The following is a 144179-nucleotide window of genomic DNA, read 5'->3' as shown; positions in this document are numbered from 1 at the left end:
CATTTACTTCTATTTAGGGCTTTAAAATACCAGCCTTTCCTTTCCTTCAAGGTGCCAAATTTCTAGAATATCTCAACTTCCTCTCATTTCTACTTTTACACTAGTGGAGTCTTTCCTGAATGCACATGATCATTGCAATACCTTGTCATCACAGTGAGTGACATCCACACATACTGAGACTCTGCTCCCCATCCTTTCAGCTGGTACCTAGGTCTCATTAGGCATGTGGTCTTCTCACATTTGAAAAGCAATCATCTTGACTTCCATTCAAGATTGAGGCCTAGACAGACTCGCTGCATCACCTTCCACAACTAGAAGGAATCGTCGTCGTCGTCGGCAGCCGTCCGTCTCGAGAGACGATGGTGTAGCTTCTTAAGAGTCTATCTGCACCGCCGAGAATGGCTGTGCAGTCCAACTCGGGAGTGACACGGTATCTGTCTCCTCCCGTGTTGAATCGACATCTTGTGATGACGCTGGAGTGTCCTCTCCAGTGAAGCTGAAGCTACAGAGCCTGGGCAGGGTGATATGGAGGGTCTGCTGTTGCCCATGCAGCAGACCCCCCCTCTCTTCGCAGCTGAAGGATCCAAGGGAAAGACGGAGTCAATACAGCTTGGCTTCAGGTGCGCCGCAGGAGTTGCTGGTGTTGACTACAACGTCAAACTGCCTTAGGGACTCCGGCTCCGGATTTTCTGTCGGGGTTTACTCCCTTAGCCTTTCCCCTGAAGAGGTATGCCGCAAGGCAGCGGAGGTTTTTTGGAGTCAGAGTTTTCCTTCTCTGAAAAAAAACTTCGTAAAAGTAAGCTGAAGAATATCAGAGCTAGAAGAGACCTCATATATGTTAACTCCACTGCCTTTCAAAGATCAGAAATCTGAGACTCAGAGAGGTTCTGTGCGTTCGTTGCCTTAGGTCACACAGCTCAATTGATGGCTGTGGAACCAGTGACCAAATCTAATCTACAAGCACATTGGGGGTCCTTCTAAAATTTAACGTCTAAATCAAGTCCAGCCTCCTCATCACTTCTACCCAGTCTCCTTTCTTGTATTAATTCCCCATCGCTCTTCCTTAAAGAGTCAAGTTATTAAAACTTGAAGTTGGGGCATTCCACAAACAGGTGTCCAGACCCGGACACGGAGTCAGGGAAAGTGGGTGTCCACATGCCCGCCGAGAACTCTACAGCTCCCACTAACAAAGTTTTATCGGATCGTGCGTTCTTCTTTCAGATCCCTGGCAGTGAGGCCAAGATGCCTGCCGTGGTCTCCGATGAAGTTCAGAGATGCCACTGCCTAGTAGAAACTAGAAGGAATACAACTACCTCAAAACTAGAGACAATGAGAAGTTCCAGAAAACCAAACTGCATGGAAGTCCAACAAACAAAAATATAAAGAAGAAATACTCATTCAGACAGGTAGGAGGGGCAGAGCCAGGGCAGAGAGGATGCGGTGTGGTGGCAGCAGCAGTGGCAGCAGCGGCAGGTAGGCAGTGGCAGGCCGGCAGTCACACGTTTTAAAAAGTTGGGAAGGACACCTGGGGAGTGCTCCTAGCACCAGACCAGACCTCACAGCTCACGGTCCCAGTGCCAGGGAAAATCAAGTCTCATTGCTTTTGACTGTGAAAACCAGTGGGGGTTTGGGCAGAGGCAGAAACTACTGGTCTCTCAGCAGAGTCCACTTGCTTAAAGGGCCCCCACAGTCCTAGAAGATCAGCAGACCCACCCACTCTGGGAACGATGGCCAGGGCAACAGCTAGAGAGGTGCCAGTCTGGTGCAGAAGTAGGAGAAGTGCCTGGGAAAGGGGCAAGTGCTGAGCAAGTGGCATTGTTCCCTCTCTGACCCCTCCCCCACATCAGTGCCACAACGTGGTGAAACAGGTTGCCCTCTACTGATGCATATCTAAGGCTCCATCCCTTACAAAATAACAGGAGTGACAGCTCTACCTGAGACACAGAGGTAAACAAACACAGGAGCCTGTCAAAATGAGGAGACAGAGAAATATGGCCCAAAAAGGGGAACGAATCAAGGTTCTAGTGGGAGAACTAAACAATGAGGAGATAGCCAACCTAGCAAATGAGGAGATAGCCAACCTAACAGATGAAGAATTCAAAACACTGGTGATAAAGATGCTCACAGACTTGACAGATATGCTTAAGTATGGCAAATGCATAAGGGAAGAAGTGAAGGCTATGCTAAATGAAATTAAGGAAAATCCACACAAAACCAATGGTGAATGGAAGGAAACCAGGGTTCAAATCAATGATTTGGAACATAAGGAGGAAAACAACAGTCAACCAGTACAAAATGAGGAAACACAAATTGAAAAAATGAGGAGAGGCTTAGCAACCTCTGGGACAAATTTAAACATTCCAACACCCAAACCATAGGGGTGCCAGAAGGAGAAGAGGAAGAGCAAAAAATTGAAAACTTATGTGAGAAAATAATAAAGGAAAACTCCCCATATTTGGCGAAGGAAATAGACATACAAGTCCAGGAAGCACAGAGTCCCAAACAAGCTAGACCCAAAGAGGACCACACCAAGACACATCATAATTAAAATGCCAAAGGTTGAAGATAAAGAGAGAATCTTAAAAGCAGCAAGAGAAAAGCAGAGAGTTACCTACAAAGGGGTGCCTATAAGACTCTTTGTCGATTTCTCAAAAGAGAGTTGGCAGGCAAGAAGAGACTGGCAAGAAGTATTCAATATGATGAAAAGCAAGGACCCACAACGAAGATTACTCTCTCCAGCAAAGCTATCATTTAGAATGGAAGGGCAGATGAAGTGCTTCCCAGACAAGGTAAAGCTAAAAGAGCTCATCATCCCCAAGCCATTATTATATGAAATGTCAAAGTAACTTACGTAAGAAAAAGATCAAAATTATGAACATTAAAATGACAACAAACTCACAACTATCAACAACTGAAACTAAAAAATAAAAACAAAATCCAACTAAGCAAACCATAATAGGAACAGAATCATAGGTATGGGGATCATTTGGAGAATTATCAACTGGTAGGGGGAAGTGGGAGAAATGGGGAAATGGTGCAGGGATGAAGAAGCATAATTGTTTGGTACAAAATAGACAGGGGGAAGTTAAGAATAATATAGGAAAGGGTGAAGCCAAAGAACTTATATGCATGACCCATGGACATGAACTAAGGGGGATGGGATTGCTGGAGGGAAGGGGGTATTGGGCAGAGGGGAACAAAGGGGAAAAAACTGGGACTACTGTAACAACATAATGAATAAAATATACTTTAAAAAAAGGGATGATGGAAGGAGAAGAGAAAGAGCAAGAACCTGAAAACTTATTTGAAAAAAATAATGAAAGACAACTTTCTTAATTTGGTGAAGGAACTAGACATTCAAGTCCAGGAAGCACAGAGAGTCCCACACAAGATGGACAGAAGGAGGACCACACCAAGACACATCATAATTAAAATGCTAAAGGTTAAAGATAAAAGAGAATCTTAAAAGCAGCAAGAGAAGAGCAGAGTTACCTACAAAGGCGTTCCCATAAGACTGTCAGCTGATTTCTCAAAAGAAACTCTGAAGGCTAGAAGGGAGTGACAAGAATTATTCAAAGTGATAAAAAGGAACAACCTACAACCTATATTCTTCTATCCAGCAAAGCTATCATTTAGAATGGAAGGGCAGATAAAGTGCTTCCCAGATTAGGTAAAGCTAAAGAAGTACATCATCCCAAGCCATTATTGTATGAAATGTTAAAGGGACTTATTTAATAAAAATAAGATAAAAACTATGAACATTAAAATGGCAACAAATTCACAACTACCAACAATGGAACCAAAAAATCAAACTAAGCAAACAAGCAGAACAGAAACAGAATTATAGATGTGGAGAGCATTTGGGGGGTTATCAGTTGAAAGGAGCAAGGGGGAGAATAAGGGAAAAGGCAAAGGTTAAGAAGTACAAATTGGTAGTTACAGAATAGACAGGGGGATGTTAAGAACAGTACAGGAAATGGAGAAGCCAAACAACTTATACACATGACCCACGGACATGAACTAAAGTGGAGATTGCTGGAGGGAATGAGGGGTGCTGGATGGAGGGGGTCAAAGGGGGAAAACTAAAACAATTGTAATAACATAATCAATAAAATATATTTTAATTTAAAAAAGCAATAATTTTTCAATGGTTTTCTCTAACAACATGGATCTGTATTTCTCCAGCCCCCAATACAGCTTCTTCACTGCTTACCAGCTACTACTAAGCCAATGTCACATATTGCAGGACTTTATTTAAGCAAGACACCACTTCCTTTACCAATTTATGCATCAGTCAGAATGGACTAACAGTTACAACAAACATAAATCATCAGTTTCTCTCCACATATAAACAAAGTGGATATTCCTTGTTGGGTGGCCCCTTCCACTTTGTGGCTTCTCCATACTCTCAGGAACCTCTGCTGAGTCCTTTCCATTCAGACAGCAGCCTCACAGAGGAGAGTAGCTGCAGAGTTTGTAGCAAATCCTAGGAGCTGGGCCAGGAAGTGACATTCAATTGACCAGAGTTAATCACATGGCCCCATCCAGAAGCAGGGGTACTGGGAAAAGCAGTCTTCCCATACACCTGTGAGAAAAAGTAAATGCCTTGGTGCCTACCTTTGCATGCACCCAGCTACCAGCTTTCCCATCTCCCTACAGCTATCTATTCACCCGCTGAGTACTGGCCACCTCCGAGGATCAGTACTCAGTGGCCATCCATCCAGTGCTCTGGATACGTGTGGTTGCCCCTGGGCCTGGAAGCCTCTCTGCTCCAAGTCCCTGGCTCTTTCTGCCACCCTCTCTTCTATCATTTGCTCCAACTGTGCTGTTTCCTGTGCTTTGTTCCTGTGTCCATGGCTTTTCCCACTGTAGAGAGGAAAAATGGGTCCCAGACAGGGTGTGGCTCTGCTGTCGCAACTAAGGATGTATTTACCTGGAGCAGAACCAGACCTCTCAGTCCCACATTTTCCTCTCAGTACAGAACTATCCTGCTGTCAGGCTAGAGCACAGGGTGCAGCAGAAGAGAGAGGCGGCTCTAACACTGGGGACCTTACAGGAGAGCCTCTGACTTTGGCCTCCCAGGAGCCCACTCTAGTCTGACACCAAGCTGGGCTTCCCCTCCTCCACATAGAAGTCCATAGCCAGGCTCCATACAAGTGGGCACCTGCTCGCTGCATCCAGGAGTTCCCCGACTAGAAGCCCCTTGGATGTCTCCAGCTCTCATGCCTTCACTATTCTGAGAACTGACTGACTGGCTGGCCTCCTTCTTCTCCACTTAATCCAGCACAAGTCAGCAACACGCCAAGCCCTTCACCAGCACAGCATCTGGCTGGCTGCTACAGTCAGCTTCATGGTGCTTCTGGATCCTGCCTGGGATATGTCAGTCTGTGGCACAGTCCTGTGGCCACTCTCCAGACGGAGAGCCTTGGGGTCAGAGACAGACCTCATCTGTCCCTCTACCTTCAGCACCTAGCACAGGGTCAATGAATGTTAATTGAAAATGTGAGTGAAATGATCAATGAATGAGGACACCCACATGCGTAGGGCCCCTGTTACATGTTTGTGGAACGTGTCTCCAGCCCTTGGAAGTTTGGATAAGCAGAACAGGTCTGAGTGGCAGAAGACAATGTGGAGAAGGATGGTGGCCCCTAAGGCTGGGTGATGGGAGGCCCTGTGTGGAGCAGGACTTCAGCTGCAGTTGAGAAAGCCTCGTGGGCTCCTTGCCCAAGCAGAACGTTCTGAGGCAGAACTGCTCTCATTGATACCTTGCCCTTTGTGCTCTGGCATAGAGCCCCCCTCTCACCCAGGAGTTCCCTAATTACTAAACCGCTGTCAAATTATTGAGCACCTACTACGTGCCAGGCACACTGTTGGGTGCAGAGGATCCAATATGATATTCAGGGGCCCCACCCTCATGGACCTTCCGGCTAATAAATCAGCAAGTAATTAACCATCTGTATATAGCCTGGTAACATGCATAGCCCTGTCCAAGAATGAGTCACCTTCACATTTATCTTGTGTGATAATCAGGATTGTTATGTGGACAGGCAGAGTTTTCCAGTTTTCCTCCTATTCACCCCTTTCCTGGAATAGGTGTCAAACCTACTTCCCTTCTGTGGCTTTGGCCCTGACTACCCTAGGCTAATAGGATAACAGGAGGTATTATCTTGAGTAATATAGAGAAAATAGATATAAACTAGGATAACAGGAGCAATAAAATGTACCTATGATGTATCAGTCCTGCTCATTTGTATCACATGATCCACCCTCAGCGTGTACTACCAGGCTCTCCCAAGACCAGCTCAGCTCTCAGCAGAGGACAGGCAGGGACAGGTCAGCAGGAGGAATGCACTTGGGGGTGCCATGTGATGGTGGGAGCTAGTTGACTTACGGATGCACCTCTGTAAGCCTGGCCCAGGAAGGGGGTGGCCTTTCATCCTCCACCTCCACGTGCAAGACCACACCCCCTCCCCAGTTCATCCCCTCACAAGCTCCATCGGGGGGAAACCTGACAGCAAAAGGACAATGAGGGGGCACCTAGTGGATGTGGGAAAGGTGAGAAGACAGGGGTGTCAGTCAGGAGATGCACCCCAGGTGGCTTGATGGAGGGTGATGATCAATCCAGAATACATATAAAATTTTCACAAAAACTTATAGTGTGACAGCCATAAAGAGAAGCTACAGGAGTTCCTAGAATAGCAAACATATATGCCACATTTACTAATCATAATTCAGTGTAATTAGAAATTAGAAATGGAAGGATAGTAACACACACACCTGAAATAAATGTTCAATTCTCTAAATCACTTGGGGTTACCAAAAAACTCCAACAAAATCATACTTTAAAACTATTTAGAAATGAGAAGTGTCATGGAAGCAGGAAGGTAAAGTAAGAAGCTACAAGCCCTTCTCCCTTTCACAGAAACATGGACCAGAATATGTCTGTGAGAAAACTCTGGAGATCAGTTGAGAAGCTACAGCCCCCAGGCTATTGTAAAACCAGACGGAATTCCACTGAAAGGAACAGGAAAATCTGTGACATTTTGTGGGTTCATTTATAACCCTTTCACCATGCAGCATAGTCTGGAGCAACCAGGAGGACTCCCCTGCCCCTGGCCCATACTGGGGTCCCTCCCTTGGAACAGAAAACATACAGGATTGTGTATCCAACATTCTGGTTTTCTTGGGAGCTGCCCAAGGGACCGGTTTCTGTGCTGCCCGAGCCGGAGCACAGACAGACTGCCACCAGAGTTTGGAAGCCACTGAAAAGGGAGGTGAGCAGCACATTGCAGCGTTGCTTTCCACAGCAGACATCAGTTCAAGCAGGAGATCAGAACATATGTGAGAGGTCTCAGAACCTCTGGCTGAGCTGATCGTCAAGGGTCTTTGTTGCAGGAAGACATAGTTTTCTCAAATGCCCATATTTCAGCAAAAAATTATAAGGGATACAAAGAAATAGGAAAAAATGACCCAATCAAAGGAATAAAACAAAACTCCAGAAACCAACCTTAAAGAAACGCATATCTATGAACTGCCTCGCAAAGAATTTAAAATAATTGTCATTAAGATGCTCAGTGAACTGAAAGAGAATACATATTGAGAACGAAACAAAATGATAAATGAACAAAATGAGAACGTCAACAACAAGATAGAAACTATAAGAAAAGAACCAAATAGAAATTCTGGAATGAAAAACTAATGAGGGGTTCAATGGCAGACTTGATCAGACAGAAAAATGCATTAGTGAGCTTAAAGAAAGGTCATTTAAAATTGCCAAGTCGAAGAAGCAAAGAGAGAAAAAGAATGAAGAAAAATGAAGAGAACTTAAGGGATGTATAGCACACTATCAAACTCACCAACACACACATTTTGGGACTTTGAGAAGAAAAACAGAGAGAAAGGGGCAAAGAGTTTATTTGAGGAAATCATCTCTGAAAACTTCCCAACTCTGAAGAAAGGAATGAACACACTAATTCAAGAAGATTACAGAACAAATAGAATAAATCCAAAGTGAATCACACTGAGACAAATTATAATCCGACCGTCTGAAGTCTCAGACAAAGAAAGAACCTTGAAAGCAGCAAGAGAAAAGTAACTCATCCATACCAGGGAGCTTCCATGAGATTATCAGTGGATTTCTCAACAGAAACTTTGCAGGCCAAAAGAAAGTGGGGTGTTATATTCAAAGTGCTGAAAGAAGAAAAACATTGTCAACAAAGAATACTGTATCTGGCAAAATTGTCCTTCAAAAATGGAGGAGAAATTAAGACTTTCCTCAAAGAACAAAAGCTGAGGGAATTGATTACCACTAGACCTGCTCTACAAGAAATGCTAGAAAGAGTCCTTCACGTTGAAATAAAAGGATGGTAGACAGTAGCCCAAAGGTGCTTGAAAATATAATCATATTTAGGAAAAGTACATATAAGGATAGATATAACCTGTACTAGTGAAATCCTGATGCATAGAATTTATATACATGTGTGATTGAGATAAAACATGTTTTAAAACTATAAATCTGTTAATGGGTATACAATACATAAAGATGTAACCTGTGACATCAATAACATAAAGCTGGGGAGGATGGAACTGTAAAGGGGTAGAGGTTTTGTATGTAACTGAAGTTATGTTGTCAGTTTAAAATGGAATGCTATAATATGTGGAGGTTTTATGCAATTGCAATGGTAGCCACAAAGAAAATATCTATAGAAAATACACTAAAGGAATGAGAAGAGAACTAAAAAGAAAATGAAACACAAAGGAAGGAAGGAAAGAAGGAAGGAAGGAAGGAGAGAAAGGGGAGTGAAAAAAGCCACAATACATACAGAAAACAATGAATAAAATGACAATACTAAGTCCTCCCCTATCAGTAACTATGTGCACAGATTCAGCTCCCCAATCAAAAGACATAGATTGGCTGAATGGATTAAAAAACAGAATCCAAACTATGTGCTACCCACAAGTGACTTTACATCTGAGGACACACATAAGCTGACAGTGAAAGGATGAAAAGATATTCCATGCAAATGGTAACCAAAAAAGAGGAGTGGCTATACTAACATCAAACAATGTAGACTCTAAATCAAAAACAGTTATAAGACATAAAGAAGCACATTATAAATAAAAGGGTCAATTCACCAAGAATATATAGCAATTATAAATATTTTGCCCCAAACCTCAGAGCTTCTAAATACCTGAAGCTAACCTTGATGGAATTGCAGGAAGAAATAGACAGCAAGACGATAACAGTAGAAGACTTCAATACCCCCACTTTCATTAATGAATAGAAAAACTGAACAGAAGGTCAACAATAAAATGGAGAACTTGAACACTACAGATCAGTTGAACCTAAGAAACATACACAGAACACTCCACCCAATAACAACAGAACATACATACTCATGTGCACATGGAACATTCTCCATGACAGACCACAAAAGAAATCTTAACAAATTCAAGATTGAACTATACAAAATATCTTTTCTGATTACAAATGGAATGAAACTAGAAACCAAGAGCACAAGAGAAACAGAAAATTCACGAACATGCGGAAATTAAATGACACATTCTTTAACTACCAATGGGTTAAAGAAGACCCATAAGAAAATTAGGAAATACCTTGAGTTAAATGAAAGCAAAAACACAACATACCAAGACTGATGGAATGCAATGAAAAGAGTGCTAAGGGGAAGTTTATAGTGGTAAATGTGTACATTAAAAAAAGAGCAATTCAATAACTTAAATACCTAGAAAAATCTTAGAAAGAAAAAAACCTAAAAACAAAGCTAGCAGAAGCAAAGAATAAAGATTTGAGAAGAGATAAACAAAATAAAAAAACAATTTAAAGTCAATGAAATTAAGAGCTGGTTTATTTAAAGATTAGCAAAATTGACAAAATCTTAGCTAGATTAACTAAGGGAAAAAAACTCAAATAAATAAAATCAGAAATGAAAGAGGGGGTATTACAAACAATGCCACAGAAATTTAAAAATATATATATAGAAGAATCCTATGTATATCAATGAATTAAATAACCAAGAAGAAATGGATTAATCCCTAGAAACACACGATGTACTAAGTTTGAATCATAAAAAAATAGAAAAGCTGAACAGACTAATAACAAGCAAGGAGATTGAATCAGTAATTAAAAATCTCTCCCACCAAAAAAGTCCAGGACCAGATGGCTCAACGGGGAGTTCTACCAAATATTTGTTGACTCAGGTATAAACAAGTAAATAATTAAAACTGACTAGAGACTACAGAATGAAACCTATACATGTATAGAAATTGAGCATGGCAAAGAAGTTTTTCAAATGATAGAATATTCAACCAATGATTTGGGAAAAATTAATTATATAGCATGGAAGGGGAAAAACAGAATAAAGTTACCTATCCCTTCACAAATATAAATTCATCTATAAAAGTACTAGGAGAGAATTTAGGCTGATATGTTTTAATTAGCTGATAAGAAGTTCTTAAGACCTAAAATACAAAAATTACAAAAAAAAAAAAAAAAAAACTAATGAATTTGACCACACCAAAAGAAATATGAACAAATTAGTGATAGATTGGGAGAAAATATTTGCATAGAACATATCAGACAGTAAATAATATCCAGAATATATAATGAACTATAGCAAAAAGAAGAGACAAAAAAGATAAGTCATCCAATGCAAAGGTGGGCAAAAACTATGAACAGGCAATTCCCAGGAAAGGGTACACAGATGGGCCTGAAACTTAGAGGGAGGGGAACCTTACTCTAATCAGATTATCTGAGGTCCTAAGAGTATCCCAAAAAGGTACTTAAGCCCCCATTGTTGGTATTTTTCCCCTCTGTGCTTCTGCCACTTGGCTAAGACATGAGTACATGTCTAAGTTTCTTAGACAGGGACCTGGAATGGGGAGTCATGGAAGCAGACAGTATAGGGAAGGCTGCAGAAAAGCAGGAGGTTGGGAAGATGACCCATGAAGTTTATGAAATCTTGGACTCACTTCTGTAATGTGCATGCATGAATCTGAAGAGCGTATCAAAGGATTTGAGAAGTAAACCAAGAGATAGACTGTTTCCTAGGACCCATGATGTCATACATGCAGGAGAGTTCTGAAGAGTACTGCAAAAGTTTGAAAATGGAATTCATTTAAAGCCACAAACCATAGAAGGCTGACTGATTGGAACTTGCAGTCAGAACCAAAGTGAACTGATTGCCTCTGAAGACAAAATATCACCATTTTTCATAGGATTCAAACAAGAGCCAAAGTCTCATAATATTCACAATGACTGGGAAACAATCCAAAATTGGAAATGTTCAACCCTTATGGGAAAAGACAGCCAACAGAGGCCCATATCAATATGACATAAACATTGGGATTATCTGACAAAGGTATTTTGTAAAATAAGGATGAAAACTTTTAAGATAAAAGGAAAGGAGACCTCAACAAAGACATAGAAGCTATAAAGAACCACATGGAAATTTTAGAACTAATATAATAACTGAAACAAAAACTTCATTGGATGGACTTAATAACAGTGGAGATGACAGAGGAAAAGCTCTGAGCTTGAAGACAGTGCAGTAGAACTTATTTATTCTGAACAAGAGAAAAATATTGGAAAAATAAATGAACAGAGCCTAAGAGACCTGTGGGACAATATCAAATGGTCAAACATTTGTGCCATCATGGTGGCAGACAGAGAAAAGAGTGAGGTGCAGAAAACATACATGAAGACAAAAGGCTGACAACTTCCCAAATTTGGTGAAAGATATAAATTTACAGGTTCTAGGAGCTAAATAAGCCCCAAACATATCCATGCCAGATGCTTCATAATCAAACAGCTGAAAACTTAAGGGAAAAAATCTTGAAAATAGGAACACCAAAAAAAAAAAAAAAAAAAAAAAAATGATGTACCATTTCTTAAGGAGAAACAATTAATCAAACAGCTATGAATTTTTCATCAGCAACCAATGAGGCCAAAGAAAGGGGAGAAACACTTTGAAAGTGTTGAAAGAAAAGAACTGTTCTGTATCCTGATTATGGTGGTTGTTACACACATTTGCATCAAAATTCATAGAGTTATTCACCAAAAAAGTCAATTTTCTAAGTGTTACTTAAACAAAGTTTTTTTAAAAGATACAATGTAAGAGTAGACTCCTTCATCAGTCAAAAATTATTTGGGGACTTCTGGCCAAGATGGAGGCGTAGACAGACATGTTGTGTCTCCCTCCATAACTAAGAAGGAATACAACTACCTCAAAACTAGAAACAACCAGAAGTTCCAGAAAATCAAACTGCATGGAAGTCTAGCAAACAAAGATGTAAAGAAGAAATACTCGTCCAGACAGGTAGGAGGGGCGGAGAGGATGTGGTGTGGTGGTGGCGGCAGCGGCAGCAGCAGCGGGCCAGTGGAAAGCGCAGTCACATGTTTTAAAAAGTCAGGAGGGACACCTGGGGAATGTTCCCAGCTCCTCACTGGACCTTGCAGCTCACAGTCCCAGCACTGGGGAAAATCAAGCCTTATTGCTTCTGACTGTGCAGACCGGTGGGGGTTGGGGTGGAGGCAGAAACTGCTGGTCTCTCAGCAGAGTCCACTTGTTTGAAGGGCCCCTATGGTCCTAAAGCATCCGTAGACCCACCCACTCTGGGAACGATGCCCAGGGCAGAAGCTAGAGCGGCGCCGGTCTGATGCGAAAGTGGGAGAGGTGCCTGGAGGAGCGAGTGCTGGGCAGGTGGCATTGTTCCCTCTCAGACCCCTCCCCCACATACAATGCCACAACGTGGTGAAACAGGTCGTCCTGTACTGAGGAATCTGTAAGGCTCCGCCCTTACAATGTAACAGGAGCGACAGCTCTACCTGGGATGCGGAGGCGAAGAAACACAGGAGCCTGTCAGAATGAGGAGACAGAGAAGTATGGCCCAAAAGGGGGAATGGATTAAGGTCTCAGTGGGAGAACTAAGCGACGAGGAGACAGTCAACCTAACAGATGTAGAATTCAAAACACTCGTGAGAAAGATGCTCACAACTTGACAGATATGCTTGAATATGGCAAACACATAAGAGAAGAAGTGAAAGCTATGCTTAATGAAACAAAGGAAAATCCACACAAAACCAATGGTGAAGGGAAGGAAACTGGGATTCAAATCAATGATTTGGAACGTAAGGAAGAAAGAAACAGTCAACCAGTGCAGAATGAGGAAGCAAGAATTTTAAAAAATGAGAAAAACTTCCCAAATTTTGCGAAGGAGATGGACATAAAGGTCCAGGAAACACAGAGGGTGCCGGGCGACCTGGACCCAGAGGGGACCACACCAGGACGCATCATGACTGCGATGCCAAAGCTAAAAGTGCGATGCCAAAGCTAAAAGATAAAGATAGAGTCCTGGGGGCAGCAAGAGAGAGGCGGAGAGTTGCCTACAGGGGGTTGCCTATAGGACTATCAGCTGATTTCTCAGAGGACATTTTGCAGGCAAGAAGAGACTGGCAAGAAGTATTCAATGTGATGAAAAGCAAGGACCCACAATGAAGATTACTCTATCCAGCAAAGCTATCATTTGGAATGGAGAAGCAGATGAAGTGGTTCCCAGACAAGGTAAAGCTAAAAGAGTTCACCATCCCCAAGCCATTATTATATGAAATGTCAAAGAAACTTACTTAAGAAAAAGAAGATCAAAACTATAAACATTAAAATGACAACAAACTCACAACTATCAACAACTGAATCTAAAAAATAAAAACAAAATACGCTAGGCAAACCAGAATAGAAATAGAATCATAGGTATAGGGATCATTTGGAGGGTTATCAGCTGGGAGGGGGGAGGGGGAGAAATGGGGATATGGTGTAGGGATTAAGAAGCATAATCGGTTGCTACAAGATGGACAGGGGGAACTTAAGAATAATATAGGAAAGGGTGAAGCCAAAGAACTTACATGCACGACTCATGGACATGAACTAAGGGGGAGTGGGATTGCTGGAGGGAAGTGGGTACTGGGCAGAGGGGAGCAAAGGGCAAAATAATTGGAACTACTATAACAACATAATCAATAAAATATACTTGAAAAAAAGAAAAAATTATTTTAACATAGAAGGAAATGTCTTTGTAGCTTATTCATCTGTACTTTTAGCTACTTAAAGTTAACAAATGTGTTACGAGGTTCTTAAAGCCACTTTTGCACCAGAGTTAGACACCTCTGAAGAATTTTTAGCTTTTTTTTCCCTAAAAATCTTCACATAGCATTAGGCTTTGTTTTAATTATAAGAAAGCTTGCCTCTTCTGGCTTTAAAACATTCACATGCTAGAGAAAATCACACACAAACTAGCAGAATTTCTGAGTTATAATGACATCACTGTTTATCAGTCATGTATAAGCTAAGCCTCATTTAAAAAACATTGTAGTGGAACAGACTATATTTGACAACAATGGAAATAAATACATGGAATTAAAGTGTTCTAAGGTCATTTCATTGTCCAGGAAGTGGATAAAGGTATTACTTTATAATTTCCTGGGTAACTACTAACAATAAAAATAGAGTATAAATATTCATAGAAGCTAGCTGAGGGGAAATAAAAGTGTTAAAATATATACCTAGTCAAAAATAAGAAAAGAAAGGAGAAAGACATATAGGATCCATGGGACAGATAGTAAACACACAGATGTGAATTAAATTGAAATATGATAGCAATTAATTGTCAGACTATTTAAATCAAACAAAATACAATACAATTAATATTTGCAAGCTATATGTTAAATTAAAAAGAAGAGAAATATGCTGTGTAGATATTAACTAAAAGAAAGCTAGCTTAGCTAATTTTAATATATTTCTACTTGGAACTGAAAAAACAAGTATACTAAAATCAGCAATACTTCTGAGCTAATTTGAACAATGCTGTTAACAAACTTGATCAAATGGAACTCTTTGCTGCACCTAACAACTGCAGACACACATTCTTTTTTATCACAAAAGGGACATTTACAAAAATTTGCCATAAAACAACTTTCAAAAGAATGAAAACATATAGAGCATGTTCTGTGAGCATTACAAACTTATTCTAGAAATTGATAACAACAAGCGATAACCAGAAATTCATGAGGAAATACAAGGGATCTAAAACAATCTTGAAAAAGAATAAAGTTGGAAGACTTGCACTTTCTGATCTCAAAACTTTCTACAAAGCTGTAGTAATCAAGACAGTGAGATGCTGGCATAAGGACAGACATGCGGATCAATAGAATAGAATTCAGAGCCCAGAAATAAGCCATAAGGTTTATAGTCAACTGACTTTCCACAAAATGGCCAAAAAATTAAATAGGGAAAAGAATATTCTTTTCAACAAATGGTTTGGAAATAACTGGATAGCCATGTGCAAGGGAATAAATTTGCACCCCCCTACCTCAGACCACATGTAAAAATTAACGCAGGGTGGGTCATAGATGTAAATATTAAGTACTTCTATTTTATTTGAAAAAGCTTATAGTTTTACTATAAAATTCTTAGAAGAAAGCACGGGAGTAAATCTTTGCAATCATGGGTGAAACTGGTTTCTTGTATATGGGGGGGCGGCCTCCAAAAAACAGAATTTTCTTCTGGAGATTGGGCCCTTATAGTGCAGGATTCCCCCGCTAGGTGAGTGTTCTAGGAACCCATCTGTATCAGTACACCAGCTGGCCTTGTTGTGAGAGGCTGTGTTCAGCTTTAGTGACGTTTTTTGAAGACTCTTTCAATGCGTTTGCTCATTTCATGATGGGTGATTTACGCAGGGTGGGTACCTGCCCACACCATACTGAGTGTTCAGCAGTTTTTGACCAAAAAAACAGCATGACCCCTGTGCCCCACCCTCCCCAGTCACCCGGTCTCATCCCAAGTGACCTTTTTTGTTTCCCCAGATGAAAGAAGTACCTCCCCCCCAAAAAAAACACATTTTGCTGATGTGGAAGAGGTGAAACAAAAAATGGCAGAAGCACTAAAAGGCATCAAAATCGATAAGTTCAAAAACTGATCTGAGCAGTGGAAGAAACATCTCAGTGGGTGTATTGCACCAAATGGAGAGTACTTTGAAGTAACTGAGGTTTAAACATGAAGAATAAATACACAAATTTTTATAAATAAATTTTGGGTGTTTTTGGCCCCATCCCCCTTGTATAACACAAAAGCACAATCAATAAAAGAGAAGACTGGTAAGTTTGACTTCACCGCTAAAAAACTTTGTTCCTCAAAAAACATTATCAAGAAAGTGAAAAGGCGGAGACTTCTGGCCAAGATGGAGGCTTAGACGGACACGCTAGGTCTCCCTCTACAACCAGAGAGGAATACAACTACTTCAAAACAAAGGATAACTAGAAATTCCAGAAAATAAAGCTACACGGAAGCCCAACATATGAAGTTATAAACCAGCGGTGCCATTTGGGCAGGTAAGAGTTAAAGAAGGCAAAGCTGTTTGCGGAGTGGCGGGGCGGGGCGGCGAAAAATTCCGGAGGCAATCAAGCCCCTGGCGGTGCGCGACTCCAATCAAGCCCCTGGCGTGCGCGACTCCGGCGCTGGGGAGAGCAGCCGCAGCATCGCCTTGAACAGTGAGGCCCAGGGGGGCAGGAGGACGGATCCCGGTCTCCTAGCTGAATAACTGTGTGAATCCATCTTGGACCCCCGCCCCCACAGAAAGCACCACAGGGCTGCGAAATAGGTCGCAGACAGGCGCCAGTCGCTGACTTCTGACGCTTACACAGGCACCGCCCCTGACAGCCGGCCCAGGAAAACAAAACGCATCTGTCAAAATGTGGCAGACAAATATAGAGATCCCGGTGGCACAACTCACCAGGCAGCAGATAGAGAACCTGACAGATGAACAGATAAGAAACCTGTCAGAGGCTCAGTTCTGGGCCATTGTTATCAGGTGGCTTACAGAATTCACAAAAGAGCAGGAAAAAGATATGAAAGAAGCGAAAAACTTTCATAACGAAAGGAACAAAACCGCATACGAGACAGATGGTGAGGAATCCAGAGTTCATTTCAACAAACTGGAATATGGAGAAGGAACAAGCAGTCAACCAATGCAGCGAGAGGAAATAGGAAGCAACAATGAGAGGATCAGAAACCTCTGGGACAGCTATAAAAGGCCCAACATAAGAATCATTGGTCTGCCAGAGAATGAGGAAGATGAACTAGAACTTGAAAAATTGAGTGAAAATATAATAAAGGAGAACTTCCCAGACTTGGGGAAGGGAATAGACTTGCAGGTCCAGGAAGCAAGGAGAGTTCCCAAGAGACTGGACCCAGGGAGAACCACTCCAAGACACATTATAATCAAAATGTCAAAAATTAAAGATAAAGAGAGAATCTTAAAAGCAGCAAGAGAGAAGAAAAGAATTATGTACAAAGGGGTCCCAATTAGACTATCAGCTGACTTCTCAAGGGAGACCCTACAGGCAAGAAGGGACTGGCAAGAAATATTCAAAGTAATGAAAATCCAAAACCTACAACCACGAATACTCTATCCAGCAAAATTGTCATTCAGAATAGAAGGACAGAGAAAGTGTTTCCAGGACAAAATAAAACTGAAAGAGTTCATTAGATCCAAACCACTGTTATATGAGATGTTAAAGGGACTGGTTTAAAAAACAGAAGCTAGGGAGATGAAACAAAGGCAAACGAAACAGGCAACGAGAGTGGAAAAGGAACTGTGGGTAAGGGAAGCATAGTGGGGGGAGGTCAACAGGGAAGGGGAGTGGGGAGAGGGAGGGAGATGATATAGGAATTGGGGATCATGGTAGGAGGGAATGGAATAGACGGAGAGAGGTTGGGAGGAACTGTATGCACAACTAATGGACATAATCTAAAAGTGGGGGACAACTGGAGGGAGGGGGGCCACCGGGTGGAGGGGAGCAGAGGGAAGGGAAATTGGCACAAATGTAATATTTTAATCAATAAAACACATTAAATCTGAAAAAAAAAAAAAGTGAAAAGGCAACCCACAGACTAGAAAAAACTTTTGCCAATCATATGTAAGAGTCTAGTAACCAGAAAATATTTTTTAAAACCTTGCAACTCAATAATAAAGAGGTATATAACCCAATTGAAAGATGGACAAAGAATTTGAAGAAACATTTCTTGAAAAAAGATGCAAATGATTAATAAGCACATTAAAAAATGTTCAACACCATCAGCCATTTAGTAAATGAAAATCAAAACCACAAAGAAGTACCACGTTTTATCCACTAATATGGCTAATGTAAAAAAAACAGACAATAGCAAGCATTGGCAAGGATGTAAAGAAATTGAAACCTTTATATATCACTAGTAGGGATGCAAAAGGGTATAGCTAGTTAGGAAAACAGTTTGAATGTTCTTCAAAATATTAAATAAGGAGTTACCACAGGATCAGCAATTCCACTGCTAGGTATCTATCCAAGAGAAATAAAATGCCCACACAAAAAACTATATACAAATGCTAATAGAAGCATTATTCATAATATCCCAAAGTGCAAATAACCCAAATGTCCATCAAATGATGAGTGTATGGTATATCCATACAATGAAATATTATTCAGTTATAAAATGAAGTACTGACACATGCTATAACATGGGTGGACCTTAAAAACATTATGCTAAGTGAAAGAAGCCAGTCACATATGATATGATCCCATTTATATATTAAAAAACAACAACCAGAATAGTCAAATCGGTAGAGAAAAATAGATGAGCACTTGCCTGTCAGGGAGGAGAGGAGAATGGGGAGTCATTGCTAACTGGTAGAAGCGTTCTTTCCGGCACTATGAAAATGGTCTAACATTAGATATGGTGATGGCTGGAGAACTCTGTAGCTACAACTGAAATCCCTGAATTGTTGTAATGGTTATTACTTAAACAGATGAACATTATGTTTTGCAAATATCTCAGTAAAGTTGCTCGATACTTCTATATACTAACAATAGATATTTACATTCTAAAAAAAGATGCATTTACAATAACGTGAACAAATACCAAGTACCTAGGAACAACTCTAACACAACATTGGCAAAGACCTCTCTAAGAAGACCATCAAATTTGTTGAGAAAATCAGAAGACCAAAAAAGACACATCATGGTTCCTGGCTCAAAAACTTATATTAAAAGAATGGACTTCCAGTTTCTAGTTTGGCATGTAAAGAGTTTATCACCCCCATCCCCACAGAAGAGAAATGCTGAACAAACTGAAAATCAACAACTTTTCTTAGATCCAGAGAGAGTCGAGGTCACAGGGTAGACACTGCCGGGAAAACTGGAGTAGGAGGTGGATATAAAGAACCACAGCTTACCCGGAGCATCTCAGGAGCAGAGCCCACAGGGGGAGCCAACGCTGGTAGGAACGCAAACATATTGACAAACTGCTGGAAGCTCAGCATAGACAAGTTTAAGAGTTAAAAACTTGGGAAGGGGCAGTCTTGGGGACCCTGCACACTTTTATGAATTTTACCTACAGGAGCGAACCAGGTTTTCAATGTGAAGATTGGAGAAGGGTTCCCTTGTGCTTTGGGTCGGAGGAGGGGGGAAAGTAACCATTTTGGAACATGCCCAGAGCTCTCTGTTCCACTTAACATGACCTGCCCTCAGGGGAAACTTTTATTTTTTAAGATATAAGTTATTTATTTTTAGAGAGAGGGAAAGGGTGGGAGAAAGAGAGGGAGAGGAACATCAATGTGTGGCTGCCTCTCACACACCCGCAGCTGTGGACCTGGCCCCAGAGCCCGGGCATGTGCCCTGACTGAGAATTGAACCAGCGACACTTTGGTTTGCAGGCCGGAGCTCAATCCACTGAGCCACACCTGCCAGAGCAAAGGAAACTATTTTATGAGAGCTAACTGACTTGAGTTTTCCCAAAGCCTAACTAACCTGGGAAAAAGGGAATATCCAACTCCAGTCCTCTCAAGGCTCTCTGTCTCAGAAAAAAGGGAGAGGAAACTGAGAAGCACTTGGGAAGCCCAGGGACAGAGGCCCCCTCAAAGACAGACCTAATCACAGGACTACAGAGTGCCCCCCACCCAGGACTTAGAACTCCTGTACAGCAACAGAGGATTACAGCTAAAAGACTGCAAGCCTCTAAGGAGTCTCTAGAGAAACCCAAAAACAACAGAGGAGGTAAACACAAGAACACTAGAGAAAATATTGGCCTCGGAGGCTACAGCTTCAGCAAGCAGTAAATCCAGCCAACACCTAGCCAGATAAACCTAAAACTTCGCACTGCCAGTTCCTTTTATACATCATATCTGGCTCTCAGCAAAAAATGCCAAGCATGCTAAAAGGCAAAGAACGTAGTCTGGAGAAGTAGAGAAATAGAGAAAGCATCAGAGCCAGAGTCAGATATGGCAGAGATTCTGGGGTTATCAGGTCGAGAATTCAATGTCACTATGATTAACGTGCTTAGGGCTCTGATGGAAACAAATGGACAACATGCAAGAACAGACAGGTGAGTGAGCAGAGAAAGAGAAATGGAAACTCTAAGACAGGATCAAAAGGAATCTAGGATGCTAGGAATCAAAAACACTAACAGGAATTAAGAATGTGACCATGGAAAGAATCAGTGAGCTTGAAGGTATGCTTACAGAAACTTACTAAATGGGAAAGCAAAGAGAAAAAAAACAAAACAAAACCCAGAATATCCAAGAACTGTGGCACAATTGCAAAAGGTGTAACATATATGTAATAGGAATACTACAAGAGGAAACAACAGAAGGAAAAGGATGTCCATTCTCTCTGACTTGATTTCCAGCTTCATATATTCCCAATCAAAATACACAATAGGTTTTACTTTAATGTTCTTTATAGAACTTGACAAGCTGATTCTAAAATATATACAGAAGCTAAGATTCCAAGATCTCTTAAGGAAAAATAAAATGGAAAAACTTGCCGTATCAAACATTAAGACACCACAAAACAATCATAGTACAGATTGTGTGAATACGGAGCCCATAAAAACATGTAAATAGACTAGATTCAAGACAATGGTAGTGCTGCAGAACAATGGAAAATGAATGGCCTTTTTGATAAATTATTCACTATAAAATACCCATTTGACATACTATACACCTTAAACTTACACAATGTTACATGTCAGATTTATTCACCAAAAGTAAATAAAATAAAGTCTTAATTTAAAAATACCATATGAAATACAAATGAAACTTAGCTCCTATCTCAAACCATGTACAAAAGTCAATTCCAGGGCCTAAATATAAAATGCAAAACAATAAAGATTTTAGAAAATAGTATAGAAGAATACCTTCTAACAACTGGATTAAAAAATATATTTTAAAATAAAGCACAGAAACCACTTCCACAAAGGCAAAGGTTGATAAATTTTACTGCATTAAGGAAAAAATTTTGTTCATCAAAAGAGGTCATCAAATCAGTAAAGAGGCAAGCAGAGTGGGAGGAAATATTTGCAATATATGAGGTCTGGAAAAAGTCCAGCCATTCTGAATATAATGAGAACAGTTTGTGCAACATTGATGTAACCTGGCAGCCAAGGAGAGTGAAATGGAATGTTCATGCGTGAACAATGATGACTTCGCTGTACTAGTCAGTGGGAGCGGTAGATGCCATTGAGTGAGCATGTGTACTGTGTGTCCATCACATTCAAAATGACTGAGCAAGTAGAGCAACAGATCTACATCAGGTTTTGCATTAAGCCTGAATAGTCCCTCTGCAGATGATTCAGAAGGCCGCAGCTATGGGCAGCTGGTGATTAGCAGCTTCATCACAACAATGCTCCCGCTCATGCATCATATGTTGTGCAGTTTTTTGGTGAAACATCAAATCACCCAGGTGAATCAGCTCCCCTACAGCCCCGATTTGGTGCCTTGTGACTTAACGGATTTTTCAAAACTAAAATCACCTTTGAAAGGAAAGAGATTCCAGACCATCGCTGAGATTCAGGATAATGCCATGAGGCAGCTGATGGTGACTGGGAGAACTGTGAGGTCTCACAGTGCCTACTTTGAGGGGGACTGAGGCGTCATTGTTCTATGTACAATGTTTCTTGTGTCTTCTTCAATAAATATCTTTATTTTTCGTATTACATGGCTGGACACCTTCTGGATAGACCTCATGTGTAACTGACAAAGGGTGTATACTTTATGTCTAAAGAATTCCTGTAATTCATAAAGACAGATAAATAAAAAATAAGCAAAGAAGTGAAGAGGTATTTAAAAGAGGATACCCATACAAGCAATAAGGAGACAAAAAGTTGTTCAGCCTCATTAGTAATCCCCCTAAACAAGATACCACTATGCCCCACCTGACTGGTTAAAACACTAAGTTTCACAAGACCAGTGAGATAGAAAAATGACCAATGAGTAACAGAATGTGAAAAGATAAAGCTGCAGAACAGAAGGCATACTAAACAAATAACAGTGATAGCCTATGATGGGAAATATCAAGGCCACACTGTACTAACTTACTGGCTTTAGGCCAGTTTGCGTAACTGCAGAGCCAAGTGCACGCACACTCACATTGAAAATAACACTTTGAGGATCACTCTCAGTTCCTGGAAACAACACCTGAAGGCTAAGGTGCAGAGCCCGGGGATTCCTTTCCGCTGGTTCTCCCCAGAGCTCTTGATTCAGCCTCCCAGAGAGTGTGGTAGATCCTCCAGCATGGGAGGACCAGGAAATGTCCTCTTCTTCTTTGCCCCAAGCAATAAGATGGACCTCTAACGGGGGAAGGCAGGTAGGACAAGGTAGCCTTTTATTAACTGGTTAAAACTAATTTATTCTCTGGACAAGATTTCTAAATGTGTGATAAATTAATGATTGTTGCTAATTGAAATATGATGTCTATAATTCTTTTAGGTATGCTGACAATTTTCGTTAAGAAATTTGTAAAGCCCTTGCTGGTGTGGCTCAGTTGGCTGGAGCATCATCCTATACACCAAAAGGTTGGGGGTTCAATTCCCGGTCTGAGTAAATACCTAGGTGCAGGTTTGATGCCCAGTTGGGGTGTGTATGGGAGGCAACCAGCTGATGTTTTTCTCTCAAATCAATGTTTCTCTCTCTCCTTCTCTCTCTCTAAAATCAATAAACATATTTACAATTTTTAAAAAGAAATCTATAAAGAAATCAGCTGATCCATGTGTTTTGCATTTTAATCCAATGCAGAGGTGCCACACATTCAGAATATTCTTATCTCTTCCTAAAAGGGGTAGGGGAGACATAAACATATCGATGGAGGTTTTCCACTTTCAGAAACAAGGAACAAATGTGGGCTTTCTGACAGGGTCATGGACCAATAGGAGGCAGAAAATTCTAGAACAGGCAAGGGAGCAGAGCTGAAGTTGGAAAGAGCTTCCCATAGTACAGGATATAGTGAGCACTCAGTGAGCGATAGTAATCATGGTGATAGTGGTGATGATGGTGCTAGTGGTCCTGAAGATGGGGTGTGTGTAGAAATGATAATGGTTAATAGTGATAATGTACAACGCTGATGATGTTAAAGGACAAAAAGAGTTCATCCACACGGAGCTAGTAGAGCCAAACGCTAAACACCAAGAACTGCGGTAAAGAAATGTTGGCTATTTTATTGATGAATGGCACCACCCAGGAGAACAGGATGCTTATACTCAAAAGCCCAAATGCCCCAATGGCATGTAGGTTACAGATTATATTGGGCAAAATCACAAGACACCAAGGGTTAGGGGTTTGAGGTTGTACTGGGAATTGGGCAGAGGTGAGGGAAGGGTAATGAAGAGAACCGAAGTCTTGCCATCTTGAAGCTGTCCTTTTTCGGATATTGATTTTAAGTACCTTTGGCCCTCCATCCTTTCCTGCCCAGGAGATTCGGACAGAGAAATCTGCTTCAGAAAGATCAATAGGATGTCGCCTTAGCCTAATTTGAGTGAAGTATGGTAAACAGACAGTTTCAGACAGGGGCCTGTTAGCTAGATACTCCATGTCTCATTGTTTCTGAGTTGTCTAGTGAGAAATGTCCTTTCATGCATGTTCAGCTCTTCAACTACCCGTGAACTGACCATCCTCACTCCAGAAAACTAATACCCCATCCCCCACCTTTCTCTTTGGTCCAAAAATGTCTATATACCTGATGTCGCCTCACTGTCTTTGGAATTTCCATGCGTATGTAAATTCCCATGCACATGTATTAAAAATTGATTTTTCTCCTATTAATCTGTTTCTTGTTCATTTGATTATTAGCCCAGCCAGAAGGACTTAGAAGGTGGGAGGGAAAGTAGAAATATTTTTCAGTCCCCACAGTAATGAACCATTTCTTCAGGTCTTGAGGACAGTTCTGAGGTCTGCTCCAGTGTCCTTCTGTCTCATGGGAAAGTAGCCAGGGAGTCATTCCTTTTACTATGCTGCCTTTGGCCTGCCAGAGGTCCAGACAGTGTCACCTTAGTCAGGTTGGGGCCACTGTGTTCTGCCACCTGGGGTGGGGGGTGGTGTGTGTGTGTGTGTGTGTGTGTGTTGTGTGTCTCTGTGTGTGTGTGCTAACCATCCATGTAAAAGACTAGTTCTCTGAGGGATATATATAGAGGGATATAATTTTTAAAATGAGGATTTAAGGTTCAATTTAATCAAACTCATAAGGCCCCTTGGTTTCAACGATGACAAAGACAGAGGGATTGTTACAGGTGCAGAGACCATTGGGGACGGGTGGCTGCTGGTGGTAGTAACATTGAATCTTGACGGTGATGGAAAAGTCTTTGACCCTTCTTGGAAAGAATGTAGCTCTGACGCTTCATGCTCATCACTGTCAGAATATAGAGGTAGCCAGGATGCAAACCTGGTCAGGACAACAACAGGATATGTTAATCAACCTGATCAGAACAAGATGCAAATGATCTACTGAATATGCTAATATGGCAAACTTACCCTTGCTGGAATGTGCAGTTACCCAGTTTAAAAAGCATGCCTGCAGAAGTCCTGGTGGGGGGGATGACTCCTTCCAGCTCCCGAGGGGTACCAGGAGTGGCCCCTCCACCCCCTTCCCCCTTTTCCCTCAATAAACCCATTGCCTGCTCCCATAGTGGTCTCTAGGTGATTTCTCAGAGCAAGGCTGCTCTGACAGTCACCTCCATGAACCCTCTAAAGCCACCCCAAATAATAATAATCGTGTGACAATGGAGGTATTTTCATTTTATGTAAGGTATGGATCAAAACACCTTTAGAAAACTTGGCTATTTTTTGTGGACCTTTGAGATCAATCAAAGGAAGAACAGAATGGCTGTTCTGTGAACCCAGCTTCATGACAGGTCCTCTCAGACCCCACCCCTCCACACACACCCAGAGTGCTGCTCTGACACAGGTGAGGTCATTTCCTGTGTTCTGTCCTTAGAGCAGTGCATCCTTCTCAGGGTTATATATTACCCATTATAATTAATTTACTCCTTACTTTGAACAAGGGGAATTACAGAGAATGTTAGCCAAAAATACATTTATTCCTGCCCCCAGATGAAATCTCCATCAGGTCCCATGGCTTTCTGATCACTCTTGAAGAATAAAAAGCTTCTAGTCTCCAGAATTCTATATTTAATATGACCAGTACAGTGCAATACTCAAATCCTTCTCACTTTACTGCCACTTTCTCTGTGCTGCCTGGCCAAATGTTCTGAAAGTGCTTGTGAAGTGGATACTGTTAGCCTGTTTCCTGGGTTACGATCTGAAACAAGGGGTATTAGGTAGAAGAACATGTAACTTCTTGAATGAGCGACCCTGTGTGTCTCTAGAACTGTGCACCCAAGTGTTCTCCCTGGCCTAAACACTCCCCCAAATTCCCTTCCCCTAGCCAACTCTACCTTTCCTCAAAACTTAGCTCCTGGGAAGCCTTCCTGACAACCCCAGGCTGAATTTGGGATCCTTCCCTCATGCTGCTCTCTCTTGGAGTGTGACAACAGGTGTTTGCATGTTCTTATTGTCCCGAGACCCACCCTCACATACTGCAGTGGTGTTTGTTGAATAAATAGAAAGGAGGAGGAAGGGAGAGCATCATCGCCCTTTAGAAATGGAGATGAGAACTTACTGATGTGAGGCTGGCATTATGGGCAATAAATGGGAAAGAGGAAAGGCAAAGAAGGAAAGCAGGAAGACAGAAGAGGCAGGGTGGGAGAGAAAGGGAGCATAGAGAACCAGAGACAAAGCAGTTTTGAGGAGAGAAGGTAAAGGGCAAGCTACCCAGATCCACAGGCTTCCCGTGAGAGAGCAGAGATGATGTGGGTGGAGATCAGCTGCTTCCCAAACCTGCTGCTGACCACTAGGAGGAGAGGAGAGAGGAGGATCGGAGGGCTGATCAGCTTCTCTTTCTCTGCTCCTTAGTCTCCCTCTTTCTCCCTGTGGCCTCAGCCCTTTTGGGACTGGCCTGTGGGTAGGTAGATGGGTGGGGATTCAGAATAAGACTCTCTCCAAAGAAGTTCTCCAAAATGCTTTCTTCCCTGCTCTTCCCTCATTCTTAAAATGAAACATTCCTTGGACATTTTCATTGTAAATTATGCTGTGGTAATGTGCCTCAGACTTGCTTGGAATCTGAATGTCTATCACACTGATGATTCAGTTAAACTGAATAGGACAGAAATAATCCCATTTTAACACTGATTACACTAGTAAAAAATGGCAAGAGGAAATAAAAATTACAGCACTAAGCATGGGCAAGGGAGCCACCAGTGGAGTTTGAAGAAAATGACATGGAACTATCCTGATGGGCAAAGCAGAGCAGAAGAAGCAGCCACAGAGGACGTGAAAACCACTGCTCACGAGGGTCTGGGAAGACATTATGGTCAGAAGCTAAAGGCACAGAGGGAAGGAACCAATAGAGAGGAGAAATCACATGAGTCTTAGGTCTATCTGAAAAGAGTTGTGCCCAAGAGCACATCCACCCTATGCTTGCTTCCATCTTGAGCAGGCAGAACAAGAGGCCAACATGGAATGCACACCAGGCTGAACCAGAGGATTCCCTGTAAAAATATTGGACAGGATCTCTGGGGAAGGATGGGGCTCCAAGAAAAGGTTTTCCCATTTTATCAACTGGGTGGTATATCCTAACCATGGCCCCTAAATGAAGTCCTGCTCATCAAGGATGGCCAATCCTACACAGGTCTCCCACTTGGAGGAGAGAGCTATTGAAGAAGCATAACAACATGATAGTAGAGGAGACCAATACCAGTGACCTACATTAAACCAGAAATCCTCACTCACTGATATAAATAGACAGCCAAAAAGCCCCAGAGTTCTGAGTAAAACCTACAGTACACACACACACACACACACACACACAACCAAGATAAACAGAGAACAAGAGAACAATGAACCTAGGATAAATAGAGATAGTTTGGGAAAAAGAAAATAACTTCTAAAAAATCTAATGAGCCCCTGGACAGTGTGGTTCAGTTGGTTGGAGCACTGTCCTGTAAACTGAAAGATCATGGGTTTGATTCCTGGTCAGGGCACATGCCTAGGTTTCAGGTTTGGTCCTCAGTCAGGGAGCATATGGGACTCAATTGATGTTTCTCTCTTGCATCAATGCTTCTCTCCCTCTCTTTCCTTACTTTCCCCCTCTTTAAAATCAATAAGCATGCTCTTGGATGAAGATTTTTAAAAATCTACTGAGTATCCTTATTGAAATTCTAGGTTTTTCTTCCTTAGACAAAAGAAAAAAAGAAAAGAAAGAAAGAGAAAGAAAAAAACCCATTGAAAAAGAGAAAATAGAAAACAATAAAATGTTCTTAGAAATGAAAAATGTAATTGTCAAACTAAAAAATGTAAAGAAGTGAAAAAAAATACCCAAGAACAGTGATTCTCAAAATGTGACCCCCAACCAGCAGCATCAGCACCACCCTGGAATTTTTTAACATGAAAATTTTGGGGGTTCCAGCCCAATTTACTAAATCAGAAAGTGGTGGCAGAACCACAAAAGACTTTGAATAGCCACAGCAATCTTGAGAAAGATGAACAAAGTTGGAGGTATCATACTCTCAGATAGAAAATTATACTACAAAGCTATAGTAGTCAAAACAGTATGTGACTGGCATAAAAACAGACCCACAGATCAATGGAACAAAATATAGCTAGGAAAAAACCCTACATTGTCAATTATATATGATAAAGGAAGGAAGAATATACAGTGGGGTAAAGACAGTCTATTCAATAAATGGTGTTGGTAAAATTAGACATACAAAACAAAATAGAACACCTTACACTATATACAAGAATAAACTCAAAATGGATTACTGTAAAGACTTAAATGTAAGACCAAACCCATAATACTTCTAGAAGAAAACATAGGCAGTAAACTCTCTGACATTGCTCTTAGTAATTTTTTTTCTGATATATCTTCTTGGGCAAGGTAAACAACAGAAAAAAATAAACAAATGGAATTCCATCAAATTAAAAAGTTTTTGCATAGTAAAGGAAACCATCAATAAAACAAAAAGACAGCCTATTGAGAATGGGAGAAGATAATCACCAGTCACACGTCTGATAAGGGGTTAATATCCAAAATTTATAAAGAACTCATAAAACACACACACACACACACACACACACAAAACCCCACAGAAAATCCAATTAAAAAATGGGCAGGAGATCTGATTAGAAATTTCTCCAAAGAGGACATACAGATGGCCAACAGACTTTTGAAAAGATGATCAGCATCACTAATCATCAAAGAAATGCAAATTAAAACCACAACAAGATATCACATCACACTTGTCAGAATGGCTATTGTTAACATAAAACAATAAACAACTAGTGTTGGTTGTGGATGTGGAGAAAAGGAATCCCCTTATACATTTTTGGTGAAAATACAGATTGGTACAGTTACAATGGAAAGCAGTATGGAGTTTCCTCAAAAAATTAAAAATGGAACTCCCTTATGACCCAGCAGTTTCACATCTGGGAATATATATGAAGAAACCTGAAACAGTAATTCGAAAAAATATATACACTCCTATGTTCACTGCAGTGTTATTAACAATAGCCAAGATTTGGAAGCAGTCCAAGTGCCCATCAGTAGATGAGTGGATAAAAAAAAGCTGTGGTCCATTTACACAATGAACTACTACTCAGCATAAAAAAGAAGAAAATTGTACCTTTTGAAACAGGATGGATGGACCTGGAGAGTATAATTCTAAGTGAAATAAGCCAGTCAGAGAAAGACAAATATCATATGATTTCACTCGTATGTAGAATCTAATGAACAAAATAAACAAACAAAATAGAAACAGACTCATAGGTACACAGAGAACAGAATATTGGCTGTCAGAGGGGAAGAAAATTTGGGGAGATTGAAAAAGGTGAGTGAATTAAGCAAAAAACAAAAAAACCACCTCATAGATGCAGAGAACACAATGGTGATTACTAGAAGGAAAGGAGGGCAGGAGCAGGTAGAAGAGGGTAAAGGGCGATAAATGGTGACTGAAAGAGACTTGGCTTTGGGTGACACACATGCAATACAATATACAGGTGATGTGTTATAGAATTCTACACCTGAAATCTTTGTAATTTTATTAACCAATGTCACCACCAATAAATTTGTTTTTAAAAAGAAAATTTAATTTAAATAATTTCTCCTTTTTCACATGTGAATGTGCCCATTTCTTTATTCTGTTCCAATGATGTAATTTTTCAAATCCTTAGTAAGTCCCCACCATCCTTATCACTGTAACTTTTTCCAAATATTCTTGCACATTTTCTCTTTCATAAATTTTAAACTGGCTGAGTTCCTTTTATTTTGCATTCACTTATTCCTTTATGTAGACCTTATTTTATATTTCTTGCAAGGGAGTCTGCTGGCGACAAATTCCCTCAATTTTTATTTGTCTGAGAAAGTCTTTCTCTTTCACTTTTGAAGAATAATTTTGTAGGGCAAAGAATTCTAGGTTGGTGAGTTTTTTTTCTCTCTCAATAGTTTAATTTCATTCCACTCTCTTCTTGCTTTCACGATTCTTGAAGAAGAATTTTCTTTGTTCCTCTAAAGGCAAGGGGTCCCCCCAACCCCTCCGGCTTCTTTCAGAATTTTTTCTTTATTTTCAATTTGCTATAGTTTGAAATTGATATGCTTCAGTTTAGTTTTTTAGAGGGGGGCGGGGGCGGGTAGGCATTTATCATGTTTGATGTTCTCTCAGCTTCCTAGCTCTGTGGTTTGGTGTTTGACATTAATCTGGGGAAATTTCAGTCAGTGTTTCAAGTATTTATGTTTGTTTCTTTCTTTTCTGGTGGTCCTATTTCACATGTTACACCTCTGGTAGCTGTCCTACAGTCCTTGCGCTCAGATTCTTTTGATAGCTGTGTCAGTCTAATTAAGCCTATGAGAGGAATTCTTCATTTCTGTTGGTGTTTGAGCTCTGGCATTTCTTCCTCTGCTTACATTGCGGAACTGCTCTCACGTGCTCTCTACTTTATCCATTAGAGGCCTCAGCATACGAATCATTATTGTTTTAAGTACCTGTTATGATAATTCCAACATCTCTGCCACATGTCGTTCTGATGCTTGCTCTGTCTCTTCAAACAGTTTTCTGCCTTTTAGTATACACCTTGTAATTTTTTCTTCATAGCTAGACATGATGCACTGGGTATAAGGAACTGCTACGAACAGTTACTCTTAGTGACTCTGGTAAGTTATTCTTTACTAGGCCTCTTTCCTTTGTTTTTGCTTTTAAAAAAATAGCTTGATAGTTTTATTCCTTCTAATTGAGAGTCAGCAAAAGCATAAGCAGCTTTCAACTTCAAAGAACTTCAAGAAATGAAATTAACAGATTTAGATTATTAGAAAGGCATATTTACAATGATTAAAAAGATGCAGTGAAAAAACATAAGAAACTACTTAGATAAAAGGATAGATTTTATAAGAAAAAAATTTTAGAAATGAACAACCAGCCATTAAAGTTTAAAACCCAAATCTCTTAAAAAGTGGAAGAGCCACAACTGAGAAAATCAGTGATAAGTCAGAAGGTAGGTTACAAAATGTTACCTAGAATGGGAATTAAAGAGAGGTTAAGAGACAAAGAAGACCGAACAGGAACAGGCAACATTCCCCTCCAAAAATATTTTCTCCCTCTCTTATGGCTAGGGTTTAACGAACTTGACAATAAACTCTAGTCCTATATCCACAGCTTGGCATTTTCTTCCAGAGAACAGGAAGCTAAAATGCTTACTTAGCAAGTACATGCGTTATAAAAAATATATTTTCCTTAGATCTTCATTAACAATTTCAAAGCCACTTCCTGGTATCCCTACTTAGAGGAGAAAGTATAGTTGTAACAAAAGTACTGTGCACTTTCTAATTTCACTGCACAAATTAAAAAAAAAAAAAAAAAAATCAAAGAACCTCGTTACTGGGACAGGAAGAAGGGAAAGCCATTTGTCATGAAATCACCAGGGCAGTTGCCAGTGCCTTTCTTTCATGTTAGGTCAGCCGACAGTGTCAAGTCTTCGGGATGACATTCTGGGTGGTGTTTGTGCTGGTGAATTAAGAGCAGGGAATTGGTGATGTCTAGGTCATTTCCTTAGTGGCTTATGGCCACAGGCAGCAGCCCAACCCCAGGAGGCGCCGGTGATCTCAGGACTGGGTCCAGAGGTCAGGGCTACTGGTCGAAATGGTTATCACTACTAGAAAAGCAACTCCAGATACTCTAGTTAGCTTGGGTACAAGCATAAATGTAAGTCAAATGAATACATGAACAGATGACCCAGATATTGTTCAATGTCATGGGGACACAACTGTAAGAAAGGTACCCACCCCATCAGCAGCGTTCATGTAAAAACTCCCTGTACATGGCCGTCTCACCCTGTAGATCAACATTAATGATTGTCTCTCTCTTTGCCTCCCTTCCTGTTTCTTTCAGGAGTGTGTCTAAGAAACCATCTGTGGCATACTTTTCTCTAAGAGTTTTAAATACATTTAACTTTTTTTTCTGAACTCTTGGAATAATGAATTCCATATCTGTATATTGCTCAGTGGAAGTGGGAAGATTATTTGGTCAGTAAAATTACTCTTTGCTCCAGTCATATATTTAATAAACCCTAAGTGCTAGAAGAAGTTGCAGAGGAGGGGGTAGAGTGGTCCTTCTTTGCTTGGGAGTTTACAATATAACAGACAAAAAAACAAACAAACATCTTTTTGAGACTTCTGGGCAAGATGTTGTAGGTAAACAGAGTACTTGCCTCCTCCCAAAATCACATCCAAATTACAACTGAGGTACAGAACAACCATCATTCAGAACCACCTGAAATCTGGCTGAATGGAAGTCCAACAACTAAGAATTAAAGCAGCAGCTACATCAAGACTGGTAGGAGGGGTAGAGATGTGGAATGGGCTAATTCCACACCCATGTATGACAGATAAAAATTGGGAGGGATATCTCGGTTGCAGAGGTCCCAGGCAGTTCTTCTTAGAGGGTCCACACATGGACTTACTCAGACTCACTCCCTCTGAGCTCCAGTGCTGAAGCAGCAGCTTGAAAGACACCAGAGACATACGGGGAGGAACTGAATTGTCTGGCATCAAGGCGGGAACTCAAGGGGGCAGTTTTCTCCCAGAGATAAGGGCTGACAGAGGCCATTGTTCCTTTGATGAGCCCTCCCCCCACAAAGCTGGCAAGCAAGTGCCATATTTGGGACTCCATCAACCTAACTCACACTGTTTGCCTGCCCTATTGATTCCCTGAGGCCCTGCCCCACTCAACTTCCATGCCCATCCAAGTGGTTTCCAGTGGCTTTTCATACAAATGGCCTGTCTTTATTCATGCTTTAGACTTTCCTAAAATCTCTCAGACATGCAGCACCTGGCCTCAGCATGCCCCATACCCCTCACTAAGTGGCCCCAGCCCTGGCATTAGCAGCAGCCAGCCTTGGTTCACAGCTTGGCCTCACCTGGGCACCTCCAAGTCCAGCACAAGTAGAAGCCATCTGTAGATAGCTTTGTAGTTCATGCTGGGTAGCCCCAGGCAGAACAGAGAAGGCAGCTGAGCTTTGCCTGCATCTCCTGGTGGCCCCAGAGTCAGCACACCCAGTGGACAGCTCAGATCATGTTGAAGCATCACCGCCCAACCACCTTCACAAGTGACACACTCAATAGTGTCTGCCCAAGGGGTAGCCTCAGCAGGTACCAGAGCCCTGTTGAAGTAAGTCCTGCTTTGTGGGGTGGGCCCTCCATGGTGAACAGAGGCCAGTGGTTGGTGACCACAGCCAATCCTTGCAGCTGACTGGCCTGGGAGTAAGTTCCTCCACTGAGGTGCCAACAGCAATCAAGGCTCAACTACAACAGGAGGGTGTACACAGCCCACAGAGTGGGCACACCTGCAGCGCCCAACTTGGGTGATTGGGAGGCTGCTCCACTGGACCCTACAGACCACCTACTACATTAGACTACTCTACTCACTCTGGGAGACATATCAGTTCTGCCTAATACACAGAATCAAACACAGGGAGGCTGCCGGAAAGGGGAGGCAAAAAAAAAAAAAAAAAAAAAAAAAAAAAGTCCCATATGAAAAAACAGAACAAAACTATAGAAAATGAACTAAACAAAATGGAGACAAGTATCTACTAGATACAGAGTTCCAAGCACTGGTTATAAGGATACTCAATGAACTTAGTGAAAACCTCAAGAGCATAAAAAAGGACAAGTCAGAAATGAAGGATGCACTAACTGAAATCGAGAATAACTTACAGGGAATCAACAGTAGAGTAAATGAACCTAATAAGCAAATCAGCAATTTGGAATAAAGAAAGCAAAATAAGACCCAATCAGAATAGCGAAAAGAAAAAAAGAATTAAAAAAAATTAGGATAGCATAAAGAACCAGTGGGACAACTTCAAGCATACCAAGATTCACATCATGGGGGTGCTGGAAGGAGAAAAGAGAGAGTAAGAAATTGGAAACCAATTTGAAAAAATAATGACAGAAAACTTCCCTGACCTGGTGAAGGAAATAGACATACAAGTCCAGGAAGCACAGAGAACCCCAAACAAGATGAACTGAAAGAGGCCTACACCAAGACACATCATAATTAAAATGACAAAGGTTAAAGACAAAGAGAGAATCTTAAAAGCAGCAAGAGAAAAACAGTTATCTGCAATGGAGCTCCCATAAGACTATTAGCTGTTTTCTCAACAGAAACTTTCTAGGCCAGAAGGGATTGGTACAAAATATTCAAAGTGATGAAAAGCAAGGATCTACAACCAAGATTATTTTACCCAGGAAAGCTATCATTTAGAATTAAAGGACAGGTAAACGTTTCCCAGACAAGAAAATGCTAAAGGCGTTCACCACTACCAAACCAATATTATATGAAATATTAAACGGTCTTCTTTAAAAGTATGAACAAGAAAGTGGCATAAATACATATCTATCAACAACTGAATATAAAAACAAATGAAAAAGCATAATGAAACAGACTCATAGGTACAACATTTTGATGGCTGCTAGATTGGGGGGTGGGTTGGAAGGACAGATAAAAAAAGATGAAGGGATTAAAAAATAGAAATTGGATGTTACAAAAGAGTCATGGGCATGTAAAGTACAATATAGGGAATACAGTCAATAATATTCTAACAACTATGTATGGTGTCAGATGGGTGCAAATTTTATTGGAATGATCATTTAGTAAGTTAGGTAATGCTAAGTAACTGGGGTGTATACCTGAAACTAATATAATAATGTATGTCAACTGTAATCGAAAAATTAAAAGGATTTTAAAATGGGAAAATAAATATATGTCTTTGACATTCACGAGTCTATGGATTCATACTAGCCAGGGGACAAAATATTTCTCGTAACAGTATTTCAGAATGTTTAAAAGAAACATTTCAGTGATTTTCAAAACAGGTAAGAGATACCTCTGGCAGCCAGGGCGGCACTGGGAAGAAAGCAAAGGTGACAGAAGAGTCTGACTCCTTCTACCTTGGAGACACTCTGAGGAGCATGGGAAAGCTGAAAAGAGACCCAAAATTCTGCCTCTGGGTGACTCCGTAAGAAAAACAGAAATAGTGAAGGTGGCTCCTGGGGAGGGCCTGGTGGAGGACCAAGAAGGGAAGGATGCTTTGTGTTGTCTGTGTTGGAGCTGAGGTAGCTGTGTGAAATTTTAAAAGTCTTGGACCGGAGACCCAGGTATGGGGATGCTGGGCACAGAGTAGTTAACTGAGCATAGATGGGATCACTGGAGGAGAAGGTGGAGAGAAGACGGCCAGGAACCCTAAGAATCTGCCACATTTCAGGGGAATAGGCAACAAGCCTGTGTAGAAGGTAAGAGGAAGAAAAAGGCCAGCAGAGAAATGTTAAGGGAGGAGGGTTTCAAGCAGTGTGATGTAGTTGGTAGGGTAAGGAAGATGAGGACTTAGAAAAGGCCACTGAATCTAGTGGCACTGAGAGCCAACAGACATGCAGAGAGCAGCCCCTCCCATCCCCCCCCACCAAAGTGGTCCTAGGTCAGGAGGCAATGACACCCAGAGCAAGCCACGAGATGGAACAGGAGTGGTCAAGCCCTCTACTCTTCCAGGCAGTGCGATGGCAGCAGGCAGGGGAGACACTGAACTAAGAATGGAGGAAGTCAGGCCTGGTTCACATTGGACCTAGGAGGAAGCCATCAGAGACAGGAAAATCAAAGGGGATGAAGACCATAAACAGAATAGAGCCCTGGGGATCTAGGGTGTGAGAGGACATTGTGTTGGCAAGAGGGAGAGAGGAGAAAGCTCTTCTGAAAGCCCAGAAGTCCTGTTTAGCATAACCACCTTGGATTGTGTTTGTTACCTGGGGCTTCCTTCCCTCCCCGTTTCCAGGGGGAGGTAATGCTTCCTGTACAATTCCTTCTGGACTTCATGCCAAGGCTTGCAGCATCTCCAGCTGTTCTGGAGAAACAAGCTGCGCCACCCTTGACCCCTGTGACAATCCAGACAGGCTGTTTGGTCAGGAACATCCCATCACAGGATGGCTCAGACAGCTCTGAGAATGGACTGAAGTGGAAGTGGGTGGAGTTGTCCAGGCAGGAGTGATGGTGTGAAGGGGATGCAGACATATTTTAGGAGTGGATTGAGGGTGGGAGTGAGCCAAGGCTTGTCTCTCATAATGCATGGCACTGAATGGTGTCATCTGAATGACAGACTCCCAAGAAAGAAGTGGAATAGGTGACTGAGTGACAGTCCAGTGCGTTTTCCTTGCCTGGGAAACCTCAGGGAAAGGAGTAGATGTCTTTTCTGGAGAGGACGAGAGGATGGGCAGGGGTTCTGGGTGAGTGGATGGGAGCATGAGAAGGGGCCACTTCTCACATCCAGCCTTGGCAGGGACTTCCCTCAAGGACTCAGGGCCAAAGTCTCTGAGCCAGCTCTGGGGAGGCGGTGTGAGATCCAGCCTGCTGAGACCCCACAGGCCTGACCTTCAGCATCTCCCAGCTCCTGCCCTTGGGGGCAACCATGGTAGTGTGGCCTGGAGACCTGGCCAGACTCCTCTCACCATTCTGGGAAGAGAAATCCCCCTTGACCTAATGGGATGCAGCTTTCCACAAGATGGTCAGTTTTGGTTTTTATTTCTGGGAAATGGAGTATTTGTTTTCCAAAAAACAGATTCTTGGGTAGAAAGAATTGGACTTACAAAAAATTTTAATAAAAGTGGGAAGGGGGAAAACGAAGGAAGGCAGCCTGACTCCAACTGATGCCACAAGTGGTTTCCTTGCTGTCAGGATGAGGCCCAATTCCCAGAGTGCGCAAAGCTGCAGTCACACCCTGGGGCTGGGTAGTCTGAGCTACTGGTCTTTGAGGGGCCAGGATTGGCGGAGGAGGCCTTGAGGTTCACAGATGCAGTCTCTCATCACACTGCTAGGGCCAATTAGAAAACCAAACTCATGGACAAAAGTGATGGCCACTCGTGGGCAGTGGCTTGAGCTGCTCCTCCTTAGAGCAGGGGGCACTGCTGGAGATGCCCTACCCAAACACTCAGGATTTTAAGGTTTTATTAGGCCCTTGAGGAAGGCTCTCTGGGGTTAGAATCTTGGGGGATGCCCACCCTTTCAGAGCCTTTCCTCCCACACACATTTCACCATAACTGGCTGGTTATGTACCCTAGCCACCCCCCAACCCCTACCCTTCCTCCACTACCAGACTGTAAAGACAGGCCAACCTCATTGCCTTCTCAATTAACAGGCCCAGGCAGAGTTTCTCAGTTGTTCTAGTTGAATGAATAGACTAATGACCAAATCCCTCTGGTAAAGTATAAACTTATTGTCCCTGAGTGATAAGGAAAAACAGCCAAACTTTATCTCCCTAGAAACCCTCAAGGCCTGGCAGGAAGATGAAGCAATGATGGGGCTGTACTCCTTCCCATGGCTCTGCACCCATAGGTCACAGCCTCGGCACTGAACTCAGCGTGAAAAGCAGCTCTGGGTTAGTGTCCCAATCTGTCCATTCTGTTCTCCTGCATGTGACTGATCAGTGGATGATTGCTAACATACAGGTTTGCTATGGTCCAGTGTGAAAGATGAGGTGAGTTAAGCCAATCAGATCGTCTGTCTTGGACTTCCGGCCAAGATGAAGGCACAGGTAGACAAGCTTTGCCTCCTTCCACAACCATAAGAAGGATTACATCTACCTCAAAACAAAAAACAACTAGAACTACCAGAAAATCAAACTGTAAAATACAAACAAATATATAAAAAGCAATGCTCATCCAGACAGGTAGGAGGGGTGGAGCCAGGGCAGAGAGGATGTGTTGTGGTGGCTGTGGCCATGGCAACGGCAGTGGCAGCAAGGCAGTGGCTGTGGCTGGCCATCAGAAAGAGCAGTCACACATTATAAAAGCTGGCAGGGATACTTGGGGAGCAATCCCAGTCCCAGGCCAGACCACACAGCTCATGGTTCCAGTGTCAGGAAAATGAAGCCGTATTGCTTCTGGCTGTGAAAACCAGTGGAGGTGGGAGCAGAGGGAGAGTCTGTTTAGAGGCCTCCTGGTCCTAGATCGTCTGCAAACCCATCCACTCTGGGAACCATCACCAGGGCAACAGCTAGAGGGCACCAGTTGCATGCGGGAAGCAGGTGAAGGGATGGGACAAGGGGAGGGTGCTGAGCAAGCAGCATTGTTCCTTCTCTGACCCCTCCCCCACATACAGTACCACAAGGTGTTGAAGTGGGTCACCCCACACTGACGAATACCTACAATGCCCCTTACAATGGAACAGGTGCCACAGCTCTACCTAAGACACACAGGCAAACACAGGAGGCTGTCAAGTTGAGGAGACAGAGAAGTATAGCCCAAAGAGGGAGCAGATCCAGGCTCCAGTGGGAGAACTAAGTGATGAGGAGACAGCCAACCTAACAGATGTAGAGTTCAAAACACTCATGATAATGATGCTCACAGACTTGACAGACATGATTGAGTACAGCAAATGCATAAGGGAATAAGTGAAGGCAATGTTAAATGAAACAAAGAAAAATCCACACAAAACTAATGGTGAAGGGAAGGAAGCTGGGGTTCAAATCAACAATTTGAAACATAAGGAAGAAATAAACAGTCAACCAGTACAGAATGAAGAAACAAGAATTAAAAAAACAAAAAAGAGGACAGGCTTAGCAACCTTTGGGACCACTTTGAGCATATCAACATCCAAATCATAGGGGTGCCAGAAGGAAAAGAGGAAGAGCAAGAAATTGAAAACTTATTTGAAAAAATAATTAAGGAAAACTTTCCTAATTTGGTGAAGGAAATACACATACAAGTCCAGGAAGCACAGAGAGTCCCAAACAAGCTAGACCCAAAAAGGACCACACCAAGACACATCATAATTAAAATGCCAAAGGTTAAAGATAGAGAGAATCTTAAAAGCAGCAAGAGAAGAGTTACCTACAACGGAATTTCCATAAGACTTTCAGCTGATTCCTCAAAAGAAGTTTTGCAGGCAAGAAGGGACGGGCAAGAAGTATTCAAAGTGATGAAAAGCAAGGGCCCACAACCAACATGACTCTATCCAGCAAAACTACCATTTAGAATGGAAGGGCAGATAAAGTGCTTCCCTAAAAGAGTTCATCTTCACCAAGCCCTTATTATATGAAATGTTAAAGGGATACATTTAAGAAAAAGATAAAAACTATGAACATTAAAATGACAACAAACTCATAACTATCAACAAATGAATCTATAAGACAAAAACAAACTAAGCAAACTACTAGAACAGAAACAGAACCATAGATATGGAGATTATATGGAGAGTTGTCAGTAGGAGGGGGAAGAGGGAGAATGGGGCAAAAGGTGCAGGGATCAAGAAGCATAACTGGTAGACACAAAATAAACAGGGGGACATTAAGCACAGTATAGGAAATGGAGAAGCCAACGACCTTATATGCATGACCCATGGACATGAACTAAGGGGGAGGGGATTGCTGGAGGGAAGGGGAGGTACTGGGCAGAGGCAGGCAAAGGGGGAAAACTTGGGACAACTGTAATAGCTTAATCAATAAAATATACTTAAAAAGATTGTCTCAAAAATTTGACATGAAAATAAGCAAAGAAACTGCCAGTTAGCAGATATGTGGTGTGTATACATGTAAGGTTATGCTACAAACTATATATAAGCAGAGGAAGAAGGCAGCTCATAGCTAGACAGAGACAAAGAGACTTTTAAGAGGCTAGGGATCAAGGACAGCCTTTTGGGAGAGATGACTTGTGAGGTGGTTTTTGTAGGTGAGTTACCTAAATGGACAGGAAGTGGCCCTGACTGGTGTGGCTCACTTGGTTGGGCACTGTCCTGCAAACCAAAAGGTTGCCGGTTTGATTCCCAGTCAGGGCACAAGCCTGGGTTATGGGTTTGGCCCACGGTTGGGGCACGTATGAGAGGCAACCAGTGGATGTTTCTCACATCGATGTTTCTCTCCCTCTTTTTCTCCCTCCCTTCTCCTTTCTCTAAAAATAAGTTAAATAAAATCTAAAAAAAAAGAAAGAAAATGTCTAAGTATTAAAAAAAATAATAAATTGACAGGAAGTAGAATATGAACACTATATTTAATACTAAGTAGAAAGGAAGGGAGGAGAAGGTGGGAGGGCCAGGGGCCAGGTGTGAAGGGTACTGAATGTTGAGACAGGAAGTCTGACCACTGTGCAGGGTACCCCAAACATGCTGTGACTGTCTCAACTCTGGAAACCCCCTCATCTTACCATGTCAACCTCCTAAACCCATGGCTCTACCACAGGTCTCATCTCCCAGAACTAAGCCACCTCTACAGCCAGCTCCATATCCTTCTCCAACTATAAAGAACTGCTATTTCAACCACTTCCTCCTTTAGTCTCACATCTACTCTGCAACCTCCTAGCTTCAAAGCTTCTAGGCCCTCAATATTTTGGCCTAACTGCCTTGCCCAGCTGGAGTCCTTAGCCGACCACCTGAACTACATCTCATCAACACCCTATACTCTTCTGCACTGAAAAACTCCAATTCTCCATCAACCACACAATCACCTTTATCTTCTAAAGCAGACTACGGGCTGGTTCCCCAAATCTGTTCTCTTCTATACTAATACAGTTTTAGTTGGGAACATGGCTGCCCAGCTAGACCCACTTCCTAGACTTCCTTCACCAATGAAATATGAGCAGAAGTGATGTGTACAACTTCTCTCTCTTACCTAAAAGGAAGTAATTTGCTTCCTACTTCTCTTACCCCCTTTCAGGAGGTAGGCCACTGATGTGGCAGAGCCCTACTAGCACCATCTATAGAATGGCAGTCTACACTTTTGGAGCATTAATGATTATTCCAATAAATTAATTCCGCTTTCTGGAAAAGAACATCTACCTCCTCAAAAATCACCAGCAAGACAGCCTATTTTTCATCTTGTGTCTAGGAAGTGAAACTGAATTAAGTTTCCTTATTTGTAAAATAAAAGTGTTAGGTTACCCTCCTTTTAGTTCTAAGATGCAATGCTATGCTAAGGTGACTTTAAGGAAAAATAAAACAATTTAATAGCTACTTTTAAATCATATTATATTGTTTAAATGAACTTGAAATATCACATCCTGTGGAAAGAGAATGAGATTCCTTTATGAGGGACATATGATACACGAGCCAGACAGTCAGGCTGGCAACAAAGGGATGCTAAGGAGCAGGAAGACACTCCAAGTGGCCAGAGAAAGGCCCTCAGGTGGAGCCAGGGCCAGGTTTCCCTGAAGCCCAGTAGCGCCAGGCTGCAGCCTCCCGTCTCTTCCTTTTCCTGCCTTCCCAGAAGGGGCAAGAGGGACACTAGGGAATACTTAACACAAGACAAGCATCTGCTTAGCAGATCAAGAATGTCCGTCAGGTTAAATAAAGCTGCCCTTCTTTCTGCTAAGTCATTTGTGGGTCTTTCTCAGGAAGAACAAAATAAGAGCAAAGGCCAGAGGGACACTGCCTAGAGATTCCAACACAAAACTTAAACTACAGGATTATCAAGGCATTGGACTTCCTGAGGAAGAGATTAAGGTCAAGTCAAACCCATTTAGCCTGAGCAGAGTCAAAGGAACTTTATTCAGAATATTAAATAACCCTGCTGTTTTTCTGGAGCCAGGACCCATGACCTCAAGTCTACCTGAGTCTTCTGTTCTTTGAGTTTTGTAGACAAATTTTAAGGTGTTCTTTGAATGTATATTAAGTAATGCTGAGCCAAATAATTTCAATTAAAAAATTAACAAACCTTACATGAGAGCAAACATTGTCTAAATAAAGGTATATAAAATATAGTCCAATAAATTCAGGCGATCTAGTAATAAATGAATAAATAGATGTTTGCTTAAGCTTTTAAAAAAATTCTCACCCTAGGACATTTTCATTGCTTTTAGAGAGGAAAAGAGAGAGGAAGGGAAAGAGAAACATCGACTGGATGCCTCCCGTATGTTCCTGGACCTCGGATTGTATGCACCTGGACTGGGGATAGAATTCACAACCCAGGCATCTGCCGACAGGGAACCAAACCTGTAACTCTTCAGCCATGGGATGATGCTCCAACCACTGTGCTCAGGCAGGAGGAGTGAACTAGAGGAGAAGCAGGAGGTGAGGAGGTGAAACTGCAGAAATGATTGGAGACTGCACCCAGAAGTTCTCATTCTACCCTGAAGGCTTTGGGAAAACTGCTTAAGAGTTTCAAGCAGGGCCGGCAGCTCCGTTTTGGGGAGCATTACTCTGACAGAAGCTGGATGGATGAAGGGCCAAGGCCAGTTAGGCAGTTAAGAGGCAAGGGGGCAAAAGATGGCAGCCAGCAAGATGACCATGATGGGTCATCTCGATGGGTTAGTCAACACAACAGATTTTCATACAGTGGGAACGTTTGAAGTTTTGTATACCTCGCCCTCACATTATTTCCCCATTAAAAATATAACCCAAACTGTTACAGAAACAGGGGAGTCCAAAAATCCCCAGAGTTTGCTGCTGGGGGATGGGGAGAAGTAAGCAGCTTTTCAAATGCTTCCACATGCCTGAGGCTGGTGGCTACTGTCTTTCTTATGCAAATGGCTTTAATGCATCCAAAGCCTCAGGCAGATGGGAGGAGTCTTGAACCAGGGGACGGTATGGAAAGCACACAGAGCCTACGTAAGGGTCTGTGAATGGTCAGAACTGTTTGCAACGCCCACTGCGTCAGATGACGCAGTCAGGGATATATAAGGAGCTGCAGACATTTTAGACTCAGACTCTCTCTGGCGCTCGGACTCTCTCTGGCTCTGGCTCGTGCTCTCACTCTGGGACTCTCGCTCTCTGGCTCGCGCTCTCGCTCTGGCGCTCTGACTCGAACTCTCTCAGATGCTCCCTCTGAGACTCTCTCAGACTCTCTCAGACTCTCGCTCTCGCTCTGGCACTCTGGGACTCTCTCTGGCTCTCACTCGTGCTCTCACTCTGACTCTCTGACTCTCTCAAGCTCTCGTTCAGGCTCTGGCTCTCACTGGCGCTCTGGCTCTGGCTCGCGAGCTCTCTCGCACGCTTGCTCTCGGGGTCTCGCTCTCGCTCTCGAGTGCTCCCTCCACGTGGCTTGGTGAAGGGGCCTTCTCCATGTGGCTTGGAGAAGGGGTCTCCAGGCTGCTTTAAGAGGCTCTCGCCATGCGGTTTTGAGGAGGAGAGGAGATCTGCGCAGTTTGCAGGAAGAAGACAGTTTTGCAAGGAGGCTGAGAATCCAGGTGATCCTGCATTGAGAGCTGGAGGGCACCACAGCACAGAAAGGACCTCCCCAATCAGGATTGAATGATTGGCAGCTGCTGGTAAAACTGAACTGTGTTTGGAAAGTAGGGAAACGGTTTCTGTGACTTCCCTAAAACTAGCCTGGTTTGGAAGGGGGGGGGAGGCAAGGATATGTGTTTGTGGGTGTTTTAAAGAGCATAAGACTTAATAACAGAAATCCGCAAGTAACTAAATCTATATAACTGTTAAATAAACAATTCTTTTTTTCTTTTCACTAAACTCTGGTATTGAGAGTTATAATTTTGGCGGCGGGCAATCGGGCCCCTAACTAAAGAGCCCGTGGGTTTGTTTTCAACTGGAGCAGCCCAGGGGTTCTGTAACATTACCACAACCCAAAGGGGCGTAGAGTGGAAAGGCCTTCATGCTTGTGGACCAAACAGCAAGAAAGAAGTGTGCTCTACACTCCAAAGGGATTTTTCTCCCTCTGTTGCATCATTCCCATTGGCCCGTGAAACATTTTCTGGGATCTGTGTCTTCATCTGGAAAACAACCATGCACTCCTCCCTGCCCTCCACCCTCAACCAAAAAAACAAAACAAAACCCAAAGCTTCTTTGATCTTCTCTAGTTACTGCTCCATTTCCCTTCACAGTGAAACTTTTCAACAGCGCTGACTACATACAGTAGGATCTCCACCTTCCCACCTTGTGTTCATACCTGCACTTGGTCCGATCCCTACTAATGTTGTCAATACTTTTCATGAGGCCAAGTCCCACACAGAATTCCTTCTCCATTTGGGAACATGTTCTTCTCTGGGATTCCATGACACCTCATTTTCCTGTTTTGGTTATTGCTTTTTTCCAACTACAGTGGCTTCTTCTCATTCTTTTTTGGTATCTCTTCTTACTTTACTGGGCCGTTAAATGCTGGCGTACTTAGGACTATCTGAGGACCTTCTCTCCATCTATACCATCTCCTGAAGCAAGTTCATCCAGTACCATGGCTTTACATATAGTCTATGGGTTACACTCCTATATTTATATGTTCAATGAAACCTCTTCCCAGAGCTACAGACTCTCATTTATCTACTCAAAATAGTCATTTAGATGACCAATTGGCAACTCAAACACCCTGTAACAAATTACTGATCCTTCTGCCACAGCAAAATCCCATTCTCCCAGATTTTTTTCCATCTCACTATGTAGTCTGGCCATATAATCAGATGCTCAAGCCCCAAACAAACTAGTCATTCCTGATCACTCTTTCCTTCTCCACCCCCTCCAACACCCCATGGCTCCAGGTCTTGCCTGTTATGTTCTAAACATATTTCCAATCTGCCCCTTCCAGTCTCCCAAACCATTATCTTTTCTTTCCTAAACTACGCAATAGTTTTTTTAAAGTCTCATTACTTTCATCTTTGCCTCCTGACAATGCAGTCTTCACTTTGGCATAATCTTTCTTAAATGGTAAATCAGATCATGTCAATCAACCCCTTACTGAAAAAAAAAATCCTTGAATGAAAAACCATTGTATGTGGAAAAAAATATAAATGGGTCCCATGGCTTACAAGGCCCTGCTGTCTGTTCCCCTGTCTCTAAGGCCTCATGTGGAACCCTCCCTTCCCTAACTGCACTCTAGGCCACACCAACCTCTGTTGTCTCCTGCCGGCAGCAACAGCTAGAGGGTAAACAGGAAGGGCTGAGCCTGGAGGCAAGCTTGTTCCTGCTTTGAGATCTCTGCAATTATGTCCCTACTCATAGCTGCTTTCTTGTCATTCAGATCTCTTTTCAAATGCCACCTGCTTAGAGAAGACTGGCTAAATACTACATCTAAAGTTATTCTCTATGATACCACTCTCTCTTTTTTTCATAGCACTTACCAAAATCTTGTGTTCATTATCTGCTTCTTTTAATGAGAATATAAGACCTAGAAAGGGAAGAACTTCATCTGTCTTGTTCCCTGCATATCTTGAGAACGAAATATACAGTGGGCATGCATTACTGTATATACTGAATAAACAGCGCAACCCTCCTTGTTTCTACAAATAAAATATTCTTATAATAGGGGTGTTAGAAGACAGGATAGAATATAATACACCTCTAGGTGACTAGAGCCAGCTTATAATAGCACATCGGTGCTTTGTCAATTTGCTTTTTTCCTACAGAAATAATATTTTCTGCAAAGTCTACTCAGTAACATTCATAATCTACAACAAAGCAACTGGAAGAAGACCAGCCATGGAGATCTTATAACTGCTCCTTTCTTCCCAAGTAGCTCGGCAAGAAAAATCTTTTTAAACTCTTAAAACACGTACTATAAAACCAATATACATACATAAAACAGCTTACAAACACAAAGTGATAAGGTTAGAGGCATGAGCGTACCTCTTACTACTTGCTAATTTGGGATAGAAGTCAGTTGTCAGTAGTTTTTCTTCTGAATTGACCTTGTACATAGAATGTGATTTCTAAACATTATGCTACCTGAACACAAACAAGAATGCACTGAATGTTGGAAGGGATGCTTGAGTTGTGCAGAATCCTTAGTGTTAATCAGTACTGGTTGACTGAATGTCTTCTAAGTCTGTAACTTAAAAACAGTTCAAAAAGCTTTTTAAAAACCAGCTAATCAGGGGGCTGAGTACTTCATAAAATCAAAGAACCAGTGTTAATAAATAGGACATAGAAAAATCATGCTCTTGGACTGCTTATGGCAGAGCATGTACTGTGTGAGCTGTTTTTCCAGATGTGCTAATTCATAAAGCTTCTTTAACGACAGGAAAAGCCTCCAGCTGCTAAGCACTCTCCCTTGCATACCTATGAGGATGGAAGCAGAGGGAGGCACCCTCAGGCCTACCTATCTAGGAGGCCCAGTCAACTCTGCATTAGGCCAACTATCAATATGACCAAGCATCAATACACACACACCCCTAATTTAATGCTTCTGGAGAGAAGTTTCAGTGCTGTAATACTTCTCTGTAATCATAATTCCAATTGTTTATTAGAACCTGGAGGCCAAGCAGAGTTAGCTGTAATTGCATTAGGGACTAGGGGCCTGAGTGAAATAAAACATGGTATCTATCTGTTGCATGTTCAAAGACTTACCAGACACAATCAATCACTGATCAGAAATGATCTTTTCAATACTGCCATAATATAAAACAAATCTTTTAATTTTTCAAGTGTTTTAAAAGACAGTTGTATACTTAAGCCATCCTTGAAGACAAGCACAAAACTTACCAGTTTATATTTTTTAACCCACAACAACTCAAGCACCCATTCTGTGCATAGCACTATTCTAGGTGCAATAAAAGGGATTCTTAACCTTGGAAACTTGATTTCACTTCCTGAAGTTGTATTATCACCTTTTCCAGAGAGTAAAAATAAGTAAATCCCCATTCTTTATTACTGACCTGCCCCGAAACCCACCTCTGGCCCACAGAAAAGTTAATTTCTGCCAAATTTAAGATGTTTCAATGATTTCAACTCCTATTTCATCAAAAGTGAAAAAGCAGAACTTCTTTTCATTAAAAAATAAAGAACAATATTCCATGAAAGGGCTATTTCTGTTTCTAATAAGTATTTTTTAATTTGTTTTTTTTCATTCTAGCTTTTAAGTTTTCTTTCTCCAATATTGCCTTTTCCTGTATAAGGCAAACCAGACAACTTTTTATGCTGTTTTTCTTTTCCTAAGAAAAAGTACTGCATCTTGAAGACAAACCATTCTCTACACTAGTGATGAATATTTTAAAAACTTTAAAGGTGAACCACCTACATTACCTTGATAAAGTAAGAAATAAAAAGCAATTGTCACTAAGATTTAAGCTATTCCAAGTGTTTAAACAATTTTTAAAACTGTTTATTTATTTTTGTAAGAATGTACCCCTAGTCCAAAGTTACTATGTTTTAAAATTTTTTGGCCAAAAAATTTACAAAAACCTTTTCAGTTCAACCTAATAAAAGTGATATCTAGAAAATAGTCCACATTATTGTAGGTCTTAAAAGTTCAGATTCTAAAGCATTCCTAAGGCACGGTGTTCTGGAAGACAAATGTGCTTCTGCTGGCATGGCGTGGCGTGGCGTGGCGTGATGGATGAAGCGTCCAAGACTGGCTCCCAGCGAGCCCTGACAGGCACCTTCTTCCTGGATGCGGTGGGACTGTGACAGGAGAGTCAAACATAGGCCCCCAGGGCCGCATGGAACTCTGTGAGACACTGTACCAGCTGCTGGAACTTGGGCCTCTCCTCTGGATCTAAGGCCCAGCAGCAAGCCATCACAGCAAATCTGGAGAGTGACAAAAACAGGAAATTTGGCTAGTGACAATACAGTACTCGAAAATTTTAGTCAATTTGATGCCAGTTATGTGCCTACATGTGGGTGTGGAGAGGATGACATATTCAATATCAATCAATATTACTATGTGTTGGCAGTTCTAAAATGAAAAGAAGTTAAAACGAGTTATCTGGATTTTACATGTGGATTTCAGTTCTTCATGAGGGCACATCAAAATGTATCAGCAAATACAGCGAGTTCATGTAAATGCCTCTGTTATCCTGTATTTAAGTTCTGAGAGAAAGAACTTGGAGGAAGAGAAAGCTTTATCTACACTCTAAGAACCTTGGATCTACAGTAAAACCAGCGCAAAAGCTGTCACCTTGTCATGGTTTAGAAACCCTCAGGGATTCCAGAACTGAGACCATACTTGCCTGTGCACTCCATCACCCCTGTCTAGCCTCCTGCCCACCTCAATCCCATTATGTGGGAAGATAAGCTACATCATGAAAGCAGGAAACAGGAACCATCTCACTTGCTAGCTCAAAACATCTTCCTTGTATGTATATCAGTGGACACCAACAGCCACGGCAAGATGACAACAAGAAAGGCTTTTTATAACTAAGTATGTCCTTAAGGCTCTATAAATAAAAGTCTGTCCTCACTCTACAAAGAATAACTCACATAATATTCAGTGTTTTCTCACTGTGTATATCAGTCTATTGGCTTAGATTAAGTACTACAAATATAAAATGCAAAAAGTCCTAGTGCCAAATGCATTAAAGAGTGAACGAGTCTGGCTGACTTTACGGTTCTCTAGAAGAATCTAACTCAAATCCAAAGAATCATTATTTTCAGAAGGGAAGTCTCTGGACACCTGCTCTTTTTCTTTTATCCCAACATTATAAAAGGAATGCAACCAATGTCCTCAAGCTCAGAAAAACTTACAGTTCATCAGGACAATTGATAGGCTGGGCTATTCGGTAGCCATCTTTCAGGTACGCGGCCATTTCAAAGGGGTCGATGTCCACATAGGGCGTTTGGCCCAGCGTCATGAGCTCCCACAGTGTCACACCGAAGGCCCACTGAGGAGAAGAGCAGCAACACAGGGGGACATATTTAAAACAGTTGTCAGAGTACTGCTGCCTATGGCCAGGTATGAACCAAAAAGAGCAGATCAGCCAACTCTTAAGGGAAGTAAAATATTATCTATAAAAGTAAGTCAACAATCCCCAGTTAGTTTATCTTGCTGGGAGAGAAAAAAGCATTTTTTTTTTATATTATCATTTTTTAATCCTCATCCGAGGATATGTTCATTGATCTTAGAGAGAGAGAGAAACATTGATGCGAGAGAGAAACATCAACTGGTTGCCTCCCGTACACTCTGCAACCAGGGATGAACCCACAGCCTAGGTACGTGTCCTGACCAGGGACTGATTTGATGTATGGGATGATGCTTTGACCAAATGAGCCACCTGGCCAAGATGAGAAGAAAGTTTTTTAATGAATGCATTTTTTAATATGAATATTGTTAATGTATATTCTAAAATAATTATATGCATTGGAAAGAATTGTTTTTACTGTTGATTATTCTAAGTCCCGACCACCCAAAACTGTTATAGATTTTCTAATATGAAAATTTGTTACTTAAATACTGTAGCTTATATGCACAACTGAGAAGTGGAAAATGAATGGAACTTTACCCTAATTGTAGGGAAAAGCATCCTGAACAAGCAAAATATGCAAATTATGTTAAATATAAGATGTCAGATATTTATTATATTCAAATAATTTAAATTAACAGGTGAAAGTATCCTCAGAAAACATCTTTCAACCCTGCTTAAAAGATCAGATTTATTTAAAAGCAACATGTGAGCTACTGGTAGAAACAGCAACCATGAGCAACGGTGCTCATTCCTGGTCCAACCTGGTTCCCAGAGTGTGTGGAGGGCAGGCACTGTGTCTACACACAGAGATGTGGCCACACGTGAACTCCAGGGTCAGAAAGGAGGTTCACAGGAGGATACCTGTGTACCATGGTGTCATGTTTATGAGTCCTTTCACATTCTAGACCTTTTGCATTTTTATCTCACTTCATTTTCACAACAAACTATGAGAATCACTGACTACCTGATTTTACAGGTGCTCAGAGAATTTGCCGCCCCCCCCAAATTTTTGAGGAAGTGAAGGAGAAAAAATAGAAAAAAAGAAAAAAACCACAAGGCAAAAACAAGCCTCTTTATAAAATATAAGCACAGTACATTATGTTTTGTTATTATTTTTCAATAATGTAATCCAGAAATGCTCCGTAAAATATACAGATTTTTTAAAAAGCCTTATATTAATGAATAGCTTTATTTCTTTTCATAGTCTATGTAAATAAAAAAACAATGGAATAATATCTTATAGAATATTTTCAAAACTGCTAATGGAGAATGCTATACCAGACCAAAATATACTTCAACAGTGAAAGCAACGTGTAGTTTCTCAGACAAAGCAAAGCGGAGAGAATGGCACCAGCAGGCCTTAAACTGCAAGGGACACAAGAGCAGTTCTTCATGTGGAAAGAAAAGATACCAGATGGCAACTTGGACCTACACAAAGAATGAAGAGTTCTGAAAACATGAGTAACAACTAGGTATTTTTTCCTCATGTAAAAATTTCCTTACTAGATTGTTTAAAGCAAAAACAGCAACAATACACAATGTATTCCCACAATAGCACTAAAGATGGAAGAGGATGTGTAAAAATATTACATTGCAAGCTGCTTATATTAAAAATGAAGTGGCACTATATTATTTCAAAGTAGAAGTCTGTACTGTAAACCCTAGAGTGGGTTTCCCAACCTCAGTCCTACTGATACTGTGGGATGGATACTTCTTTGTTGTGGGAGACTTTTGCACTCTAGGATGTTTATCAGCATCCCTGGCCTCTACCCACCAGAGGCCCCACGTTGTGATAAATGAAAATGCCTCCAGATACTGCCAAATGTCCCCTGGCGGGGGTGGGGGATAAACTGCTCCCAGCTGAGAACTGCTAAGGTAGACTGATCAAAGACATAAGAAGACACAAATTACCAATATCAGGAATGAAAGAGAAAATGTCATTACAAATCCTATAGACATCAAAAAGTATTATGATCAACTCAGCTTTATGTCAATAAATTTAATAACTTAAACAAATCCTTGAAATACACAAATTACCAAAACTAACACAAGAACAAACAGAAAATCTTTATAGCTCTATATCTATTAAAGAAATTGAGTTCTTAATTAAAAATCTTTCCATAAAAAACCATGCATCCAAACAGTCTCACTGGGTGAATTCTAACAGACTTGAAAGAAGAAAACAATAGCAATCTGTATTAGTTTCCTAGGGCTGCCACAATCCGGTACCACAAACTGGACATTTTCAACAATGGAATTTACTTTCTCACAGTTCTGCGGGCTAGAAGTCCGAGACCAAGATGCCAGCAGGGCTACGCCCCCCTCAGCGGCCTGTGGGAGCATCCTTCCCTGCCTGTTCCTACTGCTGGTGGCTTGCTGGCAATCCTCAGGGTTACCTGTTTTGCAGCTGCAACATGTCAATGCCTGCCTCTGTTCCCACGAGACATTCTCCCTCAAATGTCATGTCAGTGTCTCTTCTTATAAGGATATTAGGCATACTGGATTCAAGTCCACCCTAAATGAGTATGACTTCATCTTAACATTTTATCTGCAAGGACCCTATTTCCAAATGAGATCACATTCTGAGATTCTGAGGGTTAGGACTTCAATCTGTTTTGTGGGGTTGGGTGGGAGGGGGCGGTACACAATTCAATCTACAATACAACCTTACAGAAACCCTTTGGGAAGGGGGGGATCACTTTGCAACCCATTCTGAGGCCAGCATTACCCTAAATACCAAAACCAAAGAGCTCAGCATTTTGGAAGTTAGTATCTTTTTCATTAACAGTGACCACTGGGGAGGAACAATGCCCATCCTTGAGGGCTGTGCTTTTTGGTGGTGGTGGTTGGGGGCATGAGGAGGGGACAGGAAACAGATGGAGATGGATGTATGGATTTTAAATGTCCATAGATACAGAGCCTATTGGAATTCCCCTGAAACCTATTGGTTTAAGCGGAATGTTCTGTTCTGCTTAAAAATGAAAAATGATGTCAAATTAATAAAAGTTAAAGGACACTACTTGCTTACATACAGGTATTTGTCTACCTTAATACCTTACTCTCCGTGAACCTTAGTATTGACACTGAATAGTACATGTAACATTTACTTTTTAAAATAGTGTCCAATTTCCTTAGGGAAGGTAGTTCACTACATAGAACCCAAAGAAGTGAGACTGGTTAGAAGGCGTTTCCTACTCCTCCTTCATGAGACTGATTGTGGCAGAAGCTGTGGGGAAGGAATAATCAATCAAACCAGATTTTGGAGGGAGAAACAATGGGAAGTGGTAACAAATAAGACACTGCCACTTTGTACATGGGGAATAACTCCATCCACTGACAAGGGAGGAACATCCTAGCAACTTCAGACTATAAGGGACTTTCAGTCATGCTGGTGGTTTCTGAGACCTGGAGTATACCCAGGTACCATAACAGAACAATGAGTATAAACTAACTTTTAAAAATGACTTCTTTCACATTGTTTTGTCCACATTATTATCGCTGAGCATTCACCTAATGTTCTCATATTAAATATTGTAATGGTAATAATAAACACCAAATAAAGCCACAGGGTACACTGCAGTTTCATTTCCTTAAAAGCCAACAAGTGATTAATTACAGGTTGGCTCACCAACCCTTTAAAAAAAATTGAGACCAATACCACACGAATGATTTATGGAAAACTTGCTCTCTAAAGTCTTCTGATAACTGAACCATTTAGACAGACTTATTCTATAATTTCCTTTTGTTTGACGTCACTGGAAAGGGAGTGATAAGAAGGTCAAGTTGTTTTTTCCAGAGTTTGATAAAAGGCTGCTGCCACTGTTAGATAGAAGGGTCTCAAGATCTGGGCCATTCTTACTAAGTGCTATTCTTCCTAAATGTTAAGATGCAGCAGGGTATTTTGCAGATGAAGCTATAAACAGGATGAGCTGACAGGAACTCAACCAGATAAGTATAGCCAACTACAAAGGATAAATCAACACGCACTTGACCATACAGTGTATATAAGCAATGGCTAACTCTCCCTGCAAAGAGGCAGAGCTTTGGATATGAATCCCATCCTCTTTACTTGCTGCAAGTAAATAAAACTACCTTGTAAAAACCAGGAACCCCTTGAGTTGGGTAAGACTATGTCTTTTTTAAAGAACATTTAGAGAATGACAAATTCTATCATGTTATTCTTCTCCTCCCAACTTGTTATTTTATAGTTTCTTAACATATAGTATATAAGGCATTTTTTCACTAATGTATTCTGATGTGTCTTGTCAAAAACTGTATAAATAAAATTCTTTTTTTACTCTGTAATGTAATGTTAACTAATGTTGAGGGTATTAAGAGTTTTCCACTCTGCTACCTCAAAAACTTATAATGCAAGGCTGACCTAAGTATACTAGGTAGGATAAGAAAAAAATTTGTCCAATTTCCAATTATTTCATCTGGCCACAGTAAAAGCATAATTTCTGTTAATACTAGATACCTAACATCCTTTTCTCATGGAAATGGGTTCAGATCACCAAAGTGCAATTAATGGAATCTGGGCCAAGTGCTTTCCAAGCTTGACTGAGAAGAATCATGTTTGTTTCAAGTACAGATTCCCCAGTCCTATCCTAAAAGTTCTGAAGCCTGGAACAGAACTTTTCAGCAATAGTCCTAGCTGTGTCAGAAGATCTAGCAAATTTAGGAGCTGGTCTTAGGTATGTTAGCAGAGGTGGTCAGATAGCAAAGACTTTTAATTTTTATTGTAGTATGGCTGACATACAATGAACTTCCCATAAAGTGTTCAATTTGGTAAGTTCTGACATGTATACACCCTGAAACTACTGTCAAAATCAATAAACATATTCATCACCTCCAAAGATTCTTACTGCTCTAATCCTTTCCTCCCACCCCTACCACCTCCAAGTAACCATCTGCTTTCTGTCATTATAGTTTGTATTTTCTAAAATTATATATAAATGGAATCATTGAAACTGTACAGTTTTTTTTTGCCTTGCTTCTTTCACTCAGAATAACAATTCTGAGATTTATCCATGGTGTACGTACAATGTTTCAACAGTTCATCCCTTTTCATTGTTGAATCGTAGACCATTGTATGAACACAGCAATTTGTTTGCCCATTTACCTGTTGATGGACATCTGAATTATTTCCAGGTTCAGCTACTAAAAATAAAGCCACTGTGAACATTCGCGTACAAGTATTGGTAAGGACACACATTTTCATTAATGTACCAATAAAATGACTGGATATGGTACATATATGTTTAACTTTTTAAAAAAATGCCAAACTGTTTGCCAAAGTGAATGTACCATATTAGATTTCCACCAGCAGTGTGAGAGAGCTTATACTCCCTTCATAGCCTTGCAAACACATCATTCACTCTTTTCAATTTCAGTCATACTAAGGGGTGTGTAATGGTATTTCACTGTGGCTTCAGTTTGCATTTTCCTAATGACTAAGGATGTTGACTATATTTTCCTGTGCTTATTTGCCATTTGTATACTTTTGCTGGTGAAATGTCTGTTCAAATACTTAGCCCATTTTTATACTGGGTTGCTTTTTTAATACTGAGTTTTGAGAGTTCTTTTTATAAATTCTGCCCATACGTCTTTTATCAGATATGTGTCTACAAATATTTTCTCCAAATGTAACTTGTCTTTTCATTCTCTTAATACTGTATTTCAAAAAGCACAAATTTTAAATTTTGGTAAAGTCTAACTGGTTCTTTTATAGGTTTGGGGTCTTATCTTTGAAGTCTTTGTTTAACACAAAGTCTAAAGATTTCCTTCTATGTTCTCTTCCTGAGATTTTAGTTTTTACATTTGCTCTGTAGTCTATTTTGAGTTTATTTTTGTGTGTGGAGCAAGGAATGAACTGAAGTTCATTTTTCTGTAGCTGGATATCCAATAGCTCCAGAACTGTGCATTTACAAGACAATCCTTTCTCCACTGAACTGCCTTGGTACTTTTGTTGCTAATATAAATTAGTTGTCCATAGGTATGTGAGTCAATTTTTAGATGCTCTATTCTAAATATTCTATTGGTCTACCTGTCTAACTTAATGCCAACACCACACTGTCCTGGTTACTGTAATTTGAAATCAGACCTCCAACTTTGTTCTCTTCCCAAGTAGTTTTGGCTATTCCAGGTCCTTTGTATGTTCATATGAATTTCAGACTCAACCTGGTAATTTCTATCAAGAAAGTCAATCGATAAATAAAAAACCTACAAAGATTTTCTTTGGGACTGTAATTAAATCTATAGATCAACTTGGAGAGAATGAATATCTTAAATATTGAGTTTTCTAACCAGTAAACAAGGTATACCTCTCCGTTTATACAGGTCTTTAATTTCTCTCAAGAATGTTTGATAGTTTTCCAGGACAGAATTTTCTCAAAAAGTTAAAAACAGAACTGCCTTTTGACCCAGAGATTACACTACTGGGAATAAACCCTAAGAATCTTGACACACCAATTCAAAAGAACCTATGCACCCCTATGCTCATAGCAGCGCTATTTACAATAGCCAAGTGCTGGAAACAGCCCATGTGACCATCAGTAGATGAATGGATCAAAAAACTGTGGTACATTTACACAATGGAATATACTATGCAGCAAAAAGAAAGAAGAAATTCCTACCTTTGGCAACAGCATGGATGGAACTGGAGAATATTAGAAGTGAAATAAGCCAGTCAGTGGAAGACAAATACCATATGATCTCACTTATAAAAGGAAACTAATGAAAAAAAACTAATGAACCAAATAGAACCAGAGGCATGGAAACATGGAAGAGGCTGACAATGGCCAGCAGGGAAGAGGAAGGGGGATAATGGTGGAAAGAAGGGGAAGGGACTAGTCAAAGAACATGTGTGAATGACCCATGGACATGGACAATGGAGACTGGAAGCAGGATGATGTGGGCTGGGCAGAGGAAGGTAAAGGGGGGGAAATTGGGACAATTGTAATAGAATAACAAAAAAGATTTTAAAAAAATGTTTTATAGTTTTCATTGTATAGGTCTTCACATGTTTTATCAAGTATATTCCTAAGAATTTAATACTTTTGATGTTTTTATGGTTTAAAAAAACTAACTTTAATTTATAATTTCTCATTATTAGAGTATAAAAATATAATTGATTGTTGTACATTGTATCCTGTAATCTTCATAAATTGATTTGTTAGTTTTGGTAGCTATTTTATATATCACACTGGAATTTCCTCACAGATGATCATAGCCACAAATAGTTATTTTTTCCTATCCAATATTTTATTGCCTTTTATTTACTTCTCTTGCCTTAGTGCACTGGCTGAAACCTCAAGTACAATACTGAAGAGGAGTGATGTGAGTGTGTGTCCTTCTTGTTTCTGTTACTAAAGAGAATTAAGTCTTTTAGCATTAAGTATGATGTTAGCTATAGGTTTTGGGTTTTGTAGATGCCTTTTATCAGATGAGGAAGTTCTCTTCTATTCCTAGACTGCTAGCAATATTTATTAGTAATAAATTTTGAATTTTCTTCTAATACTTTTCTGCATCTATTAAGATTATATGTGTTTTTTTGTTTTGTTTTGTTTTTTTAGTATGTTAACAGTAAATTGTGTTTGATTTTCAAATGGAAAAACAAACTTGTATTCTTGGGATAAAACCTATGTGGTCATATTATTATTTTTTAAATATATTTTTGGATTCTACTTGTTAAACTTTAGGTTAACATTTTTGAATCTATGCTCATGAGGAATAATGAGCTGATCTTTCTCTGGTGTTGTTTCAGGTAACACTGATCTTCTAAAATGAATTAGAAAGTATTCTCTCCTCAATTTTCTGAAAATTGTGTTGAGTTTGTATTATTTCTTCCTGAAATGTTTGAAGGTACTCAGCAGTGCCCTAGAATTCACTATGGACCTAGAGTTTTCTTTTAGGAGAGGCTTTTAACTAAAAATTCAATGTCTTGAACATATATAGGGCTATTCTGATCATCCACTCCTAATGAGCTTTGAAAGTTCTTACCTTCCAAAGAATCTGTCCATTTCACCTAAGTGTCCAAATTTATTGGGAAATAGTTGTTCATAATATTTTACTACTTAATACCTGTGAGAATCTATAACTGATGTTATATCTCATTCATTATATTATTAATTTGCAATTTTTTCCTGCCTGACAAGAGGTTCATCATTAATGATATACTCAAAGAGTTTAGCATTGGTTTCACTGATTTTCTCTATTGTTTTTCTGTTTCACATTTCACTGACTTCTTATCTTTATTATTTCCTTTCATCTACTCACTTGGGGTTTAATTCGTTCTTTTTCTGATTTCTTAGGATGAAAACTAAGGTCACTAATTTGAGACTTTTCTTCTTTTCTAATATTGATATTTAATAGTATATATGTCCTCCTTGAGCATCATCCCAACATTTCTGAGATGGGATTTATTCAATTTTAAATACTTTATAATTTCCCTTTGGCCTTCTTCTCTGACACATGCATTATCTGGAAGTGTCTAGCTTCTAAATATTTGGGGATTTTCTAGATTCTTATTTTTGATTTTTAAATTAATTACATTGTGTTCAAAAACCCTACTTTGTATGAATTAAATCCTTTTAAGTTTATTGACTTGTTTCATGGCCCAGAATGTGGTCTAGCTTAGTAAATATTCCAATTTGGAAAGAATATGGGTTCCACTGTTGTTGGAATTGAGTGTTCTGTAATTGTTAATTAGATCAAGTTGGTTGATATGGTCATTCAACTTACTGATTTTCTATTTGATCAGTTACTGAGAGAGGGGCATTGAAATATTCTCAATTATCTTTTAAAAAGATTTATATAATAAGAAAAAACCTTATGTATTGCCCTTGCAGTTACCATTTCTGGTGCCCTTTGTTCCTTTGTGTAGATCGATGTTTCTATATGGTATCATTGGTTCCTAAAGGATTTCCTCTAACATTTTTTGTAGTGTGGATCTGCTGAGGATGAATTCTTTTAACTATTGTATTTCTGAAAAAGTCAGTATTTCTCCTTCATTTCTGAAAGGTATTTTTCCTGGGCATAAAATTCTACATTCATAGTTTTTTATTATGGTAATTTATTACTTACTTACTTATTTATTCATTTATTTATAGAGAGAGAGGAAGGGGGAGAGACAGAAACATTGATTTGTTGTTCTACTTATTTATACATTTCTTTGGTTGTTTCTTGTATGTGCCCTGATTGGAGATCATACCTACAACCTTGGTGTATCAGGGCAATGCTCTAACCAACTGAGCTACCTAGTCAGGGCCTCTTAAAGTATGTACTTTAAAGATGTTGCTTCCCTGTCTTCTGCCTTGCATTGCTTGCAATGAGAAATTTGCTGTAATCCTTTCCTTGGCTCCTTTGTTAAATATATTAACAGGTTTTGTTTTGGCAATTTGGCAGGAGGGCAGGGGGCTGCTTTTAAGATTTTTCTCTTCATACTAGTAACCTCTTAATAATTCTTCAATGTTAACTGTTATCTAAGAATCTTAATACTTCTCCAGATTTATGACTGTGTCATGTATTTTTAAATTCCAGCTAAATAAATGTACCCAGATGTACAATGACTATATATAAAATGCACTGATTGCATCAGGTATCAAACTTAGCACATGTTGCTAACTTAACATCAAAAATCAGCTCTCTTTAAGCATACAGTCTCATATATAACTGAAAAGAGACTACTTATGCTATAAATCTGTCCTAGAATCTGTGACTATGAAGTCAGAAGAGCCAATATTGGATGCCTACAGGCTATCATACATTTCTGCTATTTATGCCACTTTCCTTCATCACTGTACAAGATGCTTAGACATTGCTCCACCAGGACACTGGGTCTATTTGAAGGGAATGTTAATCTAGAAGGAAGGATAGGAATGTTATTTAACAAGATCTCTTAAGGAAAATATCTATTCTTAGGGAGAGCCAAACACAGGAAATACATCAAGGGCAACTACTCAATCAAAGAAAATAGCAACCAGTCACCTCTGAAAATATATTAACTGTTCCTGAAATAAACCCATTTATTCCTCATTCTCAGGAAATATTAGGAGTATTAAAACAATACTATTAAATAAAACTAAACAATATCTTCCTAATATTAAACTTTAAATCTCTATTTCCTAATGTCGAATGATACTGTCACCTCTCTAGATTTTTCTTAATGTCTTTATATCAATTCCTCTTAATGTGAATTTAATATTAAATAGTAAGTCTTAAAATTGTTGATGTGTACAATCTGCAACCACAATAGAAACAAACACTAGGCTTCTAAGCATTATTCTAAAATTAATAAGAAATAAAGTAAAAAGTTTTCTATACTTTTAAAAATAATAAGCATTCTCTGAAAACTATAGCTTTGTCTTTGATACTAGAGTAGTTCAGAAAACCACTCTTCATGGGTATGCTATGAATGTGAGTTTCTGCTGCTCAAGTCTGCTCAGGGTGTGGCAAGGACTTTCCATGGGACTGGGCAATCACAAGTAATAAGAAGCATTCTGCTAATATATATACTATCTGCATAACTTTACAGATTTCCCTCCTTCTAGGTAATGTTTAATATTTACAAAATAAATAGCATAAAGGCACAGGAACACATTTTAATTTGTCCTGCACCCTAAAAACTGTTCAAATACCTTAAAAGATCTCCTCATGACCATAAATCACTGATAAGATTAGCATTAAAATCATTTCCTGGACTTGTTTTTCCCAAGAAAATGCTTTTTAAACACAATGTAAAACCATAAAGACAAGAAAACTAACAAGAAAGAAACTCTTAATTGTGCATTCTTGATAATTTAGTCTCTTAATACAAGGTAGTCTCTTAACAGAATTATGTTAGCTACTATAATTAGCTAAATAATTCAAAGAAGACATAAATCAAAAATTTATTTTCAAATAAAGGAAAAGAAAGTCACAAAAATAATCTATGCTGGTACTCACATTCTGATGGAAACAGAATAAAAACAATATCCAGAAATTCTTAAGAATGCCCATGCTGACGTCATCTTAAAATAATATTAGAAAGTGATTTATAACTAGTCAAATCTAGTTGTGCGTATTTCCTAAGTTCAACAGTTAAAAGCTAGTATTAACATTATAAGACTCTTGACATATTGAAATACTGGAGCTTTCTATTAAATATTGTGAAAACACAACCCAGAGATACAATTATTATTTATAAGATGGAAAAGATTAATATATTTCCAAACATATCATGTAAAGTTTTTAACTATAAAGAAATGCAAACATGTTAAGGGTCTTTTAAAGGACAAAGAAAATGTCCCCTCCAATTAATTAGCTGTTACATTTATACCTAAAATATGTATTTTACATGTGTAGAGACTGGTAGGAATGAGGTTATATTTTTAAGTCCAAAAGTAGAATGTTAGGATAGCTTTTAAACTCCCAACTCCATCCATAAATAAAAAGTGGGAACAGAGCACGGTCATGCATAGAAAAATTTTTTGAATTATTTTAAAATATATTTTCAATTTTCATTAATGCACAACATTATATTAGTTTCAGGTATATAACACAGTGATGTAACATCTATATACCTTATGATGTGATCACCACAATAAGTCTAGTAACCATCTGTCACCACAGTTATTACAATATTATTGATTATATTCCCTATGCTGTATATTACATCCCCAAAACATTTATAACTGGAAATTTGTACTTCTTAATTCCTTTCCCCTTTTCTACCCATCCCCCTGCCTCCCTCTGGGAACCACCAGTTTGTTCTCTATGAATTTGTTTCTTTTTCATTATTTTTTTCCATTTGTTTCACATTTTCAATACAAATGTTAAAAAGTAACCTTTAACATTTGCGCTTTAATGTAAGAATTCAAAAACTACTCAATCCCACAAAACTGAAAAGCAGGATTTTTACACTGAAAATCACCTCATAGACACAGGAAACAAAAGGGTGTTCCTATTCCTTTAAATATCAATTATCCAAGGCAAAAGGTCATTTTTTGGGGGGGGGGGATATATACGTATACACATACACATATATAATTTTAAAGGAAATGAATTTATAAGAATCTAAAGAAAAATATGATTTTTCAGGAGTTAAATCAGGACAGACGTAAATCAATGGGTATTCTCACTATCACATTCTAAGCACAGCTCCGAAGAACTTGTCTCACACAGACATTTCAATTAAGTTTATGTCAAAACATGTTAAAAGTAATTATGATTTTAAAGCAATTCTCCTGTTAATTTACTTACCATTAAGTTCATGATTTTTAAAAATAAAACTGTCAAATAATCAAGCAGCAAGAAGGTATTTGATATGACTACATTCTGACAGAAGGCAGATTCTTATATAAGATTTGTAGGTTGTTGCAAAATGTATAAAATATAATAACCACAAAATAACTGATTTTAAATATAACTTTGAAATATTTGCTTAACTAAACCATGTATCTTCAACATGGACTTTACCAGCTAATACAAGGCAGTGTACACAGCTGAAGAGATATAGGTCTCACTGCTTAGAATGTATCATTAACTATAGTCCCATTGATTGAAAGTGTATACCTAATTTAACTTTCACTCTGGAGTTCCTTTGAAATATTTGGTCATAAATGTTATAAAAATAATTTATATTAGTGCTTGAGTATAAACTGTAATACCTATATACAGAAATAAACAACTACATTAAATGAAGCAATGCATATTTGGGGGGCTTCCACTGTGCAAGCAAACAGCACTACTGGCCATCTTGCATACCCTTCTGAAATAATAGCTATCAATACTCCTTTGTGTAAGAGACTAACCAAACAATCCCCAGACTCTTGAGGTTACATGGCATACTTACAGATTGTCATCTAAGAAGTATCTTCCATTTCCTGCTCATTAGACTAGCTGTGGGTTTACCTCAACTGCCAACTAATTTCTACTAAGGCAACTGCAACTCTACTACATTTCAATGAGTAACAAAATCATAAATAGTTTAAATCAATCACTGAAAATTTTATTAACATCCCAAAGAGATGAGTGAATTAATCTTTTAAATAAACTATGGAATGAGATTTCTAAAAAAATATTAATACTTAATATTAAATACTTTCTGTATTCAAAAATGTTCATAAGTATTTTATTGAGTTGTACATTTGAAACTTGTATGGTTTTGCAAACCAATGTCATCCCAATAAATTCAATTAATACTAATAATATTTTATTAGTATTAATATTTTTTTGAGCAAAAAAAAACGTTCAGAAGTAGGGTTTTTCTACTAAAGCGGTAAATGTGAAAACGATATAGCTCTAACTCAACTGATACTGTTTTTTAAAACTATGTTCTAAAACCAAAGTTCAATCTACCCCTTTCTCCCATAAAAACAGCTTTGTTAAATGTAGAAACAGGTAAAGAATTCCAGCTACAATTCGTAACTTCAGAATAAAGATTTGGCAACCCTAAAAACAAGCACCGTCTTAAACAGGACAATTGGTCCTTACTATCATTCAATACGGCAGCTGTGTGTTGGCCTAAAATCAAACTCTGCTTTCCCTTTTTATATTATGAGGAAAATAAAAAACAAAAAAGCACCCCTCCCTGCTAAAGAAAAATTTCAGGTTTTCTTTAGGTAAGCATTAAAACCGTGCGCATATCTGTACTGTGTTACTTGAAATTTTAACTCCCTGACATTAATGTTAGAGAAGTTTTATTCTATTATGAAAGCTCTGAAAAAATCAACAGACGAGGCCTAGCTCCCTGCTGCTAGGACGGGAGAGTCTGGATGTGCCGCCCCAGTCATCCCTGAACACACCCATGTCTCTGCCTGGGAAAGGGTAGGGCAACAATGGAGCAAGTTTCCTTCCTCTGTTAACTCCTGCAGCTGCTCCTGAAGCAAAGCATCCCTTCCTCTCTCACTCATATTTACTCTGCCCATCTGACAAGTGTTAGATAAGTGTTTTTTTTTTCCCCAGAGAGTGGTTGATTTTACATTAAGTTAAAACAAAGTATTTTGAAGCTATGCACAATAGAAAACCTTAATTAATAGAAAAAAAGTAAAAAAACAATGCAAATAAATTATTCACCCACATCAAATGAACACATCTTATCAGGACACTTAGTACGTAATATAGGCACAACATACCGAATAGCTAACCTAGCTTCTGAAAAAGAAAAATGTTACTAGATTTTACTTAATAGAAGGTTTCTCCCTTATCAAATCATTCTCATTCCAAGGATTTTAAATAAAAGATAAACTTCAATATGGAAATCTTAAATAAGTTCAATTATTGAGCATAGTAAGTTGAATGGTGGCCCCAAAGATATGTCTGCATTTGAACCCTGAAACTTGTAAATATTACCTTAAATAGCAAAAGGTGTGATTAAGTTAAGGACCGTGAGAACAGAAGCTTATTCTAGATTATCTAGGTGGGTCCTGAATACAATCACATGTATCATTATGAGAGAGGCAGAGGGAGTTTTGAGAGACACACACACACATACAGAGGAGAAGGTGAAACGAACAGGAGCAGGGAGAGAGGCAGCCGCAAGCCAGGAAATGCCCACCGCCTCCAGAAGTGAGGAAGGTTTGCCTCTCGGAGCCCCTGGTGCAGCGGTTCTCACCCTGTGGATCATGACCCCTTTGGGGGTCGAACGACTCTTTCACAGGGGTCGTCTAAGACCATCGGAAAACGCATATATAATTACATATTGTTTTTGTGATTAATCACTATGCCTTAATTATGTTCAATTTGTAAAAATTAAAATGCACCCTGCATATCAGATATTTACATTATGATTCATAACAGTAGCAAAATTACAGTTATGAAGTAGCAACAAAAATAATTTTATGGTTGGGGGTCACCACAACATGAGGAACTGTATTAAAGGGTCGCAGCATTAGGAAGGTTGAGAACCACTGCTCTGGAGGAAGCACAGCCCTGCCTACATCTCTACTTCAAACATTTGGCTTCTAGAACTCAACCCTGAGAAGTGAAATCTCTGTTGCTGTAAACCACCAAGGCTGTTGTAACTTGTTACAGCAGCCACAGGGCACTAATGCCCTGAGGGAAAGAGTGTATTTAAAGGGTAATCCTTAAAGCACCCACACTTAGAAGTAAAAGGATTACTCCTTTTTACTGTAATAAAATACATTGAGACACAATATATGATGATATAGTAAGCACTTATTTTACAGTTGTAACTTTAAAGCAAATTATTCTATTAAGAGTTTACATGTAATACTAACATATCACCGAGGGATCATCCAGTGTTTGCAGTTAGCACAAAAATTTTGATGGAGGCTGCTCAGTTTATTCCACAGTCCCAATCCATCCCCAAATACTTCTTTATACCTATACGGTGAGTGTTATAAAAGCTACTTTTTGACCAAGAATATGTTCCCATAGCTCCCTGTACTTACATCGATCTTATCAGAAGTGTAACCTAATATCTGAATGTTCACTACAATAATAAAGTGCAGCAAGCAAGAGACAGGAAAATAAATTAATCTTTCAAATCATACCAAAAAGTGACAGAATTTAAAAACAATAAAAAATGTCTGCAAAATACTCATAAGTATATGTCACTTCTGAAATGATATACCACTATGTATAAGTATACCACTCACTATGTGATCTGCTCAAGTGGGCAGAACCACCCAGAAACAAAGGGGAGGCATTATGTTACACAGGCCACAATACTTAGAAGAGCTCATTTTAAAAAGAAAACAAGAAATCTTTATGATCCTGGAACCACTTGGTCATTCTGAGACTTCAATAAGAAAAGAAAAATGATCAAATACTATAACTTTTCTAAGCCTCAATGTCATCATGTCACCAACTTTAATATGTTAACAGTGCCCTTTCACAGGGTTACTGGGAGGACGAAGTGAGGTCACACACAATGCTGGGCCATGGTTTGGGTCACAGCTTCTCTCCATAAACTGGCTGACTGGGAGCTAACTACATTTGCTTTCTCAAGGAGAAATTTCAGGGAAAAGTTACTAGATCTTTTAACAAAGGAGATATCTTAAGCCAGAAAGCTTCATTTCCATTTTGTTGAAATCTGGGGGTTCGAGCACTTACCACATCACTAGCGCTGGAGAATTCATTATTGACCAGACTTTCCAGAGCCATCCATCGAACTGGCCTGTTTTCATTGTCGCCCAGACAGTGATAGTCCATGGGGAACAAGTCTCTGGAGAGGGCATTGTCTGTGATCTTAACTTGAAGTGTATCATCAATGCTGAAAAGTGAAGATATAAGTATTAAATGCAATCAGCGTATTTAAAAAATATGGGTCATGGTTACTCTTAAATACAACATAATTCCCACTGTGATTTCTGGAAAAAACCCAAATCCAAGGAACACTAAACATCAAATGATAGTGATGAGCCCATGGCACCTACACACAGTTCCTAGCAGCCAGGTCTTTGTGGATGACCTCCCTTCTGGCCAGATAGCTCATCCCACAGGCAATCTGAATAGCCATGTGTACCAGGTCTTGTTGAGATATTGCCTGTGATAACAGAAAATGACAATGTTAGCAGTTAGCACAGAAATTATGATGGCAGCTGCTTATTTTTATTCCATAATTCCACTCCATCCCAAAATACCTTTAATACCTACACACTTTTTAAAAAAGCTACATTTTAACCAAGAATATGTTCCTTGTACTCATATTTACTATAGCCTTTAGCATTCTGTAATTTAACATTTACTTCTTCTGTCATCTGTTAAGTATATCTCCCCAACATCCAGCACATACAGTACCTGCTTATAGGTGTCTGTTCAATGCTGAGTTCACAAGGTAATATTTCAAATGTGTATTACTCAATGACTAGTTCTTTTAAAATTTGTTTGTTGTATTTTATTGATTATGCTATTACAGTTGTCCTGATTTTCCCCTCTTTGCGCCCCCCTTACCCAGCACCCGCCACACCCTCAAGCAATCCCCCACCATTGTTCATGACCATGACTCATGCATACAAGTTCTTTGGCTCCTCCATTTCCTATACTGTACTTACATCCCCATGGCTAGTCTGTAACTACCTATTTGTACTTCTTGACCCATTTCCTCTTCACCCATTTCCCCCCAGCCCCCTCCCATCTGGCAACCATCACAATGCTCTCTGTACCCATTACTCTGTCTCTGTTCTTGTTTGCTTTGTTTTTTAGATTCAATTGTTGATAGATATGTATTTTTTGCCATTTTATTGTTCCCAGTTTTGATCTTCTTTTTCTTAATTAAGCCCCTTTAACATTTCATATAATAATGGTTTGGTAATGATAAACTCCTTTAGTTCTTTCTTGTCTGGGAAGCTCTTTATCTGCCCTTTGATTATAAATGACAGTTTTGCTGGGTAGAGCAATCTTGGCTGTAGGTGCCTGCATTTCATGATTTTGAATATTCCTTGCCAATCTCTTCTAGTCTGCAAAGTTTCTTTTCAGAAATCAGATGACAGTCATATGGGAACGTTCCCGTAGGTAACTAACTGCTTTTCTCTTGCTGCTGCCAAGAGTCTCTCTTTATCTTTAACCTTTGGCATTTTAATATGATGAGTCTTGGAGTGGGCCTCTTTGCACCCGTCTTGTTTTGGACTCTCTGTTCTTCCTGGACTTGCATGTCTATTCCCTTCACCAAATTAGGGAAGTTTTCTTTCATTATTTTTTCAAATAGATTTCCAATTTATTGCTCTTTCTCTTATACTTCTGGCACCTTTATGATGCAAGTGTTGGAATGCTTGAAGTTTTCCCAGAGGATCCTTACACTGTCCTCATTTTTTTAGACTTTTTTCTTCTTGTTGCTCCGATTGTTTGTTTTTTGCTTCCTTATGTTTCAAATCATTGATTTGATTATCAACTTAATCTGTTCTACTGTTGTCTCCCTGTAAACTGTTCTTTATTTCAATTAGCTTATCCTTCATTTCTGACTGGATCTTTTTTATGCTGTTGAAGTCCTCACTAAGTTCCTTGAGTATCTTTATAACCAGTGTTTTGAACTCTGCATCTGGTAGATTGTTTATCTCCATTTTGTTTAGTTCTTTTTCTGTAGTTTTGATCTGTTCTTTCGTTTGGGTCATGTTTCTTTGAATCTTCATTTGACAGCCTCCCTGTGTTTGTTTCTATGGATTAGGTAGAGCTGTTATGACACCCTATTTTGGTGGTGTGGCCTAATGTAGTAGATGTCCTGTAGGGTCCAATGGCTCAGCCTCCCCTATCACCCAAGCTGGGTACTCGAGGTGTGCCTTTCATGTGGGCTGAGTACACACTCCTCTTGTAGTTGAGCTTTGGTTACTGTTAGCTAATCAATGGGAGGGATTTACCCAGGCCACTCAGCTGCAAGGACTGGCTGTGACCACTGACCACCAATCTCTGCCCTCTGTGAAGGATCAGCTGTGCAGGGGCAGGGTGGCAGTGCTCTGACATGGTCTGTAGCTGTCTATTGGGTGCACTGGCCCTGGGGATTCCTGGGTGGTGCAGGCCAAGGTCAGCCCCCACCTGTGTTTTGCCCAGGGCCCCCCTGCCTGAGCTATAAAGCAATCTGCGATAGCTGCTACTTGTGCTGGGGTTAAAGATTTCTAGGCAAAGCCAAGCTGTGAATCTAAGCTGGCTGCTGCTAGTGCCATGCCTTGGGGCTCACTGAGGCCAGCTGTTGCTTGTTTGAGAGGATTTAGGAAGCTGTGAAACATGAGCCAAGACCAGCCATTCATGTGGAAAAGCAGCTTGGGTAGGCCCCTAAGTTGGGTGGAGCAGATCTCTGGGGATCTCCAGGTAGGTCATACAGTGTTAGCCAAGTTGATGTTGATGGAATCTCAGATATGGCACCAGCTTGCTGGCTCTGTGGGGGAAGGGTTTAGGAAACGAACAATGGCCTCTGCTCACCTTAATGCCAGACACTTCGGTTTCTCCCTGTATTCCTCTGATGTCTTCCAAGCTGCTATCCTGGTGCTGGAGCTCAGAGGGAGTTACTCTGAGTAGGTGACTCCATGAGTGAATTCTTTAAGATGAACTGCTTGGGGCTCCAGAAGTTTCTTCCAACGACTCAATTCCCACTGGTTTTTGCAGCCAGAAGTTGTGGGGACTTACCTTCCTGACACTGGAACCCTGGGCTGGGAGGCCTGGTGTGGGGCTGGGACTCCTTGTTCCTACAATATCCCTCCCGAATTTTTATACACCACACATGGATGACGGACCAGCCCACTCCGTGTCTGCACCCCTCCTACCAGTCTGGATGGATGTGGTTTCTTTAATTCTGTAGTTGTCAGACTTCCATTCAACTAGATTTATGATGGTTCTGAGGGATGGTTGTTCTATATTTTAGTTGTAATTTTGATGTGGTTGTGCAAAGAGGTGACTCGCGTCTACATACGCTATCATCTTGACCAGAAGTCTAAAATAGTTTTTATTCAGAAGTTATCCCCTATGGACCATTTTCAAAATAATATAAGCCTATAGCTCTCTGCAATGATGTGCTCCTCTGGAGCCAATATTATGAGTTGGGGAATGAAATTCTTCCCCAGGTGATGCAGGTGGGCTTCAGCACCCAACGTTCATTAGGGACCTGGTTTTAATCCCAACAAATTACAAAATATATCACACATATTGAGCTAAATACTCAATGTAACCTTTGGATCTGTTTTCTCCTGACAACTGTAATAAGATTATTATAAATCTTGAAACAAACTTATTGGGCTACAAGGTACAGTGGCAGCCAAACACATACTACGCTTTGCCACCACTGCCCTCACAAGGTGTTTGGAATCTAACCAAATGCTTCACAGCTATGCGCACAAGCAGTGAAAGGTAAGAAACTCTTACATGACTTTTTTTCCACACCATTTTTCTTTAATCCAAAGTATTTTTCAAATAAAATAACCAGGTATATTTTGTAAACACATCTTGTGAAACACTTTTTTTAAACAGTTTTTCTATTACAGCTGTCCCACTTTTCTCCCCATCACTCCTCCCCATCCAGCCCACCCCTTCTCCCACAGTCAACCCCTCCCCCGTTGTCCATGTCCATGGGTCATTTATACTAGTTCCTTAGATGACTAACTTCTTACAGCTAAGTATATTAAAAATATAACCTCCAGTCACCACAAGTTTGTGGTACAATATGGACAAAATGGCTCTGAACATGGATCAAATAGGTCTGTTTCCACCCCTAGAAGGGAGATCTAGTACAGGTACCTTTGAGAGTTACCAGAAAAATGACTGAGTGGGTGTTACAGACAGTCTGAGGTGTGTCTGAATAAACACACAATGGGTATGCAAGAAAAAACTTCAGCATCAGCAAAATGTATGCCTTTAGGCAGGGAGCATAAACCAATCTTCCTCTAAACCAACAGGTGGTGACATCATCTGATTTACTTTGAGTTTATTTTTGCAGGCCTTTACACAGTTTATATTTAAAATGTAAACATCTACTTTCAAAGAAAATATCTGAAGCTACTGGTAAATAACCTGTATTTGGCAAATGTGTCTTACCTGAGGATTATTGGCCTCTACTAATTTGCACTGCCGTAAAAACAATTTTAGATTCCCCCAATTCATGTAAGGCAATATCACCATGGGCTTTTCTCCTTCTTCTATACACACATGGGTAATAGGAAGAAGATTTCTATAAAATAATCAGAAATCAGGATAAGACAGGTGAAATCTAAAAACTTTATTTGTAATAAAAAATAAAGTAAACTTGAAATAAGAAAATCTCTAACATTTAAAAATATGATTGCCATTAATAATGTAAAATTATAAATGCTCTTTTAAACTAGACTTTAACATTTCCCATATGTAAGCTTAAAGTTGTTTCCTGTGGACTGGATTCTCTGAAGACACATTCAGGCCACACCAAATCTTCGTTTTACTCTAAAGGATAATCAGAGACAAATGTTTGACTATGAGCATATTATCCATCATCACAGCTAAAAATAAAAAGTTTCAATGTGCATAAGAATATGATAATCAATAAGCCTCTAAGAGGCTGAAATTGTCACAAAAGTCAAGATAGTCTTAACTGGTTACATAGTATTTAGAATGCAATTTCCAAATCTATATTTTATATAACTGTCTGTGACCATCATTTTTGGCCTTGGTTTCCATACCTCTAACAAAGGAATCCCACCATCCACAAAATGTTGCTATAATGGGCAAAGGTAAGCATGTGGTAAACAATCTTACTTCTTTTAAAATTTCTATGGCACAATACATACATTTCATCCTATTGCCTAATGACACCTCTTCTATTGGTATCTGGAAATAATGATTAATTTTCCTCAAGGTTATGTAACTCTTTATATAATTACCTCATCTTCCCCTCTCAGCTGAAAATTCCCAGAAGGCAAAAGCTAACATGGAGTCTTATTTTTACACCCAGTGCCTTGTATTCTATACTACAGAAAACAAGTATTTAATAAATATGTAATACACACAGAAACAGCATAGACTAAAAGACATTCCTGTTCTTAACTTAGCATAGTTTGCTTCTAAAGATGTTTAACAAGGAAAAAAGAAAGCTAGGTGAACAAGGACAGTTAACGCATTATTCGTAGTAAAAAGTTGCAATCAACTTGAATGTCCAAATTTAAGTAGAGTACACCCAATAATAGAATAGTATGTACCAAGTAAATGGTCACAAAGAGTTGTGAAGAGAATATGAGTAAAACCTGATCTCAGGAAAGCAAAATACAAAATTCACGTATGCAGGATAATTAGTTATGGAGGAAAAAAAAATTGCACCGAAATATGCCAAGATTTAAGAATTATTGTACTGAGTTGTAGGACTTTGGATCATTTCTAATTTGCTTTTCTGTATTTCCTAAACTGTCTCAATCGAGCATGTATTTCTTTTAAAACCACCATCACACCACTGTGGCCTGAGCAGCAGTGCACATACGAAAGCTATGGGCTTCCCTGTGCTGTGCAGGAGCTCTGGCCTTGAGGAGCTGGGAAAATGCAGACTCAGAGATGAGTGAACCTGTGTGAGGTAACCTTCCTGTAAGGTCTCTGCTTGCGTGACAGCCTGAGGGTGGCAGCAATGACTAGCCCCACTTTACAGGTAGGAAACGTATGTACAGAGAGAGATTAGGTAATTTGTCAAAGTCAGATAGCAAGTACATAAAAAATAAAAATCAAATCTTATCTGATTCCAAAACCCTTACAGTTTCCCCTGGACATTTCCTCCCAGAGGAACAAAAGGGAGTACAGGGGAGATGACAGAGCGTCTTTTCACACCAAGTCTTACGCACACTAAAATGACTACAGCAAGATTGCAGTCAGGCTTAAATGAGCACTTCAGGGGCGATGTGAAGAGTTGCCCAATCTCTCCCCACTCCTGCCAAAAATTATTTCCTTGCTCCTTTCTTCATGACTAAAATCCACTGAGCAGAGTTGAAGGTGTTTTATCCAGGCACAGTAAGTTTGCTACATGAGATCAAATCCTTTATTCTATTATCAAGATTAAAATCCACTCTGGGAAAGGTAACAAGCAGCGTAAAAATGTTTCAAAGTACAAATGACTGTTCTTCATTCTGCCCATTTTGTACAGATCAGGAGGATAAAGAGGAGGGCCTGGGAGCTGATCTAAGGGTGGATGAGAGAAGAACAAGGTAGTGGAAAGGCAGACTCTGTGGCAACGTGGACAAGAACTGAAGCCAGCTCTCCGTCCTGTGAGCAGCTCTGTAGTCAGGGCTGGAAGGCATTCAGTCTAAGAGGTGCTGCCATCGGGCACCCTTGGGCCAACGGAGAATTAAACTACAAGTAAAAATAGCTTAAGAGTACTTTGGTATGACACACTTCCAATGTAATTAAAATAGATTGATAGCCATCTTTAATTATACAGCTATTTTAATTTATAGTAAAAATTATTCTCAGAAATTCCAGTGGAAAAAGTAGTGAAAAGAAGGCATTTAAAAAACACTTTAAAATATTTCAATATTTTATAACTCTCCTTAATCATGGAATGTAAAAACACGAATTAAACATGTTTTAAATGCAGAGTCACATACTTAGTTTTAAAAAAGGTAATATTTAAAACCAGGTATCATTTTTTGCTTAGTGCATTTAGTTTACTTGATAAATTCTATGGTATGGTCACTGATGGTCACTTAATGAATTAGATGAAAGGATGAAAAACAAATGTGTGCACACAGCATGAATAGTTTAGACATCAGAGGTCAAAAAGAAATGCATGATTGGCCCTAGTCTCCTTAAAAATGAAATGAACTGCTGCAGTGACTGGAAAGAACAATACACTTTCCACATACTGACTATGTGTTCTGCTCATTAAACACCAGGAGTCCTGGTTATCACTTCATAGCTAGCAAACACAATTAACGATGAAGACTTTTCCCAATCACTGAATGTTCAGTTTCAAAATAACCCCAATTGAGTATATCACCCCACTCTACCCTCTAAGGGGTTGCTAATTCATCCCAGGAGGATATTGGAAAACCCCAGAGCTTAAAGCCACATGGGAAAGTGCTGCAATGCTTGCTCTAAACATTTTTAGCCAAAGCATCTTTGGGATACAATAGCTATGAACTACTTCTTCAGAATATCCCATCTTTGTCTCCATTTATCCTTGCCAACCATTTCTGTGCTGAAGTGGTACAGACCTTTCATCAGGGTAAGAATACTAGCTAGGGCCCTGGTTGGCCAGCTCAGATAGTTGGAGCATCATCTCATAGACCAAAAGGTTGCAGGTTTGATCCCTGATCAGAGCACATACCTAGGTTGTAGGTTCGATCCCCAGTTGGGGGGCATACAGGAGGCAAATGATCCATGTTTTTTTCTCACATCAATGTTTCTCTCGCTCTCTCTCCCCAAAATCAATTAATATATCCTTGGGTGAGGCTTAAAAAAAAATACTAGCTAGGTACCTAAGTACTAGGTTAACATTACATGCTAACACGAAACACTTAGGCTCTTTCCCCTAGAGTCAGTATAGCAGAACATCATCAAGCGCTCTCAGCAGCATCAAAAAGGACATTTCCCACACTGATCATTACCCAGTTCTTGTTTCATTTCTCACAGGAAACAAAATATGTTTTGTTTCTTTTTTTTTTTTTTAAATAGAGTCTAAAGGAGAAGTTATTCATCCATTCCTCTGCAAATAAGTTCGGTTCTTGGACTGAACCAGGCTGATCAAAGGTAATATTCTTAAAGCACATGACTTTAACCTTTCAAAGGGACATCCTCAGTCCCTCAATACAGTGTGTTCAATTTTTTCAAAGGTCCCTGGCATTTTTATTTTCAATGAAAATAAAAAGTATATCTGTTAATTAATCAATGTCCCAAGTGTATGATGTACCTAATGAGGTATCTCCCTCAAGATCTGAAACTAGAAAAACATTTTTCTCCCTCAAGGAGTATGTTTCCTCCCTCTTCTAATATTGAGATTTATCAACTTTTAATGCTTCCTTCAGCTTCAGTTGCCCAGAAGCTAAGAGTTATTTTATGTTCAATTAGAGCAAAAATATCTGTTTCCTTACTATTAGGCTTATTTGTTTTCCTTTCCACCATTACAATGCCAAAAAACTCAGTTTAATTTTCATTACCATTTTATTGCTCTTACTGTAGCTGCCTTTTTTTAGGTGCTCAAATTCTTTTAAATATGAACCAAGGTATAAACAAAATTAAAAAATAAAACTCTGCATAGTCATCTTATTTTTTAGCATAACTCAAGTAACTCCTCAAAATATAGAGGATTAAATGCAGGATGCCTTTTGCATGCCTGATCCCCCGCCCCCCATAAATCCATGAATATCTTCCAACAGGGATGGTCACTGTTCCATTTTCTAAAACGTGTAGGACTAAATTTTCAGTAGGCTACAAATTAATCTGACTCTGTCCAGGGTTTTGTTCTTTTTTTTTAAGTTGCCTCAATATTGATCCTGCTGCACATTGTGATACTATATTTAAGCTCCTTTTGTTTCAGAAGGTAAAAGCTTTTGTTGTAGCTCTATGAAGAAGACAAATATCAAGCTTTTTAAAAGAGCTCTTCATATAGAACTACAAGTATCTTTTTAAAAAATACTTTATTTATTTTTAGAAAGACAGGGAGAGGGAGAAAGAAAGAGAGAGAGAGAATCATCAATGTGAGAGAGAAAACAGATCAGTTGCCTCTCATATGACCCCGACTGGGGACTGAACCCACAACCCAGGCATGTGCCTTGACTGGGAATCAAACTGATGACCTTTCACCTTGAGGAATGAAGCTCAACGAACTGAGCCGTGCCTGCCAGGGCCAAGTAGCTTTTTAAAAATCATACTATGACCTAACAAGAGATTGGTTAAATCAAATGTGGTGACATATCCATTTAATGAACTACTATGCAGTCCTTTTAAATGTGGATATGAATTTACAGTTACTGACATGAAAACTTAGATACATTGTTTTGTTATATTTAAGCATGTTAACCGTGTTAGGGATAATTAACAGTACTGATTATATAGATAAAATATTTTTTAAATGCATGCTGGAAATGCACTGAAAGTATTGAGATATCCAGTGTATTTTAAAATACTTCCACACTCACAAATATCATGTATCTAGATAGATGATACATATAGACATATATGTACACACACAAGACAAAAACGGCAAAATGTTAACTAGCAGTGAATTTGGGAGATAGTCTTTTCGTGTTTATTATTCTTGTCTTCAGCATTCTCTATGTTGAAAAATTCCATTGCTTTTTTTAGCACATGTATATCATTATCTTATTTTTAAAAGGGAAATATGCATGTAAATATGTATAAACTCTCAAATGCTTAGCTATGCTTATCCAGATGTGGGCTCACATACTCTTTTTTTATACTTGACTGTGTTTTAAAATTTTGCACTATAAGCAATCATTTCACTTTCATATTCAGAAAAACACTCAGCTATTCCAAAAAGCTTTCAATTCAGAGCCCATCACTGTTCTTAAAATAAAAATGTAACAGACAACATCACCATGCTTAACAAATGCTGGTGGTTCTCTCACCTGTGATGAAGACCTCGTAGCTTACAACTTTCAGTGAGCATCATAGTCACCTGAATTTCAGAAGCTTGATCTATATAAAGAAAAAGACACTGTCTTGAATGATAATATTATATATATGACATTAATATTTTCTGCTATTATCAAATAATTATCTGAGATTATAAGGTAAAGCTTCATTATAAGTCACAAGTAAATTTAAATGGGTCTAGCTTAAAATTCTATTGTAAGGTAGTTTCTCATTGAACAGGTCAACACTATAAGAAGCCATTAAAAATAAATAAGACTATGTAAAAATTAGAAATTAAGGTTCCATAAACAAACTAGAGAAAGTTCATAAGAGACCAGAAGAATATCTGTAACACATAAGGTGTATAAAGGGCTATTTTCCTTTCTGTCCCTCTTCTTTAAAGAGTTCACACAAATCAGTAAGAAAAAAAACTGGAAGAGACATTTTTCCAGTTTGAAAAGAATATTTCCATTAAGTAAACAGTGTATTTTCATTATAAAATTAAAAATGAGTGTCAATTTTTTAAAAATGGTTTTAGATACCAAAATCAAAATAAAGAGTATCCTTAAAAACACTTTCAAAGAAATCAATGACTATTTTGTAGTCAACAGTAAAAATAGTAATAAGAATTTATAAAGCTTTTGGTCAATGCAATAAGAGGGAGAAAAAGATATAAAGATTGGCAAAGCTAAGATCCACATCCCAGCCCTACCTAGTAAAATGCTGAACCAACAGTAAAATCCAGCCACTGAATTCAGGCACTATGATTACATGTCACATTCACTCCTTTGAAGCAGAGCTGTCAAAGCTGGGAAATTGCAAATTTCATTTACTTCCAACTCTAACTAATAGAATCACTCCCTCTCCCACCACTTGTCATCAGTGTCCCCTTTCCAGACAGCTTCACTTAGTTAAGACTTTTGTAGGAAAGTCAAATAAATGGACAAAAAGCAAAGGATATGAAACACTTGGTACTTGTTTGGAAAAGGTAATCCGCACCATTGTCCAGTAAAATAAACTAATTGTCTAAAAACTGCTTAACATTTAGGATCATTTAGTAAATGGCAGGATGTGCCTTGTTACTCTTATGTAATCTACGTAATTTTTAATGAAATTATAGCTAGGACTATTGGAGGGCTAGTAGGATCTTTTTAGGATTGAAAACTAGTCATAGTTGGAGGTTCATACCCAGGTGGTAAGAGTTTACCTTCCTCTCAGCTGATACAGAGATTGCAGTAAAACAAAAGGTAATTTCAGGATGTGACATTTTATGTATTTTTCAAATTCTTAACTTATAAACATGTTCCATCAAGCAAGAGATACCTGAACTGGATGATATTCTAAGAAACCTCTGAATTGAAGAAAAAATAATTTTATCTACTTAGTAAGAAAAAATCATTTTCCTGGGTTCCTTTCCCAGTCTAGCCCTAGTCTTTTAATTTTAAATATTGAAAGATCTATCTTTAAGATTTATACATTTGAAAAGAATATTATAAAATAATTTACATTCTAAAAGCTACAAGGAACAAAATGATTACAAAAAACACATTCACAAGTTACAAAAAATTAGCTATTAAAGAAAATAAAAACCTCAAATTCATTTATGTTGTGAAATTCAATTTCACAATGTTGTGTAAAATTCAGATCCCTAACTTTAACTTCTGGGTCTGCTGCATGGGCAACAGCAGACCCTCCATATTACCCTGCCCAGGCTCTGTAGCTTCAGCGTCATCACAAGATGTCGATTCAACACGGGAGGAGACAGATACCATGTCACTCCCGAGTCGGACTGCACAGCCATTCTCGGCGGTGCAGATAGACTCTTGGGAAGCTACACCATCGTCTCTCGAGACGGACGGCTGCCGACAACGACAACAACTTTAACTTCTAGAAATTTATATTGAACTATCTATTAAGTATCTATATAAAACTATGGATTTTTTTAAGAAGCCAAACTCCAAATTTCATGCCTAAAGGTAAAAAGGTAAATGATCATTTCAGAATGTACTTTTTACATTTTAAACTGCACTTCTAATTGTGTAGCATGTAACGAAGCACGCAAGTTTGTGAAAGAACTCTGTCAGTTCTATGGAGGTTCAATTTAAGAATAAAAATAGCACTGTCGAAGAGTCAATCTCAGAGATAATCATATGGAGTTATCCAACTGTTTGGAGGCAAGGACTGTGGTCAATGCACTTCCTCTCTGTTTCCCAAGCAAACCATGACCATATATCTTGGCTAAGGACTCATTGTGCTTTCGCTTGTTTTTGTCTGGCTCAGAGAGAACATTGTAGTTACAGTGGTAAGACACAGAGACAAGTGAGTGACTACAATTCAAGTGTATACGGAAAGAGAAATCTTATCTTGTGCAACAGTCCCAGTATCCACATTGTGTTTTCTTATCACTATTATTTCCCTTTCTCCCCTTCCAACCTTAAATCAACACAACTCTATACAGAAATCTCTTTTGTTAATTTAAGATTCATTCAGAACAAATTAATAATAGCCCAGTTCTAAACTATCCATAGTATATTTACAAACCCTGGAAGAAATATTAAAATTAAGGGGAAATGTTTCCTTTAAAAATGGGGAAAATGCAACCAAAGGCAGTGGTTATTAAATGCAGGGTTCAATGTTTACATCAACCAAGAGTAATATGAACACGATCTTTCAAAACTACTTAGAAAGTCTAGTGGAACCTAATTTAAATATTAACCTTTAAAATTGTTTGGGACTAGGAAAGGCAAGTGAATAAAATACTGAACAATATATATAAAATATAAAAAGGTGTGTGTGTATTTGTACCACCTTAAACAGCAACTTTGCTAAATTTGAAGAAATCAAACCCCAAAGAATTTGTTAGGTTATTACAGCCCAACTTTTTAGAAATAATAAACATAAATCCTCATACTTTCCATGAACTCCTTTAAGTAAATTTAGAAACAAGTTCTTATAAATTAACTTTGTAAACTTCACAAAATTATCTCCTCCTACTCATAAAAGTAGATTTAATTTTGCTCTCAGTTTCTGCATTCAAAATGCTAAATGTTTTTCCAAAATTAGTATCTTGTCATCTAAATCTATATCCGTGTCAGACATTAAGCACCCTGTAAATTACTACATTTTCCTCTCTCTTAAAAAGAACAAATAATCTTAACTAAGAGCTAGTTAAGCTCTTAGAAACATCAATTATAAATAATTAAAATTCGAATGTTTTAAAGTCTTACTAGTATTTCATTTACTTATATTAGGGAATAAGCCATATATAAATAATATTCCAGTGTATTTTGATAAGAAATCTCTAATTTAAAAACTTATATAAAACAATAATTGAAAAAGCAGGTATTACATTTCTCCAAATGGTTAATTAATATGTTCATGAAAATATAAACTACTATTACCTTTTAGAAAGCAATCTGGTAGAATCCTTCAAAAGTTTAAATGTAATAATACCTCTTGGGTCCATCTATGGCTATACACGCAAAACTGTATCACGAAATACCCACACATGGACACATGAATATGGGTATTTTCTGCAGCATTATGTATAATAGCAAAGACAGGGGGCAGGAGGAAGGTAATTTATATAAGGTACAGTGGCTTATCTTTTTTCTTTATAATATTCAGTACTGGGCACATAGAGAGAGGGGAGAGAAAACTATTAACAATATTTTTAATTGAATTTATTGGGGTGACGTTGGTTAATAAAATTATATAGGTTTCAGCTGTACAATTCTATAATACATCATCTGTATACTGTATTGTGTGTTCACTACCTCAAGTCTCCTTCCATCAACATTTATCCCCACTTTACCTAACTCTTTTAACTCACCCCCACCCCCTTAACAATGTTTTTTTAAGAGGGAAAAAACAAAGAATTGTAACCTAGGAAAACCACAATATTAGATATAGCAACAAAGAAGTGAAGTGGATGCAGTTTAACTAGAAGCCTAAGTAATACCTAATGAATGTTTAATGTCTCAATTTATTAGACTTCTGTTTTCTATACCTTAGTGAGAACAACCCAAATCTCCTTAATAGTATATGAGCTAAATTAATATGGACTGATTTATAGAGGTCTGGCACATACTGAGAATCTGAGGCTGAATTTCACTGGCATGAGCCACCTTAGACAGGAAAGCATTATGGAAATAGCATGGGAAAAAATTCCTACCTTTAACTGTTTTTACAAATGCTTGTTTTTCTTTATTTGGATCCTTTTCATCTATTAAAATCCCATGGAAAATACGCCCAAAAGTACCTAAAAGGAAAAAAAAATTTAACAAGATCATAAAATAACCTTCATAAAATTGTAAGTACAAAACTTTCTGGCACAAAAGGACTTAGACATAACAAGGGCATATGTGACCAACATTACTACAGCCCTAGAGTAAAAAGACGCAAATCTTTGTTTTTTAATGCCCATTAGAAGTTCTTTGTAACTATGAAATAATTTGCATTTAAAAATACCTTATCTCACAAGTAAATGAGAATTCTTTCTGAATTATCCTAAATAAACTAATGATATAGCCAGGAACACTGAAACTCAGTAGTGTGGTGCCCACAGAGGCATTTCTAGGCTTAGCCTCAGAACAATGACAAAGGAGAGGAATGGATTATTCTCACACATTCAAAAGACAACAACAAAAACATCTGCTTCTGTTAATTACTATTTGCCACTGGGGACAGTTCAGGATCCTCACTTAGCTGTCACTGACCTACAAGCATCCCAACCAAGAGATAAATTCAAATGACTCCTACGTATCCAAAACATTTCAAACTGAATTACAGAAGGGGGGAAAGAGTGGTTCTGTACTGAACAACTTGAGGAGATCAATGAAATACTTTATTATTAATTTCTGTACTCTTCTTTCAGCATCTCTCCAATCAATACCCTAAAACTCAAAACAGAAAGCAAGGATCAACAAGTGGAGAGGGAAAGGGTACTAATATCTACCAAGCCCCTACCATGTGTTGGTTCACTTAATGTGCATTATTTCATCTTATTTTCATAACTAGACTAAGAGTAGAGAATGTAGTCCATATTTACAGAAGAGTAAACTGGACACAGAAGATACTGATTTCTCTAAGGTCACACTGGTAATGTACCATGGGAGTGGGACTGGAAGTTGGGCGTAATTCCCAAGTCCATGCATCCCCCCACACTATCTGTCACAGAAAAACATTACTTAAGACTATTTCAAAGAGGCCTGCTAGGTAGTGATCATCTTTAAACAAGAACTAAACAGAAAATATACTTTAAAGGTAATAAACGCCAATGTCTATGCTTTAATATGCTTGAAAATCAAGAATAAGACCAAAGCCATATTCAGGCAAAATAAAGATCTAAAGAAGGGGAAAATGAAAATCAGTTTTATAAAGGAAATAAACTGTGCACTTCTTTCTACCCTTAGGAGCAAAATTCTTAAAATTTGAAACAAAAAACATTTTAGTGCTAACATTAAACCTCCCCCCAAACCTGATTCTGAGATAATAAATACCTTCTTGGAGTACATCTTTTAGAGTTATCCTCTCCCTGGATATTGCTATATCCTTCACCTTCGCTTTGGCTTCTAGAAGAGTGACACTTCTTAGGTCGTTCTTCTCTATCCGCAAGGTAGGATAACCTGAGGAGCCAACAAAGCCAAACCAAGAAATATAAATACCCTTATTATGGCACCAGGGTCTACTAGTTCAGTTAGACGCTCAGGACTCAAGTCACAGAAACGAATGAACAATCATAAAAGGAGAAAGGCACACACATGCATGGGGAATGACTTATAAGAAGGCCATACTCCATTAAAAAACACTTTTGCACCTATCCCCAATCTTAAAACGCAGAATTAACACAAGAAAGACTAAAAATAATATTACCATTACTACCACTTCAAATGCCTTTCAGCTGCAAATGAAACAAGTTTTGATTCATGGAATTCAATTTAATCTGTTTTATGGACTGTCTGACTCCCATAAGATTTTCTAATACAGTCTCCTAACAGAAGAACTTTTGAAATGAAGAGATGTTTGTAAAAATGTCTTTTCCTTGAAAATATATAGTCAATTTAATCATTCTGACATTCATACAGCCTTCTCATACTATTATGAGATTCATATTTGTTTTTCAGTTCCCTTAACTCCCATTCAGTTTTTAACATGACAGCAAAAACAAAATTTCTAGCCATAAATTAAAATTTTGACTTAAAAAAGAAGTTAGAATAAAAGGAGGATCCATTAGAATGGTATCTGTCATGTTTATTTGCTTTGGGAGCAACGGGAAGAAAAATCCCACAGGAATTACTGGTCCCAGACAATGATCATGAATGACTACTTGAAGAAGTACATGAAAAGCTTTGGGGAACTTTATAATGAATGAATTAGTCTGCCACACCTAAGTGTACTGACAGCAATTTGGCTATGAAAGGTCCAGGTGTGTGAATAAAATGTGAGTATTTTATCTATTTATTCCTGGCTGAAGTTCTCTGAGTTTCTTGGATCTGAGGTCTGTTGTGTTTTGTTATTTTGGAAAATTCTTGGCCATCATGTTCTCAAGTATTTTTTCTGCTCCTTTTTAAAACATTTATAAACAAATGTATTCCCATTGACTTTTTAAAAAGAATTTTGCTCTTAGCATATATAATAATTGAATTATCTGCATATTTAAGGTTATTATCCACAATGACAAATCGACTTTAAAGAGCAAAGCTTGACAGCTGAACATTACAAGCAATGTGTTTACCCTGAAGAGTCTGGGCTACTTCCACATCTATCATCCTATTCCCTGAAGAGCACGTTATTTCTTTCTTTTGTTGGCAGTGATGACAACTGCTGTTTGGACTTCTAAATTTCTGTATCTAGAGTGTTCCCTCTTCCCCTTTTCTTTTTCTTGCCACTGTCTTTAAGGAACTCGGTCAGTTATCCCAGAGAATATCTGGCATCTGCTTTTTCTAATATAATTTAACTTCTCTATTTCTTGTATATTGTAAATCAGCTCTATAGCGTTGATTAGGTAGGAGAGGAAACAAGAAAACCCCAGGGGTGGTGCATGATATCTGGGAATGCAAAATATTTATAATACTTGTCCTATTTTAGTGATGCTAAGTCTCATTTATGGAGTAAGATGGTGACAGTGTGATCCCCCAAATGGTAAAGTTCCCTTTTCCCTTTGTTTATAGGATTTCCATTGAGTTTTTAAAAACTCAATGTTTTTAAACATTGATGATCTTTCCTGAATCAAATATTTCAATAGGATTACAAATATAATTTCTAATTCCATCATTCCTTCCATGTTGATTAGCCGAGATTCTTCTGTAAAGAATTATTTTGCCTCATGACCTAGCACTATGTGGTTATTCTAAAATACAGTTCATGCAGCCAGTTGTCAGAGTAAGGTTTTTATTACTGGTGCCTTAGTTATTTCATAATGATCAAGTTTTATAAAAGGTACCATTATGAACGCGTGGATTTTGACACATTTTACGTTACAATCCAATGCAGTGATTATTCTTTTAGATGCCCAAATAGACCCATTTTTGCAAGCTCTTCAAGTGTTTCACAGCTTTCTTGATTTTGGGCTCAGCAACATGTCCCAGGTTTATCTTGCATGCCCCTGACTTGGTCCTGAAATCATCCATTTCCCCAAAGAATTCTGGTTCTTTTTATAGGGAAATAGTATTGAAAGACTATAACAGGGCACTGGGTGAAGAACAGATATTCTTAGTACTGGATTACTAAACAAAAATGCTAGCCCAAGGAAGGTAACAGCTAACTGCCTACAAGAACCTAATTTAACTAATCAATAGCACTACTGAGTGGAGCCCTGAATCGTGACCCACTGTCTAGCCTGGTAATTACATTGTTCCTTATTTGTATGGTAACTGATTTCTCTTTATGTCTAAATTATACTCTAAGAATGAAATTTCCTCCTAAACATCTACATGTTACAGTATAAAAACTTTGATCAAAATCCTGTTAAGGAAATCAGATCTCATGCTCTCAATTCCAACAGCAACTAATGTCCTATCCTGACAAGAAAATGTGATGTCCTTACCACAGCCCATAACACCATCAAAAAATTTATTAAAATCCAAATCTATGTCTTCATGCAGCTCAATGGCTTATTCTACCTAAATACCTGAAAACCTTCCTTCTGAATTTCTATAGAAGTCCTTTTGTAGCCCCTTTAATATACTTAATAAATAGAAATCTTCAGGAAACTAAGTCTAGCAATTAACTTAAATTTTATTTTTCACATTCCAATTTTAGAAAGTTTCATTCAGTGCTCTCGAAAGCAAAAGCTGAAGCTCAAGAATAATTCTGCACTTGTTAGATACTATGTACAAAATATAGTACACATGTCTCATAAGTAACCAAACACACAGCACCACTGACAGACCACAGACAACTTTAGTAAGTCATCTTTAGAATTAAGTTAACTCTTACTGGTAATAGGAGTTGCATTGTTGGGTGTGTCGGCTCTCAGGTACTGAGTTGTCTGGGTAGATGGCTGAGACAGTCCCTGGGAACTGCTGCTGGCACTGATGCTGCAAACAAAAGAAAAAGGTGGCCAGTCAACTTCGATGAGAAACTTCCTTGTCTTCGTGCATATGGAATGCGTGTAGACATTGTAACTAGCTTAAGGTAATGAGGAAGATCACAATAACGCATGGACCTCCATCATAGATGTGCCATACTGAAATTTTTTATCTACCTCATGATGAAAAGCTGAATTTTTTCTTTCCTTCTTATCTCCACAATCACCAAGCAGGTTCACCTTATCAAAGTCACTCAGAAATGCAGGTATTAGTCCCCAGACACCACAGACAGTGGCAGCCCTGAACCTCATGCGCAGTACTTTATGGAACTATGAATCACCTGTTACGAAAAGAGCACATGCCATTCCAATAGACTGCTTTTAACGATGGTCCAAAATCAAATGGCATACAGGTGAGGGAATAACAAAGCATTTACACATTATTACTAATTATTTTTGTTATTATTAATATTATGCATCTCCAATCCTTAGAATGGTAGGGAAGCACAAGGCACCCATTTTTGGAGTTTTGAGTCCTACTCAAAGATCAGAATGGAAATAAAAGCCGTTAAAAGTCAGGATTCAATGATGCGGAGGGAAAAGAAGCACTGTCATCCCCAAATGGGGGAAAACAACTTCAATTTACTTCCCATAAAATGGGATTAAGAAAAACCCACCTCCCAAGACTTTTGTGAGGCTCAAGTTGTATAACACGTGTGGAAACACTACTTATGATATTCCCTGCAATCAACCAACATGCACTGTGATGGTAGAATGCCCAGACCCCAAATAATTTACTGTTTCTCTCCAGTAGGTGGCACTCTTGTACCAACTCAGAATTCTTGAAAAGACTGGCCATACAAAGATGTTGCGAGTATGCCCATGTCCATTTTCAACAGATATTTAGTGGGTCCCTACAACTAGCAAAGCACTATGTTAAGTGGTCAAAACAAACCTCCTCTGAAACCCCGAGTGTAAAGCATGCGTAACAGTGCCTGGCAGGTAGCAAGTGCTTTATACAATTACAATACTGAGTTACTACAATACAGCTATTACAATGATGAGTCTCTCCTGCTGCTCTGCCCTGATCCTGGCAGCGCAATCCTTGAAAAGTTCATCTCTTTAAGCCTGTTTCTTCATCTTTAATACAAAGACAGTATCATGCCCACAGGCGATTGTGAGTGCTTGGTAAGTACTGGTGAACAGAAAACACTCGATAAAATGGTAGCCATTGTTAGCTCAGCGGCCCCTGTGCAGAGAGAGGCAGCAGGTGTCGCGTAAATGCTATTAGACTACTGGATAGGAACTTCCTAGTCACCGCTGTTAGCTTGCCTGGCACCTAGTAAATAATGGCTAACAGAACAGAAAAGAGCTGAAGAAATTAGTCCGTCACTACTAGCACACTGCACCTTTCTGAAAACACAAATCATAATAATGGCACTTACTGTATGCAGTTTGTGTCCTAAAAGCTTACAATGTTATTCCATTGAAAGTTCACAACATCACTAGGAAGTATGTGTCAGTATTATCTCTGCTTTATAGATGAGAAAAACTGTGACATAAAGAGGCCACACAATGTACTTGAGGCCATAAAGCTGGTAAGCGGAGCAACCAGAATTCAGAGCTGCTCTGGCTCCAGAGTCTATGCACCTGACCACTAAGCTATGCTCTGAAAACAAGTGATAATTTAAGTTGCTTTTATTCAGGCAGTGTCTGAAATCTTCACCTGAAAACCAGAGAACTGGAACCAGCTCATGGGTGGTAACAGACTGTTTCAGCAGACAGAGGTGCTCGCCCTAAGGATTCCCAAAGTTCTTGCACCACTCTTGCCCATGTGGGCTCACAGCCCTGGCACACGTGCAAGCACTCAAGGACAGTGGGTGCATCAAGATGGCTTCTAAATGTCATGTTCTCCAATGACCCCTCTAGCTCTACCTGTAGTCTCTCGAGTCCGATCAAAAAGTCCCTGTTACCTCCTTTCTCCCTCAGTACTTCCAAAGACCATTTCTTCCTCTAGTAAACCTAAATCTAACTTGAACACCACCTTATATACAAAACATATTCTGAAACACATCACCCATGCATTTCTCTTTTCATTCTTAGCTCCTTTCTCTTTTTTTCTCTACTCAGGTAAAGAAAATAAAATAGTGGGAACAGAGAATATTTAGAGACAGGTATTGAGTTCAACTGGGCCCCCTGTCCCCTTGGGTTTTTGTTTAGGTCACAAATGCGCTTACACCGTGTTAGGACTGGGGTTCAGCAATAAGTAACACACACTGCTCGCTAAGTGGGTAAAGCTTACATTCTAATAGGAGATACAAGTATACAAGAAAGGGATTTCAGGAGGAAAAAGTATAATTGCTACTCAAAAGAGAGAGACAGAGAGGGAGAGGGAGACCAAGGGAGGAGAGAAGAAATGGGTAGTTGGAAAAGACTTCATGAGAGAAATGGCAGTAAAGTTGAAATGTGAAGAACAAACAGAGTTTGGACTGGTAGAAAATGTAGGGAGCCTGTGGACAAAAGGAAAGCATGAACGGAAGTTCTGAAGGGCAAAACGTTGGGCAAAAGTGAGGGGGGCAAGCAATCGCTTGACTGGAGCGTTAAGAAAGGATATGGTAAGAAAGAAAGAAAGGTTCAAAGAATATGGGGGATACACCTCCATGTGGAGGAGGGCTTGGAGAACCAAGGCAGGAGGCTGGGAATGTCTTTGGTCAGCAACTGGGAACCACTGAGGAGGGAAAGGAGAATCGTGTACTGCAATATAAACCTATCATTCCAGCTTTACTTCTCCCCCTATCCTGGCTGTAATGTCCTCCTTGTCATCTGACTCACCCAGGCTGGGACAAGCAACATTTATACCCCACACTACAATATGCATACCATAATCATCAACTTTACAAACTTTTATAATTATGGGTTAATGCCAAAGATTAAATACCTGAAGCCGGGAGGTATATCATTAATTTTTAATTCCCAGCACTTAGTATATCTAACCCAGTGTATCTCAAAGGCTACACATTAGAATCATCCAGGAAACTTTAAGAAAAATAATGATGCCCAAACACCACCCCAGGCCAATTATATCAGAATCTCTGGAAGGTGGGACCCATGTACTGATATGTTTTAAAAGCTTACCTATGATTCTAACGTGCGACCAGGTTGAGAACCAATGGTTTAAATCACAGCAAGTTCTCAATAAATGTTTACTGGATGGATGGATGGATGGATGGATGGACAGACAGATGGATAATGATGGGGGAACAAACTAGGAGGAAGAAACAGGGCTAGTTTTAAAAGGTACGAGGAGTCTGGTCATATGAAAGGGGATGGGAAAATATTTTTGGATCTCAACCTCTCTATCAACTAATAAACTTTAATTTCTCACTTCACAATTTTTGAAAAATAAATGCAATGACATCAATCACAGAGAGTGATTTTTCCTTTGGCCAGGGCTTAATCATCTTCCCTCCTTTTCCCACACCATTGTGCCCTGTGTGTGTGGGCTCCCAGGCAAATGCAAATAACAGCTTTTATTTTCTTCCTTGCCCAAAACATGTACGATACCTGTCATCCAGTTCAATCCTTTTCATACTATGAAGGTGCAAAACAGCTAATATTATTGCTACAAGAAATATTACTGCACAGCAAACCCCTACGCTGATATAAAACACACGCGTAGAAGTGGTTGGAGCTGCATGTACAGGATCATCTGAAATAAAAATGAAAAGCACATTAAGCTTTTAAAACAAATTCTTCAATTGTGTGTGACCCTATATACATAATGAATATCTTTTTCTTTGTAAAAAAATATTTTCATTTTATGTGTCCATTTTTTCATAAGATCAGTTACCAGTAGTAGTGTGTTGATGTAAGTTCACACAATTTAAAAAATGTTTTGTTGCAATTTTTTAAAAAAAGCATTTGACATAGACCTTTTGGATAACGAGCACAGAAGTCACCAGCGGTGCTGTCACAGAGCATTCGGCAGTGACAGAAGTGTTCTATCGTGTGCTGGCCAGTACAGGAGCACTGGCCGCCTGTGGCGAGTCAGCATTTGAAACGCAGGTAGTACAACTGAGGAACTGAAGATTTACTTTTATTTCATTATAATTAAAGTTAACTAACCACATGTGCCTAGCAGTTACCATACTGGACAGTATTTCCTCAACAGTGCTGCCTGAAGTAGGGAGATCAGACAGGGTTGTTGCCAACCACCAGTGACTCACAGGAGAAGGAATATACAACACAACAAGCCAACAAATGTTTAATCTTTTTCCCTTTTGAGAGTAACAAATTATTTTGCTTATATGTGTTTAAAGATAAAAGCAGAAAAACAAGATTCTATTCATGAAATAAAATGCTTTGTATTATTCAAAAAAGAGAAAGAAAACCTCAGCAATAAAGAAAATAAGTCAGACACACAGTCAAACTGAGAAAGAGACACAAAGAGACAAAGGTACAGGGAAAAACGATCGAGCAGAATGGAAGACAGAGAAACAGAACTGGTGTGACTGGAGACTTAAATAAGTTTTGAGGAGTACTTACATCGTAATTCAACTGAACAAAACCTGAGAAATAAATTTGGGTTTTACCCTAAATGAGGTGGAAAAGCACTGCAAGATTTCAAGCAAAGGGACGGCACACATTATCTCACTTGAAGAAAAAAAGCAAAGGTGACTAACTGCATGCTGTGGAGGGCAGTGAGAGCAGAAGCAGGGGACACGTGAGAGGGCCAAGAGAGAGACGGCGGTGGCTTGAGCGAGAGTGTAGAGTGACGATGAGAAGTTACTGGGCTGGGAAGCAGTCTGCAACCTTGCTAATGAAGTATACTGAAGTAGAAAGGAAAAGAGGAATCAAAGCTCTGGCTTAAAGAATTAGGTGAAGAACAGCACCTTTACAAAATCAAACCAACAAAAAAACCCCAAACAAACAAAAAACAGGGGAGGGTCAGAGAATCAAGAGTTCTGTTGTGACCAGGAATACTTAGGACACATCTATGGAGATGTCAAGCTGACAGAAATGCAAGTTTGGAGATAAGTTAGGACAAAAAGTAAAAGTGATAGCTTTCCAACACTTGGAAATTAGATTGCTTTCTAAAACTTGAACTTTGAATCACAAACAATAAATCAGAACAGATTCATGCAAAGAGATCAAATGCCTTCTAGGCCTCTAGCCTAGAGCACAGTGCAGGCTACAAGCCCGCCACAGGCTGCTCAATCCTGGGAGGGGCGGAAAAGGAACGCCCCACAGGCCAACATTGGCAGCACCTATCCAAACACACTCCAGGGCGCAGGAGAGGATACTTCTGCGGGGCCAATCGCCCAAGCGCCCTGCCTGATGACCCCCAAATTCCAGGCTTATGTATGCACTGTTCCCATTCCTCATTAGCCACCTTTCAGGTCTCAGATGAGATGTCACTGTCCTCAGAAAGCTGACCCTCCTCCTTCAGAGACTGCACATATCACAGCCTGGCACACTGTGGTTATCACTGCCCACTGCCTTCCCATCTCCTCCATCATGGGTGAGCCCTTGAGGGCAGGGTCTGTTTTGCTCAGAGTTTAATTCTGTGCCTTAAGGATACCATCTGGCACATCAGAGACTCTCAATAAATGTTGACTGGATGGATGGATGGACAGAAGGGAGGAAAGGAGGAAGGGAGTAAGGAAGAAATAGGTGGAGACCAAGAATATGTACTACTCTACTCTCTCTGTGAGAAATAACACCCCACCAGCATAAAAGAAATAGGTAAGATCATCAGATTTTCAAAACTAAACTTGGGGTCAGTGATTTTTTTAAAAACTAGTTTTTCTTCTCAGAGATAAATCTAAATGAAATAGTCTAAAAAAGCAGATGGTATCTCACATTATTTTACCTTCAAAAAAGTCCTACTCTGGGGCATCCAGATATTTTCTGCCTTCTGAGGTAATGAAGAAGATAAAACAGGAAGCACATACTACCATCTAGGAACTATTTTTGCCAAAAGAGTTGGTCCTAAATCTAATCAAATACAAACTCTAACTACCATTTTCTAGGAGAGAGAAAAACATGTTAAATGATACCACAAGACTGCATATATGGGAAATTCTACAGGATAAATAAATCAATTTCTTCAACAAATAAGTGATATTAGGGGTGGGGGTGATTTGTGATTAATATAAGATATGTGTGAATCAAATACTCTGTGTATAGACTTCATTTGTATCCTGATTCAGGGGAGAAACTAAAAAAAAAAAGACATTTTTGAAACGGGATAATTTGAACAGGGACTAGCTATTAGAAGATATTAAGGAATTATTGTTAATTCTGCCATATGCAATCAATCAAATACAAGTGAACAGGTGTTGGGTGATTGTGGGTTGTTTTTCTAATGACCTTCTTAAAAAGATCCACACTGAAAAATCTATGGGTGAAATGACAGGATGCCTGGGATAGACTGTAAAACACTCTACCTTTTCCCACGTGGCTCCCCATTTGAGAAAGGAGGAGACTCAATGGAACAACACCAGCAAAATGCTGGTTATTACTAAAGTAGGGTGGTGGTCACATGGAAATTCATCTCCATTTTTAAAAAAATTTACTTCAACAAGGAGAATCTGGTAACCTTTCAGATCTGAGGAACAGTAAATTTCCATGACGTTTCCATGACAGAAAAGGAAAACAGAAGTCTAGGTTACTATCCACCACAACCACTACCTTAAAAATAAATATCTACTCAGACTTTCTGCTCTGTAGGTTTAAATAACATGGTATCCATCTTTAAGCTTACATTTTCCCCTGAGTGAAATTGGCTGAGGGTTAGGTCCAAGTTACAAATCAGTGTTTCTAATCTGCTAAACAGATGATGATCTGACACATACTTCATGTTCAGACTTTATTTATGACCGTCTGAAATGATGTTGTTACAGAAACAGTGGTGTTTCAAAAAACCCCAGAGTTTGCGGCTGAGGGATGGGGAGAAGGAAGCATCTTTCAGAATGCCTCCACATGCCTGAGGCTGGTGGCTAGTGTCTTTTTTATGCAAAATGGCTTTAATGCATCCAAAGCCTCAGGTAGATGGGAAGAGTCTTGAACCAGGGGATGGTATGGAGAAATCACACAGAGCCTGCGTGAGGTTCTGTGAATGGTCAGAACTGGTTCCGCACCCACTGCATCAGAGGGCGTAGTCAGGGATTTAAAAATAAGCAGCAGACATTTTAGCCAGGCTGACTGTGTGGATTTGACTGAGGCTGAGGCTGACTATGTGAATTTAACTGGGACTGACGATGCAGTTTTAAGGAAGGGGGACGTACCTTACTGCTTTGAAAAGGAACAGACTGACCATGTGGATTACAAAAGGACTAACTATGCAGTTTACAAGGAGGCTGAGAATCCACGAGGTTCTGGATTAAAAGCTGGTGGACCCCATAACACAGACGAGGTCTCCCCAATCAGGATGGGATGATTGGCAGCTACTGGTAAAGCTGAACTGTGTTTGGAAAGTAGGGGAAGGGTTTCTCTGACTGTTCTAAAACTAGCCTGGTTTGGTAGGGAGGAAGCAAGGATATGTGTTTATGGGTGTTTTAAAGAACATAAGACTTAACAGCAGAAATCCACAAATAGCTAAATCTATATAACTGTTAAATAAACAATTCTTTTTCTTTTCACTAAACTCCGGTATTGAGAGTTATAATTTTGGCGGCGGGCAATCGGGCCCCTAACTAAAGAGCCCGTGGGTTTGTTTTCAGTTGGAGCAGCCCAGTGGTTCTGTAACAATGTGATATGAATTCTTGCTTATAAAAGTTTCTTTAGATCACATGTTATAAAATAAGTATGAATTTTACTTCAGAAGATTTTTTAATATTCTATTAGTTTCATCTGAATATATACCAATCTACAAAACATCAGTGAATTAAATAACATGGCATCATTTATCTTTTGACATATTGGAAACCACAAGGCCTCCGAACTTCATGAGATCATGTTCATTTGCAATCACTCATTTTTCATCCCTAATGATGGAGAAGATAACAGAGTAACACTTACAAATAGTTCTGCTAGTGTTTTTGTCCAAGGCTGAAGTTTTTACTTCTTCAAGTTCTGAATTAAAAAGGAGATAGAAGATGCTTTAGAAACTATTTTACATGAAAACCTTTAAATATTGTAATTATATTTTCTAAATTTTCTCTCATATAGTTTTATATGATATGAGAACACTGCCTGAACTAAGTAACAAGGTATTTGTTTGCAAGATAATAAATGATACATTATTATTCTGCTAATCATCACTATAACCATCATTAACCAAAGAGTGTTCCTTATAGATACTCAATGAAAAAAGGGTTTTTTTGGTCAAGAAGTTTAAGGAAAGCCACAAAGTATAACTTTTGTGGAGGTTCACAGTGCACATTAGCAGACTATAAAGGCTCAAAGGAGTCCTAAAGTAAAAAATTTGTCTGATCCAGTAATTTCTCCCCTCAGTGATAAAGAATGCTTTTCTTGCCAGTAAGACCCATTAACATTCAATATAGTACAGATAAATTTTCTGTGCAGTTTTTAAAATGTCATGGGCTGCAAAACCAGATAAATAAACCACACTAGGATCACACATTAAGCTAAGAGGTATGATTGGGGTGATCATTAGTATGACCACCAAATAAAAAGGGTGGTACTATAACAGAACAGAAAATTACACCAACTGTTAATTTCAACATTAATTTTCATGTACATATTAAAGAAAATGGAGAAGGCCTGGGATCATTCTGAACATCAGCTGATCATTAACCTTAGCAAATACTAGCACTGGTGGGCTCCCCAGACTACATCACGTTTTGCTGTCATTCTTTAAGCCTTAAAAGATGGAGCGTGTCAGTCCCCACCTGCGGCCCCTAGGGATCAGGAACCAAGTGTTTCACACTCGTCACCAACTGGTGTGCAAGCTCAGGCGGCCTCTCCAGGCCCAGTCTCCTCATTAATTACACAGAGACTAGTGGAACTGGGCAATCTCTCAAGTCCACTTTAACAATATATGAAAGTAGATACACAGTGAATATACTAGACAGAAGAATGTATCAAAACACCAAAGCTAACTATCCATTTTAAAAATGTCCATTCTAATGCAGTACAGCTTTTTCACTGACATGTACCTGGACATTAGCCATCATAACTCACTTGCTGGTCTGAAGTGTTTTCATAACACTCAGCACCAACTCCAATTAGAAAATGTGTTAAGAGTCCGTTTAACAACTAGACTAAGCATGGTTTTGTACTCCAGCTATACCACTTAGCTGAGTGACCTTGGCAGTTGGTCAGATTCCCTCAGCCATACCTTTCTCTTCAGAAAATGGAGATAATGAGAGAACCTACTGCCTAAGGTTGTTGTAAGATTAAATGAGTTTAATGCATGTAACGCACTTGGAACACAGTAAGCACTTAAGTTTAGAGGAATTTTTTTTCTTTCTCATATTCACTGTAGTTTCTTACGTAACAGATTATTCAAAAGCAAAAACTACTAACATTTATTAAGTACCTACAAATGGTATTCTAAGCTTTAGGTTAGACTCAATTAACCTTTAAAAAAAAAAATCCTCTAAAACAGATTAGTATGCCCATTTTATAGATTAAAGAACCCCTGAGACTTAGATTAAGTAATTTGTCCCAATCTTCTACCAAGAGCAAAACCATAATTCTAATCCAGGTCTATCTGGCCCCAGGGAAATGCTTCTGCATAAATAGAGTTACCCCTTACTCAGGGCCCCCTATCAGAATTACCTGATTTCCTTAAGTCTTCAGCTACTGTAGTGCTACTTCACATTCCTACTATAAAATTTCCTAGCAAGTCTGATAAAAGATTTTGAGAAATCAGGGACTGAGTGGGGCCTGAATGGGATTCCTGGCTATAAAATTATTTGGTGACTATCTTGGGATTTCATCTGTTAGTGCTCTTTCTTTTCTCATTTGCAACTATAATCAAGATTTGGTTACAAATGTAAAAAAGACTACAAAATCTATTTTTGACCTGTCACATCTATAGATAAAACACATACTTTCATAAGTAAATTCCTTACTTTTGTAGCACATTTTCCTTCGTTTAAAATTTAAGACTGTAAAGTTTTTTGAAGAATTTACTGTCAAGTTGAGCTGCATTAGTATCATAACCTCAGAATCTACTTTGCCAGTACAGGAAAGCTCGACCCGGAACACTGTTTTAAAAAAAAAATAAAAAAAAATTATTTTATTTTTCAAAAAATCAACATTAATGCTCATTAAATATTTTATAATTATTTGATTTTTGTTGCAATGAAACTAAAAATACATTTACATAAAATACTGAACAGAACCTTTCAGTGAACTTCAGACTACACAGCTTCAGACATTAAATATTTGTTAAAGAACAAACCAAGAAATAAATGAAGAGATAATTATTTTCAAGTTTTGTTTGTGATTTTTAATATCACTTTGTCCTCTTATTATAACGTACTAAAGCTAAAGCACCAGAAGGCAAACCCTGTTGCCTTACCAGGCACATCAACAACAATAACAATAAAAATTATTTGATAAAAAGGAAAGACAATTTGCCACCAAAATGCAATATATATTGTTCTTAATGAAGAGATTAAACATACCCTGCAAACAAATCTGATAAATTCTCAACTATGAATAAATAAAAAATACCTTTTTAAACAGAAAGTATCTTTAATTACTGTAGCAATGGGATAACAGACTGGTGCACATCGACATTTTTTTTCAGTCTTTCAGTTTGATTCTTTTTCTAAAAATTTAGAATATATCACTCTACTATCTGTATGAGCACGTGAGAGACATGGGCATTTCTGAATATCCTTACTGACCCACAAAAATTAGTCAGCTGTCCCATGCTTTCTTAAAGCTTAGATAAAAGTATGTCACTCCTAACAGTGAATAAAACTGCCAGAAAGGCTTCCACAGCACTGCTGTGGCTTTTACTTCCAAGTTTAAAAAATTTCCATTTTCATAAAATCTCACATCTTCAGGAGCCTTTCTCAAAAAGCTGGTAAAAAAGTAGTTAAACTGGTGTAAATATGACACTCAAGTCATTTACTCTGACATGCCCTGAGTGCCTATCCCATGCCAGATGCTATGCTAGGTGTCAAGGGTAGATAGTTGAAAAAGACAGCTCCTGTCCTTAGGGTGGCCACAGGCTAGCAAGGAGAGACAAAGACAAAGGATTACAACATAATGGGATCTGTTCAAAATTAGTTAAATATAAGATCCCATGGGAAGGAAAAACGGAAAAAAGAGTTAACAACTGGAGGGAGAGGAGGCGGCAGAAAAAGGACAATGCAGATTTTGAGACTTGCAGAATATTCAGTATGAACAGGCATTTAAAGCACAAAAGAGGAAAAGATGGTCCCAAACACAGAGACCAGCACATGCAAAGGCCTGGATATCAGAAATGCATGCAGTATGGACTGCTGGAACGCTGGGGCAAGTGCAGAAACAAGGGCAAGACAGGCAGGCAGGGGCAGACAGTAAACAGCACACTGGCTAGAGTCTGGGATGTGTTCAGTTGATGGAGGTGGGGGCACCGATGGGCATGATGTCACAGTCAGTGTCGGACCATCTGGGCCACAGTGTGGGAATTATGCAGGAGGAACAAGACCAGATACAAGGACTCATGCAGAGGCCAGGGCCAGCAATGCAGAAAAGGAGGTAAGAAAGAGTTGAGCACAGAAGTTCTAGAGGCGATGGAAAAAGAGGGAATGGTTTAAAGCACAGTACAAATAATCAGTGTTTTTCAAAGTACTTATATATCTAATGCTTATCAAGTAAGATGTACTACACATCAGTAGAGTATATAAACTGGGGGATACAGGGGACACAGTTGAAAACAATATGTTAACTCTGTCTTTGAGACTTACCTGATAAAGTGCGTGGAACTTCCCCCTGAGCAGAAATGTTAACCTGGGGCATATCCATTGCCACAAAGTTGTCTACTTGGAATCCCAGCTTATATTCAACCTGTAAAATGAAGAAATAAACAAACTGGATCTGCGATAACAGAAAGGGCACTAACAACTTGACTTCACTAATTAGCTCATTAACTAATGAATACATGAGCCTTTCATGCACACAAATAATCTAGCTATTTAAAAATCCAATTGTCAGGAACAAGTCCTAGTAATTTTCAAGTGGATAAAAATTCAACCCAGCAAGCCACCCTCAACTTCGTGTCCAGAATAGTACCACCACTCTCCTGTAAAATCTGCCGTCTAGATTTCAGAAACCCCGCTGAGAAATACACAGCCACTGACAGAGAAGCCCCAGAGAACCGCTGAGATGTATGATTCACAGACCAAGACTAGCCAGCAGTGCCTTCTCTGGCTGATAAAAGTCAAGCTCTGATGGGCTCCATGTGGCTGACAGACCCACTCCCACGAGCAGATTCCAAGGCACGAATTTCTCGTAGAACCTCTAAGTCACGTTCTCTAGTCCAACTTTCACCATTAAGAAAGTTCATGGTTGGATGCCCATCTAACTCTGGATCTCTTTCTCAACTGATTTGGAATCCAGAAGGGAAAAGAGGCAACTAAGAATATGTCCCTGGAACACCAGTATTATCTATTAATACCTAGCTTACATAGTGTGACTTAAAACAACCAAGCAGCATCAATAAATAAATAGTCTTGCTGCTCAGAAAGATGTTCATTGAAGAAACAGCTCAAACTGCAAAGCCATAGCTGACATTCATAATGGCTGCCACCTTCATGACCTTCAATGAGGTCTTATATCTCTCATTATTCTTTGTACTGCCCATGGGGTCTTGATAAGAATAGTCCTCCACTCCCATTCAGTGGTCACAAAGGAGGCTTTGGTGAAGTGTTAGGGTTGGTGGAAGCCAAGGGACAGTGGGTTGGAAAGATTGGCAGGAAAGAGGCTCAAGAAGCCATTCTTTTTAAACTTTAAAAAATTTTTCAGTTACAGTTGACATACAATATTATATTAGCTTCAGGTGCACAACATAGTGACTAGATATTTATAAAACTTGCAAAGTGATCACCCCAATAAGTCTGACATCATACACAATTATTACGATATTAATGACTACATTGTCTATGCTTATGCTGTGCTTTATAACTGGCAATTTGTAAATTTACTTTAAAAACCCAACTTGGAAGAACAGAACCAGGAAGTAGCTAGGGAGGGGGGAAGTTTCCAAAGCTTTTCTTTCTTCTTTTATCAATGGGAGATATTCAAATGTGTTTATATGCTAATGAAAAAAAGCCAATGAAATGGGACACCATAAAGAAAGGAAACTGGGAAAGAGTACCAACCCAGACTGTAAGAAAAGCTACTGCTTTTGCAGCTATTATAGGTATACAAACTATTGGTAATGACTGTATTTGTTAAGTGCAACGTTCACAACAAAGGAAATGTTCTTGCTGCGGCACATCAGTGACTTAGTGGTGCCTTGGCTAGAAAGTGTTCCTTCTCACCTTAGCACGCCACAATACTGTCCCTGCCACCAGGGGGTGCTAGAGAGCTACGGCCCAGAAGGTCTGGACTGAGAACTAGCAGGCTTTTCAGCAATTCTCATTGACTAACAGTAACAATGCATTGCCTGTCTCCCTATATCCATGCTATCTCTGAACAGGACCATACACGGAGAGCTACTGCACAGAAGAAATTGGCAGTCAGCAAGAACTGCATTTGGAACCATTAGACTATGTTTCCATTGTCAAATGAGAATAATAGAACCTGTTGTGAGGATCAACTAGGATAATTAATGTAACTAACACATCTAACTGTCATCTGGCACAAGTCCCTCAGATGAATGCAGATTCCAGTGGCATCAGCAGTCATTCCAGTCGTTCCTACTGCCCCGCTGCACTTTTCATTAACTCCAGCCTACTCCTGTGCTCTGTCAACAACACTGCTGCAGTTCTTCTGTTTTGTACCTCCCACCTGGAGAACCCCACTATTCTAAACAGCCTCCCACACCCTTAGCCTCTTCACAATGTCTTCCCTGCTGTTCCCCAACCTGGCCTCCCTCAAAAGTCATGTGCTTCCTTGCTTATCATTCAGTTCCCACAACACCTGACTCTCAGGGACTAGGCAGTAGGGTCCTCATTCTTTTAGGATCATTAGGTCCCTTCTAGACATCCCTTCCTCAAGCAAAATCATCTATATTCTGAAGCTCACAAGTTCTCACAAGAGCTATTTCTTGAGCCATCAACGTAAACAATAGACCTGGGACTTGACCCTTGGCTCACTTTTCTCCCACCATCTTTCTGGTGGCTTCGATATTCAACATTTCTACATACTAAAAACTTGATCCATAACCAAAACTAATGCAAAATTCCACTCTATCAAAGATTCCATCACTACCTCTGATTCCTATAAAACCAGTTCTTTGTCTTCACCACTCGAATTCAGCCGACATTTATGAAGCACATTTAGAAGCCAAGCTTCATACTCATAGCTGAGATACAATGACCAATTAGCTACTTCCCTCCTCTCCAGCCCAGCCAGTGGCCTGGTTTCACTTTCCACAGTCCCTGAACCAAAGAAGATAATGTTGTTGACAATGTCATATCAACACCCTCAACTAGGCAGCTCCTGCCTGCCCTCATTCTATTCCTGCTGGCCAGCACTGCCGGAGGAAATCTCTTCCCAGGACAGGAGGGTGCTCTCGCACAATGTGGACCCACAGGTTCAGGGCAGGCCCTGAATACTGCTCCACTATCCTTTCTGCACCAACCCTCTCCCCTAGTGTTCTTGTTCCAAACCTCAAAGGACCTCAACTGCTCACCACCTGCAGATCTGACCGCTTCCTCACTCAACAACGTTCTTGTCCTCTTCAGTTAGCACACAGGAACCCCCTTCCTGCCTTTCTTTTCAGCATGAAGGAGCTCTGCTAGAACACCCATCCTCTGCATTCCAGTCCCAAGGAAAGATCTATTCTCCTCTCCAAATGATAAACCCTTCTCTCTAGCACACTAGGCTCTAGCCCATTTCACCATGATGGGATATCATATCATCAACTGGTCTTTCTCACTCTCCTATATCTTTAATCTCCCCCATATGCCCAATTATACTAGATATAGATACCTTATAATCTTGTAGCCCTTGAATTTAACAGACTGAAAGCCAAACTTGTGTTTCCCCACACTTACTGCCTCCTTTATTGTAGGTCTCAGTCACGATGAGCAGAGGCCTAGGGACAAGAACCCCTGAGAAAGCAGAGAACAGCACACAGGGTCAAGGGCCCTAACTACAGTGCTGAGGACAGGGAACAAGACTAGCACCTGAGTATCTCAGTGTGGCAAGTGGAGAGGCCAAGGCAGAGGGAAGTGGGCTTGTGAGAGAGCTGGGCAGACTGAGGGGCATGAACAGATGTGGAAAAGGGGCTCAGTGAGATGGTTGAAAAGGCCACCCCTCTGGCCAGAACAGCAGCCTGGAGGAATAAGTTGGAGAACATGGATGCCTGCCCTTTGCTGGCTGTCTTTCTGAGGGACTGTCAAAGCACGTGAGGCATTCACCAAGCAGCTCTCTTCCCCCTCTAGAATCTTTAAAATACAAATTTTAAAACTGCAGTTTCTGGGATCAGAGAAGAAACTGACCGTTATCAAAGTCCCATTTTCCGTACTTTGGCTTCTATCGATCTACATGGAATCTCACTGGCCAATAATCCTTTGAAAAAACAGATCTGTTCTACAACTGACATTTATATTCTACTGGAACAAAGGAAATTTGAACAGCAGTTGTTTGTCAGAAAAAAAGAATGAGCCAAAATACTTCAGAAAAGAAACTAGTGAAAATATAAATATTTGAATAAGCTAAAAAATAAACATTTTTGGTAATCTTCCCTTACTTGGAAACAAAAGGCACTGCAAATACATAACTGATGAGCAGGGCCATTTCCTTCTGAAACATAGTACAGATTTAAAGGGCATACACTCGCCTACAGCCAAACAGGCTCCTACTTTCTCTGAAATTATCAGAAGTGCTGCCTTTCTCAGAGAAAGCCCACTCTGCTGGGGATGCGGTAGGCTGCCCCTGGGGGCTGCTGGAGGAACCCTGGGCAAGTTCCCTGCAGACCCTCCTGGCAGTGATGACAAATTCCAAAACCAGAGAGCAGCTATGGGGTCAGGGGACGTAGGGGAAGTATTCTGCTGCTTTTTGATATATTTTTGCCTTTCAGCTACCTAAAATATGTATCAACACTTAACAAATGCAGTAGTTTTTGCTTTTTTAAAAGTGTGTGGCCTTGTGAAAGAGAAGCAATATCAGGGCCCTCATCCCATCTGGAGATGCAATTACCCAATGGTATTTATCCACCACTCACTATGGCAACGTGACACACATATCATAAATAAGACACAGCTCCAGCCTCTAAGGAAACCATGATCATCTGTTTGGCAAGACAAAAACAGAGCTGTGTAAACACTGGAGAACAACACTATCAGCAAAAGCTTTGATGTATGAAAACTAATGTTAAAATATCTACAATGTGAACTGACATACCAAGGAGCCTAGGGATCTCTGGAAGCAAATATTTCACCTTCTGGCAAAATCTTAAAAAACAAGAACTGGGAGTTTCTGATAAAGTGTTAGAGCTTCTGAAAGCTCAAGATTACATCCCAGAGTCAAAATGATCAGGTGAAGAGGCCTTCTCCATGTCTCTCCTGCACCCTTGCATGACTTTCCCATTTCAAGTCAGCTCTGCTTCCCTCTTCCTCCTAAATATGGGTCTTAGTTTCCTCTTATAATACCTGATCAATAAACCGAAGTACAACCATATAATATCTGATACAGACACCTGAAGGGAAAGAAGTTCAACTCTATCAGAAATGAAAAACTTTACCAAGACACCTTGAAAGATGTGCAGTATATTACTTATTCAAACACACAACACACACACACACACACACACACACACAGATGCTTATCCATGCACAACTATCTCTAGAAGGGGAGGCTAGAATCCAGTAACAGTTGCTGCCTCAGAGAAGGGGACTAAGTGACTATATTGCTACAAGGTGGTACTAGGAAGGTGTAAGGGATTTATTTTTCACTGTATACCCCTTATGCCTTTTGCATTTTGTGCCATGTGCATATATTGAATATTCAAAAGTTAATTTAAAAAACTTAAATTAATGAACTGTGCTAAAATCACCAGAAATTGGAATTATGAGCTATAAATGATGGCCAAAGCCTGACACTAGATTAACACACACATATTCCTTAGTTTTTTACTATAAAATGTTTTAATATAAAAGATGATTACTTTCCTCTAAATTTTTATACCTGTTCCAGATGAACCTGTGAAATTAGTTTAGCTATAGAGTCAATCTATGAATTCCATTCATTTTTCCAGTTACAACTTTATTCAGAATAAAATACCTGAAGAAGCCCATGTGTACAACCGGTGTCAAATGTACCCAGCCTATGTTTTCATGCTTCTAGAAACAGGAAATTCACAGCTCCTCAAGCAATACATTGCAACTCTGAAAAGCTCTACTGTTCGGTAGTCCCCTGCCAGATGAGCTGTGCCCTACGTCTTCTGCCTGCATCTCTTCTGTTGTTGGTTAGGGAGCACCTATAACTAAGTACCTGGGGCTATACCAGGCACAGGGGACACAGAGGAAGACAAAAGGGGCTCCCCACCCTCGAGGTGCTCAGCATCTAGAAGGGATACAGAAAAGAAAATCACTACAATATTCTTAAGAGCATGATGAGGGCTATGAGGGAGGAGAGAGTAAGGCACTGTGGGGACAGAAAAGGGCCAAGGAGAAGTAACACCACATCTGATTTTATGAGATAAAAAGAATTAGGAAAAGTACGTTACTAGCAGAGCAAACAGTAGCTTGTGGCATTCAAGAAATTGCCAGGCAAAATGGTACAAAACAGTTAGCTGGAGAAGACACAGAAAAGAGAGGAAGGGCAAGATCATGAAGGCTTCCTAAGAAATCAGAACTTTATTCTGGTGGCAACTGAGAACCTAGAGCAGCTTTGTACCAGGTGCACCTAAAGGCTAATCCAGAGGCAAGGAGATCATGTATAAGGGCATTTCTAGGTAAGAAACAATGGAGGTGCAAACTAAGGATGAGACATTAGGTCCCGAGAGAGGTAGGAGATGAATTCAAGGTGTAACTATGAGAGGAAGACGTGAGAGAAGGAGTCTAGGATCCTTTCTTAGCTTCTGGCCCTGCCATGTAACTAGATGGTGACACCCTCCAACAAGTCAGGGAACTTCTACCTCACCAGGAATGTCATACCAGCAACAGCAGCCCAAGTGTGCACTAATGACAGTGTTTAATACCTGCCACAGAAGTATTATAGTTTAGATTATGCTGTATAAGTAATGTGAAGAATATGGACGTACAACAGAGCCATACTACATTAACCAAGCCAACACTGCTTCCCATTCAAATGTATGTGTTCATCTGAGCCCCTTCTTCTATCTACTCTCTTCCACGCCAACTTCCTCCTGTGACAGGCTCCAAAAACTCCTCAAGCACCTTCTAACAGTCATGCAGATCCCTGAAACTCATTCCAAATAAAATTGTCAATACATATGTATTTTTTAAAGGAATAAATAGAAAGCTTATCCAGTGCAACTGTAAATGCCACATCCCACATTGTCTTTTTAGTCACAGGCTCCTACCCATACACTTACCCAGGAAACATCCTCATAATATATCAGCATCTGTTTTTCCTAAGCGAGCCCAGAAATAATCACACCTTGTTCAAGGTCAGCAGAGTAACTGGAAGAGAATCTCTACTATTTCATTGGATCCCTCTGTTTTAAAATACATCTATTATTTGTTTTTATATTTATCAACATTAAAGGTGAGAAAGGTAACAAAGGATTATCTACCAATTTCTTAGAGAACGTATGACGCTTCTCTGCCTAAAAGCTGTTCACAGAAACTGGATCTCAGAGTTGCAAAGGAACTTAAAATTCAAGACCAGCCACTCCACAGAAGTCTTTCTACAACACTCCCACCAAATGGCTGCCTAGTGCAGCTCCAACCTCTTCCAGTGAGAGGGACCACAGTCTTTTCCATGATAGCACTGATGGAAAAGTGAAACCTATTCTTAACACAGATGCAAAAACTAGTGGTTGAAAGTGTGATGGAATGGGATTTTGAAATACAATTTCAAAAGATATCTCCACAGTTACTTATCAATCACAAGGAAGAAAACTTTACAGTAGAGAAACCCAGTGAACTAGGTGATCAGAATTAGTATCACCAGTAATGGGATGTGCTGACATCATGTGCGCTGTGAAGGACAGCACTTCCGTGGTGTTATAGCCGGAGACACTCCTGAATCTAATCAAGAGGAAACCTTAGATGACTCCAATTGAGGGAGGGACTTTCTACAAAATAACTGACCTATATGTTTCCAAAATGTCAAGGTCAAGAAACACAAAGGCCATGAGCATGATCCAGAATAAGAGGGGAATAATTGCATTCATGATCCTAAATTAGATGAAGAAAAAGAGCTATCAAGATTGGGATAATTAACAAAATGTGAGTACTGTGGTACAATAACAATACTGTATCGATGTTTTCTTTCCTGACTTTGATCACTGTACTTTGGTAATGTAAAAAATAAACTTGTTCTTAGAAAATATACACTAATGTATTTAGGGGTAAAGAGATTTGATGATTGCAATTCCCTTTCACATAATTCAAGGGAAAAAAGTGTGTGTACATGAGGGTGGGCAGAAAGAAAGAATGAATTAATGATAAAGTAAGCAAATGCAGCAAACTGGTAACAACTGGTGAATCTGGGTGAAGGATATATGGAAATTTTTTGTACTATTTTATAATTTTTATTTATGTTTGAAATTATGTCAAAATTAAGTTTACCAGCCCCCTCCAAATAATGTCACACAATGTTATGCAAGAATACTGAAAAATGTATTAGTCCAGTTTCCTTGAAGAGTTCAGTTGTACACTCATTGAAACTGACATAGCTCAGATTAAATGTCTCAGGTAAACCTTTTCTGAATTATCTATACCACTAAATTTGCCACTTCAGCATATCCAGGTTACCTATCATGTAGTAAATGTCCTTAATTGTTTCACATGAGTTTTTCTCTCTTGACCCCTGTTTTTGCATTTTTTCACCTGAAGGAGATCTGTCTACTCCTAAAAGAGCACCCTCGCATTAGCACATCCCAAGGCAACAATGTTGGATGCCTGCGGTGCTCCAGATGGCAAGGCACATGTGCTTCACCCAGGATCCAACCTAACGCAACTTTAATCAAAACATTCCTGCAGCTCTGTGTGTGTGTGTAATGTTTCTATAAAGTATGCATGAGTTACGTACAACAATAATATGAATATATACATTATACTTAAAATATTTAGTGTCAGGGAGTGAATAAAAGAAATAAGCACCTTTACTCACTTTGTAAGGAATGTTGGTTCATTGATACCATCTTGGGAGAAGGACGGGAGAAACACTGGGGCATCGTCAATCAAAATTTTAAACATACATTCTTTGACCCAATCATTTCACTTCTTATGATAATTTACTATTCAGAAATAATGTCACGAGTGCACAAAAGTTCTGAACAAAGATGTCCTTAATGTATACGCATACACATATGTACATACACACACATATGTACATATACACACATATGTACATATACACACACACATTCACACACATTTTTTTCCACGTTTCTATATTCATCAGTAACAGCAACAAAAGATGAACTACGAATTGTTTTCATCATCCTGTTACCATGGATTCTGTCTGCCAAATGAAGTGAACTATTTGTAAAAGTGAAAGAAAGTATTGTTTGAAATAGTAAACTGCTATTAAAAATCCATGTCATACATCATGCATCCATACAATATCAGATTACAAAGCCACTAAAGAAAATGAGTTAAATCTATAAATAGAGAAATGGAAAGATGCCAAGATATAGTATTAGGTAGAGGGAAAATACTGTTTAACATGTGTGTAATAAAAGCCCCTTTTTGTTTAAAAAGAAAAAATGAGCCTTGAAGTATAGCAAACTATAAACAATGATTACTTCTGGATATAGATCTACAAAGTCTTCAAAGTTCTTAAAACAATTTGTAATATTTGAATTTTCCCAATAACCATTATTGCTTTATAAGCAGAAATAAAAATCTACATTAAAGTGGTCAAATTTAACCAACTTGTAAAAATACAGGACAGACACCACTTTACGATACTTAAAAAAACTCTACAACAAGTAGCAAAATTATTTTTATTTCCCAAATAAAATCCTACTCAAAAGCCTATATATAAAGCTGATTGGAGGAAGTGGTCTCTACACTCAGCCCCCTGCTCTTTGACCTATGAGAAAACTTATGTTCACAGAGCCCAGACCGTCAGAGGAAAGTGAAGAATTCAGCAACAAGTAAACCAGGCAAGAGGCTCCTTCCGGTTGAAGGAGCTTAGGCCACAGCACACATGGGTGCCTGAGTCAGCTGCACCGTACTCCATAAACGGGAGAACTACATCCATTGCACCAAACCATCTACAATGCTATCTCACCAATTCCCCCACCCCACTCCCATCACTTCACCATAACAGCACCGTCATTAGCAGGTCCAAGTGTCTCCTCTTCAAGCTAGACCTTCATCCCTGTTTGAAAACCCAGAAAGGGTGTTAAGTGTTCTGTCATAAGCTAGGCACGTAAATGATGGCTATCTTCATTTTAACAGATGTGAGAAAGTCTAGAGGAATAGGCTAAAAATTTTAAATACAAATATGAAAAGACCCAGTACTGCTACAGCTCTCCACCCACAGACCTTTTGGTGCAGATGGCAGCCCACCCTTCAGATACAGCCCTTGCCTCAGTCTCAGGGCCTGGGTGGTCCTGACCTAGCATCTCTGGTTGACCACTCCCTTACCTTGGACTTTGCATGCCAAGTGAAGTGCAGGAAATTTGTCTCACTGGGTACTAACAGGTTAAAGGATAGAGCGTAGTGACTAATAAGGTCATTTCTCACGTAATAAAGTTCCGCATCAAGACCTAGGAAAAAAAAAAAACAGAAAAAAAGAATTAAACTCCTGAAATACAATATTCCCTCACTGACCGCGGGTATTACATTCTAGACACCCCAACCCCACCCCGCGATAGGTGAAAATCCACAAAGTAGGAACCTTACATTTATTTTAGTATTTATATATATTTTAAGGCTTTATAAACCCTTCCCACACACTTATAAACCATTCCCAGTCCCTTATTAACCTTTTCCACACTTTTATAAACACTACTTATGTTCTTAAACATATTCTACACTTTTAAACCTATGTAACTTTAACAACATACGTATACAGTACCACAAAATCCTGCGATACAGCAAAAAATCCGCAATATTAAATATAATATTTTTAAAAATCCCGTGATACAGTGAGGCCGCGATAAGTGAACCGTGATATAGAGGGACTACTGTACTCTCGAAATCATTAACCATCAGAATTTCAAGTACAAATAATAGGGTGAAAATAAAATTTATGTACAAATGCACATCACAAATGTCTCCCATTGTGCTGTGTTACAAATCAGGAAGGACACCAAGTCTCATCAACACCAACAAAGGTGAAGAAACTGAGGTTCAAAATAATTAAACGATTATCTGGTTAAACATGCGATGCTGGAACCAGATCTCTGGTAGCCTCCCTGTCTTCTGAGGACCAATGTGACACTCTTCCTTTTGGACACTGTGCTTCTCAGAGTAACCTACAAACAAAAGCCCCTTCTCCCCCAAAAACTGATGTGGATTTAGAGAGAGATACTCAAATGGAAGGAAAAAAGGCACTTGCTGCAAACACTACTGTGAGCCAAGGCCTCAAGCCGCCAACCAGAGGTGACCTCCGCTTGCGGCCTGCTCCTCAGCAGGACGCCCTGGCCGCTCTGACAGCATTTTACCACAGCACACTCACACCAGCTGCTGCACAAACACACGTCCTCTTCCCTGCCTGGACTACAAGGGGCAGCACACCATGTCTCTCCTCGTGTTCTCACATGGTTTTCTGCACAAAGCACATGCTCAGTCAATACTTGTTAAACAAGTTAGTACTGCAGACAAAGCAGAAATAATTGGGCGCCTGAAAAATACTGAAGTAACTCTCAAATTCCACTCCAACTTTGTCATACCCCTTCTGCCTACAGGTATTTAATATATTTTTTAAATTAATTCAGTTTTTTTAAAACAAAAATTTTAAAGGTGAAATTTAATCACTAACTTGAGTAGAAAATCAGTAATTACTGTGAAGAAATACAAAGTAACCCAAAAATCAATTAAAAAGAAAATAAAAGAATATACTTGTGTCCATGATGGAGCTTGAGCCCCGCTTACTGTTTACAAAAAGGAGGTGAGAGGGTATCAACAAGAATTTGAGAGAGGTAAAGAATCAGAGACTTTCTCCATGAGAATCCAAAAGAACTGAAAGACTGAAAGTAGGGAGTAACTTCCCCTCCGCTGATTTACTGTTGTTTAAAGTTGTGTTCAGGTGTCCCTCTAATAAGGCATGGCATACATATTCCACACCCTGGAGGGGGAAAAGGTACAGAGGAGACCCATTAGCAGTATGCAGAGCAGTCAAGATGGGGATCTCACACCTACTAAGAATGCAGATATAGAAACAAATAACAGCTACAGGCACTTCTGTAAAATCAGTTGTCTAATTTCTGAACTGCATCTAATATAATCATCAACTCGGAAGTAAGATTTGAGGCTTCCAGGGGGACGAGTTGCTGCACTGGCTGGGTAGCACTGCTTCATTTATCCTATAGAGGGTACTGAATGCAATGGGAAAAGAGTAGATATCCTCTGGCAAAAGGCTCTCCCTGCTGGCAGAACAGGAAGTGCTAGCAAACATCTGGAGGGAGGACCAGTGGTGCTGGAGAAAGTGGGGAAAGGAGAAGAAAGAAGGTAGTAAGATGGAAGAAAGGAGAAAAAAGCAACAAGAAAACTGCAGACAAAGAAAAAATCAGCAATTACAGTAACTGTAATTAGCATAAATTTTCTTGTTTTTAAAAAGTCCTGTTTACGAAGAACACACCTAGAATAAAATTTTAAAATACATGCCAGATGGAAGGAAGGAAGGAAGGAAGGAAGGAAAGAAGGAAGGAAAGAAGGAATGAGGAAAGAAAGGTAGATTGAGGCACTATTAACATGAGACAAACTAGAACTCAAGGTAAAAGATTTTACATTAATAAATCCATTAATTAATATCAAATTTATTAACAAGACAATTTTGTTATTACTAAAAACATAAGAAGATATAGTAGTGCGACTAACAAAAATTTCAATTACAGAAAGCAAAACCGATAGGAAAAAAAGCAAGGAAAAAAAACAAATCCACAATAAGAGTTGGAAACCAGCATGCTCTAAGAATACAAAAGAGCAAAACAGATGAAAATTTAGTGTGAATATATTATTTGAACAATAGGACATGAAACAAGGGGCAGTTAAATATGATTAAAAACAATGAATTCTAAATAGAAATAATACAGACTACTTCTCTGATCAAATACCATAATAATGAAATTAAGATATAAAGCCAAAAGATGATTATTGAAAAGATTAATGAAATAGTTATACCCTCTGCAAGACTGATTAAGAAAAAATCACAAATTACCAATATTAGGAATGAAGAGGGAACATCACTATAAATCCTACAGATGTCAAAAAGATAAGATTATGAACTTTATGACAATCAATTCAGTAACATATAAAATAGAATAATCCTTGAAAAACAAAATTTACCAGAACTGACAAAGAATTAAAAATCCAAATAATTAAAAACCTTTCCTCAAAGCTCCAGGTCCAGATGAATCCTATCAAACATTTAGGAATCTTACATAAACTCTTTCAGAAAATTGTTGAAGAAAATACTTCCTAACTAATTTTATTAAGTCAGTATCACACTGATATTAAAACCTATTTAAAATATTGTAAGAAAATTATAGACAGACATCCCTCATGAACATAGGCACATTCTCCATAAAACATCAGCAAACTGAATCCAACAATATACAAAAAGGATAAAACATCATATTCAATATATTAATGAAAAAAAACAAACAACAGATGCAGGAAAGTCATTTGGTGAAATTCACAGTCTATTAATAGTAAAAACTGTTAGCAAATTAGGAAAAGACAAACTTTCTCAGTCTGGTAAAGAACATCTACTAAAACTCTACAGCTAACATCATAATCCATGGTGAATTACTAAATTCTTATTTCTAAGATCAGAAGAAGCAAGACAAGATGTCCACTTCTATCACTTCTATTCAACTTTGTATTGGAGGGCCTAGCCAATGTATTAAGGCAAAAAGCACAGAGGTTGGAAAGGATGAACTAAAACTCATTACTCAGAGATGATAGGATTATGTGTGTAGAAACCACTATGGAATCTACTAAAATACTATTAAAACCAATTCTGAATTTAGTAGTTTCAGAAACAAGGTCACTATTTTTCTTTAAAAAAACTGTATTTCCATATACTTGTAACAATTGCAAAATAAAATTTACAAATCAATACCATAACATCAAAAAGTAACTAAAAATATGTAAGTCCTCTAAACTGAAAAGTACAAAACGTGGCTAAGAAAAATTAAAGAGGATCTAAGTAAGTGGAGAGGTACCATTCTCTTAGATAAGGCTCAATATTAAGATATTAAGTCTCTCAAACTGATCTAGAGATTTAAAATAATCCTAATCAAAATCCCAACAGATTTTTTTTTGAAGAAACAAATTATTTCTAAAATGAAATTAAAATACCAAAACAATCTTGAAAAATAAAAGACAATGTTGGAAGACGCACATTAAATGATTTCACAACATAATGAAGAGCTGTAGTCATCAGAACAGGGCAGTACTGGTGTAAGGAGAGACATATCAATGAACAGAATCCAAAAATAAACCCGCAAATACAGAGCGTAAGAAATTTCAATAAAGACATCAAGACAGTTCAATTCAAGTTACATATCACACAAAAACTAATTTGAGATTGATTTATAGACCTAAATGTAAAAGTTAAAACTATAAAGCTTCCAGAAGAAAATGTAGGTGACTATCTTCACAATCTAGGGTAAGCAAAGATCTCTTTGACTGGTCACACAATATGAACCAAAAGAGAAAAAAAAATGATGAATTGGGTGGCATCAATATTAAAAACATCTGCTCCTCAAAAGGCATTGTGAAGAAAATAAAATTCAAGTTCCAAACTAGGAGAAAATATTCACAACACATCTACCTTTTAAAAAAGGACTTCTTTCTCGAATACATAAAGTTCTACAAAAATAAGACAACCCAATTAAATAAAATGGGCAGAAGATGTGAATGTACTTTTTGTAAGGGAAGATATATAAATGAACAACATGTATATGAAAAGGTACTAACCATCATTAGTCATCAGAGAAATACTAATTAAAACCACAGTGAGATATAATTACCACCCACAAGAATGACTAAATGTTGACAAGGATGTAGAGCAACTGCAATTCTCATACATTGCTGTGGGAGTGTAGAAAATGTTCAACTACTTTAGAAAATGGGCAGTTTTTTAATAATGTTAAACATACAACTACTCTATGATCCAGTAATTCCACCCTTAGGTAGTTATCCAAAAGAAATGAAAACATATGTCCACAAAAAAAATTGTACATGAATGTCGACAGCACTTTTATTCAGAATAGCCAAAACTGGAAATGATATAAATGTCCATAATGTGATGAATAACCATTGTGGTATATTTGTACAATGGAATACTATTCAGCAATGAAAATTAACTGTTAAGACTTTGTAACAAAAGGTATGAATCTCAAAGACTGTGTGCGTGAAAAAAAAACTATACACAAGAGTACATACCATATAATTCTATTTATATAAAATTCTAGAACAGGCAAAACTAATTTATGCTGATAGAAATCAGATGAGGTTGCCTGGGAAGGGGGTAGGAGGGAGACCCATGAATGGATTGCAAGGGGACACCAGGGAACTCTGGGGTGATGGAAATGTTCTATTTCTAGTTGGGGTAGTGTATGCATTTTCCAAAAGTCAACCAAGTATACATTTTATATCTGCTCATTTCATTATATGTAAAGTTTACCTAAAATTTTTAAAAGAGGGAAAAAGAGAGCCAACAAGTTTTTACCTCTTTGTTCTAATCTTAAAAAGCTTGCAAACCACAGAATGTTACTAGCACTAATAAAAAGAAGTTTTAGGAAAACACTAATTAACCTTAAGTAATCAACAACTTCCGAATTTAAACTTCAAACATCTTTCACAGGGAAATGAAGAACTCTGGTCCTAATAAATAACAGTTGTAATGTTATTACTGGTAATAATAACAACAATGTGTAAACATTTAAATTTTCCAGACACAGTTCGAAGTATCAAGGACATCTCATGGTACCACATATTTAATTCCCTTAAATAACTATGTTAAAAAGAACTGTAAGTAGAAAAGATATAAAGGACAAAAAGGCAAACATATCCTCAAGCCATTCACGCGGTCATTTAATAATTTGTGGCTGAAGTCCTACTTAAAATTATCTAAATTCTTACATCTCATGAGACTGAAGAAAACAGCCAATACCCTTTCCAACATCCTGAGGACATCTGTTCTCCCCAAACTGCTTAAGGTCCCTCCTGTTCTATCAACTCAAACTCTGGATACAAACCACGGTTCCTAACTAGTAAACACTGTCTTGGAACACACATAAGCAACTTCACAACATTCTCACTGATGGCTGGGCAAAGACTGGAGTCTGTAACTTTCTGAACTTTCTAAAACCTGGCCTTCAGCTTTTGCTGGTGTGCTTACCACCTGGTCATCCATCCATGACCCCTTCTCTTTCACGGCCCTTCTGTACACTATCATCCCCTAATGCCATTGTGATTTTCACTACCTCTTCAATTTTCTTGAAGAATAGCTGGTCCTGTGGAGCCCACAAGACCCATTCTTCCACCCTCAGTGGCACTGCCCTGGTTCCATTTAGGCATATGCCATCAAACTATGCCACCTTCTGTACTCCCCGGTATCTTAGCTGCTTCATTCACTGAGTATTCTGGAACCAGTTTATAAGGTTTCTACACATCCTTCTCCTGTGACTTCTTATGGCAAACTCTCAATATCCTTGAAACCAACCCATTCTCAACTTGTCCTTCAATGGTCCTTTTATACTTCAACAACTTTCATCCAAACCAAAGCAGTCCATTTCTATGGACGGTAGCAATATGTCAATTACTCTACCTCCAAACGCTTTAGCTCCTTCCCTTTATTGTTACAATAGCTGTTCTTTAGGCTCCTATCTCCAGCATCCAAAATCCTCTTGTTTCTCCCATTCTACCAATCATTTATTTACTTCTTACTGACTTCAATCCCAATTACTTCAATTACTTATCAATACCTTCAACTTTTCCCACCTGCCTACGCGAGACACACATACCCTATCATGAAAACACCCAATCTTGAACTGACTTGACTCCCTTACTCCCTGTCTTCTCCAATGTCGTAACTGAATGCTGCATAATCCTGGATGAAGCTATATCCGCAAATGAGAGTCACTACAAAACCATAACTTCCATCCTTAACAAATTAATATTCATAAGCTACTGACAGTTTGGAGCCTGTGACCCACCAAAATAAATTTAAAATTTGAAATTCCTACCCTAGATTGAAATATTGAAATTGTAATGCAATCACTAAACAGAGTTGCTATTTGCTGTGTACAGATTTTGAAAACATTTGAAGGAGACACTCTATTAACTAAGGTACTTAGTGCCTAGTTGGAAAGGGTTTGAATTTTTTCAAAGAAACCATGACAGTGAAATTCAAAGTTTTGCGTATCAACTTAAAAATACAGTCTGTTCTGTCATAGGACAGGTTCCTGTAACACCAATCAGCTTACCAGCGGTTAGTAAATGAAATATGTAACAATGCCAGTCGGCAGCCGTCCGTCTCGAGAGACGATGGATGGTGTAGCTTCTTAAGAGTCTATCTGCATCGCCGAGAATGGCTGTGCAGTCCGACTCGGGAGTGACACGGTATCTGTCTCCTCCCGTGTTGAATCGACATCTTGCGATGACGCTGGAGTGTCCTCTCCAGTGAAGCTGAAGCTACAGAGCCTGGGCAGGGTGATATGGAGGGTCTGCTGTTGCCCATGCAGCAGACCCCCCCTCTTTTCGCAGCTGAGGGATCCAAGGGAAAGACAGAGTCAATACAGCTTGGCTTCAGGTGCGCCGCAGGAGTTGCCGGTGTTGACTACAACGTCAAACCGCCTTAGGGACTCCGGCTCCGGATTTTCTGTCGGGGTTTACTCCCTTAGCCTTTCCCCTGAAGAGGTATGCCGCAAGGCAGCGGAGGTTTTTTTGGAATCAGAGTTTTCCTTCTCTGATGTGCCCTGACTGGAAGATCGAACCAGCGACACTTAGCTCGCAGGCCGACGCTCAATCCACTGAGCCAAACCAGCCAGGTGGAAACAATGCCAGTATAACCTAGAAATTGTGTCGGTTCCCCAGGCAAAGGCAACCAGAAAGCAGGTCAAAATTTGTAACTTTCAGTAGGAAAGGAAAAGACCCTTACTCAGCTCAGCTACTACCAGACAGGAGCCCTCTCAGCTCTATTTTAAGAAGACTAAAAGTGAGCACCTGAGCCCAGAGCTGCCTAGAGGAGCACTGCCAGCCTCTGCGTGGGTCCTGGGTCTCAGCAAGCTGTCCTTCCTCTTGTGCCACCTCTATGGCAGTCACACTGACTTAGAAAGCTACTTTCATCTGCACTACTCAAGACCATGCAAGCCAGAAACTTTCATCCTATTATGTTTTAATATCTTTAACTCTCCTCTGAAGCAGCCTCAGCCACTGTAAGTGGTTTGACTGGGCTGTCCAAGTTATCTCATAAGGTACCAATTATGCTTTTGTTAGTACTTGGTTTGAAAATTGCAGAGGTCTTGAGTGGTTTGTCCTTAACCTTATTTTTCCCATAAGGCCTGTTATTTTTAGTGAATAGGCAATCTTAAAAAGTTTTTTTAGAGGAATGTATTTGATGTTATAACAGAAACACTTATAGTCTTTAAATATAATACTAAATGTTAAGCAGGAAATCAAATAAAGATACAAATTTTTGTGTAAAAAGATATTAATCAAAGTATTGGCTTGGACAAAAAGTTTTAGTGTTTTTCTGTACAGATGGCTCTAGTAGCGCTTAGTTGTCTTTAACTTCATTCGAAACAATTTTGTTAGATTGTATTGTGACAGCTGTCATATCAGCGTGCCTTTTTAAAAAACTTACCAAAATTGGTGAATTTTTGCACAGCCATTTTAGTATTGAAGATGGAAGAAAATATGCAATGTTTTTGATGTATTATGCTTTATTATTTTAAGAAAAGTAAAAACACAACTGAAACACACACACAAAAAGACTTGTGCAGTGTATGGAGAAGATGCTGTAACTGATCAAACATGTGAAAAGTGGTCTGTGAAGTATCTTGGTACTACTGACATTTTTGCCAAATAATTATTTGCTGTGGGATTGTCTTATGCATTGGAAAATGTTTAGCAGCACCCCTGGCTTCTACCCACTAAAGCCAATAGCAGGAGATAGCCGATATACTGAAAATATCTAAATCAATAGTTATTGGTGAAAATGAAAAATGTCCCTTTTATTTTATGGTAGAAAATGTAATGGCCTTTTTTGCCAACCCAATAACTAAAATTGAAGAAAAGAAAGAATATAAATGACTGGCAATAAGAGCACTGATTTTTCAGTTCCGCTTTCTTTAGAAGAGGTGGTACCCCAAGCCACTATATCCCTGCAATCTAATCCCTGTTCAGGTGTTTGACATACTGAGCTTCTGCTTTGAAGACAGGTTTTAAAGACCAAAAAACACTGAAAAAGACTAGGAAGCCATGAACAGGGCTGTGACAAATACATTTTAATGAACTGGGTTTTGGTTAAAATGTAACATTAAATAAAAACAGGAAAGTTACAAACTATCCGTCGGTAGCCGTCCGTCTCGAGAGACGATGGTGTAGCTTCTTAAGAGTCTATCTGCACCGCCGAGAATGGCTGTGCAGTCCGACTCGGGAGTGACACGGTATCTGTCTCCTTCCGTGTTGAATCGACATCTTGCGATGACGCTGGAGTGTCCTCTCCAGTGAAGCTGAAGCTACAGAGCCTGGGCAGGGTGATATGGAGGGTCTGCTGTTGCCCATGCAGCAGACCCCCCCTCTCTTCGCAGCTGAAGGATCCAAGGGAAAGACAGAGTCAATACAGCTTGGCTTCAGGTGCGCCGCAGGAGTTGCCGGTGTTGACTACAACGTCAAACCGCCTTAGGGACTCCGGCTCCGGATTTTCTGTCGGGGTTTACTCCCTTAGCCTTTCCCCTGAAGAGGTATGCCGCAAGGCAGCGGAGGTTTTTTGGAATCAGAGTTTCCAAACTATATACAAACTATATAAAGCAAATTTTGAGTAATGTCTGGCACCTAGAACAGTTCTTACATATAATAGGTAAAATTAAATGTCCCGCAAATTAAAGTTAAAAGTATATCTGCATGTGTGTGCTCCATTTTTCCAAAAGGAAAGGAAACATCAAAAATATTGACAGTGGTTGATTATGAATGGTGTATTACAGGGTTTTTTTTTTTTTTTAATCGCATGCTTTTTTTTCCTTCTCTTAAATTTTCTATGAAAACTAAGTTATCTGAAAAAGATTTTCAAAAATATTTAAAGACATGCACATATAGCTACAGCAATTCATTGAACAAAAATCCAATTAGTGCCCAAAAGAATACATAAAGACCAGTGGGAGCTAGAGGGAAAGGCCTCAAACAACAAAACTCATTAAAAAATCACATTGATAAAGGTAACATCTTTGATATATCAAGATTAACACTAGTAATGACAAATTACTAATGACTAAAAAACTTTCCTCCAACTTTCCCTTAAAATACCCAAATATACTAAAAGGTAAAATTTGGCAAAGCGCTATAAACTGAAAAGAGAAGATCAAAGCTCAGAAAGAATTTCCACCTGCAACATTGACAAGAAGACTGAAATGAGACAAAAATTCTTGGACCACCCTTGCTCACTATCTGAATAGAATAACATGGGAAAGAGAGCAAAATAAATGGAAAGACATCCCATCTTCATGGACTGGAAGCTTTACGATTGCAAACATGGCAACACTACCCAAAGAGGTCTATCAGTACAATCCCCATCAAAATTCTAACCATCTTCCTTGGCAGGAATGGAAAAGCAGATTCTCAAATTAATATGGAATTGCAAGTGGCCCCCAAGAACCGACTATCCTGAAAAAGAACACAGTTGAAGGATTCACACTCCCCTATTTCAAAACTCACCACAAGGCCACAAAAACCACAACAGTGTGGTACTGACATAACTACAGACATGTAGACCAAGTCCAGAAATAAACCTATATATTTCTAGCCCATTAATTTTTGGCAGTGGTGCCATTTAATGGGGAAAGAAAACTCTCTTCAACAAATGGTGCTGAGAGAAGTAGATATCCACAGACGAAATAATAAAATTAGACTGCTACCTTACACCATAAATAAAAAGTAATCAAAGTATTGATATGTCAACAACCTAAATATAAGATCTTAAATGAAAAAAATTCTTAGAAAACAGGGTTTCATGACCTTGTTGGAAATAGATTTTCAGATATGACATTAAAAGTAAAACCAATAGAAGTAAATTAATTGGACTTAATAAAAATTAAAAGCTTCTGTGCATCAAAAGACATTATCAAGAAGGTGAGGACAGCCTACAGAATGGAGAAAAATGTTTGCAAATTTTGTATCTGATAAAGGCCCAGTATCCATGATGCATAAAGAACTATTACAACTCAACAACAGAAAGACAACACGATTAAAGAATGGGCAAGGGATCTGAATAGATATTTCTCCAAAGAAGATACACAGATGGCCCATTCCTCGGTATATACACAAAACTGAAAATATGTACTCAACCAAGTACATTTATACACATGTTCACGGCAGCATTCTCATAAGATAAAAATATGGAACTAGCCCTAATGTCCATGATAGATGAATGAATAAACAAATTGTGGTACATACAGAGAATAAAATATTATTCAGCCATAGAAAGAAATGAAGTACTGATACACACTACAATGTGGACGAATCTCGAAAACATTGTGCTAAATAAAACCTAGCCTTGTCCAGCTAGCTCAGTTAGTTAGAGCATCGTCCAGATATGCCAAGATTGTGCGTTCAATCCCTAGGCAGGGCACATACAAGAAGCAACCAATGAATGCATTAAATGGAAAAACAAATCGATGTGTGTCTGTCTCACCTTCATCTAATATCAATAGATAAATATAAACAAATAAATGCCAGACACAAAAGGTCTCATATTGTATGATTCCATTTATATGAAATATCCAGAATAAATAAATCCATAGAGACACGATGCAAGTTGGGTAAGCTGTTTTACTTTGAAGCAATGGAAATGTTTGGAACTAAATAGAGGTGGTGGTTATACAACTACACATGTATATGTACTAAATGTTACTGAACCATTCAGTTTAAAATAATTAATTTTATGTTATGTGAATTTCACTTCAACAAATTATTATTTAAAAAAAAGAAAAGTCTAGCTGGTGTGGCTCAGTGAACTGAGTGCCAGCCTGGGAACCAAAGGGTCACCAGTTCAATTCACAGTCCCGGCACATGCCTGGCTTGCAGGCCCGGCCCCCAGCTGGGGGCACGAGAGGCAACCACACAGTGATGTGTTTCTCTCCCTTTCTCCCTCCCTTCCCATCTCTCTAAAATTAAATAAATCTTTAATGAATAAATAAATAAATAAGAAAAGAAAAAGAGCTAGTCCCTGGCCCATAAATGGGGAGGGACTGTAATAAAACGGGCTTCCAGTGACTTGAAAGGATTATGAGGAAGCTATCACTTACAAGAGAAAATCAGGTTTCAGTTAAGCTGAAGAGATAAGGAAACACTATGAAGAGAGACAGAAGAGACCTCAAAACAGAACTAGAGCTCCACACATCAAGGGGAAAGGCCAGGAAAAAAGAGGACCGAGCAGGTGAAGAAGGATGGATCAGGGTGGGCAGGGGCTCTGCTGGAAGGCAGACAGAAGAAGAGTGGGCAGCCTGTGCATTTTGTTATTAGAAAGCACAGAACTTTCCTCTTCTAACCTAGCTATTCAATTACCATGACCAGACTGCCAATGCCAGCAAAGTAGGGATGTTGCTTTCTTGTTAGAAAATATGACATTTGTTCATAATTTAAAAAATCCAAAATCCAAGCTGAAAAACCAAAGTTATTCCTGTAAAATTCTCAACATCCATTAAGAAAAATTCTTTTTTTCCCTAGACAATCTTAAGTTCAAACTTAACTCAGGCCTGTATTCTACATGACTTGACCTGTTTAGCTCAAGTTCAAAATATTTAACAGTTCAAAACTTTTTCCAAATGATATTAAAAGTTAACTACTGGTTTCCCAAGGCTGCAACAATGGTTGATTAGTGTCAATGAGCAAATCATCTCCATTTGTAAAAAGAGTCACCTTTACAGTACTTAACAAAATACATTCCAGTGAGTTGTTCACACACTGTCTTCCCCAATACCTTACAAGTAGGGCTGCGGTCTTAGAATTGGTAGCTACTCAAATGTTAGATGCATAAATGGCTGCCTATTGATAAAAATCAACTACATCAAAGATGGATTTTGATGAACTGGATGAAATGCTATATTTTTTTAGGTCAGAAATCAGTTAAGGCAAGAAAATAAAAGTAATGTCATGGAAAGAGAACTAAAACACACAGCTTTTGCTAGTAAATAACTGATCTTTGGCAATCAGTTATTTAACCATCTTCTGCAGGATCAATTTTTTAAACTATGAAACAAGGGAAGTAAACCAGATGATGTTATTGTCCCTCCTCAGCCACAAAATCCTAGTATTCTATGATATCATCCCTGGCTTCCAAATGTCAGTCCAAACTCTGTTTTTTCTATGATATCATCCACAGTTTCCAAATGCTAGTTAAACTTGAATAAAAAATTTATTTAGTCAAGATAATCTAGGTTTTGAGGACAGCATGGTGTATGAGCCAGAGGGAAAAAAGCCAAAATCACTTACTAAATATGAAATCATTAAATACTCTAAATTTTAATTGACACTAAAATATAAATATGAAGCTCTTATTTCAAATTTTCCTAGTTTATGGAAACTAACAAGCTGAAATAGATATAATAAAATAAGAATTTGTCCATCAGAATCTAATAAGTCTACAGTCAAATTACACCAAGAAAATAAGCTGAGACCTAATATTTAACTACATCATAAGACATCTAATTTACAAATGTCAGACTGCAGAAAGGGGCATTTCTTCATAATTGAAAAAGAAAAAGCATGTAAGTCACCAGAGCTGTTTAAACAATAATCTTGTAGATTAAGTACGATTTTTAATGTAATCCTCAGTCCATCTTGTACAGCCTGAAGTGTCTTGATAGAGCTGGGTTGAGGTGTATACATATATACAGAGAGAGGATAAAAAGAATTAAAGTGAGTTGTTACGAGAAAGAAGATATGCATGATGGACAACAGAGGACAAGATAAACATGCCACCGCCCTCTACTCCCTTCCTCCAGGGTGCCTCCACACCTCCTACCCACGACTGGCCTCAAAGGAAAGGCAAGAGGACCCACCCACCCCCTCCTAATCCCTGTGAAGTAACTAGACAGTCAGCTTCAAGGAAAGGAATCTCCTGATCCTCCCAAGGAAAAACCAGGCATCCGCGGTCACTCAGCACCTTCCCTCACTTTGTCACTTCAGGGAGAAAACAGAATATGAGGTCAAAATCAATAGCTCACTTATAAATAACCCACTGGAATGGCTTGTAGCTGCCACTGCATTAACAAACCAAGCTACAGGTAGGGTGCAAAGATCCACTCACTAAGCATCTCCCCAGCCCCGTCCTCCAGAGATTACCTTTCAGACTGTGACTTTCACTGTAATCCCCAATCCCTTAAAATGGAAGTCCAAAGCTATCCACTACCAATGCTGTGCTCAGGTTTGCCTCTCTAATAACTGTGATGATATCACCTTTGGAAGAAGTTATGTGAAATAGAGGGCAGGTATGGTCACTTCTGATTTCAAATGGGTGATTCAGATGATGCACTGTCACCTTCCCCATCTAAAAATACTATGGTAGATGGGGAGGAAATTATAGAGAGCTGGACACTAAAACACAGGATCAGGGAACAAGATTTCACATTCAATTAATATATTTATCACTTAAAAAAAAGTCCATAAAAGAATTCCCCCAAAGATGTGATTTGTACCACAACTGCAGAGAAGTTAAAGGTGATTCCCAAATCCTATCCAAGGATAGTAAGGAAGAAAAACATAACCCATTATCTCCAGCACTGTAACATAAAATTCCAGTATCTGGTATACTCTGAAAAAGAATGTCATTGGTTACTGCTCTATTTAAAGAAAATGATCTGACGAGCTTATACAAGCATTTCAGGTATGGCCCTATAACGGAGAGGGAGTAATTTACTTGTAGTTGGACATAATCACCATTCAACTTCTTTCACAGGCAACTCCTAACAGGAGCACGCTCCAGTCAGCTGTGCAGGCCATTAGTGAGTTCGCTGTTACGTCCATGGTCTCAAAGCACAATGGAAAACTCACAACCATCACTTGCCCCTGCCATCACAGGAAGCTTGGCAAAGTGCTAACTGGGGTCCAGCTCCAAATCTACCTGAATTCTTTTCTCAGGCAAATCACTTAGCGCTCTGCTAGAAGTCAGTTCCATGAAGGCAAAGATCTTTATTTGTTTTATTCATTAGAATGTCCCAAACCTCTAAATTATGGCCTAGTATACACTTAATAAATAATTGATCAGTGAGTGATAAATGCTATTGAAGGCAATCGATCAACCATGTGATATCTAAATGACCTCTCTTTCTAACATTCTGTGATTTTGGTTTTCATCTAAAAACATGTAAATCCCCCACCAATAACTAAAATAAATTGTTTTGAGTATTATGTAGCATTTTCATATACATTACAGCAACTGTGGGAACAGTTAGTTGAAAAGCATTTCATCTTATATTGAAGAAACCAACACTCAGAAACATTATTTACTTGCCAACCCGCATGTAGCAAGAGAAGATGGATTTAAAACTCAATATACAGAACCCAAATCCAATACTGTCCCACACCATGTTATCTACTATGTATCTACAGTTGTGTACCTGTGCATGCATACATACACAAACCTTAAAGCTTTTTTCTTTAACTTGGACTAAGTTCTCTCCTTTAACACATAATTTAAGGAGTTATGCTCCTGCAGAAAAGATACAAACAACCAAAAAGATAATCTTTGGCCATTTCCACTTCTGGACAAGATAGAACAACAGGACCAGATTAACCCTCTCATTTGGAATAACAACAACAAAAACCAGGCAAAATATATGAGAGTTCAGGAAGACAAAGACAGCTGAAGTGTGCAGGACAAAGAACCAGAGAGGAGAGAGCTGCACTGACAGAATGCCCAAGACCTGCAGGTACCCTCCAGCCTTCAGATGGTACTGATCAGAGCACACAAAGAGAAAGGATAAAAGGTAAGTGTCTAGTACCTATTCCCACCTACCAGACTGCAAGCTTCACAACTCACAGGTCACTGGAGAAAGTACACAGAATGGCCTTTTTTTTTTTTTTTTTTTTTAAGGTTTATTTTATTCTTGTTCAAGAGAGAGGGGAAGGCGGAGAGGGGTGGGAGAGAGAAGCATAGATGTGAGAGAGAAACATCAATCGAGTGCCTCCTTCACACACCTCAACTGGGGATCGAACCCACAACCTAGGAATGTGCCCTGACTGGGAATCTAACAGGCAACCTTTCAGTTACCAGACAACACTCCACCCAACTGAACCACACCAGCCAGGGCCAGAATGGTCTTGACTCAGTAGTGGGGACTAATTAGCCCTACACTGAGTACTATTCCTATCCTATCTAACAAGTGTTTTAAGCAAGATCTAAAAGGATCGAACTGTATACAAGTAACTTAAAAGTCCTAGAACAAAAGCCAAGAATACTTACAGGAATACAAAAATATCCAGTATGCACCAGGGAAAATTCACAATGCCTCTCATACGGTCAAAAACTACTAAGCATGTAAGACAGAAAGATAGATAAATCAATTAAAATCAATCCAGAACTGGCACACATGTTAGAATTAGCAGACAAGGATACTGAAACAACTTGAAACAACTATTATAACTGTACACATGATCAAAAAGTTAAGTAGAGCCCTGGCTGGGTGGCTCAGTTGGTTGGAGTGTTGTCCCATGCACCAAAAGGTTGTGGTTTGATTCCCAGTTCAGGGTACATACCGAGGTTGTGGGTTCCATCAATGGACAGGGCATGTATGGGAGGCAACCAATAAATGTTTCTCACATCAATGTTTGTCTCCCTTACATCAATGTTTCTTTCTCCCTCTTCCTTTCCCTAAAATCAATAGCATATTCTCAGGTAAGGATTAAAAAAACAACTCAGTAGAGACATGGAAGATATAAAAAGACCCAAATCAAACTTATGAGATGTGTGAAATGAATAAACGCACTGGATAAAATTAACAGCAGGTTAGGCATTTCAGATGAAAAGATTTTAGAAATAATATTTCCCAGTTTTTATTTATTAGAAAAGGCTGGAATCTCTCTTGAATACTTCACGTCCTTTAACTGTTGTGTATATCAACAGTCTCCGGAGAAACTGTTATGTACCAAGATATGAGGTGGCCTCAGTGCAGTAGAGAGGAAAGACAGACTGTGAGGGCACGGTGACACAGATTTGTTTGTAGAGTGTACAGAGAGCTATGGAAGCCAAGATGGGGGGCACTTTACGGGGTTGGGGGATATGAGACAGAAACTTGGGAAAGTTAGGCAAGGCTCTCTGAGAGAGCGAGATCTAGAAGGCTCCAGCCATGTAAAGATCTGGAAAACTGTGTGCAGCAGAGCACTCACCTAATGTAGAGCCTCGGGTGGGAAGGGGCCTGGCACCAGAGAACTAAACACACGGTACACACAGGTGGAGGCAGGGTTAAGAGAGGAAACCAGTGGCAGGCAAGTGTCTCAATATAAACATTAATTTATAAATCAGGAAGATCTGAACAGCCTGCGTATCTGATATTTACTAATTACTGTTCATGTCTTAGGTATGATAATGGTTATTATAAAATATTAAAGAGTCCCTATCTTTTAGAGATACGTAATAAAAAGTTCTACAAAATTTTATGTCTGGGTTTGCTTCAAAATAATCAAAGTGAGGGCAAGGGAGTAGACTGGGGAGTGGAATGGTATAGATAAAACAAAATGGGCCATGAGTTATTAATTGTGAAAGCTGGATGATGTACAGAGAGGTGCATTATACTATTCTGTCTACTTTTGAATGTTTGGAATGCTCCATAATGAACACATTATTTAAAGAGCAAACTTATTTAAAATATAAGGGGGATATTTAGAAATATAAATGCCCCCTTCCTCGCGGAATTTTTAGGGTGGTAAAACTATTCTGCATGATACTCTGCTGGATGCATGACACTGCATTCCTCATGAAAACCCATAAAACAAAATGAACCTTAATGTATGCAAATTTTAAAAATTCTGTAGGAGGTCGGGGAATCCCAGGATGAAATATAGAATGCAACAGAACAGAAGACGCCTTCCAGAACCAGCTTTTGTGGGATTCTGATGCATCCATAACGTTTCATCAGGGGTCCCTGCAAAGCCCTCCAAGTCCAAGAGTCCCTGGCAGAGTATACAAAACTGAGTATGTGTTGGTACCAATGCCTTTGTCTAGCAAAAGGCCCTAAGGCTTTCACAAAAAAGGTTGAGAACCACTGATGTTTCTCTTGCCATCAACTTCCCAACTAGGAACTGAACCGCTTTTGCTCTTAAGCCTAATGGTAATACCTCACTACAGTCATCTGGAGTCCTTGCAACGACATGACTACACAGCCATTAGCACAAACAATAATAAATACGTACCACCAGTGAATTTTACTACTCTGAAAAGTTGTGACAGGTACCAAAAAAAAAAAAGGAAAAGTTGAAAAACTATGTGTAAGTTTTCTTTATAAAACATCTATTTATCATACCATATTTCATTTAATCTAAAGTGCACCATTATTTCTTGTGCCCCTAAGAATGAAAATCAATCTGCCAAATAACTGATGACTTCCCACTGACTGTAAAATGGTTCCAATTTCAGAGATGTTCAAATGTAGAAAAATGTACACATCTTACAATCAATGGAACATGGCATTCCCATGGTTCATTAGCTGTGGCCCATCTCAGACCTCCTAAACAAAGTAGGTCTAGGAATCCGCATTTTGTTTACATCCCTCCCATAATTCTGGTGGGATAAAGATGAGGTAAACAGCTAACCTTCAGAGACAGCAGAGTAGAGAAAGCATGCACTTTGGAGTCACATAGCCCCAGACATCTCTGTTACCTCCAGCAAATTCTGTAATTTCCCTGAGCCTCTGCTTTATCTGTAAAAAAAAAGTCAATGCCATCTACTTACTATGGTTGATAAGAGAACACATGTGAAATACTTGCCACTGAGCAAGAGGTGTACAATAACACACATATTTATTGAAGAGCATACTTATTTATGAACACGATATAACATTTACCTTACAAATAAGAATGGGACTTACGAAATTACTTTTCAGAAATACTCTACCACTCAGTACTCTCACTAGCTAGGCACAGTAAAAAAGAATCCTTCAATAAGTGTTTATTCTGTAACTCCGCAATACACATGCATTTTTTTATTTATTTTTGTTTTTCTTTTTTTTTTAATTTATTTTTATTGTTTTTCTACATGCATTTTTTTTTTTTTTTTTTTTTTTTTAGCACATCAATTTTAAGAGCTCCTAACTTCCGGCCAAGATGGAGCATCTCCCTCCACAACTAAGAAGGACTACAACTACCACAAAACCAGAAATAACCAGAAGTTCCAGAAAATAGTTACATGGGAGTCCAACATATGAAGTTATAAAGAAGGGGTGCTCGTCTGGACGGGTAGGAAGAGCAAAGCCAGGATGGAGAGGTCAAGCTGTGCTGGCGGCGAAGGGCGGCGGGGCTGCAATAAGCAGACACCCATATTTAAGGGGAGGTGAGAAACACCTGGGGAGCACCCGCGGCTGCAGGCCAAACCCGTCAGCTTGCGATTCCAACGCGGGGGAAGGCAGACCCCTATTGCCTCGGACTGTGAGGGCTGGAGGGGGTAGGGATGGAGGAAGAGACTCCGGGTCTCTCAGCGGAGAGTGACCGGCAGGCATCCATCTTAGACCCCCGCGCCTACACAAAACGCCACAGCGTGGTGAGAAGGGTCCACCGGCTGTGACGAGTGCACGGGGATCCGCCCCCTATAGCGTAGAAGGTGTGACAGTCCCGCCCAGGAAGGAAAGGTAAACAAACCTGTCAGGATGGCAGGGATCATGATAGAGATCCCCATGACGCAGCTGACCAGACAGCAAATACATGATCTATCAGACCAGCAGATAGGAAATCTTTCTGAGGCTCAGTTCAGAGCTATACTCATAAGGCAACTTACAGACCTAACAGCGGATCTTAAACAAGATGGGGAAGGAATGAAGGCTAGCTCTGCTGAAATGAACGAAAATACATACGAAACAAGGGGTGAGGGAAGGAAAACCAGGGATCAAATCAACAAATTGGAACATAGGGAAAGAACAGTCAACCAGTGCAGAAAGAGGAAACAAAAAGTGAGGAAAATGAGGAGAGGCTCAGAAACCTATGGGACAGCTATAAGCAAATGAACATCCTAATTATGGGTTGCCAGAGGGTGAAGAAGAAGAACTAGAAATAGAAAAATTATGTGAAAAAATAACAAAGCAGAACTTCCCTAACTTGGGGAAGGAAATAGACTTACAGGTCCAGGAAGCACAGAGAGTTCCAAAAAAACTGGACCCAGGGAGAACCACACCAAGACACATTATCATCAAAATGTCAAAAATTAAGGATAAAGGGAGAATTTTAAAAGCAGCAAGAGAGAAGAAGGGAATTATGTACAAAGGGGTCCCAATAAGACTATCAGCTGACTTCTCAAAGGAGATTCTGCAGGCAAGAAGGGGCTGGCAAGAAATATTCAAAGTAATGAAAAGCAAAAACCTACAGCTACGAATACTCTATCCAGCGAAGCTGTCATTCAGAATAGAAGGGCAGAGAAAGAGCTTCCAGGACAAAGTAAAACTGAAGGAGTTCATCAGATCCAAACCACTGTTATATGAAATGTTAAAGGGACTTGTTTAGGAGAAGGAGGATCAAAACTATGAACATTAAAATGAAAACTGTATCACAACAACCAACAACAGAAGCTAGGGAATCAAAATAAAGGCAAACTAAGTAGGCAACGAGAGTGGGAAAAGAATTATAGGTGTGGGGAACATATTGGGGGGAGGTCAGCTGGGAGGGGGAAGGGGAGAAAAGGAGGGAGATGGTACAGGAATTAAGAAGCATAGTAGGAGGGAGTGGAGTAGACAGGAAGATGTTGAGAAGAACTTTATGCACAACCAATGGGCATGGACTAAGGCGAAGGGGACAACTGTAGGGAGGGGGGGGTCACTGGGTGGAGGAGAACAAAGAGAAAAGAAATTGGGACAACTGTAACAGCATAATCAATAAAACATTTTTAAAAACTTTAAGAGGTCCTACATAAATGAAAGGTGTTTAATAGCATTGTGATTAGAAATAATTGTATTTGGTTTACAACAACAAAGATAACACACAAAAAAGCATACTTTTAAGTGTGATATAATTTTGTAGTAGCTTATAGCTCTGTTTGATGTCCAAGTTTTCATTTTGTTTAGTTTTAGTTTGTATAACTGGAAAGTTTTTTTTTTTTGGAACACTGGCCTAACTGCATTAAAACCCCAAAAGTAATGCTGTGGAGCTTCTCAGCTCACGGTGCTCAAAAAATACCTACATGTTTTGTTTCTAAAGTGATCCTTAAAATCCAAACAGTATTTTAGGCAGCACCTTCAGAACCAACTAGTCGACACAGGATGTGACTCATAGGGGACAGGTTTAGCTATAATTGGATAGAGTTCTCCCACATGTGTAGCATGAAGAAGGAAAAAATAACTCAAAACCCACAATTACACAATGTCTCACTCAGCCTTGCTCTCCCAATGAAGAACACATGGATTCAAACTAATTCTGCGCCAATGCCACCAACCCCACCCAGAACGCCCAGGGTGAAGAGTTTGCTGCGGGGTGCTAACCCACCTCCCCCGGGGTAAGCGGTGGTGGATCATGCCAGACACAGCAGCAGAGAGGACACCTTCACCGCCCTCCTGCTCCAGGGACTTGGCATGAGGATGAAGAGGGAAGAAAGATGCTGGGAGAAAAGCAACACGTGCCTCATCTCATTCTTTCCCTCAACCACTTCCTAAAAGGAAAGAGTCCTTCCATTCAGCTGCCCAAATCTGAAACCCTGGATTCCTCCGTGACTCCTCCCTTTTCTTGAATGCTCAGGTCTCCACTAAGTCTCTGGCAAACTCCCTGTAAATTCCTCACAAATCCATCCCACCCCTTCAACTGCCCTAGCTGATCCCTCTTATCACAAGGCTGACTTTGTCCCACTTCCCAGACCCAGCATTTCAGTCTATAAGCCATCCCTCTCACTGGGGCCCAAGGTATCTCTCCTACAACTCAGTGCTGACCGCGCACTCGCCTTTCCTAAATTCTTCAACAGCTCCTCATTACTTATAAGATAAAATTCAAATTCTTCATCCACTCGCAACCGACTTCCCAGCTTTATACTCTACCAGTCCCGGACTTTGCCAATTTTTCTCATCTTAGTCACATTAGATTTCTCCGACTCCTGATTTCGCACACATCTGCTTCCACAGGACTGGGGCTTTGGTCACACTATTTTCTCTGTCTGGCATGAAACTTACTTTTTTCTGCCTATCAAACTCATCCTTAAAGGTGAGACTCAAATGTCTCCTTTCCTGGAATGGTTCCTAAAACTCTCTAAGCCTCTCTTCCCCTCTACTCCCTCCTTCTAGTCAAAAGTCATCACTCCTACAATAACTTATAGCAAATCAGTAATATAACTCTTATCTCAGTGTTATAGTTATAGATATGTCTTCCCTACAACATTCTAAGTGCCTCAAGAAAAGTTTGATAATTTTAAATCACCGTTCTCTACCACGATTGGAGCTTCAAAATTTTACTGGATTGATTTGGGAAGCAATGATCTCAATTAGCATTGGCCTGATTTTAAATAATATGTGAATAATGTTTAATTCTTCCAGGGGGTATTTATTTTGAGAAGCAAGTTGTCCAAAGCAAATTTCTCATTGGTGGGAGGCAGAGTCTATTCTTATAAGTCCCTCTGACCCCTAAACATTCCCTATCACTGCCAATACCGCTGCCATGACCAGTTTATACCTTACCCCCCACTCACCAGCATTTTATTCCCAAACCCCTAACACTACCCCAGCCACATACCGGTTTCATAAGCTCTGGACCTCAGGAAACTCAATTAGGTAGAGAACGGGAGGATGCAGATAATGATCCAGACCACAAGCAAGCACATGTGGCGGCAGGCTTGCAGATTATACTCCTTGAGTATTTAGGTTAATCACTCCTCCAGAACTGACAAAGAGGCAGTATGGATTCCGGACTCAGGCAGGACAGAGTCAAGACTGACATTCTCCTCTCTACACAAAGGGCCCAGAATCAGAGTCCTTATCAGTAAAATGAGAAAATGGATGCCTATAAAGCAGCTTGTTAGGAAAAGTAAACGAGAGCAGTGAGGCAGGGCCCAGGGACACAGGCCTGCAACATATGATGAAAAGCTCCTGAGGCTTTGGAGTCTCTGTACAAATGGACTTCCACCAGCACCACATGCCCACTAACAAGGCACTGAACTGGTACATATGCCTCCTCCAAGTCCGTTTCCCCATCTGTAAATCAGAAATAACAGTACATACCCAACACAGGGATTACCTTTGGACCTGCCACAGAAAAAAAGATTCCCCATGTCAGCAGCATTCTAAAAAGCTGCTTCAACCACCGCTAGTCTTAATACTGTTATTACAAAAAAAAAAAAAAAAAAAAGCCCTGCTGCAACATGGCGTCAGCTCTTCAACAAAGAGCCCAATCCTACTGCCATTTACACATTGCGGAATGACCACTAGCCTGAATCCCCATTTCCTCCCAAACTCTCCTAAAATGGTAACAAACACATTAAAACACAAAGGAAACAGAAAGGAAGAGAAGACAACACATGATACATTTCAACAACTTTTGCAAGATGGATAGCAGTTGAAGGAGTGGTCACTGCCCCTCAGGACTACTGAGCAGCTCAGCAATGGAGCCACCAAAAGCCACCAAAGGCCAGCCTGGGCTCAGGCCTGATGCAGGGGGAGCTTCTGAATGAAATATTCAAAGCAGTAGGGCCCCCAGGTCCAGCAGGAGACCCAAAGCTGTTTCTGAAGAAACTGAACCACATTGGCAGGAGCACTGTAAACAGAAGTCAAAATCTAATCCAAACCCGGGCCACGGGTGTATCACAAACATACCAGAGGCAGAAAATTGTAGGTGTCTTCTCTGTAGACACTGATTAGTCCCAGAGAAGATGTGAAAGTGTTGATGATATGAGGGGTAGATGCCCAGTGAAAAGTACACCTGCACCCCTACCCCAGGGTAGTCACATTAGACCACCAGCGCACACACCCATTTTCTCTCCCTTAATCAACTTTTCAGCATCTTGCTCTTAATTATAGACAGCCAAGGATCACCAGACATTTGTGATATAAACAAACATAAAACAAATCCTGAAATTAACAGGCACACTGGAGAAAGCAGAATATTACAAACATATTAAATACATAGAATAATTAAAAAAGAACATGTACACACACCTCAAAGATAAGGAAAGATACTACATCTATCAAATAAGAATGAAATGGAAACTGAAAATGATATGGAAATAGACACAGAGAACAAAAAGAGCTTCTAAAACTTTAAAACATCATTGAAATTTTAAAAATAAAAGCTTAGAAGACAAAATTAAGAAATTCTCACCTTCTTTCCACTTTCAATACAAAGATATAAATAAGAGGCAACATAAGTTAAGAAAATCGGATATTCAATAACCAAACCAATAAATACCTCAGAAATCAAGAACAAAATATGAAGGTTAGGAAATTATCAAAGAAGTAATGGACATTTTTGAAAACTGAAGGATATGAGTGTCTAGATTGAAAGGGCCCACTAAGAAAAGATGGATGACGGACAGACAGAAGGAAGGACCCACACATAAGCTTATAACATTTCATAACACTAGAGAAAAAGACTTTAAAAAAACAATCAGAATGGCTTTGGATTTTCATCAGAAACCCTTAAGGCCAGAAAAAGTGTGAAAATGACATCAAAATTGTGGTGGCAAAAATTTTTATTTTCAACCTATTATACTAAATTCAGCCAAATAATCTACAAAGCATGAAGACCAGAGAAACACCTTCAGACATGCATGGCCTCAAATAATTTACCTTCCATGCACTCCTTCTAAAAGGGAGATACACTTTAACAGAAGAAAGCAAATCAAGAAAAAAGAAGACAAGAGATCTAGAAAACACAGGCTCCAAGACAAAAAAGAAGGGAACGGAAGCAGCAGGAAAAAAAATCCTATCCAGAATGGAGTAAGAGGGTGGAAGGCTCTGCAGGAGCAAGTGTCTAAGGGGAAACTGAGGAGACCTGATAGATGACTTGATGTGTGACCTGGGGGGGGGGGGGGGGGGGGATCAAAAGACATTTAACATATTTCTTGGGAGTAGTTGAGGGAATGTAATCTACATTAAAAAAACTAATCAAAAAGTTTAAAGGGCAATTAATTATTTGCTACAGGAAAAACAAAATGTTTAGGGAAAGAAAACAATCATGGGTCACTATTTAACTCAGAAGTGAGCAACAAATACATGTGCAATATTGGGGGGGTCTGGGGAACAGAAGAGGGCAAGTATTCAGTTATGATACTAGGAAATCAAATGCTTATTATACATTGATTTAGAAATAGGAAAGTAAAAAAACAGGAAAAAATAAGCAAAACTAGTTTAAGACAGTAGCTTCTACTGGAAAGTAGAGCCTGGAGGATTAAAAGGCCAAAGGCAGGAGGCTGTTGTTTTTTCATTTTGAGCCTTTTAGTACAATTTGATTTTTTATAAATTATGTGTGTGTATTAACTGATTAAAACTACTTATTCTCATATCAAGGGCAATCAGTTCAACTTATAAAGTTGTCATTATCAACTTGACTTACAAGTTTCTTACTTGGAATTCCAAACTCATTATCTTAGAAATATTGTAAAGTGATGGTTAGTTTCTCAAGTCAGCTTTCAGAAGGTGTTTTACCCATAAGGATTCAAAAATATGGTACAAAGTAGTATATCAAGTAGTCCTGAATACCGTAAGAATTTCTGTGGGAAGCTACGCTCTGAGAACTCAGGAGGCCTGGTACCCACCTCAGTCCTACCCACCCAGGTGCAGCCAAGGAATACTTCAAAGGTAGAATGTATAAGGCACACGGAAAAGGGATGGAAGGAGAGGACCTGGATCTGGCAGGATGGATGATCAACTCTATTTGTGTTAGAGAAAATACTGTTGGAGGTCCCTCTTGCCCCAGAGGTGGATCAGGCTGATCAGTAAGGTAATCCTCCCTCTACACTCTCAGCAGTCATTCCTCCTCATCAATCAGGTAACAAGTACATCATTTCAAGTATTAATTAGCAATCATTATTTTCCACCATGCCATAATCAAACTTCTATAATATAAACAATATCTTCATTTCATTCAATAAAACTTTGTGGCCTATGTCAACACTACGTTCAATTTTTTAAAAAAGATTATACATTGCGTGACCTTAAGCAAGTGACTTAAAGCCTTACATTATTCATCTTTAAAATGGGAATAATGATACCTACCTAACTGGGTCACAAGTAGAGGAAATGATGTGTATAAAACAAGGAGGGGCAGGTATATAGCAGGCACTCAATCAGTGGCAGCCTCTAGTTGTCCCCTGTCCTCTACCCCCAACCAGACTGGTTTCTTACATGTCAACAAAGCCACAAATTATATACATGCTTTTAACAGCAAAATAAACTTTACAAAACCATGCATGATACATTAAAACTTTTAAAAATTAATGTGATGAGTCGATTTACAAGCATTCATTACTTTTCCTAAGCCTTAGTTTTATGATCCAAATACTAATGCAATTTGCAGTTTTAATTCAGCTAAACCAAGTTCAGCTTATTCAGCTAGATGAAAAAAGAGGATTAAGAATGCAAGACATTATAAAAATACAGCATTCTTCTTCGGTTAGACTGCAAACTCATATGTAACAATGTCTGAAGAGTCTGCAAAAAGCGATGCTTCCAAAGACCCCAAGGAAGTCTTCTAACTTAAAAAAAGAAAACTGACCAATAATTGATGCTTCAGAGATTAATTTTTTCAACTCAGATGCACCACAAACCTGAGGTGAAATAAAGGGTCTGCATAATACACAAAAGAAAGTAAATGTCCAGGTACATGCAACTACCACAGACTTCCCATTTGGACCATTTCTATCACACCTTCCTTTATGGGGTCATTTCCAGAATCCACCAAGTCCCAACACGAGAACACTATTATGTTTTAGAGTAATTCCCAAATGACAAAGCTAATTAAGTAGAACAGAACCAACTGACCCAAAGCCAAGTTCTCCTTTCCCTACAAAGTAGGTATTCAAAGTAGGACAGTGGCCCAGAAATATAAGATCAGTCCAAACTCCAACACATCCCAGACAGGAACCAAAAAGGTACTGAAGAAGAAGCTAAAAGGTGCGGACTACCTGGAGATTCATTCACTATTTAAAAGTACGCTTATCAGTAGCAAGATTTGGAGACTGCCATGAACTAGTAATGAAAAGTCCTTATAACCTTTTCGTCTCTCTCATCTTTTTTAAAGCATGATAACCACAGAGTACAAGCTCAGTCAGTAGTGTAGCCTCTACTGGGACATCAAAACCACCGCTAAGGGTTTACAGATTTAGTCAACAGAAAACGTGAGTTTCGAGGTGTCCAAAATCCAGGGCCCTAAAGTGACATGCATAAGGAGGATTAAAGAAACGTGGTGCGGCAGGGAAGAAAAGCTGTAGGGGCGCCTGACTCTCGAAAATATAGTGAAGGGCCGAGGAAGCTATGTGGAAGGTGCCACGGGGTGGATCCCGGGTCTTCCGCGACGGCTGAGGGGTCCCCAGGTCTTTCCGCGGCGGAGGAGCAAGGGCGGAGGGGAGAAGCCATAGGCTGACCCGGGATGGGGGCCAGGCAGGGACCACACCTCCCGGCCAGCTCTGCAGGCAGAGGCCGGGTCCCGAGGCGACCCTGGGAGCTGGGACGGGATGGGGATCCCCGGGGAACCAGGAGGGGACAGACCCACGGTTCAAGGCGTGCAGACTGGGCCGCCGATGGCCGGAAGCAGCCGGGGCCCGGCCGACCTGCCCGCTCAGGCGTAGGCGGCCCCACTCACCAATGAGCCGGCGCACCTCGTCCTCGCTCAGGTAGAGGCTCACGCTGGGCCCCGCGGCTGCGGGCAGCAGCGCCGGGGGACGCGGGGCCGGGACGGCGGCGGCGCCGGGCGCAGGCAACAGAGGCAGTAGCGTGAGCAGGAGCAGCAGCGGCGGCGGCGGGGCCCTCAGGCCGCGGGCCCCCGGGAGACGTCCCCAGCGCGGCGGCCCCGGCCGCGCCGTCCCGCTCATGGCCACCGCCGCCGCCAGGAGAGAGCGTTGGCTGCCCGCAGCTCCACCGCCGCGGCCGCCGCCGCCCACCCCCGGCCCCGAGCCCCTCACAGCCCCGAGCCGGGGGCGGCCGCCCAGCTCATCGCGCCACCGGCCCGTGGCAGCCGGCCACCGCTTTAGACTGCCGGAGCGCGCCGCCGCCGCCGCCTTCTCGGCGGCATCGTCCACTGCAGACCTCTGGCCGCGGGGGCGCGCCCGTGCGCGTCGCCGCCGCCCCGAGAGCGCGCGCGCATGCATGGCCCGCTCCGTGCAGACCGGGCTTGGCGCGGAGCGCTTTGATTTTAAAGTGCAGTTGCCCGCGAAGGGCTCGCTCTCACCCTCTAAAGGAGTCTGCCCCCGCCCCCACGTTGTTACCAGCCTGATGTTTGCTTGTCTATTGTCTATAACACCCTTACTGCAGCGGGGAGTGCGGTCAGGCAGGCCCGGGCTGTGCCTGCAACCGAGTGGGCTCCCCATATCCAGGGAAATACCTGGAGGCAGCCACTCTGGTTGCCAAAGAGAAACTGGCTTTTTTGTTCAGTGAGAAAATGGAAAAAATAGAAATTACCTTGTATCCCACCATCGGAGGTCAACATTAACATTTCTGTGTTTGTTCTCATGCGTATATACTTTATACATTTATTAAAAAAGAGCTTAGCAAACTTCACTAACCTATTGTTAAACGTTACAAATTTGTATTTTTTATAGTTGTTCGGTGTTCCTATTATCAACCCGCATCTGGGGTCCTAAACCCGTGATCCACGCCGGGCTTTGACAGCCCCCTCTCCCAAGAATGTAACATTGTGCAAACGTATGTCTGTGTCTCTGACTGTGTGCTTGTGTCTGTACATCCCTGCCTGTGTGTGCTGTGTGTACGTATGCTTGAGCACACAAAGAAGTGTATGCACATTCTCATCATTTGTTGTAGGGAGTCCCTGTCCCTCAAGGAGGTTAAGAATAATTGATACATGGTCTCTTTTAGAGGCAGCCCAGCGAGGCCTTATGAGGATCGCCAGGTCTCCTGCTGTATTTAAGTAAGGCACCCACCATCGAGGTCAAATTTGCTCCAGGTGCACCATCTCTCCGTGAGGCTTCCAAGCATCCCTGTCCCGGCCAGGCCGCTTCATCCCTATGGGCAGGTCCCAGGCCTGACTCCAGGCCTCCCAGCGGCCCACAGAGGCCGGGGGAGCAGCTGCTCTGAGGCCAGGCATCTTCCAGGCGCAGTTGCTCCACCGCAGTGAGGCCCTGGGAGGCGGCTATTTTTATCCTCTGGGAAGGCTGGGGGAAGAGAGGCTGATCAGGCCGGAAGTCCTGGAACTTGATTTTCTCCTTCTAGACCGAGAGGGATGGGTTCAGTATAGAGATAGGCTGGCCTCGACTTATCAAGCTTCAGCCCCCCAGCACAATACTGCACCCATCATTCTGCAGGAGGAGGCTGGGCAGAGTGTGAGGGCTGAGGAAAAGTACTCCACCAGAGGCTGATCAAAACCACACAGGTCAGCAAAAATACTTATGTTGGAGCAAGCACTGCTCTATCAAGAAAGGCTTGGGGGCTGGGAATGTGCTGTGTGGACAGGGCTCCCAATTCAGACAGGAGGCAATTTTTTAAAGGATGGCATATTCCCTGAATTTTTGCAAACAGGCTCACAGTCTCCAAGTCAGGAAGCTCCTGTCTTCACAGCAATCTCCTCTTATCAGTGACTTCTTGAGGTAATTGGTGATATAAACAAAGCAGAGTTGTCAGTCAGGCCTGGCTGGGTTCTGGTACTTGTTAATGCTGTGATCTTGGGAAAATTACTTAAACTCGTCAAGCCTTGGTTTTCTCATTCATAAAATTAGGGTGATGATGCCTGACTCACAGGGCTTTTACAGGATTTAAATGGAGAAGATGTGAATAAAACACCTAGGCAGTCTCTGTACTCGGTGTCAGTCACACACCCATTGTTATTGCTATTATAATTAATCACTTCTCTCTAATGACCACTTTCTGGAAAGTTGCATCATCAATAACCTCCAAACTGTTCAAACCAGGGAAGCTCAAGAATTTTATTCAGTATAGCACCATACCGGGCCCAAAGCCAAGCTCAATATATTCCTACCAGCCATCATGCTTGGCATGGAGACACAGAGATGAATAAGGCGCTTCCTTGAGGATATACCATAAGCAAATGTTTATTGCACATTATCATCAGTGCTATGAAGAAAAAGTTCGTGGTTCTCAAATTGTGGTTCCCAGACCATTAGAATTCTCACCTGGAACCTTGTAGAAATGCACATTGCTAGGCCCTACTCCAGACTCACCTAAGTAGCAACTTCTGTTATTAATGCACAGAGAACTGGTATGCACATTTTATTGTTTTTCTAAGGATTGCTTGTCCCCCAAAGAGCATCATGGAGCCTCCAAGTTATGCTGGCCACTCTGTCAAGAAAAACTCAGCTCTACCATCTCTCTTTGGGGCTACTGCAATTGTAATCTCACTGGCCTCCCAGCTTTCCCCCTTACTCCTTTCCTCTGTTCTGAACACAGCAGCCAGAGCTATCCTGTCAAACATCAGCTAGATCACGTCACTCCCTGGCTCTTAGACTGCCAATGGCTCCCTAACTCATCTAGAATAAAAGGCAAAGTCCTTACAGATATCAAGGCATTTAATAAGTCACCAACTTTCCAGAGAAAGAACCAGTTCTCAGTCTCTCCTGACTCTGTAGGGTACTTGGTCTCACACAAAGGTCTTCCCATAACCCCTAGCCCAGCCCTAGAAAAGGAATCCCATCTCCCTCCCCAGCCAAGGTGTGGGTGGCAACTTTTGACATTTCCCAATAAGCCTCACTGTGAAAATGCTGGGAAGCCCTGACCTCAGCCTTCTGAGGTTTCTTGCCTAGAGGAAATGAAGGCCACAATCACCACCACACTCAATGCACTGCCCCTGCTCTTGGTTTTGCTTGTCATTGTGGTTGACCTTATTCTGCTCCTCCAGGAGTCAAATTTCAGAAGGATCGGAAAATACCATCATCAGGACTTGTTTCACTACTCCTTAAAAAAGGGCAGCCTTGAACTTGAGATGCAGTGAGGTGGGTGGGTCGGAGTGCTTGTAGGGGTGGTTGTGGGGGACATGAGACCTTTGTGATAATAGAAATGACTGGGGTGTTCCATGCATGGCGTCTGGTGCCCTACTTAGAGTCCCAGCTCATGTCCACAAGGATAGACATCCAGCTCAGAGAGCGCTGGGAACAAATCCTCAACCTGGACTGTGCTCACTCAGCTGGGAATGGTATCTACAAAAGGGTGGCTCTAAGTTCTGGAAATAGTTCCTTCCTTTGCCAGGAGCAATTGAGGATGCTGCTCTGTATACTGTAGGGCAATTTACTTTTTAAAGTAAGGGAGACCTCCTCAAGGAATATATTAACCCATTGCATTGTGAAGGAGTCAAGTGGCATAGAAGTACAAGGAGTGAAATATGAATAAAAGCCTTGACACAAACCATCTTCTCCTCCACCTCCTGGTTTGGTGTATGTTCTTTAGCCCTTTCCCTGGATATTTTCTTACATATATATGCATTTAGACAAGCAACTGTGAATGTGTGTAGTTTTTTTCAGTTTTACAGAAATGGAATCAGACAAAAAGTAATGGTCTACACAATTTGTTTTTCAAAATCAATTGAGGTCTAGAGGATTCTCGCATGACCAGGTATACAGAGGCACATTGACAGTGTTCTTTTGTTTGGGATGGATCATGAAGTCTATCATGGTGATAGGCTGCACATCCTTGCACATGCTTCTTTGTGCACATATGTAGATATTCAGAAGGGTAGATTCTCAGAAGTGGAATTACTGAGTCAAAGGGAGTTACCTTTTCATGGTGATAAATACCTGTTAGTTGTCCTTTGAAAGACTTTACCAATATATACTACCACCAATGGCATAAATGAAGGAGACAAGGTAATACAGTACATCAGTATTTTTCATTTTGCTTTTGACTGTCTGGGGAAAGAAAATAATTCGCTGTTATTCAATCTGCATTTCCCTCACTGGTGAGGTTGAGCATCTTCTCATAAATATTTATTGTCCATTTGATTTACTTTGTAAAGTACTTGTCCACATCTTTTGACTACTTCTCTAGTGAATTGTTTGTGTTTTATTGATTTGTACATAATTCCTTTTACTATGTCTCTCTTCTTTTAACTTTGGTTATAATGTTCTTTGCTCAATTTAAATTTTGGATTTTTATTTTAGCTAAGTCTTCCAATCTTTTTCTTATGGTTTCTGGATTTGGTGTCCTGCTTAAGAAGGACTCCGCAATTAATAATTTTTATATTTTACTAATGCTTTTGTATTTTTCTCTTTTAAAAAAATGAGCTCCTCAGTCCATCTGGAATTTATAGTTATGCGGTATATGACATGATATTATTTTTTCCATATGGGGAGACATTTGTTTCAAATACTATTTATTGTATTTATTGAATATTCCACTCTTAGTAGTTGTAACCAACTGTATTAGTCAGGGTTCTCCAGAGAAACAGAACCAATAGGAGTTAGAAGGGAGAGGAAGAGGGAGAGGGGAAGGTAAAGGGAGAGGGAGAGGTAGAATGACTTGAAGGCATGGGCTTATGTGATTGTAGGGGCTGGCAAATTTGAAATTTGTATACCAGGCTGGCAGGCTAGAAATTCAGGGAAGAGTTGATGTTGCAGTTTTGAGTCCAAAATCCACAGGCTAGACACCTGGGAAGGATTTCTGTGTTGCATTCTGGAGGCCAAATTCCTTCTTCTTCAGGGAACCTCAGTCTTCTCTCTTAAAGCCTTCATTCAACTGATTAGATGGGGGCCCACCCACATTATGAAAGGTAATCTGCTTCATTCCCAATCTGCTGATTTAAATGTTAGTCACATCTAAAATGCACTTTCACAGCAACATCTAGACTGGGGTTTGACCAAACCACGGGGCACAAGTTAACACATAAAAGTAACTATTGCAGCTAGCCATCCTATTCCTTTCCTTTCCACTGTGTGTGGCTATTTATTGTTATGCACTGCTGTTGGTGTTGAGCAGCATGTGTTTGTAGCATGTTGACTCCTGTGCTCAGCCACACAGCACTCAGGGTATCAGTGCTACTGCACAGGGTGTCATTTCCACTAAAGTGTCAGAATTACTCCACGGTTTTCCCAGCCCCACCCGGGGGGAAGCTCCACTGGAACTAGGATTTCACTGGAGTGAATTTATCTTTGCAGGCTTCATTGTTTTACTGAAGCTGTCTCTAACCTTTTCCTTTCTTTTACTAAAAATATAATCATAACAAAGAAACAGTATATTTGTGACATAATGCATTCTTGAAAAACATCTTTTTTCAATGGTGCTGTTAAGGGTGCCTGCGATGAATTCATCAGCCAGAAAAAGAAGAGACATTGTTTTTTTCCCCCTGTTCAGGAGGATCTTTAGCTCATGATATTCTTAAATGCTAAAGGTCAGCCTGGCTCTCCCCAACCCCACGATAGAGTTAAAACAGACCAGTGCTCTCAGGAGCTTGGTTAAGGAAGCTAAATTGGATGAATCAGGAGTGGGTCTGGGAACTAGGTTAGGGCTTCCAGGGAAGGAGGGATGCATATAGGTGGCAAGAAAACCTCATGGAGGCTGCAAAGGAGAAGCGCTTCAGGTTCTAAGAGAAGGCTAAATGTTTGAGCACACTGAGTAGTGGCCCTGATTGCCATAGGGGCCCCTGTAACTAAGTCCTGTCTGTGATGAAAGTCCTGGGAGGGCCATTTCAGAGTTCTGCCTGGAGAGACAGTCCCGGTCCAACATGCAGTCCAAATCTTCAAAACAGAAGTTACACTGGTGATTCTCCTAGTGATATACTATGACCAGAGGTGCATCTTTCACCATTGTTCTGGACTAGACAAGCCTGGGATTCTGCTGTGACTCAAGCGAAGGGGAGAAGTCACAGAAAATGACTGGTACAAGACTTCTTGCCGACCATTATGAGTGGTCCTCAGGGCCAGGTTTTATTTGAGAAAACTAATGGTACATGTCATCCTTGCAATTTTAAATGACCCGTGGACACGGACAACAGGACAGGGATTGACTGTGGAAGCAGGAGAAGGGCGGCAAGGCAGTGGAGAACAATGGGGGAAAAATTGGGACAACTGTAATAGAACAATTAAAAAAAATTAAATTAAATTAAATAAATAAAATATAAAGAAATACTGTGGAGTTGTTCTTACATGTTAGGTACATGTTCTTTTAGATCTGTCTCCACTCAGTTCTATCAGTGGAAATATATGAGACCTTGCAGAACTCTAGGGGTTCTTCCTTCTTCCTATAGAAAATAGCCTTACAGGTGGTCAGTTTTCATTTCCTAAAACCCCTGCTCAATGCAATGCATGCATTTCCTCAGTGCTTATCTACACAAAAACCAAAGTCCCTAAATACCATTCCATGATACACCAGCTTGGTAAGAGGTTAAGTGTTGTTCCACAGCCTTGGCTGGTGTGGCTTGGTTGGTTGGAGCATCATCGTATACACCAAAAGGATGTGAGTTCGATCCCTGGTCAGGGCACATACCTAGGTTGTGGGTGCAATCCCCCCATCAGGGTGTGTATGGGAGGCAACCAATCAATGTTTCTCTCTCACATTGCTATCTCTCTCTCTCTCCCTGCTTCCTCTCTCTCTAAAATCAATAAACATTTTTTAAAAGTAGTTGTTCCACCGAACAGTTTATTCAGTAAGTTTGGGAAACATGGCACACCAATGCCTGGTTTTGGAGAATCAAATGCACATGAACATATTGAAGATAGTGAGAATATGTTCATGTGCATTTGATTATTGATAAACTCAATAATTTCCATATTTATGTAATCACAGGACACTTTCTCATGGTACACTTATTGGCATCATCAGGTTTGGGACATTGGTGCTGTGGAAGGAGCACTGGCCTTAGAGTGAAAGGATTGTTGTCCTAGTCTATGGGGTCCATTGACAGGGTCACTGTGCTTCCTCAGAGTAACTTCATCCAGTCTGCAAAATAGGATGGATAGACTGGATAACTTTTATTCAGACTTGAGATTGAGTCTGACCACAATTAGAAAATTGTGGCCTATGGGAATAGCTGAGAGTTTATCTAAGAGCAAGGAGAGAGCACTGAATAGCCATAAGACAGACCAAGGCTAAGACCCCAACTCCCTAATCCCCTCCAGCTCTGTGACCCAAGGCAAGTTACAGGTCCTGAGTTGTAAATGGAGTTAACAACAATTCAGCAGCAGGGATTCAGAGAGGAGCACAAGAGATCATGCATACTAAGCACCCAACCTGTTGCCTGGTCCATGGGAAACATAGCTGTGAAATTATTGCCATAATGATGAAACCACACAGAGGAGAAATCGCAACACTTTGAAATTTAAATATAATTGATTTAAAACTCCACCTTTGCTTCCAATAGGTTTACACATACCCCCACACACACGCACAAAAAAAAAAAGCCCTTTTGTTCCTAGGATCTGTAGGCTCCGGTTTCGTCCTACCCAGAATTCCCAGTGACACCAGGGGCACCCTCCACCTGTGCTGTTAGTTCACTGTGCAGAGAAGATCCAGACAGAACACAGCCCCCTTCCTTCACTTGCAGTGCTTATGTAATAAACTCTTTTAAAGATGGAGGGTAAAGGGCGGTGGGTTTGAGGGCAGAATGGGAGGGGTTCTAGACCAGCAGACAGCCCAAATCTTGAGAGGACGTATTAGGCACCTCTCATCTCTATATGACAGTCCCACTCCAACCACCACCCACTTCTCTCCAGCCGCCTACTGAGGTGATGAGAGGGTATCTTGCCCCCCACCTCCCCCCAAGGCTTTACTCAGTTCTCTTCCCTTTCAGGATGCCTTTTACCACCACCCCCTCCCCCAATTCTGGTTTATGTCCTCTGCAGAGGAGTTTAACTATCTCTTTGTTTTATATTCTCAACTGTTCACCTTCCACATCCACCCAGGTGTTTTGTCAAACAAAGAGCCTTGTGCTCAGGAGGAATGCATGCCTGCGGGGAAGATGCAGCTGCAGTCTGTTATGATTTTGAATATTAGCTTTCCTCCCTCTCTGCCCCAATTAGAATTATTGCTTAAATATGCCTAGGGAGAGATGTGACAGTCCAACAAGCATGTTAAATGGATCATTTTGGTGAAGATTTAGAGGATCATCTCAAAGTGAAATGGTAAGACCAGAGGCTGGGAAACCAGGCAGCATGACTTCCCCAGTAAACCAGGTGAGAAAGGATAACAGGGCAGTGGGGATGGAGATGAGGAACCTGATATGAGGGATATGCAACGGATAGGATCAGTAGGGTTGATGATAGATTGAGTAAAATTGGGGGGAGGAAGCAGAGTCCAGTGATGAACCCCAAATGTCTGAACTAGGACCAGGTGCTAGTGGTGCCATTATGATGGATAAAGAGTAACAGCAATGTTACTGCTAACCTTCCAGAGAAGTGGAAGGAAAAAGGAGCAAGGTCATAGAGAATATAACATGGTGTCTAGTTTAGTTAGTTCCCAAGTGAAATCAGGAAAGACTAAAAGAGAGTGAGACACTTGTGCTTAAAGATGGGAGACTGAACACAGCTTTTATCTCTGCAACATCCCTGAACCCTACTAAAATGGCAGGAAAAGGATTTTTTAATGGCATAAAACCAAATGACAAATGGGAAATAGGAATAAAGATGAGAGTAACTATATTTTGGAAGCTGAAAGCAGATGAACAGTGGTAACTGGCTTACCTAAAACCTAAGTCAGGAATAGAGGCACCAGTATCTCTGAAAGAGAAATGGATTCAGGAAGGGTTAAGAATGAGAGGATCGATTATCTCTTTGAGAGGCATATAGATTCCCAGGAATTCTCCCCAAGCTAAGCACAAAGCTAAAAGTTTATGATCTGGAAATGTTACAGCAGAGGTCTTTGGACTAGAGGACACCAGGCATGAATGAGAGCCAAGGTACCACACTAAAAATTGGAGGATAAAGTAAGTCCATACACTGGATAGAGAACTCCAAAGTAAGTCTGTATACTGAATAGAGAAGAACTCCCTGCCATTTCCTTTCAGCCTTCTCCCTGCACTTCACTCCCAGCATGCTGGCAGCCAGGTGGGAGATTGGAAGATTTTTCTCCAGGGAATCTGATCAGTCCAGAAAAAAGATACCTAAAGATACTGACATTTGGTACTCCTTCCACCTCTATTACTCTAGGTAAAAGTTACCAGTAAAGAATAAGATTTCTAGCCTCAATTTTAACTATGAAAGGAAAGGCTACAGATATCCAAAGTCACTGGGTATTTGAGGTAATTCTTCAACATGAAAGGCAAAGACAAAAATAAAAACAAAAAATCTGTATAAATAGACAGTACCAAGAATAGAAGAAAATATTTAAAGTTGATGATAATAATAATATTCTTAGAGAGATCAGAGATAATATAGAATGCATGAAATAGAACAAGTTACTTAAAAAAAAAAAAGGGTAAAAAAACAAAGACCACTTTTAGAAAATAAAGTACGACAATAAAAATTTAAAAGCTGCCCTGGCTGGTGTGGCTCAGTGGATTGAGCACTGGCCTGCGAACAGAAAGGTTGCCAGTTCAATTCCCAGTCAGAGCACATGCCTGGATTGCAGGCCAGGTCCCCAGTTGAGGGCATGTGAGAGCCAACTGATAGATGTTCCTCTCCCTTCCTTTCTCTGTAATAATAAATAAATAAATGCAATCTTTAAAAAAATTTTAGAAACTAATATAAAAGTTGAAGTAAAAAGTTAAAGGATATCCCCCAAGTAAAACAAAAATATAGAAGTAGAAATAGAATAAATAAGATAATTAATATGGGATGATAGCTGTGCTGCAGGCAAGAGAGCCATAGTCCAGATGGTTCCATAGAAGAACCTAGGAGCAGTCTTCAAGAAGAGGGCAATGATTCAAAGATAAATACATAGAAAATTAAGCAAAGGGGGAAAGGAGCAATTATGAATTCCAAGGAAAACAGAAAGTTGTTAGAGAAATGAAAGGCAATTAAAATATACTATAGGCCTCACCTGTGACTAATATTTACCTTGCCAAAACAATGTAAACCCTAAATATTGATGGACAAAGGGAAAGTAAGTTTGTATGGGTGTCTTTAAAAAGAGCAAAATCTTCATCTATCATACTTGGAAATTAGTAAATAGTGCCTAAAAAATCAAGAAGTAGCAATATAATCCCATTCTTTAGCAATACAGAAGCAAATATCAAAATAATCAGCTAAAGTGAGACCAGGAGTGGAGGACATGAAGAGGGACCAGAAGACCTCTGTTTTTCTAATGTTTTAGAGAATTGTTTGACTTTTAAAACCAGATATATATATATATATCTTTGATAAAAATTAAAGTAAAAGGTTGGAAAAGGATATAGAGGGGTCAACTTTCGCGTAATAAAGGGGTTCTGCCCACTATAATAATTGAGCAACCTGTTAGCCCTCTTTCCAACTATATTAATTTAGTAAAAAGTCATGTACCTTATGAGACAGGATCAAACATGAAGTATTAGTTTGCAGCAGAATAATAGCTGAGACATCAAATAGCATGTTCACGCCCCTCAATCACCACACAAAGCCTGCTAACAAGAATGGCAAACTGGTTAGCTTATCATTTCAAAGACGTTCTGTTCTCTGGTGGATGGGAGACAAAACAGTTTGGAAAGTATGCACAAACTTGGAGAACTGGTTTCTACTGTGTGTGTGTGAGTGTATGTGTGTGTGTGTGTATCCCTTCCACCTACATAAAAAAGGGCTTTGTGCCAGCGGAAGAGGGAGAAAGAGGAGACAGAATGCTAGAGAAAGAATGATTCCTGCCCCTCGGCATTAGTTCTGATGTGAATAGAAAGGAAGGGAAAAAAGCATTGCTCTGGGAAGGACATGGGCATCTAAGAGGAAGGAAGACTGATGGGTTATGGGCTCAGTTTCCCAGCTGCAGTCACTCAGTTGTGTCTTGCACCTTCTGATAAAGGGAAGCGAGAGGGCTGGTGGCGCAGTGCACTTAGATGTGAGTGATCTCCAGTTTCTCACAGGCTCAAGTGTGGCTTGGAGGTCTTCTATGAGCTCATAGGAAGCCACAGGTCAGCTGGCAGTGAGTGGCAAGCTGGCCTGGTTGGGGAATGAGCTTGGTCTGCTCCAGGAGGTAAGGGAAGGATAGGCCTGTTCCTTAGAAGTGAGGGGAGGATGAGGCTGGGCTCCTTGAGATGGAACAGAATGTACCACTTAACAGAGTAGCCACACTGTCATCTCTGAGAGAGCGCCACAGACCACAGGACATCAGTAACTGACAACAACATGTGTCCCAGAAGCATAGGAGACCAAAAAGGG

The 144179-nt window shown here is 39.8% G+C and overlaps 1 protein-coding gene and 1 long non-coding RNA gene across 3 annotated transcripts; one reads left to right on the top strand and one right to left on the bottom strand.

Annotated features, from left to right (window-relative positions):
- Nucleotides 1–46904: 46904 nt before the first annotated feature.
- RYK (receptor like tyrosine kinase) lies at nucleotides 46905–133023 on the bottom strand. Of its 2 annotated transcripts, none has more exons than XM_090284318.1 (15): nucleotides 132590–133023; nucleotides 104873–104994; nucleotides 94880–94979; nucleotides 93047–93181; nucleotides 91026–91079; nucleotides 86568–86712; nucleotides 82913–83013; nucleotides 79975–80109; nucleotides 78648–78734; nucleotides 74467–74536; nucleotides 68966–69098; nucleotides 64885–64994; nucleotides 64562–64721; nucleotides 48288–48424; nucleotides 46905–47351 (listed from the first exon to the last, which is right to left on the bottom strand). In XM_090284318.1, exons 1-15 carry the CDS (start codon nucleotides 132816–132818, stop codon nucleotides 47240–47242), a joined length of 1830 nt encoding a protein of 609 aa, XP_090140444.1. In that variant the 5' UTR covers nucleotides 132819–133023; the 3' UTR covers nucleotides 46905–47239. The 2 variants fall into 2 exon arrangements, with proteins under 2 accessions (XP_090140444.1, XP_090140445.1); XM_090284319.1 differs by having other exon boundaries at nucleotides 79975–80100.
- LOC150005089 (uncharacterized) lies at nucleotides 88566–103462 on the top strand. Its single transcript, XR_016512416.1, has 3 exons — nucleotides 88566–88748; nucleotides 102385–102499; nucleotides 103109–103462. It is a non-coding gene; the product is annotated as an uncharacterized LOC150005089 (long non-coding RNA).
- Nucleotides 133024–144179: the final 11156 nt, after the last annotated feature.

Source organism: Furipterus horrens, unplaced genomic scaffold, assembly GCF_987537825.1.
Source record: "Furipterus horrens unplaced genomic scaffold, mFurHor1.1.pri manual_scaffold_7, whole genome shotgun sequence".
Taxonomy (NCBI): Eukaryota; Metazoa; Chordata; class Mammalia; order Chiroptera; family Furipteridae; genus Furipterus; species Furipterus horrens.
This window is presented reverse-complemented; position numbering and strand designations above follow the sequence as displayed.

Coding starts and splice junctions, on each gene's coding strand:
- RYK (XM_090284318.1), bottom strand. CDS start 132,818: ATGAGCGGGACGGCGCGGCCGGGGCCGCCGCGCTGGGGACGTCTCCCG. Junction 83,014..86,567: donor AGGATTGAACTGGATGACAG/GTATCGTACATG, acceptor TTTTGTTTGCAG/CATCAGTGCCAGCAGCAGTT. Junction 64,722..64,884: donor CTGGCTGCTAGGAACTGTGT/GTAGGTGCCATG, acceptor TTCACTTTTCAG/CATTGATGATACACTTCAAG.